Below are 144,179 nucleotides of genomic sequence, written 5' to 3'. Positions count from 1 at the left end.
CAAGCAGGAAGCAGGAGATCTTACAGGGCGGGTTGTTTACCAAGCAGGAAGCAGGAGATCTTACAGGGAGGGTTGTTTACCAAGCAGGAAGCAGGAGATCTTACAGGGCGGGTTGTTTACCAAGCAGGAAGTAAGCGCCATCTTAGCACACTCGATGGGAGTGGTAATCTAGCTCAGGCTTTGCTCTTTCCTACAGGCCTCACGTCCGCCAAGTAAGGCGACCGGGCTCGGCCGCGGCTCCCAACACCAAAGCAGCAGTAGAGATGAGCCCATCAGGTGCATGTGTGTAATCAACATGGCTGTTGGCAACCATGTGGCCTGCCAGAGGGCTGCAATGCCTGAGACTGAGTATGCTGGGCAGGCAGAGAAAATGGCAATGCAGGGGAAGGAGAAAAAGAACCCTCAGATGGGACAGACGGCTAGAGCAGGGGGATTGGGAAGTCACAGCCTTGTGAGAAATGCTAGGGGAAGGATTAGAGACCCTAGGGGGAACATTGTAGACCCTAGGAGGAGGATTGGAGACCCTGGGGAGTGACGGAGGAGGAGAGGATGATGCAGGGGTTATAGAAACTTTTGGCTGAGAAAGCAGCGGGATTTGGTATGAGAGATATGAGGAGAAGCTGTAAAGACAGGAGCCACATCATAAATTTGGGGAAGGGGAGATCCTGGTGGAGCAGAGCGAGCCAGGAATACTTGGGCCATCACAGAAGACAGAGTGAGAGAAAACCACATGCTTTAAGTGAAGAAGGCCTAAAAATGAAGGGTTTTTGCCAACTTTTCACCATTTGACAAAAGCATAAATAAAAGACCAGCCTTTTGGTTGTTGTAGCCTTTTAGAGGCCAAAAGCACCAAGGTTATGAACCAGGCACCAAGAGGTGTGTTTTCTGGAGGACAGGAAGTGGTCCCCATGACCTAATTATAAGGGAGCTGAGAGAACAATTTCACATCAGGAACTAAGATCTGTAGCTCCCCCAAGGAACATGGAAGCTGTCCTTGGTCACTCACAACAGAAGAGATCATAATCTATTTTGAAAGTGTGTTAGGCAGAGTCCCAAAACCCATTCTTCTTGGCAGGTAACCAAAGAGAGCAGGGTGGGGTCCCAGCACATAAATATCTCCATGTTACCTCCAGCTGTGTGGCCTAAGGAGTGTGGAAACTAGTAACCCTGTTTGGGGATGGCAGGATGTGTTTTCTGTCACCAGCTTGCTAAGGAACAGAAACAAACAAACAAACAAACAACAGAAGGTATCTCACCCCTGTTCAGTGAGTAAGGTTGCTGTTGCATGCATATTAGCAGTGGCAAGTAAACCACCCAGGAGGAAGAAACTGGTGGTTTTAAAGCAAAGGGACTCAAAATGGGAGGGATTCCCAGGAGACACTCAATGGGCCTTAGTGGTCAGGGAACCAAATGATAGGATTTTTGGCGTGGTAAAAGAGAGAATACACAGTAAAAATGTCATGTAGGGCCATACATATAGTTTTCCATTTGGGGTGGTGCTTAAAGGTGGCATTGCTGATGTGCAAGTAGCTGATTGGGACTCTTTTCATGCCACAGGTAAGTTGCAAAGGAGAGGGGAAAGTGACCTCAAGGTAAATGTCCCCTGGTCTCACCTCCCCATGCTGAAATGTCCCATCTAGAGCAAAATCCTGTCAATTTATTTCTTTCAAAAAATATATTCTGCTCTTACCTCCATTGTTCCAAATTATTCATTCTTCAATTTTAGAGAACCTAAACTCACACCCAACATAGTAGGTTAGGAGTTGCATTCCCCTATATCACTGTCTGACTGCTTATATTTCTAACTAACTTAGCAGCCCATAACATTAAGGATCGGTTATCAACTTCTCTTAGCATAATTGTAGCAAATAAAATGTACTTAATGGATATAGTGAAATATAGGATTAAAATGAAAAAATAATTATCACAGATTCTCTATCTAGCATCACCAAATATTTTCAGGTTTTAAGTATGTGAAAAAATAAAAACTAAAAACAACTCTCAGCAAATACCCAGAGTATAGGGGGCAGTATATCATTCACGGTATTTACCATGTTATCTGTAGATATTTTGTAGAACACAAAAGAAAAATTGAGCCACTGAATGAACAACTGTCAATTTCAATAATTGTGCTTGAAGCACTACATGTTTGACAACTGTAGAAGTATTATTTTTCATACCAGGGATTGAACTCATGACCTTGTGCTTGCCTGGCTCATCCTTTCACCACTGAGCTCAATCCCCAGCCTGAACAACCTTAGATTCTAAATATGACTATTAGCACTCTTTAATTTGCACTGACAGATATAGATTTGAAAATTGTGTTCATCTACACCTTTGCAAATGAAATTATTTTCTTTCCTTGCATTTTCAATCATTTTTTTTAGGTACTGGGGATCAAACTCACAACCCGGCTCTTGCCAGGCAGGTACTTTTGCCTGCTGAGCTAAAACCCAGGCCCCTATGAAATGATATTTTCTTAAATGTATAAATATCACTTTATCCATTCAAATAGTATTGTGATTTTACTACACGAGGCCAAGGTAGACAGAAATTGATATACATTAAGAGAGGAGATGGAACCTCAAAGTAATCAATGTAAAAAACTAAATACAACAATCTCTGCTAGAGGCACAGCTGAAGAAAGCCAGACCTGAAGATGCAGTGACCAGGTCTACATGCTTCTTAAAGAGAAAAACAATAGCTTGAAATGTACTGCAGTTACCACCCCCTTCCCCAGGAAGTCCAGGTAGGAATCTATTACCATACTCAATGAACAGAACACCTGGGCTATTGTTCCCACAAAATTCCTTGGCTCTTTCTGCATACCTTTTCTGGGTGACTTGCTGCCCTTCTGAATAATATTAGTTAAGCAGCTATACACTTATAGGTAGTTTGTAGTTTGAGACCCACACTGTACTCACATTCTGACTTTGCTGTATAAATGACCCCTGACAATAGATCTGTGGGCTAAACACTGAAGACCCCTCCTGCAAAGGCAGGGCTATTCTGTTTTTTTTTTCCAAGAAAACTTTTTGAACTTCTTTTGATTTGTGACTTCATTCTTCAATGCTGTGAGCCAACCAACTTGCTGAATTTGCCATCAAACCAGGTAGGATTATATTTCTCCTATTTCAACTTGAATATCAAACATCTGCTAAAGCCCATGATTCAAAGCCTTGATTTCAAGCTGCTTATTTGCTCTGAGTTGAAATTTCCATGAACTTTTGGACCTCCTGTCTAGTAGACTGCAGATGTATTGGAGGAAGGAGGTCACTATTGTGATGTGGCACAATAGGTCCCATTCATAACTGGATTTTTCACTGCCTCCTGGGTAACACTTCAGGACCAGCTTTCCTCTGCAACATCATTCCATAATTCCCATTTTAGTTAAGTCAACTTTCAGTCAGCTCTAACATTTTTGTTTTGTTTTAATAGTCTTTCTTTGTTCCTCGCTTTTTATATTTTTTCATTTTTGTTTTTTGTTTTTAAAGACATAGTCCCGCTTTGTAGTTCTGGCTCACCTTGCACTCACTATATAGGGTAGTCTGTCCTTGAATACATGGCCATTCTCCTGTTTCAGCCTCTTTAATGCTGGGTAAAGAGGTGGGTATCATAACAGATGGTGTTTGTCTTTTTTCTTCCCTCCTTTTCACTATTATTCTTTCATTAAGGTGACACTGTATTGAATCTACATTCTTGCTTGTGTCAGTAAACCTTTCTGGAGCTTGAAGGCAGTTTGTGACAACAATATAGGAATCCACACAAAGGATAAATTTGGAATTTAAATAGCTGCATTCAGAACCACTTCTCCCATTTCAAAACCTCCCCCATTTCAAAATCTAAACAAGTGATCCTGCACTGGAATGTTAAGAGTTGTTAAAAGAGAGAATGACAAAGAACATCCGATTGGAAACAATGTAGCTAGAATCTTATGTTAATTTTTGGTTGACCCCTGTATCCTGTTTTTTGTTGTTGTTGTTGTTGTTGTTGTTGTTGTTGAGCAGGTTAAATTTTTTTCTTTGGGTACAGCTCATTTTGCTTTTCTCATTGTACTTATATGCTGAGTCATTTTCCATCTTCCTGGCTCAAATACAAGGCACTAGTTAAATGTAGGGCTCAAGATTGTATGATTTATGCTAAGCTACAACACAGAGAGGATACAGTGTCAAGCCTTAAGATTTACTAGGTAAAAACACACATAATATTTGACTATTTCAATATTTGTGATGTTCAGCATTATAATAAATCCTAATCTAGAGTCATGAAATGCTAAAGTCACCAGGTCTCCCATTATTTTCCACTGGTCTTTTCGCTCATCTTCCATAAATTCTCTTAATTCATAATACTGGTGTTCAATTTTGACACATATTCCTAGCTGTGATGTCTCCCGATTTTGCAGTAGTATAGTCTGTTATCCTCAGACCATAAGAGATAGAAACACATCTGATTCCTTACACTCCAATGGTATTTTGTATTAATTTGAACACTTTTCCTTTAAGGAAATGACAGTTAATGAATACATGTGTATCTCATGACAGTTTTCTCATCTTTCAAATAACACCAGGAATTCTTTCAGGTGTTAGGTGCACACCTGTAATCCCAGGATTTGGAATGCTGAGGTAGGATTATCAGTGTGAATTTAGTGGACTATGATGTGAGTCCACAGTCAGCCTGAACTGCATAGAGAATACCCATCTCAAACAAATAGGGAAAAAAGTATCTATTATTACTGATATCCTTGAGAAGGACTACTCAATAGTTTGAAACTCATAGGATCATACCTTTTAGGATACATCATGTGAGTATAAAAACCAGTAAGACTATGTTTAAGGATATGGAAAACTCAAAAAATACCATATTGCAAACTCTTATACAGATTTAATGCAATGCCATCCAAATACTATTAGTATAGCTCACAAATATAGAGAAAACTTTTGTAAAATTCATTTGGAAACAGAAAAGATCTAGAATACCAAAGACATTCCTGGGCAACAGAGCAAGTCAGGAGGCATCACAATTTTTCACTTGCTATAATACTAGAATGCTAGTGTCACAAAATCACCAGAGTCCTTGACAGACCCAGTAATCTGTCAAACAGCCTGGAGATGGAGACAAAACTACAAACACACTCTGCTACCTTGTCTTTGATAAAGGAGCCAAATATGTTCACTGGAAGAGATATAACCTCTTCAATAATGCTGAAGAAAATGACTTTCCCCATACTGAAGACTTAAACTGGGTCTATGGCTATCACCATGAAATAGACTAAAGTCAAACTAGCTTGGAGATCTAAATATTACAACAGAAACACTAATGAGGCTTCATGAACAAAACACAAAATTTGAAGAATCAACTTCAAAGAATTAAAAAATATTTGTACATCAAAAGAAATCACTAACACAGTGAAAAGACAATGCACAGTTTGGGCAAGGGATATCTTTCCATTTTCTGATAATCTCTTCAGTATCCTTTTACAAAGTACTGTAATTTTCAATATGTAAGTCCTTGGGGCTGGGGGTTTAGCTCAGCGGCATAAGTGCCTGCCTTGAAAGCAGGCAGTTGTGAGTTAGATCCCCGGTACCGATAAAAAGGAAAAAGACAAAAAAAAAAAAAAAAAAAAAAAAAAAAAAAGTAAGTCCTTGACATTCTTTGTTAGGTTCATTCCAAGTATTTCATTTTCTTGGAGGGTATTGTTAAGGGTATGATTTCTGTAGCTTTTCTCTTAGTGAGTTTATTGTGTACAGGAATGCTCTTGATTTTTGATTGTCAACTTTGTCTCCAGCTACATTATTGAATTTGGTTACATCTAGAATTCTTTTTGTGGAGTAATTGACATCTTCTACATAGAATATCATGTCATCTGTGAATAATGATGGTTTACTTACTTTCTGTTATATGATTATTCTTATTTGTCTCTTATTTCTAATTGTTCTGCCTAATGTCTCCAGAGCTATATTGAATATGAGTGGTGATAGTAATCATCCTTTTCTTGTTCTTAATTGTATTGTGAAAGTTTTTAGTTTTTCACCATTTAGTATGATGCTGGGTGTATTTTTGTCCTTGCTTGTTTTATCAGATTGAGGTAAAGGCTCTCTATTGTCACATACTGCAGGACTTTATTACAAATCAGTGCTTGATTTTATCAAAAGCTTATCATGCATTTATTGAGATGATCACCATGTGATTTTTTTTTGCTTGTGTTGATATAACATTTAAATTTGTTGATTTGCATGTACTGAAACATCCCTGCCTTCCTGGGATGAATCCAAGTTGTTAGGTTTTAAAATCTTCTTGATGATTTGCTACATTCACTTTGCTAGTATCTTATTAAGGATTTTTGCAACTATGTTCATTCAGAAAACTTCCCTGTAGTTCTCTTTTTCTGGTTGTGTCTTTCTCTGGTATTAATTTCAGTGTAATGCTGGCCTCCAGGAAAGAGATAGGGAGAACTGCTTCTCTTTCAATTTCATTAAAGAGTAGGGGCCTTCAATTTTCTATACATTTCTTATAAAATTCAGCAGTAAATCCCTGAAGAGTTGGACTTCTATACATTGGTCAGTTGCCTTTTTGTTGTGATTGTTTGCTTTATTTTAATGTATTTTGCAGAGGGTCTTATTAGGCAATGGAGTGGCCTTGAGCTCACATTGTAGCCCTGGTTAGTTTCAAACTCACAACAATCCTTCTACCTCAGCCTCCCAAGTTCTAGGGTTACAGGCATGCACCACCCGGCCAGTACCCAATAAAATTTAATTAGATCTTCAATCTCATTGACAGATACTGCATTATCTAGAATTTTTATGTCTTCTTGAGTCAGCTTTGGCAATTCATATGAATCTAGGAATCGATTCATTTCTATGTTATGCAACCTAGGGAAGCATGAGTTTTTGAAGTAGATACTGATGATCTTCTTAATTTTCAAATGATCTGTAGTTATCTTACTGTTTTCATTCCTCAATGAATGGTTTTGAGTGGTCCTTTTCTTCTTTTAATGTGGTTGGCTAAAAGTTTATCAATTTTATTTATTCTTTCAATGAACCAAGTCTTTGATTCATTAAATTGTTTTATTGTTTTTATGTTCTACACTGCATTACTTTCTTCTCTGATCACTATAGTTTCCTCCCTTTTATTGGCTTTGGGGTTTTCGTGCATTTTTTTTCTTGAAGTGTGAGGCACAACAGTATAACTTTATTTATGCTCTTTCCATTCCCTGAAGTGAAATTTGAGTACTATTAATGTCCCACTTTGAACTGCTTTCTTTGAATCCCATGAGAACCAAGGTTTGCATCTATATTTTTGTTGTGTTGTAGATACTTTCAGGTTTCTTCCTTTATTTCATCTGTGACCTACTGCTTGTTTGGCTGTTACTTAATTTCCATATATTTATGAGGATTTTGTAACTTATTTTACAATTATTTCCCAATTATATTGCACTATGGTCAGGTAAAATGCATGGGGTAACTTCAGTTTCTTTGCATTTACTTCAGCATGTTCTGTGGACTAGTTTATATGGCATGTTTTAGAGAACCTCCCCTGCACAGCTGAGAAGAATGTTTATTCTGAATATGTTGGGACACATACTTGGTAAACATCTATTCAGTTCATTTGTTCACAGATTCAGTTCTACTTTCTTATTTGTTTGCTGATTATTAGTCTCGGTCACGTATTTGTGATAGTGGGATATTAAAGTCTCTGGTCAATTGTGTTATTTTTTGTTTGCATTATTTTCATGTCTTTTAACAATTGCCTTATATTGTTGGGTGTTGGGAGCCGCGGCCGAGCCCGGTCACCTTACTTGGCGGACGTGAGGCCTGTAAGAAAGAGCAAAGCCTGAGCTAGATTACCCCTCCCATCGAGTGTGCTAAGATGGCGCTTATCTCCTGCTTCCTGCTTGGTAAACAACCCGCTCTGTAAGATAGTCTGCCTAGCAACAACTGATGTTAGCCAATCAGCCCGCATCGCGCGCTTTGAACTGATTGGCCACTGTAACCCTATAAAAGTGAGTGCCTCTCCCGCCACGAGAGAAGAAGCACGGAAGGAGCCACGGAGAGCGGACTGGTAGAGGCTTCGGGACAGACTGTAGAGAAGAAGCACGGAAGGAGCCGCGGAGAGCGGACCGGTAGAGGCTTTGGGGCAGACTGTACGGAGAGAGAATAAAGAAAAGCCTGACCACCGCCAGATATTGTTGCGTGTTCTTCCTGCCGGCCGGGAGCGACACCGACAGTTGGGTGCTCTTGTATTAGATGCACACATATTTATGATTGTTATCTTATCCTTTTAAAACTTTCCATTAACGTGTATGCAGTGAGCCTCTTTGTCTTTTTGGTCATTCTTGGTTTGAAATTCATATTGTCTGCAAAGAGCATAGCTACTCATGCTTTTTGCTGGGCCTCTGTTGCATGGAAGATTGTTTTCTGTCCTTTGACTTTCAGTCTCTGAATTTCTTTTTGAATTAAACATCTTTTTCTGTATACAGCATATTTTTGTATCTTGTTTCTTGATCCATTTCACCCATCTATTTCTTTTGGTTGATGAGGTGTGACCATTAACAATGATATGTATTGGTTTGTCTCTGTTGTAATATTGTTCTGCTGTTGATTCTCTGCTTTTCTCCTTTGTTTAATTACTTGTCCTGCCTGGTTGTTTCTGTGTTTTTCTTGGAATTGTGGCCATTGTTACCTCTCTCTAGTATAACTTTCATTACTTTTTCTACAGTCAGTTTTGCAGTCATATATTTCTTCAGTTTTTTGTCATGGAAGTATCTTATGTTTCCATTAATTTTGAAAGTTTTGTAGGATACATCAATCTGGATTGAATGTTCTTTCCTTTCAGGACTTGTACTTCTGTCCAACTTCAGGACTTGTTCTTCTGTTTGAACTACAGCTTTCTTCTTTATTTGGATATTTGTGTTGAGAAGACTGAGGTAGGTTCATGAACAAAAATAAAAGAATCAAAGCATACAAATTGATAAATTTGGAATTTGATTAATAGAGTTCAGGACCGCTCATACAGATTACCTGCCAATTTCAGTTTCCAAACAAGTGGCTGAATTGGAGACTTACAAAGCTTTTAAACAGAGAACCACAAAGTGACATCCTATTGGAAACAATTGAGCTAGATTCTTACATTAATTTTCAGTTGACACCTGTATCATGTTTCTTTTATTGAGCAGGGTAATTTTTCTCCAGGTGATGCTGCTCATTCTGCTTTTCTCAAAGGACTTGTACTCTGCGTCACTTTCCATTATCTTGGGTTAAATATAGGCCACCAGTTAAAAGCAGGGCTCAAGATGATGTCAGTTATGCCAAGCTACAACAAAGACTGCTAAGAATTTGCTGTGCTTTCAATTATAAGTGATCTGTGACTTTTCCTTAACAACATTTTATACTGTGTTCATTGCTGTATTTCTGGAATCTTGAATATTATATATTTTGGTGTAGTTTTATTTTGGTTATGTATGTTTGGAGTTCTATATGCTTCACTTATTTGTATTGCAAGTACTTTAATCATGCTTGGGAAGTTTTCTTCCATTATTTTTGAAGTTTTTTATGGTATTTGTGTTGTCTCTGGCTTTCTCATTGACCCCAATCAATCTCATGCAATTCTTCTTTGATGCATTTTGTACCTGTTGGATTGATCTCTCATAGTCTCTTGCTACTTTTAAGATAGCATTGTTTTCATGACAACTAGCAACAATTTTGTCTTCCAGGTCTGAAATTCTAAACCTAACTTTTGTTCAGTCTGTGCATATAATCTCTTATAGGTTTTATATATCTTTCATATAGCATTGAACTAGCTGAACTCTTGTTTGGGTCTCTTTCATGTATTCCATTTCTTCGCTATGTTGGGCAACCTTTGTTTTTCATTGTTTTCCTATGTTCATCTATTCTTTTATTTGTGTGTTCTCTAATATATTTGACTTAAAGTATGTTTTTGTATCTGAAAGATTTTCTCTGTAAACTTTTCCACGTTTTTTCAATTCTGGGTGATCAATGAAATCAATTTTGAGAACAGGCTCTAGCTGATGGGTTGCACTGTCATGCACCACATAGGATCTAATATGCATTCTGCATAATAAATAAACCATGTGCCTAACATCAGTGTAATCAATATACACTGCAAATAAGTGCATATTGCATCAGGCAAGGGGTCCTTCAGGCAAATGCAGGCTCAAGAACAAAGCATCAACTGTCCTCAAGTTAAGACCTCACTAATGGATTTTCTGGGACCAATCTTTCTATCATAGAAACATGCACATTTATACTTTGCTGTATACACAACCTAACAGAGACACATGGAGATTTCACTGTGTGCTGACTGCCCCAGATCCCAGAAGCAGCCCACTCTTTTGGAGATAAGTGTATCCACACTGCCAATATCTGGTGATGACTGAGTTATGGAACAGAAAGCGAAAACAAAAAGCAGGCAAATCTTCAGGAGGAGCCCTCAGTCTGGCTCCAATGTCCTACCTTTGTAGCTCTGTGCAGATCACTGATTCTAGCAAAGTGTTCAAAACTGCTATCTCCTCTCTGACCACAGCCTACAGGCTCAGAAGTGGATGTAACAGTGACTGCTGAAGGTGCCCTCTGCCCCTCTGTAGCTGCTGTCTTGGAGGACAAAGCCACTTGTCCTCCTTCACCTCCCTACCTGTCCTCTCCCACCCAGCTTTGAAGGCTGAGCTGCTACCTGACACTCTGGGTGGAGATGCTTAGCAGGGCCTTGAACATATATTTACCTGGCACACAGCTTCTGAGTAAGTCATCATGGAAAGGAAAGTTATAGTAAAAAGTGACATCTGAGTGGCAGGAATCTTGCTCTGTACATCATGACTCCAGCAACAATGTGGTTTTTCTTTTTCTAAATATGGCATTTACAATAAGAGAGAATATATTGATGACATCCAAATAGTTCTCCAGTAGCAGAGTCATCCAAGGGCTTGTCATTAGCAGACTCAGAAGACAGAAGGGTGAGGGAAGGGAACGGAGGTCCATATAAAGGGGGAAATGGGGTTTAACTTTAGTTGAAAAAAATGTCACCTGAGACTCCTTACTTAAATCAAAGAGAGATGCCACAACTTCCCAGTGTGTAGGGGGGAGGGTGGGGACACAGCACAGAGTACAAGACTGGGTTGGAAGAAGACCAGGGCTCAGCTGTGGGAGAGGGGATCACAGTATCCCTACAGGGCCACTATGTCTCTGCTTTTCTTCTGCAGTTAAAAACTAACAAGAAAACAACACAACTACCAGGTGAGAAGAGTTTCTGAAAAAGGAGCCACCAGAGACATGAACAATAGAATCATGTTAAATTTTTAAAAAGTATTTACATGTCAGCTGTTTGTACATTGGCTAGTTCTGTAGGAAAGGTGGGAAGCCGTGTACCACTCAGCTGCTCCACAGATATGAATGGTCTTGCTGTAGGTTCCCCTCATTAAAAATCCTTCAGTGTAGAAATATGAGGACTTAAGCTGAATACAGTCACTGATATAATGGCATTGACAAGGGGAGAGATAATGTCTCCTCTTCTTCTGGAAAGGAAAAGAACTTGAAGGATGTGTCATTAGCAGAGCCAGGCTCTGGTGGCTCTGGGAATGTCTACCAGGCTCAGTACTCCTACAATGATGTGTCAGGGTGGCCCCTCCCACAAGTCACAGACCACGGGTAAGGTGGAAGTAGGAGAGTGAGTGGAGCATGCTGTGCACGGTTGCTGGAGAGAACCCTGCCCTGGCACCATGCTCTCAGACTATGGATTGCACTATGTTTTTACATAAAATCCCATCATGATTTCAGGATGGGTGGCAGCGTCTTGTCTACTGGAAATTATTTTTCATTTTTGGGCATAAAAAGCTTTAGACAATGTGCTTGGCCAGTTGAGCAGAAATGACATTATTTGGAAAAATCTAGGAAACACATTTTGCAGTGGCAGATTCAAGCTACTGAATCTACTGAAGCCCACATTTTGGGGATAAAAAGACATGAGTCAGGGTTTTCTGTACAAGATGCTGGGAGGCACAGAAATGTGCCCAAGTTCACTTTCTGCTTCACTTCACTCATTCTACCAAGCTACAGAGTAGATTCTGAGCATCCAAGAACTTAAGGTTTGAACTGCAGTAGAAATCTATAAAATCTCAGGCAAGTGGAGAGTAAAAGCAAAAGAAAAGCTTTTTTGGCAAAATGCAGTTTTAAATATATGGTTAAATAAAAAAAAATGAAATGTTGGGCGCAGGTGCTCAACATACCATACCCCACCCGGGACTAAGGACCACGCCAGCTTCTGCAATGCGCTACGTCCCTCTCCAAATTAGCCACCTGGTACTCACTTCATATTCACCACAGGTGAGTATATTAGCCAGAACCCGCAACAATAAAGTTGGCAGTTCCTGTTACCACCTGAAGTGTTTCCTGTTTCATTGGGGCTGCACCGGTCAACTGGTGGCCCATACGGGGAGCGCTGAGACCCTCTCTCTGACAGTACGTTGAACGCTGAGACCCTCTCTCCGACAGTACGGGGAACCAACCCCTCTCTCCGATAGAACAGAGCGTCAACAGGTAAAACCGTCAAGCGCCGATAGCGGGGGCTACTCAGCGGGCGGGGGCTGACAGGTTAAACTGTTCAACAGGCAGCGAGTGCTGCTGGGCCGGATAGCGGGGGCTATCGGGCAACCTTGGGTGGACGCGTCGCAAGGGATTGAGGAGCTCGTAAAGAGAGTTCCAGGAGCCATAAAAAGGCGGGATTGAGGTATTCGTAAAGAGAGTTCCGGGGGCCATAAAGAGGCCGGTTTTGGGGGCGCCGTAAAGGGGCATGGGGACTAAGCTGTCCCAGTTACAAAAAAAAAAAAAAAGGAAAAAGGAAACAAACAAACAAAAAAGAAATAAAAAGAAACTCTTGAAATTCCGGTTAACATGGGTAACACCGCTACTCAGCCACTGTCAGTCGCTTTGGGCGACTTACTGAGAGAAAAGGGATTACAAATGAAACGAGAACAAATTCAAAACTTCCTCGATCAGGTCGATAAGGTAGCACCTTGGTTTGGTCCCACAGGGTCCATTACCTTCCCCAGCTGGGATAAATTAGGGAGAGATCTTGACTTTGCAGCAGAAAATGGCCTCCTGGAGCCAAGAGTCAGACCCCTTTGGGCAGTAGTGAGAAGCTGTCTCGCAGACGCCTCTTGTTGTGACTATATAAGGGCTGGCGCCATGGTGCTTGATTACCATCAGGCAGAATCCTCCCGCGAGCAATCTTGTGAGCCCAGTGCCGCAGGCGAGGCGACCACACCCAACCCAGAAACAGAGGACTCGTCAGATAATGAGGGGGAGGAAGAAGAAGTATACAAAATGGCGGATGCAGACACCACCGAAAGAGGGGAAGTCACACACACGCAGTCGAGAGGGCCCTACTCTGAGGCCATAAATGAGCTGCAACACAGGATTTCTCAGAGTAAATGGGTCAATGAAAGCGAGTACGGGATCCCAGGGCTGCCCCGTATAAGACCTACGGCTCTACCTCCCCACCCACATCTTGCAGGGGGCCCAAGTCGAGCCCACCGTGATTAAGGGCGCGCCAGCTCGGAGGCCCCAGGGATCCTTCTGCACCCCTATCTGGGCAAGGGCCCTCCAGTTTACCGCTTGTGACCCCCTGGATGGATACTCCCAGGAGATATTATGGGGATTCTCCCTGGCCACCATAAACACCACAAATATGACTTTTCTAAATTGCTCCACCGCAACCTGTTATATGTTATAATGTTGGGATAACAGTACACTTTCAGCTGTCATTATGCAGGTACTCCAGTTCATACCGATTCCAGTTATGACGGACCCAGACGAGTTTCCTGTGATCCAGCTCAGGCCAACTCTCAAATTGGCTTTCATAAAGGAATGGGCAGGAATAGGGGCTCTGGCTACCATGGCTACATTTGCCGCATTCAGCAGTTTACTTCTGCTCTGTTGGATTCGCAGACAAAGGAATAGGGACAAAGTAATCATCAAACAAGCATTGCTGGCCGTAGAATCTGGTCAAAGCCTGGCAGCATGGCTTGCCATGCTGTGACGGAGGTGTGGAGCAAAGCATCGCAGGGGGTGTCGTCCTTGGCCAGGAGACACTCCGGTCCCCATGTCGGCGAGCATGCGGGTTGGGCTCATAAAACAGATTTCCCGCCCCCTCCAAAAGAGCACCAATGAGTAGTGAGGCACTGTCGTGAAGGCCGCATGGCACCTCACGAGGGGCGCTGACCTCTGGAGACCCTGCATCAGTTATAAAGAAAGGGGGAGATGTTGGGCGCAGGTGCTCAACATACCATACCCCACCCGGGACTAAGGACCACGCCAGCTTCTGCAATGCGCTACATCCCTGTCCAAATTAGCCACCCAGTACTCACTTCGTATTCACCACAGCTGAGTATATTAGCCAGAACCCGCAACAATAAAGTTGGCAGTTCCTGTTACCACCTGAAGCATTTCCTGTTTCATTGGGGCTGTTCTTTTTCAATGAAAAAGAACAAAGAAGAAGAAAAGGTAATGTTAATGCTGTGTTTTGTTCCAATGCTGTAGCCATAGTCAGAAAGGAGATGAGTGAAATTTGCAGACTGGAAGGATCACTGTGGTAAAGGCACTTGGCCTTGGAGGATGAGGGTGTGTAGACCCACAATTTGAGCAACACCCAGGCAGTATCAGGCACTTGGTGGAGGCGGACTTAGGACTGATGTGGCAGAGTCTTGGCTGCATCCTGGCAGCTCTGCCTTGCTGTCCCTGCAGGGCTGCTGCATGGATGTGGTGGGGGAGAGGAGTGTAAAGCAGGCCATGCTGGGCACCTCTGCACACTGCACACTCCTTGTTCAGCTGGGAGGGCAGCGCCACCCCATGATAGAAGGGCTCCACATGTGTTAAAGTTTTAGAAATTAGTCATAAATGATGTGTTGTTTTTCTGAATAACAAACTCCTTATTTTATATATCTATAAGGTGACATTTGAAGTTTCTGTACTGGGCATATCCTTCATTTTACATAAATGAAAATTAAGTCATCCATTTTCACTCATCTGTTTGAGAAATTACATACTAATTTTTTCTTAACTAGTTTGTGTACAAGAGAAGAAATAGTGAGTTGGATACTAGCAATAATTCAATGGAAATTAAAAATTGAAAAACCACAAAAGCATCCCTCCAAGGATGAGTGGTCTGCCACTGACCAGCTCCTCTCTCCTCTCCTCACCTGCTGTGCTGGCCTGTGTCTCTTTATTGCTGGGTGGAGAGAGGGCCAGGCCACAAGGTCTCGGTCATCTCAAGTAAGACTGGGGACATGGCCTAGGACATGGCCTTCTTTCAGCATTTTCAGTGCCTGTAAGTTTATAATTCAGTTAGCAGCTTTGCTGTCATAGGTTCATGGCTTCTAACTTTCACACCTTAACTGAGTAAGAATAGAATATGGGAAACTGTAAATCTCACTTTTTGTTATGAAGACTTAGCAGTGGATGTTCCAGGAAAAGTGTATACATGTTGAATTTCATAGTGACAGATTTCACACCTGAAGTCTCCACATTGAGTTGGAGCCTGGAAGAGCAATTCTAGGGGGTGCTCAGATCCCTGTGGAGATCTGATGTCAGTGGAAAATGGTCCAGGCAGAGGTAGAGGACACTGTGGCACCAGAGGCAAGGAAGGCCCAGGTCCAGGCCTCCTGATCCACAAGTCAGCTTCCAGCAAAACAGCATACACTGCACGCTGGACAGAAGAGGGCTGGTGTGGCCCTGCTCCCAGAACTCCTTCCTGAAGGCCCTAGGCCCCTTGGCTGTCTCAGGGAAGCACTGTACGAGAAGGTCAGCCTGTTACAGAGCCCACCTTAACAGAATGTCTTCCACCCAGGTGCAGATTTCTACTGCTGAATGTGGACTCACCACAGCTATGGAGCAGGACAGGTGTTTACAGGGAGCAAATCAGGAGATGGTGACACTGCAGGCAGGCCAGAATATGAAGCCTGAAATAAGATACGGGCACCTGACCAGCTCCAGTTTCCTTCAGCAGTAAACTCCTGACAAGAACAGTATGAATTAAAGACTAAGTAACTGAAAGGAGTTACTGACAAAAATATATAAAGTAAAAAAGTAAATGGCTGCATCCCTAAGTAAAATGAGATGTGACCCTTAATGGGAATGTGGTCTGCTTTGGTGTCACTGACCCACACCTAAAAGGAACAAACACACTGATGAACAGAGCAAAAATTAATATAGGCTATGGGTCAACAATCAAAACTCATTAATAACAACCACATAACCAGGATAAGACAAATGACACAGTGAATTTTTTCAAGTGTATAATAAAAAATAAATAATAATCATTTTTGGATGCTTCCAGGAAATTGAAGGGAAAAAATCCAACACCAACCTCTTTTAGATGAGAAAGTCACCCTGAGAATGTAGCCAGACAATAATGTATTGAAAAATAAAATAAAATAAATGAAAGCACCCTATTGACCAATATTCCTAATAAACATAAGCAAAATTTATCAGCTAAATACTTGTTAGCTAAATTTGCCAGCACCTGCAAAAGTTAAGCACCATGAACAACACTCGGCTCAATCTCAGTGATGCAAGAACTGTCCCACTGTAAAAACCATTCAGTGTCAAACTTGTCACTCTCACAGAATGAGATAGAAGTAACCTCTCAATAGATTTGGAAAAATAGCTTTGAAAAATACTGAGTTTCAACATTTTCTCATTGTAAGAACTACCCACACACCATGTATTTGAAGAATGGACCCCAGCACATCAAAGATCATGCATGAGAAACCCATCCCTAACACTGTGCTCAGAGGCTGACAAGCTGCAAAATTTTCTTCTCAGATCAGGAACCAGACAAGGCTTGCAATGCCTTTCAACACAGTACTCCAAGTCCTCTCCCTAGAATTTACTCAAGAATAAGAAATCAAAGGATTCCATACCAGAAAGGAAGAATTAAGCATGGTCTCTGTTTCCTGAGGACACAACCTTTCATATAAGAAACTTATATCTCACTGAAAACCTTTTAGAACAAATTCACAAATCATATAGGGTGCAGGGTACAAGATCCACATGTCTTAAACAATTCATATCTATGTGCTTCAAACAAACTGCAGCCTCAAATACAAAGAACACAATTCACTTCATAATTCATCAAATAGAATTAACACTTAGGAAAAATTTAATGAAACTCACCTGTTGTTTAAAATTTGTAGAAATTGATGCAATCAGTGAAATAGCACTAACAGAAGAAAACACATAGCACGATGGTGGATAGGAAGAATTTATGTTGTTATAATATATGTGCATCCTAGAGCAACCAGCCATTTCAAAGTGTTCCTGTCAAAATACCACTATTTTCCTACAAATCGAAAAATTCAATATGAAAATTCACAAAGAAGTAGAACATCCTCTAGCCATGTAAAGAACATTAAACTTAGAAGTACCAAAATCCCTGGTGTCAAGGTATATTTTAAAGTGATAGCAGTCCAAAAGTTCTTATACTGCAATAGGACCGCAGATTAAAATCACTAGCCCAGATACAAAAGAACTCATAGAATCACCAGGAACTTGGTATTGTATCTTCCTTCCATTCCTGACCTTTCCTGTATTTTCCTTTTCTTTTCATGGTCAGGGACACCCTCTGTCTCTCTGGCCTGAGCTGAAATCAGAGTGTGTTGCAGGCTTGTCTGGAACTCCCAGGAATCCTGCTGCCTCAGTGGCCTGAATGCTGACATGACAGGCATTTTCACCAATCCCTGCACAGCCAATGAGTTTTTAAGAACACCATGATGAAACCACATCTGGTGGTGTGGCTTGTAAGCTTACCACTCTGGAAGACTAAAATAGGAACATCACAAATTCAAGGAGAGACTTACCAACTTAGCAACTTATTAAGAAACTCCTCAAAAAAGGAAGACTTTTAAAAGTGGAAGGTAATGGAACTAAATACAAAACCTCTGTATTCAATTCTAGAAACTAAGTGTAAAACCAAAACCATAACCAAAACAAAAATTTTGGAAAGTAGGAGGGGAAGGCAAAAATTTTTTACCCTGGCCTGACCTTCTGGAGGGCAGTGGGCCCCAGGTAGCTTTAATGTTCACATCTTTCTTGGGATTTGACGTCAGTCATCAATTGCCATGAGTGACCAGAGAAAAAGAGACTGTGCTTCAAGGATACCAAGCTTCAGTCCCCCAGCAGAAGGCATTTGGAGCGATCTCCTGAATCCCAGGCTGACTGCTGTTACAGTTGAAAAGCAGTGACTCTACTAATATTGTTAATGGGATTTTGAGTCTTGCTCACTATGAAAGAAACTGTGGATTAGGAAGGTAGGAGATAGCTTAACTAGATGAATTATTTCTACAAAGAGTCTAAAGATCAAAGCCAAGTATTTTATTCCATGAATACACAAAATTACTGCCAATTGTTAACTCAGGATAATGTACACCTGTAATTCCAGCCCTCTGGGAGTGAGAGGAAGGATGAGGAAGGGTTTAAGCCTAGCCTGGGAAACTCAGAAAACTGGTGAGACCATGTCTTAAAATCTTTTTAAAAAACTTACAAATGTATGAAATTATTGATCATTAAGAAATCCTGGAAATCACTGTGCAAGGTACTTTAACCACTGTTATTCTACAATTATTTTTATCTTTCCATAGACTTAAAAAGAGTGTCTTTTATATGGTCCTTAGTTTTATTTTAAAAAATAGCAATTGCTTGATCAACTTCTGATTCTAAATATAAATTTAGGAAATGAAAAAAATCAATGATCACATTCTCTTCATAATGAGCTACGCAAATCCTAAGAAGGTATATCCAGTAGCATATCTACAGTCATCTCAGTAAAACGTTCAAAATAATTGAAACAATGCAAACCTGGCAGCACATCAATGTCTACATGATGGGAAACTTTATGCTAGGTGTGCTGACTAAAGTACACTTGTTAGAAAAACTCACATATGTTTTTATTCTGAATTCACAGTCAATATTTGACTTTGTATTTTTAATTGTTATTTTACCTATTCTTTCTTTCTCTCTTTCTTTCTTTCATTCTTTGTTTGAGACAGGGTTCTGCTATGCAGTTGAGGCTGGCCTTGATCTTCCCTTGTAGCCCAGGATGACCTCAAACTTACAATAATCCGCCTGCCTCAACCTCTGAGTACTGGAATAACAGGTGTGTACCAACATTGCTGACTGTGTTTTCCTTTTAAATTTTCTCCAAAAAAATACTTACTCAGAGTTATGTGATATTCTTATATTTTCTCAGGTTGATTATACAAAATCAAATCAGAAACCACAGAAAATACAGTTTCAAAATCCTCACCAACATATAACATAATGTAAAATAACATAGCATAACACAGTATACCATAATAAAATGAATCAAAATAAAATGAAAAGCAACCACCTAACTCTGCCAAACAACTGCTTGCAATGATACTTTAAGAATTTCTAAGTTAGCCATAAACCAGCAATATGATCCAGTAATTTCACATTTAAGTAGTTTTCCTTTAAAAGTCTGCATTGACTCAAGCCCATGTATAAGAATGGCTATGGCAGCTCATTTTCACCGGTTGACCCAGAAACAGAAGAAATGGCCATCAGAAGATGGGTGAGGGGTGCATGAACAAGTCATAGCTGGTTTCTTTCAGCCCCACAATGGCATGTGGTGGCAGCACACTGGGAGCCCAGCATGGAGACACTGCTTGAAGGAGACCAACCAAAGAGCATTGTGCCTGATCAGCCTCAGGGCCATCACCTCTAGGAAAGGTAAACTACCTAGCAGGGACACAAAGCCCATGGTCTATTTGGGATGGGAGGACAGGAAGTCATACCGGTTGCTATGAGACAAGTTCCCCAGAAGACATGTACATGTGTCTTTCCTCACCATGGGGTGATGATGTCCATGGCCTTGGAAAGCCACCCCTTGCAATCACCACCTGCTGACCCCTCCACAGGATGTCAGATTGTGGAACTCTACAGTGTGTGGTCAAGTTAAACATCTAAGGATAAGTAATCATTCATATGCATGTGAGAGTAAAACTTGCTAGGAATCCTCCTCTGGACATATGTGGGTTATAACATGAAACATTCACATCCTTTGGGAAAATTATTATGGGTATTCTGGGAACTTCTCCATACTCTCTAAAGGAATTGAAATGAAACTAACATGAAGCCAGGAAAGAATCTCATCCTAAAATTTGACAGATCTCAAAGTGAAACCTAATTCTCAATGAAAAGAACTTTTGGATGGAAATGTGCACTTGGCACCCAACCTGCCACATCTGAGGCATCTACATGTTTGTTGTATTAAAAATTTCAAAGTGAAGAAAAGTGTAAAACCACACTCAATTTTCTAGTTTTTCACTTGCCGATTCTAAGGAACACAATAAAAACAAAGGGGGCACCAGAGGGGACAGGGCAGCTATGGACCCCAGCACATGACACAACTTCCTTGGCAACAGGTCTAAACAGAACTCTGCAGGCTCTGGTCACCAGGAACCTTGTTCTGCCAACAGTTGACCTTCACAGGCTCTTGGTTCAAGAGAGTGACCAGTGAATATACTGTGCTGCTTTCTAAGGCCTTGAGGCCCCAGCCTCAAGATCCCACATGGGAAAACCACATGGGAATGAAGGAAAGGATGGTTCACTGGGCCAAGATGCTACAGGATGCTTACCAGGAACTACCCAAATGTCAAGGGCAGCATAGGCTTCCCAAGAGACCAGAGACAAGAGGGAGCCCAGGACAAGTGTCCCTAGGCTCGGCCACCTGCCACTCAGAGACACCAAGTACAGGAGAGGTACATTAAGGCCTGGCCACCTCTGTGAGTTCTCCTAAACATTTCCCACTCTAAATCATCAGTGAAAAGGCTCTGAGGACAGACAACAAGGGCAGATGCTCTGCAGAAGGGGCAGGTGCTGGGACACATGAGCCTGTGCTCATGTCATGTTCCCACCCAGGACATGGCAGCCTCGAGGAGAAGGGCAGAGCTCATGTTTATCCACAGCATCCAGAGTCATCTCTTGTCCTCCTGGGTAGATGTTTGGTACAGATCTGTCTGTCTTTAAGGAACATAAGTTTATCTGGGTTCCTAAAGTGAAACCTGTGGTGTCTGAGTCTCAGGCTTCCTGTTGGTGGCTGGACACTGCCCCATCTGAGATGCATACAGGACATCAGCATGGAGATGGACCCTGGAACCTGTGTGCCACATCCCTGATCCAGACATGGTACCCACAGTAACAACATATATCGGCTCCGGTGCAGGCTGTGTGAGCAGAAGGGACTGTATGGAGACCCACAGATGACTGAGAGGAACTTTGTGTCAGATCAATTCTTCCAGCACCTCCCTCCAGGGCTTTTCAAACACTGGGCCCATGTTCCTGCTCCAAAGGAATCTTGACTCCAAGTGCTCAACTACCATATACTCTCAACTCTGTCTCTACCTTGTCATAGGCAAGGTCACTGTACACATATCAGTGGGAGCAGGAGAAAGGGGACAGAAGAAAGTCATTTCATTTCTTGTCATGATTGAATTCTGCCATTGCACCTTATTATCAGTCCTGGGCCTGGTGTCCAAGGACAATTAGTGAGCTGTCTTTCCCCTGCTGCCTCCAGCTCTTACACAGCATCATCTCGGTAGAGATGTGCTCGCCTCAAATGTCATCCACTCTGTCCATTTCTCTGGCACTTGTCTCATGGGAGATTTCAGGCTCTGCAGTTACTATTGCAGGAGCCTCTGGGCAAAATGAGCACAAGAAGAGATCAGTGAAAACATGCTCAGCCTCCCATGGCAATGGAAGAGGAACTTAATTCCTTCCTGGGAACTTTTCATCAGAAAACTGAGAATTTCTGTGGTGTCTCATTAATGGACCTGAACATCCAGAATGAGCCTTCTTTTCTCATCTTTAAAATGGGGGGCCGTCTTAGGACTCATACCTTTTGTTCATGCATAGTCTTCTTTTCAACCTCTCTATCAAGGTGATGTGAGCATACTAGTATTCCTAAGTGTCCCTTGTGAAATGTAACTTTTAATATGAGAATTCCTTTCCTGCAAGGACCATCCTGTGAGCCCATTACCATGAGCCTCTGTAGACCAATTGGAGTGTGGGCTTTGCTTCATCCCCAAACCCTCCTGAGAAGCCACATGCAGGACATCAATTCCATACCCAGCCACAGTCTCACCACATTCTCAGAAGTCAGGCAGCAGAGAGCCTGGCAGAGGTCTGTACAGGAAGCACGGTGCAGGCAGATGGGCCTCACAGCCTGATAGATACAGCCCCTCCAGATCTATCCAGATCCCTGGACTCCTCCAAGGATCACATCTCTACCCCACAAGCACCAAGGCTGAGAAGGGGAGTTCTCACCTTAGCAGCCCAGTGGGACTTGGCCAACTTTGGATTCAGGTCCTGGCCATATGTAAGGGCCTCAATCAACCCTAGTTTACAATGCTGAATGGGTGGGATCTGAGTGGATTCAGACTTTAGGGTCACTAAGGATGAAATGGGGGCTCCATGCCAAGTGTGGCCATGGCCCCATGAAGACCTACTGTGGATGCTGTGATGATTCTGAAGGATGATCTTCCATCTCTTTCACTGACCAATACTTGGTGGTTGCAGTTCTGTTCATTGGAAAGGAGATTTTAGAGTAACTTTGTGGACTTCAGGGTTTGTTCAACACAAAAAATCTTAAGAACAGCAAATTTTCCATGGCTGTCAGATGTCATGGAAGAGCAGATAGATGTCATCAACCCACAAATGTGCATGAAGACACACTGTGTACAGACACTTTTCTGGGCATCCACCATGATCCTATAAGCAGAGCCAGTGCAACCACTGCCCTTTTGAGTTTTGATGTTCTTTGGAGGTCACAGAGTCACCCTTGGCAGGAGAACAGATATTGCTCACCTCAAGGCCATTGTTCTGGTCCCCAGGCCTCCCTAGATGAGGGGAAAGACCATAAACAAGGAGTTATACAGAGGCTAAGAGAACTGGGCAATGCATCACTGCCTGAGCTAGAGACTGCAATGACACAAGACAGACACTGATTGATCCCTCACTTCTCAGATATTTATGGAGAGGCAGCCCTGAGCCCTTGAGTGCAAAGACAGGGAAAATTCCACTCTCTGTGTTCACCACAATGAATTGCCCTGGGGACGGGTAGGGAGAAACTGTGTCAGGATTCCCTGTACAAAGCAGAGGTATGATTCAATTGAGCAATAACTCCCACTCATTGAGACTTCTGTCAGCCTCTAAGAGATCCTTGGGCTGTAACTTCCCAATTATGGGTGGGGGAGGATGGGGATGCATGTTGTACAGACTGGACAGGAGGCCCATGCACCCCTCTCTACAAGTGAGCTGTGCAGACATTGTGGCAGGAAAGGCCAGGCCTCTCACTCTGCTAGCTCCCTGTCTCCCCAGGTCTTCTGTGCTTGATGCCCCTTGGAAATTTATGCCCATGTGGATCCCCAGGCTGAGCTTCTACTGGAACATCTGGAGCCTCCTGAGCCACCAGGGACTGAGCCCTAAAATAATTAGCCCTGGAGTGTGGGATGTGGGCTTGTGGGAGGTGATGGCCTTGGAACTCAACGAAGTGCCCATATGCTTGGTGACCCAGATCGTGACACACTCAGCAGTCAATGTGTGAATACAGTCAGGGAGGCTTTGCTGGGGCAATATTGATGCACATGGCTGCCTGGACAGGCAGTGGGAAGGTTTTGCTTAGGAAGCCGATGGACAGTTGGTGATCTTTTCACTTCCTTTTTTTTTTTTTTTTTTTTTTTTTTGTCGTTTTCCCTTTTTATCGGTACCAGGGGATCTTTTACTTCCTGCAACTACAGAGCCAGATTCATTCCATGCAGAAGTTGCACCTGCAGACCTTGTGCCAACTTCACCTGCAACTCCCTCACCAGCTGTGATCCCAGAGCAAGAGCCAGCACCTGGATTCTTTTGTCCAGCAGCTGGAGATCTAAGCCTCCTGGTGCCTCCACTCAGGAGTCATCCCTTGAGGTCTACCTGTGGGCAGCTCTTGACCCACACCTTCCATTCCCCTCTTTTCCAGATTTACTTATTACTCTATTCACTGCTACACTTATTTACCAGAGATATGTTAGTGATAGAACAAACATAGATAAAATTTAAGATTTTAATGTTGTTTAAAATAATCAGCTTGCTGGCATTCAGTGCATTCTCAATTTGAAGCTAATTTCCCCAAGGTCCACTTCCAGAATATATTCTTCAAATGTTTACACAATGGTGTTTTCTTTTCTTTCCCCTCTTGCACCATCCCAGCCACCACAGATTGTATATTCTCATAATTAACCTATATTACATTTCCCACATCAGTGCCATAAAGTTCAATTTGGTCAGAGAATGCTGGTAATGACTTTCTAGGGTTAGAGTTAGCTTTAGGGTTTGGCTAGACTTAAGTTTAGGGTTGGGCTAAGCTCCTAAATATTGTATCATTACCCACAGTATTGGTCATAAAGAAAGGACAATCAAGACAAAGCAGCACCTTGTGTTGCCAATGTCTTAGTCCTGAGATGCGTGCTCAATGCACAAAACTTTGAGAACAGTCACTGGTTGTTGGATTGTACCACTGTGCACAAGATGGGGCCTAATTTCCATTCTATGCATCACATTTGCAATGGACCTATCACAAATGTAATCAGCATACACGGTGTATAGGTACTAATAAAAATATACAATAATCTGTAAACAAAACAAAAAGCAAGAAAATCTATTCTGATATGTGGGAAAAAAGAGCAACTGATGAAAAACCTCACACAGGGAGGACACACTTTAACTGGCCAGCAGTGGGTCCTTCATGCAGATGCAAACCTGTAGAGCAAAGCATCAGCTGTCCTCAATCTACATCCTCGCTAATGGAATTTCTGGGGCTAACCTTCCTATCAGGAATATGCACTTTTATACTTTTGTCTATGCACTACCTAACAGAGACACATAGAGGACTCACTGTGTGCTCAGTACCAGAGATTTACAGAAGCAGCTCAATCTTGGAAAGACAAGTGAACCCACACTGCCAACAGCTGGTGTTGACTGAGTCATGGAACAGAAAGTGAAAACCCAACACAGGAAAGTCTTCTGGAGGAGCCCTCTGTCTGGCTCCCAAGTCCTGCCTTTGTAAGTCTGTTCAGACCCCTGATTTCTAGCAAAGTGGTCAAAACTGCTATCTCCTTTCTAGCCTCAGAATACAGGCTCAAAAGTGGGTCTAAGTGTGACAGCTGGAGGTGACCCTTGCACCTCTGTAACTGCTGTCTTTGAGGAGAAAGCCCCTTTTCTTCATCCTCCTTCCTCCCCTGTCTCTCCCAATAAGTTTCGAATGCTGACCTGCTGCCCAGCAGTCTGGGAAGAGATGCTCAGCAGGGCCTTCAATACACTTTTATCAACATACTTTTATATGTGACATACTGTGTCACATACAGACAGCTTTCCAGTAAATTATCATGAGATGGAAAGATGTAGTAAAAAGTGACAGTTAGTTGGAAGGAACCCTGCTTTATACACCAAGATACCCACATCAATGTGGTGGGGAAGGAAATGTATGGGATTCTTGCCCCGCGCGGGGGCACTCAAAAATCAGCTGATCACACCCCACCATACTTGACTAAATTCTCATGGACACCAGGACTCAAACACTAGGTATTTCCCTCATGATCCAATGAACAGGAAAGTGAGAATGCAGCAGTGCCTGGCAACTAGCTGGCCAGACAGAAAAAGAGATGACAATGGCCATGACCACCTTACCAGAAGGTTGGTCACTGAGAGGTATATTATGCACAGGTGAGCCTTGGGCCATCTCCTTTCCAGGTGCTGTCCACTACTGAGGGGCCCAGAAATATACCAATAAAAGCATGATGACAATTCCAGGCCTTATAACATGGTCATTTGGTCTTGGAACAGAACAGAGATGTAGTGTAACAGTTGGGGAGAATTTGCCCCAGCCACAGTTGGGCTTGGGAACCCTTATTTCCCTTCCTTCCAATGTGTCGTCCAGATCTCAGGGTCCTGCTTCAAGGTCTGGTGCACACAGCTTTTGTTCCCTGGCAAGATCCAATTCTGCTCATCCTACAGGAGCTATTTCAAAGTTACTGTTCCTACTTGGATTGTGCCAGACAGGAGCATCTGCATTTGTCTCCCCACATACCCAGATACACATGCATCACATGGCAACTAACAGTTTAGATCAGCTCCTTAGATGCTCCACAGATTAGAGTTTCCAGACTGATCTTGAGACCTCTATTCTAAGCACCATGTCCTGAGAACTTCTAGAGCTGGGAGCCAACATTAAGGGCTCCTAGTAACTTCAATCCTAGGCCTTGGACCAAGCACAACACAGGTTGGATTAAGCTTGTTCTAGGTGATAACCAATACCTGTGGGAACAGGATTCTCTTTTGGACAAAAAAGGATGGGAGGAGCATAGAGCAGCTCCTAGGCCAGCCAGGGCTAGCACAAGCTCAGCTGTGTGCTCTTAGGAGGAGAACAGAGTATAGGAGGAGGATGGAGGGATGTGTGACAAATGAGGTAATGGAAGAAGGAAGAAGATTAGAAAAAGGCCCCAAATTACTCAATGATGGACACCTGACTTTGTTACCCACCATAACTTTTGGGTGACAGCAGACATCACTGACACTGGATTTTGGGCAGCTACACATATATTGCCTCCTCCTGTGACTCCATTCAAACATCCAGTGAAGATTGGAGTGGACAAGGAGGGCCCTGGGTATACAGAGTCTCATAGGGGAATGACAAAAGAATGACCTTGTGGGAGGATGTTCTGGGCATATGGCAGTGGTACACACTCTGTGTTGCCCAATGTAGCTGCCAGAGATAGCCAGTGTCCACTGCCACCCTCACCCAACACGCCCAGGCAGGGATATCCCTAGCTATTCAAGAGGGCCATCCCTATATCCTGACAGACACTGGGGTGCACACATATCTGAGAAGGGCTGCCCAACTCTATGGGTTCCATAGCACCTGATGCTGCCCTTGCTTTGTGCTCTCCCTCATAGCACTCAGCTACAAAGTTGTGCCACATATTAAGAACAGATGGCATGCAGAGTACATGGGGAACTGCCTTCAGGAGGGTTTGTGCTGGACATGGGTTCTCCCTACCATGCACTAATGCTGTGCCAGGTTTTAACACACTATGACACAGATGAAAAATGAGTCCCCATGTGTTCAGGGATCAAGGGAGGCTAAGATATGCTGGCAAGTAGCTCCACCTGCATGAGAGTGGGGCCAACAGACACTATTGTCCTGGCCTGGGACTGACTCATCTCAGACCATGGTCCAACCAAGCTACTGGAGAACTAACTGCACCTCTGCTGCTAGGGTAGCCGCGTTCCACTTTTGGTGGAACATTTGGTAACATTAGGTCAGAAAATTTGGTAACATTAATGCCCTGTGGGGTACAGAGGAGGTATAGAAGTGGGGCAAATGCCAATCTCAGGGCTTAGGTAGTGATCACCAAGACACAGGCATAAAATTCAGTCTACATTTCTAATCTGTGTCCCAACAGAGAATTGGGCTTTAGGATATGATGCATGGCTTGGAAACGGGCACAGGGCATTTAGTTTTGTAGGGTAATAAAATGCCCTGAGTCTGTGGTATGATATTTTCTCAGAGTTAGGGAGATGAGTGGGTATTTTAGTGGGTAAGATCCCCAGGGAGAAGAAACCACACAGAGCCAACGTTAGCAATGGTAGTAAGCAAGCATCTTAATTATCCAGCCTGTATGTATCAGCCATCCTCAGGCATTATTTCTTGCATACTGTCATAAGCCTGAGCACATTCATGGCTGTCTATGTTAACTCATGCTTATATAATTGTGTCCATGGTGTGCACATGCCAGTCGGTTGAGTGAGGTCCATACAGGTCCTCATACCTTTGGTATTGAAACAATGTGCAGTGGTTTTTCTCATTCCACCAACTAAAAAATCAGGGGAAATGTGCAAATTGTAAGTGACACATAGGGTGGACTCATGCACACAATGAACACATCAAGAGTAAATGTACAGCATAATACCACTAATCCCACCGCAGTGCAGCCTATGGCCATGCAAAGCTAGGTGGATCCCAGGGATTCCCATCACTGCATGAGCAGGTCCTGCTTCAAGGAATCAAAGGCACAAAACTCCAGGTCCATTTCTTTTATTTCGTTTTTTAATTTTTTTATTTAAAGAAAGAAAACAAAATTAAAAGAAACAATACAAAGTGCAAAAAGCATAGAATATAGAATTCAAAAAAATAACATCATAAAATCACTAGTTGATACATTACATATTGTTGTCTTAAAAATAGTTGTTACAGTTACAAAAACAAAGCATAAAAAGTCGCTGAACACTGAAACATTGACAGTGCAAACCTTCCTGTTCAATGATCTAACAGAAATTTAGTAATATGGTCATCTATCTTACATACTATACATACCGTTATATCCTTTAGAGTACTTTTCTTACTATCTTTTTTATAATATCTATTAAACTTTCTTGGGTCCCATTACTTTGTCAGTTTTTATTATTTTTTACACTAGAGAGACAATGTGACATTTTCTAATGTGAGTCTTACCCCCCCCTCCCCGGTACCGGGGATCGAACTCACGACTGCCTGCTTGCAAGGCAGGTACTTATGCCGCTGAGCTAAATCCCATGCCCCCTAATGTGAGTCTTACTTATTTTACTAATGAGGATATTCTCAAGTTACCTTCATTTACCTATAAAGGCCTCAAGATCATTCTTTTCTATAGCTGAGTAGCATTCCATTGTGTAAAAATACAATTTTTTCATCCACTTGCAGTTGATGGGCAGTTTGGCTGTTTCCAAGATTTAGCTAGCACAATTGTGCTGCACACATGGGTGCACATACATCACTGTGACATGATATTTTCAGTTTTTCTGGGAAAATACCCAGGAGTGGAATAGCTGGCTTAAATGAAACTTCCATCCTAGTTTTTTGAGGAATTTCCACATTGATTTTGATAGTGCTTTCACCAGTCTGCATTCCCACTAACAGTGGAGAAGTTCCTTTTTCTCTTCATGCTCACCAAGATTTGTTTCAGTTTATTTTTTGGTGGCAGCTATTCTCCCCGGAGTCAGATGAAACCTCAGTGATGTCTTTATTTGCATTTATCAAATGACCAGTTATGGTGAACATTTCTTCACATATTTGTTTGCCATTTGTATATCTTCATCTTAGAACTGTGTGCTCATCTCTGATGCTCATTTTTGGAAAGGGTCTTTAATGTTTTTCAATTCTTTATATGTTCTGCATTTAAGTCCTGTGTCTTATATCCAGATGCTTTCTCAGTCTGTGAGTTTTTTTTTTCACTTGTCTGATTTCTTTTGAAGTATAAAAACTTTTGGTAATATGAGATATCAGTTGTTGATTCTTTGAAATATTTTTCATGCACTTTGCATTTTATCCATGAATTCTCTGTCTACTCCTATGTCTCCAACATTTCTATCTGCCTTGTCCTCCAATAGATTTTTGTTTCTTTTTTAATATTTAGATCCTTGATCCACTTGGATTTAAGTTTAGTGTATGGAGATAGTTATGGGTGTAGTTTCAGTCTTTGGCATGTAAACTCAATGTTTCCAACATCATTCATTAAAGAGGCTATCTTTTTCCAGTGAACATGTTTAGCCCCTTTGATAAATATAAGGTGGGTCTGTGTCTTTGTAGCAGTGTTTACATCTTCTAATCTGTTCTATTGATTCTCGGCTCTCTTTCTCTGCCAGTACCATGCTGATTTTATTACTGTGGCTTTGTAATATAGTTTCACATAAGGAATTGAGATGCTTCCTGTCTTGCTCTTGTTGCCCAGAATCATCTTTTTTATTCTAGATTTCTGTTATCAGATGAAATTTTAGAAATATTTTCTCTAGATCTGTAAAGTATATTAATGATGTTTTGATGGGATTGCATTGAATCTGTGTAACAGTTTTGGAAGTATGCCCATTTTCTCAATGTTGGTTCTTCCTAACCAAGAGGAAGAAATATCTTTCCATTTTCCAAAATTCTCTTGAATCTCCATTTTCAGAGTAGTATAATTTTCACCATATAAGTCTTTTACATTCTTAGTTAAGTTGATCCCTAAGTATTTCATTTTTTTAGATGCCACTATGAAAGGCTATATTTCCATAATTTTTCTCTCATGAAGTTTTTTGTTTGTGTGTAGGAATGCTATTGATTTTTGAGTGTTAACTTTGTATCCAACTATGCTGCTGAATTTGTTTACTATCTCTAGTAGTCTTTCAATGGAGTTTTTGGTGTCTTCTATGCAGAGTATCATGTTGTCTTCAATAATAATAATTTAACTTCTTCTTTTCCTACTTTTATTCGTTTTATTTCTGACTTGTGTCTGAATGCTCTGGCTAGTATTTCCAGAAGTATATTGAATTGCAGTCGTGATAGTGGACATCCTTTCTTGTTCCTGATTTTATTGTGAAGCCTTTCAGTTTTGTCCATTTAGTATAAAATTGGCTATAGGTTTGTCATACATGGTCTTTATGAAATTGAGGTACATAGCATCTATTCTAAGTTATTTTAGGGCATTATCATGAACAGGTTCTGTATAAATTTATTTTCTGTTTGTATATCTCCATCTGAGAACTGTGTGCTCACCTCTGATGCTCATTTTTGGAAAGGGTCTTTAAATTTGGGGGCTTTTCAGCTCTTTATATGTTCTGCATTTAAGTCCTGTGTCTTATATCCAGATTGTTTCTGACTTTGTGGGTTTTTTTTTTCACTTTGCTTGATATATATTTAAGCACAAAAAATTTTTAATAAAATTAGATCCTAGTTGTTGATTCTTTGAAGTATTTCTCATGTGTTTGTTTTTTATTCATGAATTCTCTGCTTACTCCTATGTCTCCAATATTTCTACCTACCTTGTCCTCCAGTAGATTTTTGTTTCTTTTTAAATATTAAGATCCTTGATCCACTTTGACTTTAGTTTAGTGTATGGTCATAGGTATGATTCTAGTTTCAGTCATTGGTGTGTAATGTCAATTTTTCTAACACCACTTATTAAACAGGCTATCTTTTTCAAGCAAACACGGTTAGCCCCTTTGACAAATGTAAGGTTGCTCTGTGTCTTTGTAGTATTGTTTGCAACTTCTAATCTGTTCTATTGATCCTCAGCTCTATTTCTCTGCCAGTACCATGCTGATTTTATTACTGTGGCTTTGTAGTATAGTTTCAAGTCAGGAATTGAGATGCCTCCTGTCTTTCAATTGTTGCCCAGAAATGCTTTTGTTATTCTGATTTTTTTCTGTTACCAGATGAATTTCAGAAATATTTTCTCTAGATATGAAGGTATGTTATTGAAATTTTGTTTGGGATTGCATTGAATCTATATAACAGTTTTGGGAGTATGGCCATTTTCACAAAATTGGCACTTCCTAATCAAGAGCAAGAAATATCCTTCTATTTTCCAATAGCCTCTTGAATCTCCATTATCAGAGTAGTATAATTTTAAGCATACAGGACTTTTACATTCTTAGGTTGATTTCTAATTATTTCATTTTTTTAGATGCTATTGTGAAAGGCTACATTTCTGTAATTTCTCTCTCATCGAGTTTTCTGTGTAAAGGGATGTTATTGATTTGTGAATGTTGACTCTGCATCCAGCTATTCTGTTAAATTTGTTTAATTTGTTTGTTACCTCTAGTAGTCTTTCAATTGAGTTTTTGGGGTCTTCTACATAGAGTATCATGTCATCTGCAAATAATGATAATTTAACTTCTTCTTTCCCTATTTTTATTCCTTTTATTTCTCCCTCTTGTCTGATTGCTCTGGCTAATATTTCCAGAATTACATTGACTAGGAGTGGTGATAGTGGACATCATTGTCTTTTTCCTGATTTTAGTGTGAAGCCTTTCAGTTTTTGTCCATTTAGTATAACATTGGCTGTAGGTTTGCAATAAATGGTCTTTATGACATTGTGGAACATAGCATCTATTCTGAGTACTGTAGGGTTTTTATCATGAACAGGTGTTGTATGTTATCAGCTTTTTCTGCATGCATTACGATGATTACCCAATTTTTAGTTTTGGCTCTGTTGATGTGGTGTATTACATTCATTGACTTGTATATGTGGAACCATTCCTGCATTCCTGGAATAAATCCTTCTTGGTTATGTTGTATAATCTTCTTGATGATTTGATGCATTCTATTTGCCTATATTTTATTGAGAATCTTTGCATCAATGTTTATTAGTGGGATTAGCCTATAGTTCTGCTATTGAGTTGGATCACTCTCTGGTTTTGTTATCAGAGTGACACTTGCTTCCAACAATGAATTAGGGAGGACTGCTTCTTTTTCATTGAAGAGTTTAAGGAGTATTGGAATTTCATTGAAGAGTTTAAGGAGTATTGGAGTCAGATCTTCTCTGAATTTCTTATGGAATTCATCCCTGAATCCAGCAGGATCTGGGCTTTGCTTTGTTGGTAAGTTTTTAATCATGTTTTTGATTAAACTAGCTGATATTGGGTTATTCAAAATTGGTATATATTCTTTATTGAGCATTGATAGATCACATGTTTCTAGAAATCTATTTCTTCTGTTTTTCACCCTCTGTGAGTAGAGATGTTCAAAGTATGTGTTTATGATGTTTTAAATTTCCATGGAACATATAGTAATTTCTCTTTTTAATCCTTATTGTGTGTGTTTTTTCTTGATAAGCTTGGCTAGAGTTTTATCAATTTTATTCTCTCAGAAAACTAGTTCACTGATTCATTTATTCTTTATACTGTTCTTTTGGCTTCAACTTCATAAATTTCTTCTCTAATCTTTAGAAATTCCACTCTTCTATGAAAGTTGGGTTTGATTTCCTCATCCTTTTCTAGAAGCTTGAGATGTAGCATTAGGTTATTTATTTGTGTTCATTCCATTTTCTTGATGTGACTACTGATTACTATATATGTCCCACTTAGGACTGCTTTGTGTCTTATAGGTTGTGGTATGTTATTCTGCATTTTTATTGTATTATAAGTATTGTTTTATTTCTTCTTTAATTTCATCTGTAAAACACTGCTCGTTGAGAAGGTTGTTATTTAATTTCCCTGTATTTATCCAGGTTTTGCACACTTTTTGCCACTGATTTCTAATTTTAATGCACTATGGTCCCATAATACGCATGGGATAATTTCTCTCCATTTGCATTTACTTAAAAGTATTTTATAGGATAATATATGGTCTATTTTGGATAATATCCCATGTAGAGCTGAGAAGAATGTATGTTTTGATGTGGTTGACTGCAATACTATGTAAAAATCCACTAAGTCCATTCACTCACAGGTATGATTCAGTTCTGTTATTTCTTTACTGACTTTTTGTCTAGTTGATGTATCTCTTTGTGACAGTGGGGTGTTAAGGTCTCCTATTGCAATTGTGTTCTTGTTTGTTTAGTTTTTCTTGTTCATTAGGATTTGTCTTACATAGTTGGGTGCTCCTATATTTGGTGCATTTATACTTATAATTATTAGTTCTTCCTGCTGTATTTTTCCATATACAAGTTTGCAATGGCTTTCATTAACTCTTTTAATCATTTTAGGTATGAACTTCACTTTGTCTGCAAATATAATAGCTACCCCTGCTCTTTTCTGGTTTCCTGTTGCATGGAAACTGTTTTCCACGCTTTGATTTTTAATCTGAGTTTCTTTTTGAGTCAGATGTGTTTCTTTTATGCAGCATACTGTGGGATTCTATTTCTTGATCCATTCTGTCAATCTGTTTCTTTTGATGGGTGAGTTGAGCCCATTTACATTTATGGATATCACTGAGATGTAGTGACTTGACTTTGCGATATTGTGCTCCTGTTTTTGGCTTCTTGCTTTCCTACATTGTTTAGTTTTCTCTCCAGCCTGGTGGTTTCTTTCTGTTGTTCTGGAGATTGTGGTCATTTTTATCTCTATCTAGCATGTCTTTCAGTATTCTTTCTAGGATTGGTTTGGTGGACATGAATTTCTTCAGTTGTTCTTTATCATGGAAATGCCTTGTTTCTACATTAAATTTAAATAAAAGTTTTTCTGGATACGTAGGTCTGGGCTGAAAGTTGTTTTCTTGTATGGTATGAAATACTTCACACCAAGCTGATCCTTAAGCTGAGTATTTGTGCTGAATATTCTGCTGCAATTCTAATAGGCTTTCCTTGATAGATGAGTTGTGTCTTTTTGCCCAACAGCTTTCAGTATTCTGTTTCTATGCTCTGTCTCAGATCTTAATTATTATATATCTGGGTGTAGATTTATGTTGGTTGTGACTGTTTGACAGTCTGTATGCATCACATTCTTGTATATCAGACTTTTACTGCCTTTGCGAAATTTACTACTATTACTTCTCTGAATAGTTTAGTTATGTCAGCATCAACTCCTGTACCTTCACTGATGTCTATTACTGTTATGTTTCCCTTCACATCATCTTGAAGCTACTGAATTGTTATTTCATGTTTCTCTGTTTTTAGAAGTTCTACCCTATCATGATCACTATGTATGACACTGTCCTCAAGCTATCCTCAGCTTCTTTTAAATAGCTTTACCAGCTTTCAAGAGTTTTTTGTCTTGGATATCTCCTTGCACTTGTTTCATAGATTCTGCTTATTTTCTACACTATTCATTCAAAGTTTCAATCAATTTCCCATGCTGTTCTGTTTTTTAAAATCTATTTATTCTCTAGCTATGTTGTGCAACTAGTTTAATAAGGTTAGCATTTCTGTCTTTACATGGGACATTCTTTCTCATTTGATTTCTGCTATAGCCTCATGGATTTCTCTCTTTACTTCAGTTGCTATCTTTCCAGGATTGCTGCTATATGACTTTTAAGATGCTCTATTTCAGTGTTACTTTTTCCTGATTGGCTAGATGTTTGAGATTGCATTTTGCCAATTCACCTTGTCATTTTCATCCTTTGGGTACATATTTGGTCTTCCGATCCCAACACAGTGTGAATATTTGGGTCCTACTGTGTGGTTGATGGTTGTGCAATTGCTGGGTATCAAAATGAAGAAGAGAGCCAGTCACCTGAATTCCTCATGCAGGGCCTGTTTTGTGAGTCCTATATTCTTCCTGGACTAACTAGCCTAAAAGAATAGATCCAGGAAAACTCTTAGTTCCTGCTATTGCTATGTCTTCAGGTTGTTGCAGGTCACCAGATCTCCCTGTCTATAGTGTTTGTGTCAGCTGAGGCCCTATTGTGTCACTGGGTGTTTTATAAGCTCTTTTAATTTTCTCCATGCTAGGGGAGGCCTTGTTGGTGCACTCAACTTGTCTGATGTTCTCTGTGTGGAGTGTTACTCACTGTCTTGCCAGGTTTGCCAATGGCTTGGAGGGAGCTTCATTTCTGCTCCTATTTAGCCACTGCAGATCTCTATTTTAGGGGTACACTCACCACACTGACTGGAGCCTGCTGACAGCTTCTGTTTGTGTGAGGGGTTCCTGAGTCTCTCATCAAGCCAGCATGGTAGTCCACTATAGTCCAAGTTTTTAGGAGAAAGGGTCAGAGACAAAGGTCAACTGTAATACTAGGCCCAGGAGGTGGGGGAGTTTCTGACTTTGTTGGCCTGAGTGGCAGTCCAGCACATCCTTGGTTGCTGGGTTCTGGGGCAGACCTCTGGTGGCAGTCCGGGAGTCTCAGGTGAACATCCATTTATTTTAAGGCCTCTTGTTCCTATCTTTATTGGTCAGAGATATAAATGTCATATTCTTTTTTTTTTATTTAAGAGGAAAAAGAGAAAAACACAAAACAAACCAAAGCGGCGTAAGGGTACACGCAATACAGAACTACAAAACAAAACAAAACAAAACAAAAAAACATAACAGTAAGAAATTACCTGCTAGTAGATTACACACTATCTTCTTGAAAATAGTTCCTCAAATCACAGTATCAAAGAACACAAGGTGGACATTCAAATAGGGAGACTGCAAACAGCTGTGTTCAATGTTCCAAAAACATTGATAAAGTCAGCTATTTAACACCCCCAAACACACTTGCTGTTATATCCGTTAGAGCTCTTTTTCTTTTTTTTTCCCTCTCTTTTTTACAGCAAAATTTACACATCTTGGATTTTATTACTCCTTAGTGCTTATTACTTTCTTTGGGGGGGGGGAAGAATACAGTCAAATATGGCAAAACAAAGCTGTCAGTCAATACTAAGGATAGACATAGCACATGGTGTAGAACAGAGTACAAGTTTATCAACAATGGTTATCAACGTTGTCCCTTGTTTCCTTAAAAAGAATTGTCTATCTTATTAGATATTATAAAGTTGGACAAAACAGTAGAGAACAAGACCAATAAAACTTAGGCATTGTAAACATTACAGGACTTCCAAAGAAGACAATAGTCAAACCAGAATGGGTATCTTAGTGAATCTTATTGTCTTCAAAGTAGTTGCCTATGTCTTCAAACTTGATACTATCATATAGAATGGAACAGAGTCTAATCAGTCAAAACAAGATCGTGGGAGTACTACAGGACTTCAAAACAAGTTAATAGGAAATCGAAAAGAGTTACTATTTATATATCCTAATTTTTTTGAATTTTTTCTTTAATTAAGACAAACATAAGAAATGACTAAATAATATTTTGAAACAATAATGGGGAGATTGAGATAAAACAGGACATAACAATATAACAATGGAGATCACAGCATGACTGTTTCAACAACCTAGTACTTCACCACCTTATAACCTGACTTAATAGTAGTTACCATAGTGTCTTTTTCCTTGAAATATTTGGATAAAACTTCATATACTCTAGCTTCAAATATTTTCATATCAAGAAGCCCAGAATAAAGCCTTTCTAATTAATGAGTGAAAACTTTATAAGGCTTCAAGGCCACCTAATGGGGAATCATGATTACCACATATTTTTATATATTTGAATCATTATTTACATTAGGGAAACTATTCGGTATTCACACATGCGAGATTGATTTATTTCACTAATGAGTATGGTATCAAGCTGCGCCCATTTATTGATAAATATCTCAATGTGATCCTTCTTTATAGCTGAATAATACTCCATTGTATAGAAATACCACAACTTTTTTATCCATTCCTCAGTTGATGGGCACTTGGGTTGTTTCCAAGATCTGGCGATTACAAATTGTGCTGCTATAAACATAGGTGCACATATATCACTGTGGTATGATGTTTTCAGTTCTTCTGGGAATATGCCTCGAAGTGGAATAGCTGGAATAAATGGGATTTCCAGTCCCAACTTTTTGAGAAATCTCCAGACAGATCTCCACAAAGGCTGTACCAGTCTACACTCCCACCAGCAGTGCAGGAGAGTTCCTTTTTCCCCACAGCCTCTCCAGCATTTGTTGTCAGTTTTCTTGATCCTGGCCATTCTTTCAGGAGTGAGATGGTATCTCAGTGTGGTTTTAATTTGCATTTCTCTAATGACCAATGATGATGAGCATTTTTTCATGTATTTATTTGCCATTTGCATTTCTTCATCTGAGAATTGCATATTCATCTCAGATGCCCATTTTTGGATTGGATCTTTGAATTTCGGAGGTCTGAGTTTCTTTAATTCTTTATATGTTTTAGACAAGAGGCCCTTGTCTGAGAGAGAGTTCACTAAAATCTTTTCCCAGTTTGTGGGTTTTCTTTTCACTATGCTGGAGATTTCTTTTGACATGCAGAAACTTTTTAATAAGAAGTGGTCCCAGTTATTGATTCTGGGAAGTATTTCCCGTGCGGTTTGAGTCCTGTTCATGAATTCTTTACCTACTCCTATGTCTCCGAGGTTTCTACCTATTTTGTCTTCCAATAGATTTAGTGTTTCTGTTTTAATATTCAGATCTTTGACCCATTTAGATTTTAATTTAGTACATGGTGATAGACATGGGTCTAGCTTTAGTTTTTGGCAAATGGAGAGCCAGTTTTTCCAGCACCATTTATTAAAGAGACTGTCGTTCTTCCAGTGAACCTGCTTGGCTCCTTTATCAAAAATAAGGTGGTTGAGTGTGTTCGTAGTTGTGGTTGTATCTTCTAATCTATTCCACTGATCTTCAGCTCTGTTTTGATTCCAATACCATGTTGATTTTACTACTGTTGCTTTGTAGTATAACTTCAAGTGAGGGATTGTGATGCCTCCTGCTTTGTCTTTGCTGCTCAGAATTGCCTTTGCGATTCTAGGTCTCTTCTGGTTCCAGATGAAATTTAGGAGTGATTTCTCTAGATCTGTAAGGTATGTTAATGGTATTTCTATTGGGATTGCATTGAATCTGTATAACAGTTTTGGGAGAATGGCCATTTTCACAATGTTTGTTCTTCCTATCCATGAGCAAGGGATGTCTTTCCATTTTCTGAGATCATCTTCAATTTCCTTTTTCAGTGTATTATAATTTTCACTGTATAAGTCTTTCACTTCTTTCGTAAGAGTAATTCCTAAATATTTCATTTTTTTGCTTGCTAATGTGAATAGTCCAGTTTCTCTTATTTCCCTCTCTGTAATTTTGTTGTTCGTGTATAGGAATGCTATTGATTTCTGAGTATTGATTTTGTATCCAGCCACATTACTGAATTTATTTATTGTATCTAAGAGTATTTCAATGGAGTTTAGGGGGTCTTCTATGTAGAGTATCATGTCATCTGCAAACAATGATAATTTAACTTCTTCTTTTCCTATCTTTACCCCTTTTATTTCTCTTTCTTGCCTAATTGCTCTGGCTAGTACTTCCAGTACTATGTTAAATAGGAGTGGTGATAAAGGACATCCTTGTCTTGTACCCAATTTTAAAGTAAAGGCTTTCAATTTTTGGCCATTTAGTATGATGCTGGCTGTTGGTTTGTCATAAATGGCCTTTATTATATTGAGGTAAAGACCATTTATTCCAATTTTCTGTAAAGTTCTTATCATGAATAAGTGTTGGACCTTATCGAAGGCTTTTTCTGCATCTATAGAGATGATCATGTGATTCTTATTTTTGGCTTTATTGATATGGTGGAATACATTTATTGATTTGCGTATGTTGAACCATCCTTGCATTCCTGGGATGAATCCCACTTGGTCATGGTGTATAATCTTCTTGATGATTCGCTGGATCCTATTTGCCAATATTTTATTGAGGATTTTTGCATCTGTGTTCATTAGGGAGATCGGTCTATAGTTCTCTTTTATAGTTGGGTCTTTCTCAGGTTTTGGTACTAGAGTAATATTTGCTTCCAGGAATGACTTAGGAAGGATTGCTTCCCTTTCAATTTCATTGAATAGTTTGAAGAGTGTCGGCATTAGGTCTTCTTTATATTTCTTGTAGAATTCTGCAGTGAATCCATCTGGGCCTGGGCTCTTCTTGGTGGGCAAGGACCCAATTACATTCTCAATTTCATTAGCAGAGATTGGGTTATTCAACAGTTTTATATCCTCTTGATCTAGCTTTGGTACTTCATATGCTTCTAAGAATCTATTTCTTCTGTGTTATCAAACTTTTGAGAGTAGAGGTTTTCGAAATAGGTGTTGATGATCCTCTGTATTTCTATTGGGTCTGTAGTGATTTCTCCTTTTTCATTTCTTATTGCATGAATTTGAGCTTTTTCTTTCCTTTTTTAATAAGGTTGGCTAGGGGCTTATCGATTTTATTTATTCTTTCAAAGAACCAACTCTTTGATTCATTGATTCTTTGGATTGTTTTCTTAGTCTCTATTGCATTGATTTCTGCTCTGATTTTTATAATTTCCTCTCTTCTTTTGGCTTTGGGCTTGACTTTCTCTTCTTTTTCTAGCTGTTTGAGGTGTAGCATCAAGTTATTTATTTGTATTCGTTCTGTTTTCCTGATGTGGGAACTCAGTGCAATAAATTTTCCTCTCAGAACGGCTTTCATTGCATCCCACAGATTCCGGTAAGTTGTATCTGCATTATCATTTTCTTTTAGGTATTGTTTAATTTCTTCTTTAATTTCTTCTGTGACCCACTGATTACTCAAGAGTGTGTTATTTAGTTTCCATGTGTTTGCGGAATTTTTGCAGTATCCTTTGTCATTAATTTCTAATTTCAGAGCGCTATGATCCGATAATATGCAAGGGATGATTTCAACTCTTTTGCATTCGCTTAAATATGTTCTGTGAGCTAATATATGGTCTATTTTAGAAAATGATCCATGTACTGCTGAGAAGAATGTGTATTCTGATGTTGTTGGGTGGAACATTCTGTATATGTCTATCAAACCCATTTGTTCACAGGTGTGATTCAGTTCTGTTATTTCTTTGCTCATTTTCTGTCTGTTTGATCTGTCCCTTGGTGTCAGTGGTGTATTAAGGACTCCTGTTACAATTGTGTTACTGATAATTTGAGTTTTCATTTCTGTTAATAATTGTTTTATATAACTGGGTGCTCTGGAGTTTGGTGCGTATATATTTAAGATAGTTATCTCTTCCTCTTGGAGTTTTCTCCTTACGAGTATGTAGTGACCTTCTTTGTCCTTTATGGTCATTGTTGGTTTAAAGTTCACGTTGTCTGCAAACAGAATGGCTACTCCTGCCTTTTTTTGGATTCCTGCTGCATGAAGAATTGTTTTCCATCTTTTGACTTTCAGTCTGTGAGTATCTTTCTGGGTTAGATGGGTTTCCTGTAAACAGCATATGGTTGGATTTTGTTTCTTGATCCATTCTGCTAGTCTGTTTCTTTTGATTGGTGCATTGAGACCATTTACATTAATGGTTATTACTGTTAAATGCTGGTTAATTGTAGGAATGTTATCTCTCTGCTGTTGCATCTTTATCTTTCGGTTCTGTTTAATTATTTGCTTTGCTTAGTGGTTTTTTCCTTTGTGTATCTAAACTGTCTTTCAATATTTTTTGCAGGGTTGGTTTGGTGTTCATGAAGTTCTTCAGCTGTTCTTTGTCATGGAAGTATCGTATTGCACCATCTATTTTGAATGATAGTTTTGCAGGTTATATCAGTCTTGGTTGGAAATCATTTTGCTTTAGGATCTGGAATACTTCACTCCATGCTCTTCTTGACTTTATCGTTTGTGCTGAGAAGTCTGCTGTGATTCTGATAGGTTTTCCTTTATAAGTGATTTGTCTTTTCTCTCTGACAGCTTTTAATAATCTATTCTTGTGTTGGATTTCTGGGATGGTGATTATTATATGTCTGGGTGTAGTTTTATTTTGGTTATGACTGTTTGGAGTTCTATATGCTTCACTGATCCTGATGTCAGTTTCTGATCTCATGCTTGGGAAATTTTCAGCTATTACTTCTCTAAATATCCTCCTGACATCCTTCATGTTGTCTCCCTCTCTTTCATTAATCCCTATCATTCTTATGTTATTCTTCTTTGCATCGTCTTGCAGTTGTTGAATTGTTGTTTCCTGGTTCCTTGTTATTTTCAAAAGATCTTTCCTTTCCTGTTCACTAGCTGCAATCCTGTCTTCAAGGTCTGAAATTCTATCTTCACTTTCATAAAGGCGGTTTTTACAACTTTCAGTGGAGTTTTTTATTTCCTGTATATCTCTGTGCATCTGCATTATGTATTCTGTTTGTTTCTTATATTGCTCGTCTAGGGATTCTATCTTTTTGTTTAGTTCCTCCAATTTTTTATCTGTGTTTTCTTTAGATATATTTAGAATCTCTTTCATTTCTTTTATCATTTCTTCTTTTATCTGGGAGATTATTTCGAGTTTGAATTTCTTTAAAGCTTCCTGGAGTTGCTTGTCAATTTCAGTGGCTATTGTGTCCGATATATGAGGTGGATGGGATATATTTTCTTCTATATACATCGCTCCTAGGGTTTCTTGAGATGGGCTGGAGGTTTGAGGTTGTAATTTGGTCTTTCGTTTTGTAATTTTCCTATATTTCTGTGTTTCAAGTGTTATTTGAATGCTTCCTCAGGATCTGTTGAAAATCCCCTTCTATGTTTGGAGCTACTGAGACTCTGGCGCCGCGCTACCCCAAGCCATTAGGCCTACAGAACCAGTGGCCCTCCTCTGCCTGCTCAGAACTCCGCAGTTCCAGACAAGCTGGGCCTCAGGGACATTGTGCGCCCACCTGCCCCTTGGAAGCTCCACAGTTCTTCAATCGCAGCCGGGTTAGGGTACTCACCACATGCTGCAGTGCTTCAGGAACTTGTGGACCCTCCCTGGTTGCAGAGATATCCACAGTCCTCCAGACACATGGAGAGGCCGATGCAGGCACCCCAAATCTGCCCAGCTCCTCCTCTGCAGACCAATGGCCAGGCGCGGCAGCTAAACAGGCTGGGCTAGGCTGGTAGTGTGGGCCAGCCCACCTATCGGGAGCTCAGCAGGTCTCCAAATGAAGCCGGGAATGGGGAGGCTGATGTGGAAGCCTCAAACCCACCTCTACCCTTCACTGCACCTGGAAGCCTGAGGGAACTCCAGCAGTCTGGGTGCAGATATCCAGAGTCCTCCAGACATGCAGAGAGGCCGGTGAGGGCACCCCAGATCTGCCCAGCTCCTCCTCTGCAGGCCTATGGCCAGGCGCGGCAGCTAAACAGGCTGGGCTAGGCTGGTAGTGTGGGCCAGCCCACCTATCGGGAGCTCAGCAGGTCTCCAAATGAAGCCGGGAATGGGGAGGCTGATGTGGAAGCCTCAAACCCACCTCTCTCCTTCACTGCACCTGGAAGCCTGAGGGAACTCCAGCAGTCTGGGCGCAGATATCCAAAGTCCTCCAGACACGCAGAGAGGCCAGTGAGGGCACCCCAGATCTGCCCAGCTCCTCCTCTGCAGACCTATGGCCAGGCGCGGCAGCTAAACAGGCTGAGCTAGGCTGGTAGTGTGGGCCACCCCACCTATGGGGAGCTCAGCAGGTCTCCAAATGAAGCCGGGAATGGGGAGGCTGATGTGGAAGCCTCAAACCCACCTCTCTCCTTCACTGCACCTGGAAGCCTGAGGGAACTCCAGCAGTCTGGGCGCAGATATCCAGAGTTCATAAATGTCATATTCTAATGAAAGACGGCACAAGTACCTTGTTGGGTTGTGGTTCCCAAATCAAGGCTCATGTGGTTTTGCAAAACCACCTTTCACATTTGAGAAGTTTCATCCATGAGCAACACCAAGCCTAGCAAGTAAAGTTAATGGTGTGGGCCCTACATTAACAAGGATTTAGGTCCATGATTTTTTTCCTTGGTAGCAACACAGCCACTAGAGCAAACCACCAGGCCATCTGTACAATATGGTTGCACCTATAGAACAGATTCACAATATTGCAGTGTGTCCATAATAATAGGTTTGATGGTGTCCTGGATACATAGGAATACCCAGGTGGTGTCCTGGTCAGTGTAGGATAGTTATGGTCATCCTTAGCTGACACAGACTTAAGAGGCTTCCACAGAAAGCCAATCAGTGGGCACCACCCTAATGAGCTTGTTGCCACCCCAAATGTCTGCATCATTTTTCAGTGATACACAGTTACACAGGTGAAGTCATATCCACACCACAATGGGGTGCTCCAATGCTGCATTTACCTGTTGAATAAAAGTGGGGCTGCATCCAGTTATGCTCCTTCGTTCCTTGTTATCCAACCCCAGACACTGTACATAACAGACCCCAGGCCCTGTGGTGTGGTCATGCTCTCCATATCAGCACCTTGCCGGTCTGGCATCTCTGATCCCAGCTGCTGCTGTTAACAAGTAATCAAAGTATGCTTATCTGCTCACAGGTTGTCCTTTTCACATTCTGTAGAACTTGTCACACAGAGGCAGTGCTGGCTGGAATAAATTTGGCACATCTTCTGTGTGCTCATCTTTGTGTTATCAGCCCCATTTTCCCATAGCTATAACACCCATGTTGGGACAGTTTCACTCACATTTTAACTCAACTGTCTTGCCAGCTCCCATATTCCAGGGCTATACAGATTGTATACGTATATCATGGGTAGAGAGGAGCAGTCCCTTAAGTCCCAATCCTTGGGCTAGAGGCTCCTACACCTTCACCTTCTGTCAAGTAGCAGGTCTGAGGGAACACACAGATACTTTTCTGGTCATGGGGCGTTAACCTCAGAAGTGGGCGGAGCTCCCTGGTTCATGCAGTGTGACTTCAGCAGGAGCCTGCAGTGATTCGAAGGCCTTTGTGGGATCCACATGTCTATCACTTCTGAAGGCCTTCAACATGCCCTTGGGAGTCATATGGACCCTTCCCAGTCTGTTCATGTCTCTTAACATTATCAGTAATCAGATAAGTAAATATTCATCTCACAAGGAAAAACCCTGCTCATGTATTGAAGAGCACTAAGAGACGACTTTGTTTTTTAGGTCAAAGTATACTGGTACTGGTGAGGAAGGAGACTCCTTTTGCATTGCTAGTGGTATATTCATTTTAGAAACCATTTTTGTAGTTAATTTAAGAGTAACACATCTGACTACCTTAACATTCTGTGCATCCAGTCCTCTCTATGTCATGAAGAGAATTTCACAAGATATTCACATCAGGTTTGTTTTCAATAACTGAAAACTCAATGTGAATATCCAATAACATCTAAATGAATAAAGAAACCAGAGCAAGCCATGAATTGAAATTCTAATAAAAAATATAAAAACATTGTGCAGAAACCTCAGAATGATTGATTGGTGAAAGAAGGCAGAGAGGACAAATTTTGTCCAGTCATTACACACATTTGCAAAATATTAAAAGATACAAGGCAGGTCAGTCTGTGCCTATCTCATACATGAGATAATACTCTGTTCTATCAAGAGTTGCTGTGGATCAGGAATCCAGGAGGCTTTTCTGGGGCTGCTACCATAGTAGCTTGGTGCACAGAGCTACGTACTCAGTGAACATGCCACTAGGGAAGAATTTGCTCTCAAGCTTTGTTCTTTGTCAACAGGAAGGACTCAGGACAAAAGCCTAATGTCTCCTCTGTCTGTTTTCCCTTTTTTCACTCAAGGTTCATCAGCCTCTCCTCAGGGAAGCTACAGAGATAGCAGTGACTTCTTTGAAGGCAGAGATCCAGAGATGGACCAAAAAAAAAAAATACTGGGGAGAAAAAAGGAAAATATCAGGAGATTTGTCACAGTTATTTTGTGTGAACCTTAGTAGTACCATCAAACAACCTCTGCCATATTCAGTTATTTAAGAGTGAGTCAGGAATTGGGGAGAGAGCTCATGATACAATACTTGCTTACCATGCATGAGGCCCTGGGCTCAATTTCAGCAGTGCGAATGCAAAATTAAAATAATATTAATAATAAGCCACAAAGTTAGGACCATAATATAGGGAACAGGCTAATCAGGGTATGGCCATCACAAGATGAACTTTCAGCTACTGAGTAGGAGCACAGGCCACAGGCTTGGTGGCTCACACAGGTGTGAATATAGGAGCTATGGACATAGATATGGGGATGTAGCTCCATCCATAGTGCTTGCTCAGCCTGTGTGAGGTCCTGATTAGAGGCCACAGCACCAATACATAGAAGAAATTGAGATGCTTAGGGAAAATATGGATGGCTGAATCAATGCATTTCCACACCCTCATGAAGCCACCAGAGAAACATGTCCAGGAGATGAGTCTCATTTCTACCACCACACAGCAGGAGCCAGCATTGTGTGCACTGTGTTCCACCTCCATCCTACCCTTTCCTGGATTTCACTTCTAATTCTCTGCTCTAGTTATATGTGACACCAGCCCACAGATTTTACAAATGTCATCTCACACCACTGATAATGTTCCCAGGTGGCAGATGCCAGGATGAGCTCCATAGAGCACACTAACACGTTGGAAGGTCCTGAGAGACATGGTATCTTGTCTAGGTTGACATAGGAAACCAGAAAAACAAGTTCTATCCAAACCCCTGACTTTTGCCTCAGAGGTGAGACACTTCCTGCACTGCTGTTTTTTCTTACCCTTGGGAAAGTGTTGCCTCCAGCCAAGGATCCATCACTTGAGTGAAAAAGCTGTTGTTTATTGTGAAGGACAATGGAGAGTCATTCCATGGGATTCCCTATTATCTACAGCAGGAATTTTGGTGAGATATCATGGTCCACACAGAAATCATGCAGGAAGCTGGTGGGTGCATTTAATTATCAATTTACTAGGCTCTGACAGAAGTAATGACCAGATTAAACATAAACACTGTTGTCTTGTGCTTTAATGTTGTGCAGGCCACCCAGTCACCCTGGAGAGAACACCATGTTATACCCACATTACTGTGAATGTGCCTAACTTCCTGGCCTCTGTACATGTGAACACATAAAAGGGTAAGGGAATTTCCTCTAAGGCACACAGAATGTGGTGATGCATCATTATACAAACTGAAGATGGAGGAAAGGCAGGCAGAACCCACACTCTCTGTCCACTCACTTTGCACGTATATATAGTACAGCACTCCTGTAGAGTGACCATGAGTAGACTGCAGACACCACTCTTGCTCAGAGAAAACAGGCCACAAGGGTTGGAAAGGGAGGTTTATGTTAGGCTTACCTGAAGAAGGGAGGACAGGTGGTCACAGCAGTATTAGGGATTTCTGTCAGCACATGAGGACCCCCTGGGCCAGCACTACCCCACTCAAGGGAAAGAAAAGGCTGGGGCAGGGCTCTGCAACTGCAGCAGGAGGTTGATGTCCAAATCTATAAGATGCCCAGTTGTGTTGGACCAATCTGAGCTCACTGAAAATGAGAACTGAAGTCAGAAGGGTTTGGCCTGGGTCTGTGGGCCTCTGCGGAGTGCATGGGACACTTTACACAGACAAAGACTCCAAGATATGGGGCCTCCTACAACACTGAGACATGCAGAAGTGAGTGGGTCAAAGAAGAATGGAAAGCTTTCCTGGGGTGGATTTGTGCACAGAACTGTCTGTGACAGGCACTGGGAAGTTCTAGGGCCTGCAAGGATCAAGGATAGTTGGTGATTTTTCTCCTTCTACTGTCACAGGGTAGTAGCTAAGGGAGCTCAAGCCCCACATGCAGAGTTTATGCTAGATCCATCTCCAGTGACCTCACAAACTTTGGGATCAAAGTGAAAACTAAGGCCAGGTACTCTGTCTTGAAGAATTCCAGAGCTGAGGCTTTTACTGGCTCCACAGCAAGCATCTTGAGCTCCAGTTAGGGCCAATCCTGCAAAGCACCTTCCTTTCCTTACCCCTCTCTTTGTACACTTTGTATTATTTTCAGTTTACATTTCTACTCCTAAGTCTCTAATTCTCCTAGACATTAAATTCTAGTACAATTTACCTTAAAAGTTAAGATACCATTAGTTTCACTATGTTCAATTCAGTAGCATATAAGTACATCATCTCTTTGTACAATTTCCACATCTATTGATTTCCAGCTTTCTGCTCAGTATTGGAATTACCCATACCCCTGTCCTCTCCTGCTATACCCCACCCACCTCTGACCTTTTTCTCACTGTGATTTAGTACTCTGGGTCTTTAATAATCATTTATCAGACTCTGTTCAGTCAAATTTTACTGAAAGACAGTGGCTGATGTTGCTCTTTGATAGAAGACAAAATCCCAGGTAGACAATTCTATCAGGAAAATGTAGAGAGCATTTTGTATCTACTCAGCTTTTCATGTTGGAAAAGTGTTCCCATGACTTCAATGATAGAAGGGAGCTAGAGGGGTCTGATTCATTGCATTTGAAAAACAGAAAAAAGAATAATGTAGAAACTACAACAAGAAACCTTTCCTTACAAGCCATAGTCAGACAGATAGTTTGTGATACAGGAGTAAAAGAGGTGACATGAGTCCATTCTGTGAGAGATGAAAAATTCTTATAAATCAAAAGAGAATCACCAGAGGTGGCCAACAAGGGCAGAAAACACTGAGCCTCCAAAGCTGATTCATGCAGGCACACATCCCTGAGATGTGCTGTGTCTCCATCTGATGGCAGGTTTAAAGGCAGGTGCTGAACAGCACTGGGGAGAATAAGGGGTGGCAGAGCAGAGCCCCTTCTCGCAGCTCCCATCAGAGCACTACACAAGTGTCCCTGGACCTGGGAGGGTTAAAAATAGAGGTTTATGACTTTCAGAGAGCTGCACAACTTTGCAAGATTTCTTTTCAGGAGTTTGATTCACAGCTGTTTGAAGCAGGAAGGAACTGGAACCATCCCTATCTTCCACATAAAGGTTGTGGGGCATCAGTGTGGGCCACAGGAAGCAGGGAAAGCTGGGGGGATGCTGAGGTTGTTCTCTCTGGGTCCACAGGAAAAGAAGCCACTGAATCTGATCATGAAATAATACATGATGCGAGAACAAGGATCTCAGATTTCAAAGTGAAATGTCTCTGACATTATGTGGTTCTGTCCTATATCTTGGATCTCCCAAACTAGTTTATGGTGGAGGTTAAATAAAAAGTGAGAAATTATATGATTTGTAGGGCTCCAATGTGAGGGTAAAGACAAAGGATTCTCTGTGTCAGTCCACTTATATTAGGACCAAGGACAAAGGGCAGAGAAAGTCAGGAAAGTACAAGCAATGAGCAGGACCTTGGGAGTCACTTCAAGGATGTCTCCAAGTAATGAATCAAGTCAATTCAGTAGCACTGTCTTATCATGAAGACATGGTAGAAGTGATCTGTAGGAGTAATGTTTGCAGCTGCAGTCTCTACCTAGTTAATTGGGGTTGGAGCCAGACTGTCCACAGCTTGGCCTTATCTTACCTTTTGAGGTATCTCACAAGCCACTACAGGCCTCAGTCAGGACCTGTGATTCATAGAGGTTCACTTACTATGAATCAGCTCCCGTCTCCAGGCAAGGGGCCTGGGCCTAGGACAGATTCATAGCTAAACATAGAAAGCCAATTAGTAAAATTTAAATCCTGCTCAGAGCCGCTTCACCTCATAGTATTTTCCAATATGACATCAAGGTGCACCCACACATACGCATGTAAGAATCTATGTCCAAGAATGATGTCTCAGCACTGTAGTTCCTTGTGGTGACCCTGGCTCAAAATAAAAAAGAATTTTAAAAACAGAAGTTAGTCTAGTTCAGTGCAAGGTCCTTGTCACAATTTATGGTCTGTGGCCCCCAGGCCTCATGTGTTTATATTATGCATTTGTGACTGGTTCATTGTTTATCCCTTGGACTGGGGGTGTGAGTGCTACACTGACCTAGGGGTGGAGCCAGGATGTGATGTAATGGCAGAAAGAAGGCCTGTCTTGCTCTTTTACCTGTTTCCTCCTTGCTGTTTATAGCAGCCATGAACCTTGGCCCTGCCATGCCAGCCTGCCTTAAAGCCAACTGAGTATGGACTGAAACTTCCAGAAATTGTAAGAAATAAACCTTTCCTTTCCCAACTTTTGGCATCAGGTATGTTGTCTCTGCAACCAGGAAAAAGTAACTAAGCCAGCCCTGCATTCAATTCCCAGAACTGAGTTAAGGAATAAAACAAAACAAAAAAATAAAAACTGGGAGCAAGGTGAGGTGCTACCGGGTACCACTGCCTGGTCGTTCTGAAGAGCAGTGTGCCCCGAGTACCTTCACACCTTTCTTGGGCACTCTGATTCTTAATATGATCAATTCCATGAGGGATGGGGAAAGGAAGATGTTCACCTAAGAATACAAAATCTCGGGCACGGTGGAGAACAAATTTTCAACTCTCTACTAAACTGCATGGTGACCACAGTTAATAAGAAGGATAACTTTCAAAACTGCTAAATAGTGAGATTTGTAGTCGCAGTCACTGTGAAAGAATTTGTAGGTTGGGAAGGTGGTAGACACATTAACTAGATTGATTCTTACTACAAAGGAGCCATAGATCAAAGGCACATTTTATCCCATAAACATATATAATGATTGCTAATTTCTAAGTAAGGATAGCCTGTAGATTCCCAGCCATCTGGGAGGCTAAGGAAGGAAGACCACAAATTTAAATCCAACCTAGGGAATTGAGTGAATTATTTAGACCCTGTCTCAAAACTTAAAAAAAAAATTTTTTTTTAAAATTGCACAGCCATATAGCTCATGCAGAAATCCCCAGGATAATGGAACATAGTATATAAACTGCATAGCATGAAAACGGCATAGTATGAAACTACTATGCTGTTTCATATTATATAGTTATATAAAGTATATTATAGTTTCATAGTATATAAACTGCATGGTATGAAAACTTTAATCTATTTATAAAAGTGTTTTCATATTTTCTTTATCAGTATCTACTTATGCTACATTAAAATAAGAAAAGATGAAAAAGGGGTTGTTTTGTTCTGAGACAAGGTCCTTCTATGTACTGCAGCTTGACCTTGAACTCATCAAGTATTTCAGGCTAGCCTGGCATTCCCTGTGATGCTCCTGTCTAACTCTCCAGAGTGCTACAATTACAGGCATGAACCACCATGCCCAGCAAGAAAATGTTTTTTGTTTTATTTTTTATTTTAAAGAGAATAAAACCAAATGAAACAAAACAGAATAGTCAATCAAAACAAAAACATGAACATGTTACATGACTTAAAAAAATTCCTACAGTAGGTTGTGTGGTCTGCTCTCAGCCTGCACAGAAAATGACTCAACATCTCACTGAACTCCAAACTTTCCAAGATAATTGGACAAATACCTAGATTTTTGAAAGATGCAAACATGGCTTGTTTAGGCACCAGTTCATGTCAAGTGTCAGGGAAACAACAGAGAACTTTGAATTAGCATTTTCAAGTTCTGGAATTTATCCCAAGAAAAAAATGATATATGCTCAATGCAATTTTTCTAAGAGGAACTAGACTTTTGTACATGGTCAGTAACAGGATAACTAAATAAACCTCTACCTATCAGTATAATATAAATACTCAACACTATGCAAATATATAAATTATATGAGCAGAACTGGGTAGTAGTGGTTAGAGACAGCCGAATATGGGCAAGCTGGATATTCTGTAGCAGGGTTCAACAATGTGTGTGAATTATTTTTATTTGTGGATTTAAATTTTTAAACCTTACTGATCACACTTTGCCTTGTTGTCAAAGTCCCATGCTGCATTCAGTCTCCTTATGTTTATAAAACATAAACCCCCAAGTGGCACCAATATTAAAAGAAGCAGAAACCCCTTATCAATGGAAGGGACTTGAGCCAAAAGCATGTGCAGGTAGAATAATAACTGCTATCTCACTGTAATATCTTGGTCCTGTCTCAGTCTCTGCAGGGAGCAGCTCAGAATGGAATGAAATCGTCGTTTTGGGGGTAAATGTCCCCGGCTCAGCAAAGCCACGCTCAGTCACAGCAAAGGCCATGTGAGACCTGAGCCACCTCCGCAGGTCCCTCACCAGGGCAGGGCTCCCAGCAGCTCCTGGCGGGGGCCAGGGACTCTGGGCTGCATGCCAGTCCTGGCTGTGCGGACCCCTGAAGGAGAGGAGGGAGGAAGGGAGAGAGAGGCCTTGCGGGCTGAGGCCGGGTCGCCCGCCCCCAGAGCCGCGCCCACCGCCCTAGGCCCAGGAACCCGCCTTCAGGACTCCCCGCCTAGGAACCTGCGCCCGCTAACCTCGGGGCCACCGGGCCGCGCCACCGCTGACAAGCCGGCTCCTGCCTGCCTACCTGGCACAGACCCCAGCCCCGGCGCCTTCACAGGCTAGGCCACTGAAGAAAGAGCTTTCAGGTCTCCAGAGGGCTTCTCTAGAGGCAAAATGGCGACTCCGTGCACAAGACCGGCATCCACTGTGAGGGCGAGGCCAGGGGCGGCGCGGGACTGAGTGGGATGTGCAGGCGCCAGGCGAGGGACAGTGCGTGGGCGCGGCACGCGCAGGTTGTGCCAGGTGGAATGTAATCTTCGCTTGTGGCCAGTGGTGGAGCTCAGCGGCTTGGGAGGCGGGGCAAGGGGCGTGGCCAGAAAGTTGGGGCCCAATAGGTATGTAGTCCTCCTGTGGCGGGAGGGAAGGGGGATGAGGAAGGGGGCGTGGCTTTGGGGGTTGGGTCAGGCTGAAGGGCGGTGTGGTTGCAGGTCTCTGATGAGGCTTGTGGGAGACTCTGAGCCCCAGGCCTGCTATGACAGGAAGCAGAGCAGTGGACTGAGTCTGAGTCTTGGAATTTATGGATGTCTGGACTCAAATCTTCCCAGGCCTGACACCTTAGGCACACTGCTTCTCTTCTGGGAGCCTCAGTTTCCAATATTGTTATTCTCCTATTATTTCGCTTTGAAATAATGTGGTGTTTTTCCATTAAAAAAACAAACCGTTATGAAAGGCAATACTCATCTTTTGGCACTGCTGTGAAGATCCAAAGAAGAGATCTTCCCATGGTTCCTAGCATATAGCTAGTGCTCAGATACAATTGTTATTTGTGTTGTTGTCCTTTTATTACAGAGAAATGAGTGCTTTCGGTATCCATCGTCTGATTTCTTTATATCTTAAAAGTATCTTTACATGGGGGCTGGGGATTTAGCTCAGCAGCATAAGCACCTGCCTTGCAAGTAGTCTGTAGTGAGTTCGATCCCGGTACCGATAAAAAAAAGTATCTTTACATGTTAATATAAGATATTATTAAGCATATGTAGCACTTATAGGTGTCAGGCCAGGGCCCCTTTGAGACGCTTTACATATGTTAATTCTTACAAGAGTGTGAGTTAGGAATTATCTTCATTTTCATAGCTGTGTGAGCCGAGACACCAACATTAAATATCTTTCCCAATAACAAAGCAGTGGACAGAATTTTAACCCATTGGGGCCAACACCAACATCTCTGTTAACTAACCCATAATTAGCACAGCATCGCTGCAGGTCTGCTTTGGATTTTTCACATGAGCGAGGCATGAAATTGTTCAGGGGAAGATGCACAGGGTAGCTAGAGGCATTTTGTGTCAAGATGCACTAGAAGATCAGATTTAATTTGTGTGTGTGTGTGTGTGTGTGTGTGTGTGTGTGTGTGACAGATAAGGATTTACAAAGGAGGCTTAGAAAGGCCATCTGCAGAGCCTGCTGGAGAAGAACGCAAAAGTGCCAGGTGCTCATTGGAGATGCAAAAGGTAAACACGTAAGTCTAAGACCTGGAGCTCACAGCAGAGTCCTGGGAGAGTCTCTTGCAGAAAGCAGAAGAATCTGCGCTATGAATATGGAAATGACACCTAAGTCGATGGTAAGGACTCAAACTATTCTGAAGAGTCAGAAGCTAGGACTTTCTCCTTTCCCTTTTTACTGCCTCCAGGATGCGGGACTATTGGTTGCCCACCACACACAGGGAAGGTCTTCCATCTTCAATGAGTTAGTAATCTACACACAAACACAAAACTATGATAAAACAATCACCCAGGTGTTCTTTGCTTGTTGGCTGTTAGTTTTTTGAGACAGGATTTTCTTTGGAGTTCAGGCTGGCCTTGAATTCACTGTGTTGCCCAAGCTAGTCTCAAACTCAGACTTTGCTGCCTCAGCCTCCCACGTGCTGAGTTTACAGGTGTGCACCATGACACCCAGTTCCTCCTTCATTTGAATGCACTTATTCCATCATTCTTGCCATTTTCTTCTGAATCAATTCTGGAAGTCCTCTTATAAGGGTCTTTCGTTTTGCTGTTGTGGCTGCCTCAATGTTTGAAGCAGTTCAAACTATTTACTTTTCTTGATCATTTTGATTTTGGAGAAGAGTCAGAAGTCACATTATCCAGATCTGGTGAATCAGGTGGATAAGGACACACCATAGTGTATATATGAGCCGTGCTTCCCATTGGATGGCACTCAGCAGCAGTACTCACTATATTTTTATCTCAATTTGTAAAGACACTTGCAAAAGAGGACTTCCAAACTGCTCCAAAAATTGCAAGAACAAATGGAGAAGTGTGTTTGAAGCAAGGAGGTGTATGTTATTTAATTTATTTTCAGAATGTGTTTTTTAAAGAGGATTAATGAGTATGTATCTCTTGTAATAAATTTAAAGAATTTGAATGTTAGCTGTATATTTTCATCAGCCCTTGTACTTCTTCCTTGAGGTTATTAATTAAACATCCGGATTATTCAGTGTCATTTATACAAAATGATTGGGCCAAGAAGTGTTTTGAATTTCTGATTTTTTTGTTTATTGGAGAACTTGCATAGATATAATAAGTTGTCTTTAGGATGTGACCCAAGTCTAACATGAAATTTATTTACAGTTCATATATACTTCATATTCCGAGCCTGAAGATAATTTTATACAATATTTGTATTAATTTTGTGGTTAACATGTGTATTGTGTTGTTTCTCTGGTGTGGGAAACTGAAAATGTAGATAAGGACTAAAATAAAATAGATATTTGAACATTTTCTAATGAGATGGGGAATTATGGATGGAGGAGGGAGAAAGGAAGAAGGGAAATGAAAAAAAATGAGGAGAAAAGAAGGAAACAATCCTTCCATAAATAAGGAGAAGAAGGGAGTGGAAGGAAAGGTAGAGGAATGGAGAAAAAAAAGATTCATATCATGTATGGTACCAATTTCCCACGATTAACATGATCATTATTTACATCTAAAATGTACCAATAATCTTAATTAAATAACATTTTGTGTTTGAAACAAAATTTGTTTTTGTGGAATTTCTCAATTTGGCACTACATCAGTACTCAGATGTTTTGGATTTTGAAGCATTTCAGACTTCAGATTTCAGATTAGGAATTTTCAGCCTATACTTGGATAGTGATTTGATAAATATCCCCCTACCTCAGTAGACCATAAGCTTCATGCTGAGAGTATGAGAGCAGTCTCTTTGCATCTACTGGTGTCATAGTTTATGTCAGTGCCCCTCCCAAGCATCATACAATAATGAATGTGGCCAAATATAGTATTTCTGATTGGTTCATTGTCTAGCACTCAGATTGGTGGTATGAGTGCTACACCTGCCCAGGAGTGGAGCCAGCATACAGTGTACCTGATGGAAGAAGGCGTGTCTCTCTCTTTTGCTGTTCATGCTTGCTGTTTGCAGCCATGATTAACTGCTTCCCCTCAACCATGTCACTTTGCCTTGGAGCCAACTGAGTATGGACTGAAACCTCTGACCTGTAAGAAATAAACATTTCCTTCTTGCGTGTTGGGTGTCAGGTATTTTGTCTCAACAACCAATGAAAAGTAACTCACACAACTGGTAATCAGTGTTTCTCAATACCCAACTCAATGCCTGACACAAGAGTGGTGCACTCTTGTGGACAGAAAGAAAACCAGCAGTAGAACACACTTATAGATTTGTATCACACAGAATTTCACTGCTTCCAAGGCTCTGCAGTGAAATGAGGTCTCATCAGTTTTCCTTTCTGTAGGCACTAAGCTTGTCATTTCTTTTGCTTTATTATAGCAAATAATGCTCCTCTATCCATGTTCCTTTCTCCCTATGGTTTTAAAAATCAATTATAAGTTGTTATACAATCTCATGCTGGGCATGGAAGTCAGGACCTCCTGCATGCTAGACAAGTGCTCTACCCTCAAGATACGTTCCAGTCCTCCCTTTCTTATTACTGGACGTTAGGCCATGGGAATGTACTGCAGTTTTAGCCCCAAGCTGACTGAAGTTATTTGACAGGACACTGTAACTACCCAACTGAGCCTAGTAAAATCAGAAAATTGAGTGCCAATTATAAAATTTTGCAATAAGGCACTGAGTTTGGGAATGCTTTGTTATACAACAATGGCTAATGAGCAAGATAGGAGCAAGAGAGGCACTATTCACAATAACCAAGGCAAGCAATCAGTCTAGGTACGTGTCAGCAAGAGAATGGGCAAAGCAAACATGGCATGCACATGTGCACACATGCAGGTGCAGACACACACACACACACACGCGCACGTGCACACACACACACACCCTATTCAACCATAAAAAAGAATGAAATCCAGTCATATGCAGAAAAATTCAGGGAAGTGGAGGATATCATGGTAAACAAAATAATTCAGAGAGACAAATATTGCATGTTTTCTCTCATATGTGAAAACTAAAAAATAAAGTAGAAGAGGGCTATACAGGCCTGGGAGGAGAGTTAAGAGAGAGTGAGAAGATAGGAGAGGGGTTGACAAACTTGACCAATACATAGTATATGTATATATGAAAATATCATAGTGAATCCCCTTACTCTGTACAACTAGTATGCATTAATAATTATAATGTGTAAAAAGGAAAAGAGATGGAACAAATTTTAAAGCATGTGGGCAGTTACATGCTAATGCATACATTGCTTAATCCCTTGCTAATCCCATGCACCTGGGGGGGTTTTCAGGTAATAGGAGAGCAGTGATTGCTGCGAAAACATCATTGGCCATATTCAAGGCTCAGACACTTGCATGTGGAACATGAATCAAGAGGCCCAAGGCTAAGAAGCTAAATGATAGAAGATCCCCTCACCCCAAGCCATGAACTATAGCAAAAAGATCCCCTACCTTCATAGGGCAGGGAGGTAGCTGCCAGACACCAGGAACAGGGTCTGCATGCTGACTCTCCTATTGTAGAAATGACCTTGAACAGACCTGGTCACTTTTCCACACTTAGTTTTCTCACTTACAAATGATCACTTATGTTAGCAGCAGTATAGAGACTGGAGGCGAGAAACAGCATTTCCACGGTGTTCATGAGTTAGAGGTGGCCACAGGAAACTGTTTTGCAGCATCTTCTTCAGCCTTGCATCTTTGGCCATCAAGGATGAAGAACAAGGCTCTTGTTTCCCTAAGGAAAACAAGAGGACAATGGGTGGTCCTGCAGTAGGAGTCAGCAGAGGCCTAAATAAGGTCACCATGCTGGGGAGCTTTGAAGTTTCATCATTGAATTCTCTAATTGTTCTTTTTCTGTTTGTCTCTCAATCATTGTTCTGGTAATTATGGTAATATTTACATATTTCAAAAAGTACAACAAACAAGGAGAAAAAATTAGAAATATTTGCTCTTTTTCTATCTAGAGAGGTAACTATCTTTGGTACATTTTTTAGCCTCCCTTTTCCTGTTAACTATTTATTGTAGATGTGGTTCCAGGGTGATTAATTTAGGTTTACATCACTGTAACAGGAATCAGTGAAATAGGAATTAGGATTCTACCAGGCATTAAGGACAGCAGCCCCAAAACGGAGTCAGGAAGTCCAAAATGGAGCCTGCTGAGTTGTGACCTTCCAGGGACCTTACACAAATATCTGGTGACTGTCCTGCAGTTTTTTGGGACCTGTCCAGAGCATGATCATGCAGGATATTGGCTGAAGGGTACGTGGGCTGTGCATGGGCACTGTGTGAACACTTGTTGGCCTGTTTTGTGGACTCAATGAAGCTTTTGTTGGGTGAGGTCACAAAATTAGAGAATGTACATGTTGAAGACATTAGCAACAGTGGTAGGCAGAGTGGAACAGAGCAGAAAACCACTGTTCTTGATGTATAATTCTTACACAGGTTGTTATCTCATGTTTACATTCTTGTGCAGTGCTCTAACTTGTTCATATGAGTTCACCTGTGCTAAGTCATGGTTACATAACTGTACCCCACTGTGTGCCTGTGAAGACAAGCAGGGTCATGTCCTCAGTTGTCTTTAGATGCCCTGAACTGTGAAGCAGTCTGAGTGGTTCCCCACAACACTACATAGATTGAACCCTGAAAAGTAGGTAGTCTTCCATATGGTAGCTCTTTTCTAAATCCATTAACAACTTCTAGATAAAGACTCCCTCATGGGTATCCTACTCAGAACCCACTCCTTGCTGGTGGGAACTTTACTCCCTTGCCTTTACATCTATCAGAGAGGAGGAGGATAAGGGGTAAATTGCTTGTGAAGTCCCCAAAGACAGCAGTGAGGCAGACCTCAGTACATCAGCAGCAGCAGGCCGCAGGCAGGGAGAGTTGTGTCTTTATCGTTCAGCCTCTGTATACGTTGTTATGTTTATATTCTTGCATGCTGGCCTCCCAGTGGTGCCGCAGGCTGATGAGCAAGCCTCTACCACAAGGATCGCTGAGGGAAAATTACAATCCAAAGCCTCACACACACAAACAAGAAGCGTTTCTCATGTGTGCATAACCCAGGGACCAACACTGGTGTCCAACTCATGTGGCCGGCACTTCCTTCCCCTCAGTGGGACACTGCACTTCTTACAGCAGAGGAAAAAGAATTTTTACTAATTATTGAATGTCAACTACAACAAATAGATGTCTAAAGAAATGGTACGTGGGAAACCGTGTTGCAATTCAGGTGCACCCCCTGAAGGCAGCCTCATAAAACAAATGCAGTGAAGTTTGTTGTAGGGGATTCCCAGAGTTATTTTCAGAGACAGCTCCATGATTACACAGACTCCTGAGCCACATGTGCATCTGACAGTTAGTTAACAAGGATGTTCCTGAGTGAGAGGTATTGGAGGAAGAGGTGAAGATATTCATTTTTTCTCTAAGTCTAGGGAACGTCCTTCAGTTTCACCTTCAATGGGTTTGCATACTGTCCTGTAGCCATTTCCTGACTTACCTCAGAAAGTCTTAGCTTTCCTGATTTTGTTTTATTGTCTTTCACAGCCCTGACTCTTAAGGCTTCTAGTGGGTAGTGACATGTGTCACTTGCATTCGTGTCTGACCACTATTCTCTCCTTGCCCAAACCCTAGTCAGGATCCTCTGGTCACCTGACAATGTCTGAGAAGTCTCCACAAAGAGGAGATGGGGACTCCACTCATCCTGAGCCTGCTGCAGAGGTTCCAGTCTTGTCATGGAGGAGAATTGCTATGTATCCCTATGAGAGCCTCAGGTAAATTTAGTAAGCAGATTCAAAGATGCAGGCAGTCAGAACAGAGTGCAGGTGCTCAGAGAATGAGGCCCATTATGGTCTAGGGCTGGGCAGCTTCTGTGTTATGGGGGATGGAAATCTGTGGAATTTGTGAATCTATACAAGGCAGGGGTTCAAGTTACAGGCAACAGGCAATGGCACATTTTCTAGGTAAAAGGCAAAAGAAGGCCCAGTTTAAGGCCTTATTTTATCTTGAAGACAGTGGATTTTTTTTTTCAGTGAGTTTCTTGGAAGGAAAAAAAGACATTGTAACTGTGTACATTTGAATCCTGAAGCTGGGATTTCCCAGGAACCATCTCTGGCTATACCTGGCCTTCACATTTACCAGTCCTCTGGACACATCTTTGCAAACCGAATTGTGCTGTCCCACCAGCATTCCATTGAGACTCTGGGTTCTGCATTCTTTACCTAAAACACAATGCATTTGTAAAACTTCCTCCAGAACAAACACTCATATGGCCTAGTATAGCACAAAGTCCCTAGGGTGACCAGAAGTTAATATAATTTAAGTTAATCCGTTATCCATATCTGGGTCAAATGGGACCAGCAATCCTAGTTTTTTGAGTAATCTCCACACTGATTTCCACAGTGATGCACCAGTCTATGCTCCCACCAGCAGTGGAGAAGCTTCCTTTTTCCCCACAACACCTCTAGCATTTCTTATCGGCTGATTTGTTGACATAGACATTCTTTTCAGGGTGAGGTGGAATCTCAGAGTTGTTTAAATTTTTCACCTATATTTATTTCATATTTCTGACTCTCAGTTCATTTTTGGCTTCTGTGTTCATATCTGCATTGTCCAGTTTTAGCAAGTGTCCTGCTAAGGCAGTTGGCCACAAGCCTCCATCCCTGATGTCTGATCACCCTTAACATCTGATTGGCTCCTCATCCTCCACCATCACATAGCTCACGCCTGTGCAGCCTGTCCTGCCCTCTGCAAGCATCCCATTAGGCTGTCAGGAAACAGCTCCCTTCCATCTGCTGCTCACTCTTAGTGTTGTCAGCTCCCTGACCTGACCCTGGCCTGCAGCTGTACATCCCTAATTTTCCTAGGTGCATGTGGAGTTCTCTGTCCTCCACTGTTGAACTCCTCACAGTGGCATCTGCCTCTCTCAGGATGGTCCCCATATTGTTGGAAACTTTTGACAACACAAACAGGGCTCAAAGTGGTGGCACGGAAGACTGTGGCAACTTCCTGAATGAACTAATTCAAGAAAAGACCTGGGTGCAGCTGCCTACTGCTTCCATGATTGGTTGTACTGTCCCTGTCCCAGGACAATTTTTGTTGAGATCAGGAGAATCTCAAGTACAGAGTTAAGACTGTGTATGTTTAGAGCATACAAAAATAACAAGTGCTCTCTGTCACACAGTGTACATCTAAAGGTTAAACAGCGGTAAAACATATTTCAAAATCACCTTAAAGTTGGTCATGGTACTTAATGTTTGATCTACATCTACTGGAATTTTTAAATAAGCATTTTGTTATTTCATAAATAAGATATAATTGTATAGGTTAATAACTATATATATAAATAGTTATTATATATATATATATATATATATATATATATATGGTCATTAATGCTCTATCTTAAATTTATTAGATTTCTACAGATGTCTGTTAAAAAATCTAAGTTTTGCCTAGAGTATAAAATCTAAATAAATGTACACAAAGTTTTTATATGGCATTGAAATTAATTATTGCTAACCTCACGGTATATCAAATACATTTCTTTTATCAAGGATGTAGGGTTTTATATGATATAGCATGTGAGAAAGACATCTTATCATATTGATGACTCTAAACTACAGTTGTAGGTAAGATCTGGTGTACATAGGAGAGATGGCGACCAGAGGAGTGTGATTAGGTTGATGACTTTGTCCCACTCCATTTGTGTGCACATGCGGGTTTGGGTCAGAGAGATGCTGTTTGCACAAGGTCCCTAAAGTGATGTTTGCACAGTGACAGGGCTTGGTTGTTTGGCTGACTTTGTCTTCTGCAAAAAGTATTAACCAGCTTCCCTGTCACTCAGCCCAACTGCACCAGGAGCCCTCTGTAGTCCAGCATTGTAGTTCACAGGATGGCCAGGAGGTGGCGGCGGAGCAGCGAGTCAACTTTGACAAGTTTTGTAGGAAGGCAGCAAGGAAAGTGCAGCTTTGGTAACAAGCAATAATAAAGGAAAATGTTGAATTCAATGAGTTTTCATAAATGAAATGAACATTCACCTTTTATGCTCTTTTCTGGCTGCTTCTCCTCTCCTCCCCCAAGATAAATCCTATCCAGAGTTTAGTTTGTCCTGTTTTTATCAGTTATACATATGCATGTTCATTTATATCCATATATGTACTCTTAGTTTGTGTTTTTTGAGGGTCTGACCTTTTCATTTATCTTTATGTTTGCGAGATTTACTCACTGACTCATTCACAAAGCCATTACATTATGACCTGCTTCGTGTAGTTGTAGACGTCTTTCTTCTCATGGCTCTGTGTTTCTCACCTTCATTTGTTCCTTCTCCTGGCTGGTCTCTTCTCCTCACAGGTTGATTGCCATCTTGAACAGTATAGTGAGACTCTGTCTCGAAAAGACAAAATACCATTAAGTCAATGAAAACAGTGGGGCTTGCATTTGTTACTGTGGATCATCTTATGCTTTTGGGCCACTGTTTTCAGCTTTGAATTATATTACATCTGATACATGAAATAGACCAACAGATGACTTGAGTATTGCATGTGTTGCTCTGAAATGAATGCAGTATGAGCCAACCTTTGACAAACTATCAGTGTGCATGCAACAAAAAGATAACATTAATTGTGGGAAAGCATACCAAATGCAAACCTTCACTTTTCAATAACAGGTTGTATCATTGAAAGCTTTGTGATTATGTTTTTCTCTCAAGCAAAATATGTCAATGGATAAGCAGTTTTTTCTAAACTAAAACTTCAGTTCAGTATTCAGATCTAGTTGCAGTGTAGGCAGTGCAATAAATAAGTGGGGTTTGGCTTGCAGTATGGGCCCTTGTTCTCTAAAAGGTTTCCCCTAACTGATCTAGGAGGCCTGAGGGGTAAGGATTCCATGCCCAGGTCTCCTGTCTGGGCTCTGGCACTCACTGGGGTCCCAGGCATGGACAGGGCATTCAAACAGGGTCTGATTCCTCAGCTCACGCAAGGCAGATCCCAGCCTGAACATCAGTTCACTGGAAACTGTGAGAGTCAGCAACTAATTTTGGGACACAGCCAATCAGAGTTCTGCTGAACTTGTAGTAGTAACAGCTGATTCATCTAGCTCTTTCCCTTAAAACACAGAAAGGGGAGCATCCACACATTCACCCTGCAAAGGGTCAGCTTTGTGGGGCATCTGGGCTTCACTGGGGAGTGGGGAGCTGCAAGGTGTGGGTCACTAGGATACTGGTTTCAATGGTGTAGAAGGGGACAGTCTCTAAAGAGTTCACATCACTGCAGAACTGACCCTAAATTGGGTGTGGCTTGGATCCAGTCTCTCTTTGTTCCTACTGCCTCATGTGGCACACAAATCCATCAGGTGGAGTGTAATCTGAGGCTCCCCAGACCAAGGATCAGGGACAGCAGCTTGATTAGATTCTGTGACTGCTCCCTGGCCCAGAGGATCTCAGTGAGAAACCCAAACTACATGTCTTGTTGATGGGGTTGTAAAATGGACTGACTGCTGTAGCGAACAACATAGCCATCTTCTCCAAATTCTATAGAATCATTCTATGATTCAACAATTCTAAATATGTTTATACAGCTTAACAGAAATCAGGAGCTCAAGCAGATATATACATTCCCATGTTCACAATAGGATTATTCCTAAGAGCCAAAACATAGGGGAAAAAAACCCAAATGGTGGATGAACGAAAGGTGCTATGTATATATCCTGCAATATTATGTTAAGTGAAATAAAACAGAGAGAAAAGGAAATGTTATATGATTCCAAATATGTGATGGTCCAGAAGAGTCCATTTCATGGAGACAGACAGTATAATGGTATTTCTAGGAGTTGAAGGTAGCAAAATGATGCTATTGTTGGGAGGGTTCACAGTTTCTGTTCAGAAACAGAGTTTTGGAGCAGGACAGTGCTGATAATTACACAAGGTAAATGTTCTTACTCACTGACAAAATTAGTGGATTTTGTGTTGTGCATATTTTAACATATTTTCAATAGGAGATGATAAATTGGACAGAAGAGATGAGTGAATTCAGGGAAATTTTTTGACACCCTGTTAACATTTTGAGGAGTAATACTCTTCCAGGTCCTGATCATAACACACATCCCATATATCACTCAAAAGACAGAACTTACAGTTAAAAATTCCCGTCTCCTGACTGTGCACATCAGATTCTTCACCTACACTCAGTAACATGTCTCTGATGGCTTCATTCTAAGCAGAGGGAGGAGAAGAAGCATTTGCGAAAGATCTCCATGACCAGTGATGTCCTCAGGAGGCTCCCACTCTACAGGTCTGTAGTAGGGTTAGGGCCACTCCTTATCTGCTCTTCTTTCTTTATCAAGGCAAAATTCAATCTAAAATTCAGCATCTGTCCTGGAGCAAAAAGCTCAGAGGCAACTCATGCACTCAGAGCTGTGAGACCCTCACCATGCCTGGTAAAGAACACCTTCACCATCCCAGGTGGTAACCTAGGTTCATTAAACTGTCATTCTCCATTCTGCACGCTCAGCCATTAACCACTATTGTGCTTCCTAAGGATTTGCCTTTTCTGGATATTTATATAAATGGAAGCATAAAAATAAGTAAATATTTACATTTGAGAAAATTTAATTTTATTAGTCACAAGAGTTTTAAATCATGAAGAAGACATTTAACAGTATGTTTGTACACAGCTCTTTATTTAAATGCATAAAAAAATTGAAAGCATTTCCCACATCTGACCTGAAAGTAAGTGTGAAATTATGGTAAATTCTACAAAAGCTGTGTAGGTTGAAGCACATATGTAAACATAAAAACAATTGTCTTGGTCAAGGTTTTCCATTAGTAGAACACAGAATCCAAGACCCACAACTTGGAAGAGGAGATGTTTAATCTAGCTTATGGTTTCAGTGGAGTCAGTCCTGCCTGGTTTTAACATATTTTAGACAATAGATAGGATATGATAAAGAGGACAGAAGAGATGAGTGGATTCAGGGACATTTCTGTGACTCTCTGTTGACTTTTTGATGAGTAGTGTGCTCCCGGGTCCTGATCATAACACACATCCCATATATCACTCAAAGGACAAAATTTTCAGTTGAAGCCTCCAGTGTCCTGACCGTGTACACTTGTTTTTTCACCTACACTCAGTAACACATCTCTGATCCCTTCATTCTGGGCAGAGGAGGGAGAAGAAGAAGTATTTGGGAAATGTTTCCATGACCTGTTCTGTCCTCAGGGGGCTCCCACTCTACAGGTCTGTAGTCAAGGGTAGGGAGACTCCTCATCTGTGGTTCTTTCTTTATTAAGGTAAAAGCCAATCTAAAACTCAGCATCTGTCCTGGAGCACACAGCTCAGTGGCATTTCATGCACTCAGCGCTGTGAGACCCTCACCATGCCTGTTAAAGAACACTTCCACCATCCACAGTGGTAACCTAGGTTCATTAAACTGTCATTCTCCATTGCCCACACTCAGCCACAGACCACTACCATGCTTTCTAAGGTTTTGCCTGTTCAGGGTATTTATATAAATGGAATTATAAAAATAAGTAAATATTTACATTTTAGAATAATACAATTCCATTAGTCACAAAATCTCTAAATCAGGAAAGAATATATTTAACAGCATATTTGTGAATATTTCATTTAAAAGGGTAAAAAAAATTGAAAACAATTCCAACATTTGACCAGAAAGTAAGGGTGAAATTATGGTAAATTCTATAAAAGCTGTGTAGGTTGTAGCACATATGTAAACCTAAAAACAATTGTCTTGGTCAAGCTTTCCCATTAGTAGGATACAGAATCCAATACCCACAGCTGAGAAGAGGTGAAGTTTAATCTGGCTTATGGTTTCAGGGGAGTCAGTCCTGCCTGGTTCCAAGGCAGGGACACCACAGCAGGAGGGTGTGATGGAGCAAAGCTGCACAGTTCATGGTGGCTAGGAAGCAGAGTGGAGGCACAGTGCCAGGGAGGAAGGGGCCAGAGACCAGATGGAGTACGTAGCATCATTCCTCCATGACCCATACAGATGAGCCCAGAAGTACACTTTACTAATCCCTTGGACAGCTCTCAAGCCCAAGAAATTGACCATGAATATTAATCATCACATAGCAGAAATTTTGTGATATTAAAATTATACGTGATTTACATATGTGCATATATACTGTATTTTGAGGTTATTTCCACCTTTAAAATTCTAACCAAAGTCAAAAAATGGTGAATTTTATGTAATAGAAATAACCTTTCCTTAGGTAAATTTTATAAAATCAACCCCAAAAGACTGAAAAACATAAGAGCAGGGTTTAAAAATACTCACAGGAAGAGCCAGAAATCTTAATTCTGTTTTGAAGAACTACTCTGAAAGACAGTTAAACATTCAAGGCGCGAAATATTCAACTTCACACTAAGTATCTTCCCCAGGGAAATGAGTGCTACAGCTATACAAACACAAGAATGACTGCAGCAAACTTATTTTTAAGACTAAAACTGGAAACAATACACAGGGCCTCAGCTGATGGACGCATGAGGATTTGTGGTTCATTCACACAGTGGGATGTGATGGCTCGGCCACTGGCAGGGAGCAGCACATGGGAAACCTCACATGGTTATGAGGATTGAAAAAAAACTCTATTAGCTCCCCCAAAACAAAAACAAAAACACTCTATATAGTGGGTGGTTACAGAACTGTCACCTCTAGAAAATACAAAGTGATTCCCAGAGACAAAAAGCAGGTGCATTGCTTCAGATAGAAGGAAGCAATTGTGAGGAGCCATAAAGAAAATTTGGACATGACTTATGCATCACCACTGGATGATGGTTTTCAAGTGGCTCATGTAGGGCAAGATTCCTAGGGGATGTTTTGTTTGTTTTTCAGTTTTAGTTTTGCTTTGTTTTTGGTATTTAGGAACCAAATTCAGGAACCTGTGGTTGCAAGGGAGCACTTTGGCGCTGAGCTATATCCCTGTCCCATGTCAAGATTCTTCTAATTTTGTACTTTAAACCTCAAAGTTCATTGTGTGTCAAGTATAATGAAATAAAATTGCTTTTAAAACACTTCTCGTCTGAGCTACACACCATAGATTTTGTTTACTGATCGATTTACTTACAAGCAATTTGATTTATAAATTTATTTCAAAGCAGTTTTGTTTATTTATAGATTTATTTATAAGAAGTTTTGTTTATTTATAGTTTTATTTATTTTTGGCTGTGCTGGGGTTTGAATCCAATGCCTTGGTCCTTTTATCATAATTTATTTCCAGACAGGGCCTTACTAGGTTGCTAAGTTGTTTAGGTTGGTCTTGAACTTCATCACATTTATTAGCATTTTTGTATATTGAAATATGACAAGGATAATTAAATTGTGTAGTCTCAAGTAAATCAATAAATACAACTTAACAAACAATAGCTGGATGTTACAATACATGCCTGTAATACCAGCACTTAGGACCCTGAGACAGGGGGATTGTTGCAAGTTCTCGGCCAACCTAGTTTACATAGTGAATTGAAGGCCAGTCTGAACTGCACGATGAGAGTCTCAAAAAATAAATTAATAAAATAAAATAAATAAGATAAAGACATGGACTAAAACAAGTTATTATCTTCTAGTCCAGAGCATGGGCATCTTCGGAAGATTTACTTTAGAAGGTGTTATGGTGGGGCTGGGGAATTAGCTCAGCAGCATAAGCGCCTGCCTTGCAAGCAGGCAGTTGTGAGTTCAATCCCCAGTACCGATAAAAATGAAAAAGACAAAAATAAAATAAAACAAAAAAATAAAAAAAGAAGGTGTTGCGGTTTGCATACGGGTGTCCCCCCAAAAGCCTCATGAAGTCACAGAGGCAGCTAAACCTAGCACCACTGACTGGTTCATTGTTTGGTGCTGGGATTGATGATGAAAGTGCTTCACCATCCTGGGGTTTGAATTACTGGAGTAAAAGAGGTTTTATGAGCCTATTTTGTGAGAGAAGTGAGATAGCCTTGTAATTCAAAAGGAAATCACCACCGGTGGCCAACGGGTGCAGAAAACACTCAGCCTCCTAAAGCTGTTTCATGCAGATACAAATCAATGAGATGTGCTGTGTCCCCATCCAATGGCATATTTTAAGGCAGGAGCTGAACAGCACTGAAGAGAACATGGGTGGCAGAGCAGAGTCCTGTCCTGCAGATCCCATCACAGCTATATATAGACCTGTCCCTAGACCTCATAGGACTAAGAAGAGAGATTTCTCCAACACAGAATGCTGCAAAAGATTTCAAGATTTATTTTCAAGTGTTTGATTCACAGTTCTGTTTGAAGCAGGAAGGAGCTGGGACCCTCCCTAGCCTCCACGTAGAGCATGTACAGGAGAGCTGTTTGGAGGATGATGCCCATGGATGTTGGAGAGAACTGTGCCCTGGGCCATAGAGGTGCAGGTCTAGGTGTGAAAAGCTCATGGCACAGAAGGTTTTCCAAGGGTCAACCAGTGCCCTGGTAGTCTGCACTTCAAACCAGTGTTTCTCAAAACCAGGGCCAGCACTGGGCAAGGGCATTTGGATGCCAGGGTGGCCAGTCAGGTGAGGGTTAGCCATGCCTGACACAGCTGAGCAAAGTGTATCACTCTGGAGCTGAACTTCCAGCAGTCCACCTCACTTCCTGCTTTTGGTCTGTCACCAAGGATTTCACACAGCAAAGCAACACAACTGAACTTTGCTCAGACTAAATCATTTAGTTTTCTTTGAAGAAAGGATTGAAAATGCACAAGTCTGAGAAAAACAAGGCTTAGAATAGCATTCTGCATGTTGTATAAATAAACTGACCCTTTACAAGTCATGAAAATAATGCCCATGTTTGGGTCTGCTATGGCAGACGTGTGCAATTACATGCATGCAGGTTTTACAATTGCAAAAGAAAAACTACAAATAAATGCTACATGTACATGATTTCCCTTTGGCACTGCACTACAGGAAGGAAAATCCCAGCAGCAATCTAGATTTACTGAGCCACCTCAGTAAATCCAGGGCAAAAACCCACCAGATGATTCCATCACACAACTGTGAAAGCTCAATTGCTCTGCTCCCTGCTTGATGCTGTTGCTGGTTGACAATTTGGAGGTGTTTCTATCTGCATAAGCCATCGCTGCCTCTCTGAGCTCACGGATGCCAGGATGTAGATCAGACTTTGTTTACATAAAATCCCATCATGATTTCAGGATGGGTGAGAGCGTCTTATTTATTGGAAATTATTTTTCAAGTTTAGGCATAATAAACTTTACACAATGTGCTTAGCCAGTTGAGTGGAAGTCAGATTGTTTGAAGTAAATGCAGGAAACTTATTTGTCAGTGGGAGATTCAGTTGCTACTGATGTACATATTTTGTGGGTAACATGTATGAGTCAGGGTTTGCTGTACAAAATGGTGGAAGGCACAGCAATGTCCCCAAGTTCATTTTCTGCTTTGATTCCCTCATTCTACCAAGCTGGAGAGTGGATTCTCAGTATTCAAGCACATAGAGTTTGAACTACTGTAGAAATCTGTAAAAACTTCTGTCAACTGAGGAGTGAAAAGACAAGGAAATGTTTTTTAGGCAAAATGCAGTTCTAAATATATGCTTAAATAAACAGAGAAACCAGAAAAAAAGGAGAAGAAAAAGAATTGTAGTGACAATGCTGTGCTTTGTTCCAGTGGCATGGCCTCAGTCAGAAAGAGAGACTCAAAATTTGCAGATTGGAAGGGTCACTGTTTCAGTAGTCTTCCTCTCCTGAAGGCTAGAGGGTGTGCCCAGCCCATTAAGTGAGATTAATGCAGGGCAGTGCTTGAATCTTGGTTGAGGCTCAGACCAGGACCCCGTAACTGAAGCCCCTGGGGCTGAGGTGGCAGAGTCTTTGCTGCATCCTGGCTGCTATGCCTTCCAGTGCCTGCAGGGCTACAGCATGGATGTGGTGGGGGAAAGGGGTATAATGCAGGCTGTGCTGGGCTCCTCTGCATGCTGCACACTCCCTGCACTACCTGAAAGCAGGAAGGTTCAGGATTTCCTTGCAGGAAAAATAGACTCTGAAAAAAAACTCTTGCTGTCCTCTGGCAGTTGCAGGCACAGGTGAGCACGATGGCTTCTAAGGTAGGGAGGGCAGCAACACCCACCACAGTGGGATCCTCACGGCTTTATGTGTTGGAATTTTTAAAAGTTAGTCATGAATGATGTGTTGGCTTGCTGAATATCAAATCTTATTTATATATATATATATATATATATATATATATATATATATATATATTTGTATTCGAAGTGTCTGTATTGTGCATAACTTTCATTATGTATAATGAAATTAAATCATCCATTTTCACATACCCATTCAAGAAATTAGCCACTATTAAATATTAACTGAATTGCATAAAAGGAATATTGAATAGAACAATATAAATAATGCAGTGGAATGGGAAATAGAAAAAACTCCACCAAGGCCCAAGATAAATGGGCTGCCCTCCAGGTGGTCCTCTCTTTTGTCCTCGCCTGCAATTTGGGTCTGTGTCTGTTCACTGCTGGGGGGAGAGAGGCCACCCCATGAGCTCTTCTATCATCTCAGGTAGGACTGGGGACATGGCCAAGGAATTGGCTTTCTTTCCACATTTTCAGCGGCCTAGGACAAGGCCTTGTTTCAGCATTTTCTGTGACTGAAATTTTATAATTGACTCAGCAGCTCTGCTGTGACACATTCATAGTTTCTAACTATCCTCACTCATAACTGAGGAAGAAGAGATTACAGGTGTTTCTCAATCGCATTTTATTATACTGAGGCATGAGGAGTGGAATTTCCAGGTTAAATGTATGTAAATTGAATTTCCTGGTCTTGGAATTCACACTAGAACTAAGCACAGAGTTGGAGCCTGGAAGGGGAAGCATGAGGATGCTCAGGTCACTGTGGAAATCTGAAGTCCAGGGAAGAAGGACCAGGCAGAGTTGGAGGACACCAGGGTACCTAGTAGGTAATCATGGGCAAGGAAGTGCCAGGTCCAGGCCTTCTGATCCATCAGTCAGCTTCTCAGCAAGGCAGCACACACAGCAAGGTGAATAAGAGAGGGCTGGAATGGCCCTGCTGCCAGAGTTACTCCCTGCAGGCCTGAGACCACCTGTCTCACTAGGGGGATCTCTGTATGAGAAGGTCAGCGTGTTACAGAGCCCATCTTGACTGCACATGTGTGAGATCTCAACTGCCGCATGTGGACTCACCACAGCTGTGGAGCAGGATAGGTATTTACACAGAGCAAGTGAGGAGGTTTGCTTCTTGGGTCCTCTCCTCTCCTCTCCTCTCCTCTCCTCTCCTCTCCTCTCCTCTCCTCTCCTCTCCTCTCCTCTCTCTCTCTCCTCCTCTCCTCACCTCCCTTCCCTTTCTCCCTCCCCTCCACTTTAGGTTGCTTCCATTTTCTCTAGTTTTCTTTCTTTTTCTTTTTCTTTTTTTGGTCCTGTGTGTGTAGCTCTGGCCTGAGCTGAACTCAGAGTGTGTTGCAGGCTTGTCTGGAACTCCCAGGAATCCTGCTGCCTCCGCCTCCTGAGTGCAGGCATTGCAGGCATTTTCAACATTCCTTGCTCTGCCAATGAGTTTTTAACAATACTATGATGAAACCAGGTCTGGTGGAGTGTCTTGTAATGCCAGCAATCTGGAAGGCTGAGGCAGCAACACCACAAATTTAAAGACAATATAGCCACTCATCAAGAACCTGGATGAAAATAAAAAGAATTTTAAATGTGAAAGGTCATGGAGCTAAGTGCTAACTTCAGTATTCAATCTGTAGAAATTGAATGTAAAACAAAAAAACTTGGAAAGCCAGATGGTATAGAAAATAATATTTTACACTGTCCTTGCCTTCTGGAGGGCAGTGTTACTAAAGTATGTATGTAAGAAAAATTCATCAAGATTTGATTTCTTGATTTATAGATTTTTTGTGTCTTTCTAAACCTTTTAAATTTGATTTACTTATTTATTTTTGAGACAGGATTTTGCTAAGAAGTTTAGGCTTTCATTGAACTCACATTGCAGCCCAGGCTGACCTCAACTCACAGCAATCTTACTGCCTCAGCCTTGTAACTTCTGACATTAGAGATGTTTACTACCAAACCTGGCTCTCGTTTCCTTTTCAAATTTTTTCCAAAATTAAATTACCCAGGTTTATGTGATATGTCATAGTTTATCAGGCGAGTTTTACAAAATGCAATCAGAAAGCACTGAAAATGCACTGAAAGAGACTCAAAATCTTCACCAACATTAAACATAGTGTAACATAACATAACATAACATAACATAACATAACATAACAACATATCATAGCATAAAAAACAGGATAAAACAAAGCAAAACAAAATAAGAAAACAGGGTTGGAGGTTTAGTTCAGCAGTATAAGTTCCCACTTGGCAAACCTGAGGTCATAAGTTCAATCCTCAATACCAAGAAGAAAACAACCACCTAAATCTGATTTTAAAAAGTGTTTCCAAGTGTCTTAAGTGTCTTATGTGTGATAAGCTTATCACACATAAGACATATAATCTGGCAATTTCATATCTAAGTACTTTTTCTTTGAAATAAAAGTCTATGTTCACTCAAGACCATGTATTAGAATGGCGGTGGCAGCTGGCTTTCCAGGGCCAACCCAGAAACAGGGCAAATGGGATCAGTAGATGGGTGACAGATACATGAACAAGTTGCAGTTGGTGGGTTCAGCCCTATGAGAGTGTGTGATGGCTCCACCACCAATTAGCAGCAGTATGTGGAGAGCCCAGCACAGAGATGCTGCTTGAAGGAGACCAACCAAGAGCATTGAGACTGAACAGGCTCAGCAAAATCACCTCTAGGAAAGGCAAACTAACCAGCCCATGGTCTGTTTGGGATGGGAGAACTGGAAGTGAAAACAGTGATTAGGAGACAAATTCCCCAGGAGTGATGCCCATGTGTCCTTCATCAGCACAGGGTGATGATGTCCACAGCCTTGCAAAGCCTCCCCTGGCCCTCACCACCCTCCTCAAAGGAGGTCAGAGTACGGAGCACTACAGTTTGTGGCGGAGGTAAACTTCTAAGGATGAATAAATTATCATTCATAGACATGTGAGAGTAAAACTTGCTATGAATCCTCCTTTCCTGGACACATGGGTGTTATAACATGAAACATTTCATATCCTTCAAAGAAAACAATTATGGGCATTCTGGGAACATCTCTATGCTCCTTAATGATAATGAAATGAAACTAACATAAGTCCAGAAAAGACAGTCAAAATAAAATTTGAGAAATCTCTAAATGAAGAAACTGTGCACCTCATCCTCAAGGGAAAGGATCTTATGGATGAAAAAGTCTAAAAACACACATATTTTGCTAGTTTTTTAACTTACTGTTTCTAAGGAGGACACAGATTAGCTCAAAATAAAAACAAAGGAGGCATCAGAGGGGCAGCCTCAAGTGTGGACCCCAGAAGATGACCACACTTCCTTGGTGACAAGTCCAAACAGAACTCTGAAGGCTCTGGTCACCAGGCACTGTGAGCTGGTGATAGTTGGCCTGCATAGATGGTTGGCTTGAGAGACTGAACAAGGAACATGCTACGCTGCTTTCCTAGGGCTAGTTTCCAGCATCAGGATCCCGTGTCAGGGAACCACGTGGGAACATATGGAGAGGATGGTTCACTTGGTCCAGATGCTTCAGAAAGCTCAACTGGAAACACCCAGATGTCAGGAGCTCATGCCAGGACTCATTGGCACACAGAGGCACCCAGAGGCACCCAGAGATAAGAGGAAGCCCAGAACACATATCCCTAGGCTCAACCACCAGCCACTCAGAGACACTGACTCCAGGGCTAGTTCAGATATAGGGAAGTTAAGGTCTCACTTGAGCAGCCACATGGGACTTGGCTGTTGCGAGTGTCTAGAGCACTCTGAACCCCGGGATGAGGCACACACACACACCAGATCGGGACACGGGGGGTGCAGCGTGCAGAAAAGAAGCAGCAGAGAGAAACAGCAATTGCAACTGCACACTAAGTCTTTATTCCAGGGCTCCTATATAGTAAAACAGGTCAACTCACAAAGCCCAGGCAATTATCTTGAAAAAGTATTCTTTGTGACAAGATTTGTGACCAACTACAATGTTTATCTCTACTCTCTAAGTTAAACAAGCGAAAACAGTTCTTTTAGCCACACTAACCCAGGAGGAATCCCATTAGCCCAAGAATGCACTCCATTAGCTCAAGAATGCTCTTAATTATGTTTGTTCTTTCTAGCCACCTGAAGGTCGTCCATGACTCTGCAAACAAAGCCAAGTCACACAGTATGAGTTAGAGGGGGGAACATGTTCCTACACTGGGTGTCGGGCCTTCCCGTCCCGTCTCTGTCCTGCATACCAGGGGCTATTGTTTATTGCAGGTCACGAGGGGGCCAGAGCCTCAAAGTAACTCTTCATCCTCCACACTTGGCCACCTGTGTATTGAAGTCCTGGCCATGTGCAAGCACCTCAGTCTCGGTTTACAACACTGAACTGTGGGGTGCTGAGTGGATCCAGAGTGCAGGGTCACTGAGGATGAAATGGGGGCTCTATGGCAAGGGATTAGCCATGGCCTTGGCCCCATGAAGACATGCTACAGAGGCTGTCCTGACTCCCAAGGATCACCTTCCATCCCCCTCACTAATACACACATGGGGAAAACTGTTCTGTTCTTTGGAAAGGAGATTGGGGAGTCAATCTAGGGGTTTCAGGGTATGCTCAGGGCAGGAATTCTTAGGGAAGGCAAAGTGTCCATGGTCCACAGGTATCATTGCAAAGTGGGTGGGTGTCATCAAGCCAAAACACACATGAAGGCACCCTGTGTGAAGACACTTTTCTGAGTATTGTCCATGATCTTGTAAGCAGAACAGGTGCAACCACTGCCCTTTTGAGTTTTGATGTTCTTTGCAGGGCACAGAGTCAGCACTGGCAGTAGAACAGATATAGTTCACCTCAAGGAAGTCTTTCTATGTCCATGGCCTCCCTTAGAAGTGGTTATGGACAATCTAGGAGGAGTTCTACAGAGACCAAGAGAACTGGGCAGCAGATCGTTGCCTGACCTAGACACTGCAAAAAGGCGGGATAGACATTGATGACTCCTCACTTCTCAGATATTCATGGAGCACCAGCCCTGAGCCCTTGAGTGCAAATACATGGCAGATATCAGTCTTTGCCTTTGTTGAGCTGACCTTCAGTGGGGAAGGGCAGGGAGAAACTGTGTCATGCTTCCCTAAAGAAGGGAGTGGTGTCATATCACTAAGCAAGGACTGCCTCCAATGGAGCATTCTGTCAGCCTCTCAGGGATCCCAAGGCCCACATTGCCACACTGTAGTTGGGAGAGGGTGAGAGTGGACATTGAACTTGCTGGGCTAGAGACCCATGTGCCCCCCCTAAGGTAACCTGTGTAGGTAGTTTTAGAAGAAAGGCCAGACCTCTCTCTTTGCTACCTCCCTGTTTGCTCCAAGTCCGCATCTCCTGTCCTTGACTCCTCACTGGAGCTGAACTCCAAGGTCTATCCCCAGGAAAAGCTTCTCATGGACCAGCTTGACCCTCCTAAATCCCTGGCACCTAAGTCTCAGGGTAAGGAGCCCTGGGATGTGGGTTGTGGCCTTGAGAGGATGGAATATGCTAGGGAACTCAGCAATGTGCCCAGATGATGGGAGACACCGGAACACTATCCCCTCAGCAGTCAGTGTGTGGATGCAGTGTGTGAGGCTTTACTGGGGCTGTGTTCATGCATACAGCTGCCTCTGACAGACAGTGGGAAGGTTTGGCCCTGAGAAGTCCCTGGAAAGTCAGTGATGTTTTCTTCTTCTGCAACTGCAGAGGCAATTCCAGTGCATGCTAAATTTGCACCCGTAGAGCTCGTGCAAGCTCCACCTGCAGCTCCCTCACCAGCTCTGGCCCCACAGCAAGAGCAGGCACATGTTTTCCTTTCTCCACCAGCTGCAGAGCTGGATCTCCTGGTGGCTCCCCAGCAGGAGTCATCTCTTGAGTTCTACCTGCAGGCAGCTCTTGACCTACACCTGCCATTCCCCTCTCTTCCAGACTTACTTATTACTCTATTTATTATTATTATGTTCTGGGCTGCCAGTGATAGAATCATTGTAAATGAAATTCTAGGGTTTATTCTTGTTTCAGTTGACGAGTTTGGTATGATTTAGTGCATTCTCCATATTGTGAAACCTTCACCAGTGTCCTCTTCCAGAATATTTTCATCAACTCATTACTCAAATATATTTTCTTTTACTTTCCTTCCTACTAGATCCTGGCCCCCATTCATTCAATGTCCTTGTAATTTACCTGTCCTACCTTTTCCACATTACTGCAGTTATGTTTCTCCTCTGCCTTACCCTGCTGTAAGTAACTGTTTATTCTCGCCTTGTCTGAGAAGGGAAAATCCAGACAGACTACATCAATTTCTCATTCGTGTATTCATGGACTCTTGGCATGACATAGAAAAAGAATTCAGGAATTTTTTGTAATTCTTAGGATTCTTTGTTTTCTTAATTATGTTCCTGGCTTTATAGACATATACACATCAAAACTGCTCCACGTTTAATTACATGTAGGTCATTTCACGTCTATTTCATATGAAGGAAATTAACACACTTTCTTTTGTTCCAGAGCAGCACCATGGGAGAGTCTCACTCATGTTTATACTTTAGATATTTTTAATGATAAATTATTAATTTTAATTTATGAGTGCTTAACAGGAAAAAATCACAAAAGTAAAAGTATTGTAGTTGTAATACAACCATTAAAATGTGAGGCACTGTGTGGTTCCAAGGAAAGTCTATAACCCAGTATAGAAACTGCAGTGTTGCAGGCAGCATGTCCATTGAATTCCCCTGTGGTTTATTTCCATACAATGTCATTAATATGGCTTTCTATGTCCTCTCCTCTAGACAGAGTAAATTTGCATAATGTCTGTGTCAACATGTCACCACTTACAAATTTCAGTTCTTACCCAGTAGTTCAGTCAAAGAACAAGACACATGAACACAGCCCAATTAAGAATAATGAGGCCTTGTGTACATAAGAAAGAAACATAATGGTCAAGGAGGCAAACAAGTGGGAGAAATGAGCACTGGGAAACAGCAGTGGCATCAGGTCCCAGGTAGTAAAACCAGCCCAGAACTCGAATCCACCAGGAGCCTGGCAGGGCTGGGGTAGATGGGGGGACCCAAGAGCTCTCCATGACTCCTCAGGAGCTGGGGTGCAGTCTTCAATCACAGATCTGCTGTGTCATGGTGTAAACCCCTGCAGCCTTCACAGAGGCCAGCTGATTGGTTGCTCCATGCTATAAATGCTCCAGGCTGAAGTTATTCCCTCGAGGCCTGGCTGCACTGTGCTGCCACTGGGGGCTGGGCAGCAGGAGAGGTTAGATCACTGATTCAGCAGCCACTAGCTTCCAAAAAAGAAATAGCTGAGCATGTGGGTGCCCCAGTGTGAGCTAAGTTGTGGCTCCTGAATTCTATGGATGATAGAAAGTTTTCCCATGGTCTTTGAACCAAGTGAGCCTATAAAGAATCACAGGTTTGGGGCAAGGTGTCGGGGACAGTGAGTGGTGAGTTCTAAGTCCAGGCCTTGCCCTGCTCAATGAACTGCATGTGAAAATGGCAAAGTGAGGTAACCTGAAGTTAATGGCTTTAGAAAAGATGGTATCAAATTACAGGCAGGTGTGGATGGGGACAGTGCCCAGGTGCACAGAACCCCATGTGCATGTGACCCTTTATTGCCTCATCCCCAAGCATGCTAGAATCTCCACAGTAAAGGACTATGCATGTTATTCCATTCCCAATGGACATTTGAGAACCAGTACCCAGAGAGGGACAATGCCAGTCCCAAGGCACAGGACATGGGCAGAGTGAAGAGGATGGGGGAGAAATCCAAAGGAAAAAGACCTCCTAGCACAGGACACAGCGCCCTCCCAGAGGCATTAGAAAAGCAGCTCCCAGGCTCCTGGGACCTGAGCCTAAACATGTGGGACTGATTTCAAGCAGCATCCCAAGGGATACACACACATGTGCACACACACACACACACACACACACACACACACACACATGAACACACAGTGATGCTTATGGGCAACCACTGGGTTGCTCAGAGGAAAAGTGATCTGATTTATTCAAGCTACATGCCTCAAATTCTCACCTTATTCCTGGGCTGAACTAGGCTGTCACCATCACAGAAAAGGACAATATGTCACTGGCCACCCAGAAGGTGGAAGGCTGGAGGAGAGGGACAAACCACTGCAGAATGTAGTGGAAGAGAAGACCCAGGGCTATATCCCAAAAAAGCAAGGGCACACAGAGGTCAAGGTCACTACATGGGGGCATCTGAACAGCCTCACTGAGATGGAACTGATGCCTGAACCTGAGACATGCAGGCCCTAATGCTGTACAGAGTTGAGTCTGTGTGGCAGAAGACAGAGGACCAACCATTTAGAGATTCAAAGTCAAATTTTTTTTAGTCAAGAAAGAGATGAGAAGCAAGAACAGGGGGCCTGGCGAGAATAAGGGAGGGGAGGAGTGGGCGAGAGACAGGGGTGCGGGCAGAACCTCCCATCTGCTATAGCGCATCAGTGACCACTGATGATTGCATGGCTGCAAACTTAGGTACAACAGGTAAACTTCAGTTCTCTCAGGTTCTGTGGGTTAGGAATTCAGGAGGTGCTGCTGGAGGACCCACCAAAGTTTCTTCTGACCAGGCTGCAGGCTCAGTGGAAACACTGCTGTGGCAGCATCTGTTCTCAGGCTCTCTCACTAACAGGCAGGAACACAGTTAGGATGGAGGTTTGATGTCTGCTCTGTCTGCTACCCTTTTTCTCTGCAAAGAGTGAGCCTCTCCTCAGGGAAGATGCAGAGATAGTCAAGATATAGAGAGGAAGACAGAACAAAACAGAGAGGAAGGAAGGAAGAACAGAGGAGGGAGAGAGCAGGAGATTAGTCAGTCATTTTATGTGTGAATCTTGATAGTCACATCCCATCATGTCTGCCATGTTCTGTTATTAAGAACAAGTAAGAAATTGGGGAGAGAGTTCAAGATAGAGCGCTTGCCTATGATACGTGAGGACATGGGCTCAATTTCAGCCTGGCTAATACAAACCAGAACAAAACACTATGTGTGACCCATGTTCAAGGAATGGGCTACTCAGGAGGTGGCCATCAGAAGGTGAGCTGTCAGCAGTTGAGCATGCTTGCCATGGTTATGGTGATTCACACAGATGTGAATGTAGGCACAGTGCTGGTAGATTTGGGAGTGCATCTGCATCCATAGTGCTTGCTTAGCCTGTGTGAGGTCTGAGGCCACAACACCAATACATAGAAGAAATTGAGATGCTTAGGGAACATAATGATGGCTGATCTGACGAACTTTTGCCCCCTCATGATGCCACCAGGGAAACATGTCCAGGAGGTGAGTGTCATTTACACCACCATACAGCAAGATCTAGGCCTGTGTGCAATGTGTTCACCTCCCTCCCAACCCTTCATGGATTCCACCTCTAATTCTGTACACTGTGTACACATGAAACCAGCTCACAAGCTTTAAAATTGTCATCTCTCACCTCTGATGATGTCCCTATGAAGCAGATGCCAATATGACTTCCATAGTTCAGGGGGACACTGGGCAAAGGACCTGAGAGGCATGGTGTCTTTTTTAAGTTGACAAGGGAAGTAGGAAGGAGGAGTTGGGTCTAAAACTAGGTCTTCTCAGACCGGGGACTCTAGCTTCATTGTGGTTTTTCCTTTCCCATGGGGAAGCTTTGCCTCCTGCCAAGGATCCATCACTTGGGTGGAGCTGCTGTCTGCACATTGAAGGACACTGGGCAGTCATTCCATGTGCTTCCATGGTATCCAGAGCAAGAATCTCTGGGGGATGCCACATGACCCAGTTCCACACAGACATCATGGAGGGAGCTGGTGGGTGCCTTAAATCATCAGTGTACCAGGCATTGACCATGATGCAATGACCAGAGCAGATACAAACACTGGTCTCTTGTGCTTCCATGTTATGAAGTCCACACAGTCACCTTGGAGATCAGACCAGGTACTACCCACATTATGGTGAATGTGCCTAACTTCTTGGCCTCTGTACACAGGGACATAAATAGGGGAAAGGGAGACTCACAAAGGCTCACAGAATGGGGTGATGCATCAGTATATGAACTGAAGGTGGAGGAAAGGCAGGCAGGATGCACTCCCACTGTCCACTCACTTCTCAGATAGTTATAGAGCAGCACCCTGTGGAGCACCCATGATTAGAGTAACACTGCAGACTCCACTCTCTTTCTCACAGAGGCAACAGGCCACAAAGGTGGAAAAGGGAGCTGCACTTCAGGCTTCTTGCAGAGTGTAGGACAGGTGGTCACAGCACTATCTAGGGACCTCTGACAGCAAGTGAGGCCTGATTATGGTTAGTGCACAGGATACCCTGGGAGGACAGTTTGGGAGAGAGGACAGACCTGTAGTACTGCTTACGCCTGTCCTCCTTAGGATCAGAGTTTCTCTTCTTGGCTCCTGGCAGGTGCTGCTGAGGAAGGTGGGACAACCAGCCCAACCTAATCTGATGGAGTTGGGCCAAGCCTAGCTCACTGAAAATGAGAACTACAGTGAGAAGGAATTGGCCTGGGTCTGTTGGTTTCTGAGGAGCATATGGGGCACTTTAAAGGGAGAAAGACTCTCAGACTTGGGGACTCCTGCAACCCAGAGGCATGCAGAAGAGAGTGGGGTGAGGGAGAATGGGAAGCTTTCCTGGGGTGCATTTGTGCACAGAGCTGTCCCTGACAGGCCCTGGGAGGTTTTTGGGCCTGCAAGGAGCAGGGACAGTTGGTGATTTTTCTAAAGCAGGGCTGGTACTGAACTGAGCGCAAGGTCTACTTAGAGATCTTGTGCCAGCTCCACCTCCAATGACCCCACCAGCTCTCGGATCAACCTGAAAATCAAGGGCAGATACCCTATCTGGTGGAATTCCAAGGCAGGTCTGTCCCTGGCTCAATGGCAGGTGTCCTGAGCTCCACTTAGGGCTCCAGTCCTGCAAAGCACCTGCCCTTCACTTCCCCTTCCCTTTACCTCTTCTATTTCTCTCAGTTTTCATTTCTACTCTTAAATCTATAGTTCTTTGAAACATTAAATTCTAAGATAATTTTAATTTTAAGTTAAGATTTCATTAGTTTCAGACTCCGGGAGAACATGGCGAACAGACAACAGCCACTACCGGAGGCTCTCTGAAAGGCTCGGCTCAGAGGCCAGGAATGATGCAGACTAAGGAGACACAAACCAGTAGAGATATGCTCTGCTGACTCAGGAACGAACTGGGCTGAGAGAAACCAACTTAGAATACAGTCCTGGTGCTAAAATAGGAACAGAAAAGACTCGGTGTAGAGGCTCGACCCCGCGCCATTGGAAACCACGATTTGGGTTTCCCGCCGCCCGGCGGCTGGCTGCCTCCACAGCGGCTCGGCAAGGAGAGACGGGCAGAGCTCTGGGAACGGGAGTCTGCGAACAGAATTGAAAACAGGATGGACAAGGAGGCGTACACGAAAACTGACTGGTGGCGAGGTGAGTGAGAAACTGACCCCCTACCACATTTTGACTCCAGCGGAGGACTTTCTGGGCTCAGGCAGTCTGGTAAGAGCAGGGTGCGGTGGCAACTCCAGCCACACATTCCCCTCTCGGACGGGATTGGTGAAAAGTGCCTGGCCTGAGTGACTCTGCCCAGAGCCTGACGGTGGCCCGGAGGGGTGACTGACTCCCCTGTAGGCTGCCTCCTCCGCAACTCCCTGGTGTGCAGTGGTGGGTGGGAACAACTAGCCAGCGCAATTTGATCAGGCTGTGGCTGACAGGCAGGGAAGCCGGGCCTCCTATGTAAGCTTGCATTTTATAAGGAACAGAAAATATGGGGAAGGGAAGCAACAAAAAAGGCTCCTCGGCCCCCAATCCTGAGAAACAGGCAATAGTGGACACCTCACCAATATACATTAAGCACCATATAGAGAGCCTCATAGACCAATTCAGGAATGAAGTTATCAATTACCTGAAGCTAGAAGTATGCAGAATAGTTAGAGAAATGCTAAGCACCACCCAGGAAAAAACAGATGGTGGAATGGAAGAACAGAAAAAGAGGGGAGAATTGCTTGATGGAGAAAACAGAGAAAGCATTGAGTATGTGAAGCAGGTTCAAAGGGACTATCAAGAAATTAAGAAGTCTATCCAAGACTGGCATAACAGCTTGAAAGAAACTAAGGACAGACTATCTGAACTGGAGGGCAGACTTGAAATATGGGAGAATGAAATGAAAAACTTCTTAAAAATAACAAAGAAACAAACAGCAATAATACAAAGACAAGAAGATGATAAGAGGAGCCATAACTTAAGGATTAAGAACATAAAAGAAGAAGTAGAGACACAAACAAGTGAACTACAAAAGCTACTCACAGAAATAATCCAGGAGAATTTTCCTAATTTAGCAAAAGGTAAAGATACTAGATGTATGAGGCATACAGGACCCCAGCTACCTACAACCCTAACAGAGAAACACCCAGGCATATAATAATAAAAATTCCAGAAATTCAATACAAGAACAGAATATTAAAAGCTGTAAGAGACAAGAAACAGATCACTTACAAGGGAACACCCATCAGAATTACAGCAGATTTCTCTTCACAAACCATCAAATCACGAAGAGCATGGGGGGAAATAATTCAAGCGTTGAAAGATAATAATCTCCAGCCAAGATTGAGATATCCTTCACAACTGTCCCTGGAAATTGATGGAAAAACGAGGTGCTTCCAGGATAAAGAGGAACTGGGGGAATTTGCAACCACCAATTCAACCCTACAGAAAGTATTGCAGGATATTCTAAAAAAAGAAAAATACAAAGAACCCAGAAATAGTGGCGGGGAGGCCACAACGAATGGAGCAGAGAACAAAATGAAGAAGACAAACTGACAGCTACTGACAGAAAAAGAGCTCAACAGAAATGAGACAGAGAAGATTGGATGATAGGAACATCTATTTTGGAGAAAATGACATCTTAATAGGTAATGCTGATTTAGTACCATCTTGTTTTGAAGTCTCATCTAGCTTTTGTTCTTCTGTCTCCAATGGTCTAAACAGGTTGTATCTTATTGGATTTTGTTATGTACAATAGTATAAGCAAAAACCTTTTAAAGACAAGGAGATTATACAGAGACCATTGTTCATTTTCTGTTAGTCGATTCTAAATACTCTATAATGCTGTCATTCTCTTAAATGGTTTTACATTGTTTTGATATACTTAATGCTACAGTATATGAAGTTGTACTCAAGGACTTCAGGGAGGGAGTCAATATGGTAAATACTTTTGGGTCGGAAATATCTGAAGCACTATTCTGCTTAAATGGTTATGTTTTGATCTGCCCTGTTTCGCTGTTATGCCCTCTTTTTTCTCAATCTCCACTCCATTATTTACTTTTCTATTTTTATCCATTTAATTAAAGGGAAAAATATAGCAGGATATAATATAGTAACCCACTTTGACTTTCTATTATCTTGATTTGAAGCCCTGTATTACTCTCACCATCTTGTTTTTGACTGAGGTTCCTCTATTCTGTTTTGCTGGATAGTATCAGGTTCGAAAGTTTAGGCATCAGCTGAGAAGATAATGAGATTCATTATAACGCCCTTTCTCGTTGACTTTTATCTACTTTTGAAGACCTACAATATCTCCAATGTTTTGGTTTTGACGGTTTTATTCTTTACTGTTTTGTTCAATTGTATTACAACTAATGATATAGGCAATTCTATTAGAAATAGCGGGAGGCATTATGGTAACCATTGTTGATCACCTTGTATTATGTTTTTATATTATCTATTATATCCACCCTTTTGACTTGACCGATTCTGTTCTGTTATGTCACATTTGGTTTTACTCTCTTCCAAAAAAGCAATAAGAACCGTGGGAGCAATGAAACCCAAAATGTGTAATAGTCACTGTACAAAAGAGAGGAAAAGAAAGTGCTCTAAACTATATAACTGCATGTATATTTAAATGTATAAGATAGAAAATGATATCACAGAGTTTTATTGGATCATTGAACAGAACTGTTTGCAGTATCATTGTTGGAATGTCCACTCTACAAGCTTTAATTTTGTGACTTGAACAATTATTTCTAAGATGACAATATGTAATCCATTAACTAGTGATTTCCTACTGCGCATTTTTTTCTTCTGTAAATCTGTATAACTTGTACCCCTTCACTGTTTTTTTTCTTTCTTTTCTTTTCTCCTTAAATAAAAATTAAAAAAAAAGAGAGAAAAAAAAAGATTTCATTAGTTTCCACATGTTCAGTGGAGTCACACGTAAGTACATCATCAACTGTTACAGTTTTCACATCTGTCAAGTTCCAGCTTTCTGCTCAGTGTTGGACCCATCCATACCTCTGTTCTCTCCTGCTAGTCAACACCAAATGCTGACCTTTCTCTCACTGTGATTTACTACCCTGCGTCTTTCATATCAGTGCATCAGAATCTGTTTGGCCAAACATTCCTGGAGGAGACTGGCTGCTATTGTTTTTGATAGAAGAGAAAATCCTAGAGAAACAAAGTCTACAGGAAAAACGTAGAGACCATTGTGTATGTATTCATCTTTTCATGTCAGAAAAAGTTTTCCATTATTTCAGTGATACAAAGGGAGCTACAAAGGGCTGATTCACTGCATTTGAAAAACAACAATAATGCAAAAACCACAACAGGAAAGTTTTCTTTACAACCAATAGTCACATAAATGGTTTCTATTACAAGTGGGAAACAGGTCTCATGAGTCCATTTTGTGAGGAAAATGACAAATTTTTCTAACTCAAAGAGAATCACCAGACATGGCTAAGAAGCACAGAAAACACTGAGCCTCCCAAACTTGATTCATGCAGACACACATCCCTGAGATGTGCTGTTTCCCCATCCACTGGCACCTTTTAAGGCAGGTGCTGAACAAAAATGGGGAGAACATGGGGGGCAGAACACAGTCCTTTCCTGCAGCTCCCATCAGAGCTCTACACAGCCTTCCCTAGAACACCTAGGACAAAGAATAGAGTTTTCTGCCACACAGAATGCTGCAAAAATATTCAAGTGTTTGATTCACAGTCCGGTCTGAAGCAGGAAGGAACTGGGACCCTCCTTAGCCTCCATTTAGAGCATGCACAGGAGAGCTGTCTGGAGGATGCTGTTCACTGCAGCTGGCGGAAACCCTGCCCTGGCCCCAGACCCACAGAGGTGCAGGGCTAAGGATGACAAACTCATGGCACAACAACTTTTCCCCAGGGCCAGCCAGTGCTCTGTTCATCTCCACTCCAATCCGGCACCTCCCAAAGCCAGGGACAACACTGGGAAATGGCATTTGGATGCCTGGGTGGCCAGTCAGGTGAGGGGCAGCCCTACCTGTCACAGCTGTTCAAAGTGTGTCCCTCTGAAGCTAAATCTCCAGCAGATCCCACTCATTGCCTTCATCAGCTCTGGCAGCAAGGACGTCACACAGAAGCACAGCAACACACTTTAAGTTTACTCAAACTAAATTGCTTAGCTTCCCTTCTAGAAATGACTGAAAATGCACACATCTGGAAAATCAAGGCTGAGAACATTACTCTGCATTTTGTAGAAATAAACTGACCCTTTACAAGACATGGTGGTAATCCCCGTGGGTGGGTCTGCTATGGCAGAAATGTGGACTCTCATGAATACAGATTTCATAACTGCAATAGAAAAATTGCAAATAAATGATGCATATATGTGACTTTCTGTTTGTATTGCACTGAAGGAAGGGAGATCCAGGCAGCACCTAGATTTACTGAGCTTCCTCAGTAAACCCAGGGCAAAATCCACCACATGATTCCATCACGCAATTGTGAAAGCTCAACACCTTGGTTCTTGCTTGTTGCTGCTATTTGTTGACAACTTTGAGTTGTTTCTATATGTGCCAGCCATCTCTGCTTCTCTTTGATTCTGCCCCCAGGGTGTAGATCAGACTACGTGTTTACAAGAAAGTTCCATCATGATTTCAGGACCAGTGGCAGCCTCTCATGTACTGGAAATAATTCTTCAAGTTTGGCCATAAGAAACCTGATACAATGTGCTTGAGAGGAATTGAGATTGTTTGATATAAATTCAGGAAATTCATTTTGTCTGTGACAGACTCAGCTGCTCCTGAAGCCCATAATTTTGAGGTAAAAAGATATGAGTCGGGGTATTGGAAGGCACAGTAATGTTCCCAAGTTCAGTTTCTGCTTTGGTTCACTCATTCTACTAAGCTGCAAAATGGATTCTGAGTGTTCAAACACATAGGGTATGAACTGCAGCAGAAATCTAAAAACTTCAGTTAACTGGGGAGTGAAAAGACAAGGAAAGATTTTTGGCAAAATACACCTCTAAATATATGCTTAAAGCATCGAAGAAACCAAGTAGAAGACAAAGATGAAGACAAAGATGAAGAGGAAGAAGAAGAAGAAGAAGAAGAAGAAGAAGAAGAAGAAGAAGAAGAAGAAGAAGAAGAAGAAGAAGAAGAACAAGAAGAACAAGGAGAAGAATAAGAACAAGAAGAACAAGAGCAAGAAGAACAAGAAGAAGAACAAGAACAAGAACAAGAAGAACAAGAAGAACAAGAAGAACAAGAAAAAGAAGAAGAAGAAGAAGAAGAAGAAGAAGAAGAAGAAGAAGAAGAAGAAGAAGAAGAAGAAGAAGAACAAGAAAAAGAACAAGGAGAAGGAGAATAAAGAGAAGGATAAGGAGAACAAAAAAAGGGGAAGGAGAAGGAGTAGAAAAAAGAAGGAAAAGAAAGAAAATCAAAAAGTAATGCCAATGTGTGGGGTTTTGTCTCCAATGTCTCAGCCTCATTTACAAAGGAAAGAATCAAACTTTGCAGAATGGAAGTGTCACTGTGGAAAATGGACTTTGCCCAAAGGCACTGATGACGTGTCTGGCCCACTATGAATGTCCAATCCATGGCAGAGCCTGGAGCCTGGTGGAGGCTGAGGCCAGGACCCAGGAGTTGAGGCCCCTGGGGCTGAGGTGGCAGAGTCTTTGCTGCAGCCTGGTGGCTCTGCCTTATTGGGCCTGCAGGGCTGCAACATGGATGTGGTGGTGGAAATGGGTGTAAGGCAGGAGGTGCTGGCTCCTCTGCATGCTGCACACTCCCTGCTTGGCCTGAGCACAGGAAGATTCAAGTCCTCCTTGCTGGAAAAAGAGACTCTGAAGAAGATTCTGGGTGTTCTCTACCAGACACAGATGAACAGTGACTTCTCAGGTAGGGAGGGCAGGACACCCACCACAGCGGGATCCACATGGCTTCATGTGTTGGGGGTTTAAAAGTTAGTCATGAATGATGTGTTGCCTTTCTGAATAAAAAAGACTCCTTATTTCATATATCTATAAAGTGAAGCTTGAATGTTCTTCTATATGCTTATCCTACGTTACACATAAAAGAAAATTAAATCATCCATTTCCACTCACCTATTCAAGAAAATACCAACTATTTATTCTGAACTTAATTGAACAGAAGAGAAGCAATATTGAATGGAGCACTATAAATATTGCAATGGAAAAGTCATAAAAGCATCCCTCCCAGGATGAGAGGTCTGCCACTGACCAGCTCCTCTCTCCTGTCCTCACCTGCTGTGCAGGCCTGCATCTCTTCACTGCTGGGTGGAGAGAGAGCCAGGACACAAGCTCCCTTCCATCTCAGGAAAGATCAGGGACATCGCCTAGGACATGGCCTGCTTTCAGCATTTTCAGTGGCTGTAATTTATAATTAACTCAGCAGCTATGCTGTGGAACATTCATGGTATCTAATTGTCCACATTTTACCTGATTAAGAAGAGAATATGGTGTCTGTAAATCTCATTTTTATAATGAGCCTTAGGAGTGGAATTTCCAGGTTAAATGTATATAAGATGAAATTGAGAGTCACAGATTTTTCACCTGAAGCCTCATCATAGAGTTAGAGCCTGGTAGAAGATGACTGAGTCTGCTCACAGCTCTGTGGAAATCTCAAGTCAGAGAGATGGTCCAGGCAGAGGTTCAGGACACCATGGCTTCTAGCAGGAACCATGGCTAAAAAATGCCCAGGTCCAGGCTGCCTCCTCCATCAGTGAGTTCTCAGGAAAGCATCACACACTTCACACTGGACAGGGGAGAGCTGGAATGGTTCCAGAGCTCCTTCTTACATGCCTGTCTCACTCAGGGGAGCTCTGTATGAGAAGGCCAGTCTGTTACAGAGCCCAACATGACTGAATGTTTTCCACCCAGGTGCAGATCTGAACTGCCACATGTGGACTCACCATAGCCATGGAGCAGGACAGATGTTTACAGGGAGCAGGCCAGGAGATGGGGACACTGCAGGCAGGTCAGGGTATGAAGCCTTAAATAAGAGACCAGGCCCTCACCAGCCCCAGTTTCCTCCAGTAGTAACCAAACCCTGCAAGAGTGTGCATTAAAAACTGAGTAACTGAAAGGAGTTACTCACAAAATTACATATTATAGAGATAGTTTGAAGATACAAAAGTAAATGTTAGCATCCGTAAGTAAAATGACATGTGACCCTTAATGGATATGTGGTGAGCATTGATGTCCCGGAACCACACGCATCAGAATGAAATAGTCTGATGAACAGAGCAATGAGGAGCACAGGAAATGGGTAAACATCACAGCTGCTTAATAACAACAACAAAGCTGGGATACAATAAGTGCACTTGTGAATTCTATCCAGTATATAATAATGAATAAATACTGATTGTTTTTCAATTCTTCAATCAAGTTGAAGGAAAAACCACCACCAACTTCTTTTAAGTGACAAGTCATCCTGTGAATGAAGCCAGACAATAATATGTTAAAAATAATTGAAAACACTCTGTTGGCTGATATTCCTAACAAATATACACAAAAGTGTTCAGCTAAATGTTTGCCATGTTAACTCACTAGCATCTTCAAAATTAACCAACATGATCAACACTGGGCTCAATCTCAGTAGTGCAAGAATGGTCCATCTCACAAAAAACTATTAAGTGTCACTTGCCACATTAACAGCATAAGGTACAGCTAACCACTGAAGACATTTGGAAAAACAGCTTTGAGAACCACAAAAGTTCTTTCATGATAAAAATCATTCATAGACTATATGTAGGAGGAATGGACCTCAGCACAGCATGACAAGCCCATCATTGACATGGTGCTCAGAGGCTGACAAGCTGCAAGATTTGCTTCCAGGGTCACGAAGAAGACAAGGCTTGCAACTCTTTTTAACATACAGTACTCAAAGTCCTGGCCATAGAACTTAATCGAGAAAGAGAAAGCAAAGCCTTCCAAATCAGAAAGGAAGAATTAAGTGTTGTCTCAGTTTTCCTGAGGGTGCAGCATTCTATATAAGAAATTTAAACTCCATTGACAACCTTATAGAACAAATTCATAAATCACTTAAATTGCAGGATACTTGAGCAACATGCCCTAATCAATTCATTACTATATACTACAAACAAACTGTAGCCTCAAATACAAAGACACAATTCATTTCACAAATCATCAAAAAGAACTAATGATTAGATTAAATTTAAGCAAACTCACCTCTTCTTGGAAAATTGTAGAAATTAATGCAATAAATAGAAGAGCACTGTTGTAGTCAGGGGTTGTACACAGAGAACAATTCAGGTCAGGACATGGAGGTTATAATATTTTTATAATGGTCACTGAAAGTTAACACAGGAGAATGCAGGAAATCTATCCGCAACACCAACGACATAGATTATTTAAGTCAAGAGCCTAACCCCCACAGCAATGTCCCACATGAGTCCAGATAAAAACCCAGAGCTCAGGACAATGCCTCCACGAGTCTAACTGGAAGTCCAGGTCCCACAAGGACTCATGCCAGTCTTTTTTATGGATTCATGCAGGGAAGACCCAAGGGTCAGCGGTGGAAGCTGGAAAGTCCATGCCAGCAGGATGAAGGAGCTGTGCTAGTGGGATGAGGGTTCTACACTGGAGCTGAGAAGTCACACTAACAACAAAGAGCTGGGCTGTCCTGAAAGGAACCACAGCTGTCCTCAGCGACACGGAGGCCCCGAGCTCCTCCGACGATAGGCACAGTCGGGAACGTGCCAGGAAGCAGCGTGATGAGTTCACCCTGGGGACCAGGCAGCACATGTCTTCCCCTCCGGAGCCAGGAAGCAATGCGCGATGTGAAGACCAAAGCTTCTCCAGGAGAACCAACAGCTCAGACAGCAACTCGTAGGAGAACTAATAATGCCTCCATAATGCCTCAATTCCTCTCTATACCTCTCTTCTTCTCCACCTATTTATCCTGCCAACCCTCCTCAGGTGGACCATCTTCTCTCAATACATGCTGATGTAATCCAGCTGGCATTAAGTTGACCACTAGTTATCGAACCATAACAAGCACTAACAGAAGAAAAGCCATACTGTGATGAGGGATGGGAAGAATTCATGTTATAATGTACATGCTACCCAGAGCAACCAGGTGTTTCAGTGCCATTCCTGTCAAAGTATCAGTGTCATTTTCCTAGAAACATAAAAAAATATGAAAATTCACTAGGAAGAACAAAGAGTCTTCCTATAGCCATAGAAAGAACATTAAAAGTACAGGCATCAACATACTAGTCTCCAGGTATTATAAAGTAACAGTAGTCAAAAGGGTTTTACACTGGAAGAAAAGGACACAGACTAAAACAGCTAGCCCAGACGCACACCAAGTGACAAAATCACTAGGAATTTTATTTTATTTCTTTTCCTTTCTTTTCTTTTCCTTTCCTTTCCTTTCCTTTCCTTTCCTTTCCTTGCCTTGCCTTGCCTTGCCTTGCCTTGCCTTTCCTTCCCTTTTCTTTTCTTCCCTATATTTTCATTTTCTTTTTATAGGCAGGGTCTCCCTGTGTCATTTTAGCCTGAGCTGAACTCAGAATATGTTGCAGGCTTGTCTGGAACTCCCAGGAACCCTGCTGCCTCAGCCACTTGAGTACAGGCATTGCAGGCATATTTGCCATTCCTTGCTCAGCCAATAAGTTTTTAACAACACTATGATGAGATCAGGTCTGGTGGTGTGGCTTGTAGTCTTAGCAGTCTGGAAGGTGGAGTCAAGAGCATCACAAATTCAAGGTGAGCCTCAGCAATTTAGCCATTTATTAAGGACCTGGCTCAAAACAAGAAAAGTGTTAAAAGGTGAAGACAAAGAAGCCAATGCAAAGCTCTGTATTCAAATCCTAGAAATTGAACAACAACAACAACAACAAAAACACCTTGCAATTGACACCAGGAGGGTAAATAAATTTTTACACTGGCCTGGCCTTCTAGAGGGGAGTGTGCCCCAAGTAGCTTTAACCTTCCCACCTTTATTGTAATTTGACTTCAAACAATCATCAAATTCCATGAGGGATCAAAGAAAAAGAGAATGTGCTTCAAAGACACCAAGCCTCAATCCCAGTGCAGAAGGCATTTGGAGTGATCTTCTGAAGCACATGCTGACCACAGTTAGAAAAGCAGAGAATCTACTAACAGTGTTAATGGGATTTTCAGTCCTACTCACTATGAAAGAACCTGCAGGCTAGGAAGGGGGCAGACAGCTTAACTAGAGTGACTCTTTCTACAAAGCCAAACATTTTATTGCATGAATACACAGCATTGCTACCAACTGCCAACTCAGGATAATATACACCTGTAATCCCAGCACTCTGGGAGGGGGAGGAATGATGAGGAAAGGTTTAAACCTAGGCTGGGACATTCAGAAAATTAGTGAGACCATGTCTTAAAATTTATACAAAACCAAATATTTTACAAATGTATAAAAATACTGATCTTTAAGAAATCTCAGAAGTCACTGAACAAGGCACATTAATCACTATTAATCTATCCTTATTTTATCTTTTTATAGACTTAAAAAGTGTATCTTTATATGATTCTTATTATTATTTCAAAATAAAAATAGTGATCCCTTGCTCAAATTCTGGTACTAAATATAAATTTAGGACAGAAAAAAAAAAGAATGATCAAAATCTCTTCATACTGAACTACCCAAATCCTAAGACGATATATTCAGCAGCATATCTTCAGTCATCTAAGTAAAAAGCATTTAAAAATTGAAAGAGTACAAACACCAGGAAGCACATCAATGTTTCCATGATGGTAAACCTTATGCTAAGTGTGCTGACTAAAGTACTCATGCAAGAAAACCTCACAAAGATTTCTCACTAGAAAGTCTATTTTTGACTTTTCATTTTTATCATTTTTTGCTCTTTCTTTTCTTTTTTTCTTCAGACAGGGTTTTGCTATGCAATTCAGTCTGGCCTTGATCTTCCCTTGAAGCCCAGGATGAGCTAAAACTCACCACAAACTTTCTGCCTCAGCCTTCGGAAGCCTGGAATGACAGGTGTGCACCAACATCCCTGATTGTGTTTCCCTCTTTAAATTTTCTCCAAAACAAAACTCAAAGTTTTTGATATTCTCAAATTTTATCAGGTTGGTTATAAAAAACCAAATCAAAATGTATCAAAAACACCCTGAAGGACTTTCAAAATCTTCACCAACATATAACATAATATAAATAACAGAGCATAATATAGTATAGCATAATAACACAAAACAAAATAAAAAAGAACCACATAACTCTGCTTTAAACATCTGCTTGCAAAGATACAGCAAGAATTTCTAAGTAATCTACACAAAAGCAATATGATGCATTTTCTTTGAAATAAATATCAGTATCCACTCAAATGTTTGTGTAAGAATGAGGGTGGCAGCTTCCTTTTGAAGTCCAACCCAAAAACATAAAAAATGGGCATCACAAGATGGGTGACAGGTGCATGTGCTTGGTTCAGCCACATTATAGTTGGTGGTGGCAGCACAGAGAGAGCCCAGCATGGAAACACTGCTTCAAGGAGACCAACCAAAGACTATTACAACTGGAAACGCTCAGCACCATCACCTCTAGGAAAGGGAAACTACCCATCAGGGACACAAAGCCCATGGTCTGATTGGGATGGGAGGAAAGGAAGTGACAGCAGCAGCTAGGAGACAAGTTCCCCAGGAGTGATGCACATGTGTCATTCATCAGTATAGGGTGATGATGTCACCTCCCCTTGTACTCACCACCTGCTGTCCCTCCTCCCTAGAGATCAGAGTTGGGAGCACTACAGTGTATTGCTGAGTTGAATATCTAAGGATGAATAAATAATCATTCCTAAGCACATGAGAGTAAAACTGGCTATGAATCCTCCTCCCCTGGATATATGGGGTTTATAACATGAGACCTTCACATTCTTTGGTAAAATTATGGGTATTCTCCTTCCTAATGGAACTGAAATGAAACTAACACAAGCCCAAGAAAGGAAGTCATCCTAACATTTGACAAATCTTTAACGGAAGACAATGTGTCTTTCATCCTCTGACACAATGGACCCTTTGGATGGACATTTGTGTTTGGCACCCAGCCTGACACATCTGAAGCATCTACATGTTTGCTACGTTAAAATCTTCAAAGTGCAGCACAGTCTAAAAGTACACACAGTTTTCTAGCGTTTTAACCTGTTGTTTTTAAGGAGGACATAGATTTGTTCCACAACAAAAAGAAAAGTGATATCACAGAGGAAGGCCAAACTGTGGACCCCAGCACATGACCTTACTTCCTTGGCAATAGGTCCAAACAGAACTCTGAAGGCTCAGGTCACAGGCACCTTGGTCTGGTGACAGTTGGTCTTTACAGACAGTTGGCTCAAGACAGTGAATTGGGAGCAGGTTATTCTGCTTTCCCAGGACACAAGACCCCAGCCTCAGTATCCCGCATAGGTAGACCACGTGGGAATGGCTGAAAAAGTGGTTCACTCATCCCAGAACCTTCAGGTTGATTGCTGGCAAATGCCAAATGACAAGGGCATTAAAGGACAGGGCTCACTGTCCCCAGCCTTCTGGCACCCAGAGGCAGGAGGGAGACCAGGACACATGTCACTAGATTCAGCCACAAGCTACTCAGACTCATGGAGTACAGTAGAATAACATTAAGGCCTGACCATCACTGTGAATCCCCCTACACAATTCCTGCCCTAAGTCAAGTGTGACTGGGTCTGACATGCCCTGAGGGCAGATCCTCTTGGGCAGGTGCAGGTCCAGGGAGGATGCAAGCCTGGGCCACTGTCAGGTTCCCACCCAAGACTGGGCTGGCAGAGCAGAAGGGCAGCACCCCAGTCTAATCCACAGTCTCCAGATTCATCTTCTGTCTTGCTGGGTAGATCTATGGGACAGCTGTTTGTCTTACAGAAATATAAGATTATCTGGGTTCACAAAGTAAAACCTGTGTTGTCTCAGAGCCTCAGAGCCTCTGGATTCCTTCCAGAAGCTGTGCTCTGCCTCACCAGAGTGGCATATAGGACACCAGTCTAGAGGCGGTCACAAAGCTATGTGTTCCATGGCCTTTCAGCAGACTCTGGGACCCACAACAGGTGCTGGCTCAGGCACAAAGTGTGTGTACAGAAAGGACTACAGAGACTCTCAGATGACAGAGTATCTTTGGGTCAGTGCTACATTGTACTTAACTGTCAGCATTTGCATGAAACTCTAGCCAGGGTTATTAACCCTGTGATTATCCATGGAAATTTTAAAAATGTTTTCTAAGGAAAGTAGAAAATGAAACAGTTATGTACAGCTATGTTTCACTGCAGTACACTGACAGTTCTGAACCCAGCACACAATGTCATGAGGCTGATGATATGTACATCACCACCTCATTAAGGCCAAAGTTTCTACAAATGCTAGAGATAAAATATGGAAACACTTGAACAACAAAAACAGTTGAAATAAAATATCCTGAATATACACTTAATATACCGAATATAAACTAGGCCTGATGGCTCTTGTGTGGAGCCCAGTACTTGAGACACGAAGGAAGGAGAATTGTTTGAGACCACTCTGGGTTATAATGTGACCTCAAAGCCAGCCTGAACTTTATAGCCACATGCATCCTCTAAAAGATAAATACATCAAATCTAATGAACATAATAGTGTACTAGTGATTGCCTTGTGACATTAGCATGACTATCATATTTACACTGACCTGTAGTCTACTGCGAAACCTAAGTCACAGCTGACTTCACAATAAAATATCACATCATTTATCAAATGGAGTACACTAGTGAGTATTTGTTGTTCGTCATTGGTATTTGGTGGTGATGGAGCAGTGCTTGCTGCTGCTCTCCACAGAAAAATGACTATTGCTGCAGTAACAGGAATCTGCATGCATCCTGCAATATGTCCTTAACTCTTTGGGGAAGAGACCCACTAAAGGAAGCACTGCACTAATGAGAATTACTAATTTTAGTCTTTTGAATACTTTAAAAACTGACTTCAGTAGTAGTTGAACCACTTACCTACATTTCCACCAACAAGATTAAATAATTCCTTTTCTTCTGTAGTCTCCTGAATGTTCTTCAGATCTTATGGTGATTAGTTCTCTCTGCAATGAAATGATGTCCCTATTTGCATTTCTCTATTGTGCAAAAATATTCAATTCTTCAATAATTTCTTGGCACTTTGTAACATATTCTGAAAAATGTGTGTTCCTTTCACGTTCCTATTGGTTTTACATGTTAGCTGTCAGGGAGTAATAGGCAAAATTTCTCTTTCTGTAGTTTATTTCTTCATCCTTTTGGTTTGACTTTTCTGTGTCTTGTATGTTTATGCAGGAGGATTAAAATCTTACAAAGTCCTTTTTGCTTGTTTTGTCACTCTATCTTATTTTCTACACAAAACAGCAGCAATAGTATTTTTAAAAAATGTTTTTTAATACCTCTACTTTCAGAACATGGAATGTCTGGCTCTTTCATGTTTCACTATGTTTTACTCCAATAGAGGCATATTTGAGACTGCTGCACAAATTACCAAAAATGTACAGTTCCTGAGTAAAAGAAAAATCACAATTTGCAGTAGTGATTCTTTTACCCTATCATACATTTATATTCTTGACCTCAACGTACTTGTTTCCTTAAACTTCAAGTGCAGGCATAAAAACAACTGTTTCACACTCTGCTAAACCATCTAGCAATTGCCTCCCAAAGTCAGCTTCAAAGCCATTACCATCACATCTCATTCTCTCCTGATGCTTGAACTAAAGAAATCATCTTTAGCCTAATCTTTATAGGTATCTCCTTACCAATGCAATTATTTAAATACAAAATGATCAAAAATTGCATACATTTTGTTAGTTTTTATAAAATAACAAGGAATATAAAAGTGACAATTCTACTGTATTCAATACAAGAATGAATGTGTTAAATTGACAACTGCCCAAATGATGCTCAGGAAGGTCACTGCAAATACAAATGTGTTTCACAAGTGATTCTCTGGAATAACTGCTACATGGCCAACCGATAAAAGACAACTACTGAGGTGCAATTGTGAGTATTAAAAAATGTTGATGCTGGGGAAGAAAGGGAGGAGATCTGAAGCATTAAGAAACATCTGCAGAACTTGAAGATATATTTTGAGACAAGGTCACTCTAATTGTGTAGGTTGGACTCGACTTCTTCTTCCACTAATTTAAGCCCATTTAGGTGCTAGGATTACAAGCATGCATCAACAGAACCAGCAAGATTTACTTTCATGGTAAAAGGAGAAAGTGCATGTACTCAGGATATATGTCTTATAGATTCATTATTCTACTATTAGCTGTAATACAAACTCCAAATATTCCCATTGATGGTAAGCAGAGATATGCTGCAGGGAATCTGGCCACATGCTGTAGTGCATAGAGGTTGACAATGTACTTCACAGTGTCTTTTACTATGTGAAGTATATCAGGTTCTTCAGGTACAAAATTGATATAGTTTTAGTGGTGATTGCATAAGAGGTGAATAATTTATTTTCTCAAGGATAATTGAGACTTGGGCAAGCAATCTTCACTGGATTAGGGGTATTTCATGCAATGTTCACTTGTGTTTTCATAACGCCATAGTTTTTAACAACATAATTCCTAAGCAGATTTTGTATTCAACAACATGGCATTAAACATGTTACAAATTACATGAATGTTAAAATGGAAGTGAAAACCACAGGCCACTGGAAACCAACTGGGACTCATGGCCCTGTGTATGTGTTTAAAGATAATCAGTACACACCACAAACATCATGCACTGGTCCTTATAAATAAAGTGATATGCCATTGTATAAATTCACAATTCAGTAAAACAGAACACAATCTGAATCTTAATTTAGCAAATTTACTTTTTACTGTGTTGACAGCTCAAAATTTAGGTTTCCCTTCATGCCATTACTTCAGTATTTTAGGAAAAAAACAGTAATAATTACAAAATATATAGTTCATTCACAGCATCAAGGAATAAAATAAAGGCATTTGCATGATACATCCAATAATAACATTTTCCCCCAAAACAACTCCATATTCAAGAAAAATTGATTTCAAAGTATGGTTACTCATAAATCATGCCAAATTTTATAATTTCTGGACATACTGATATATATATTGTGATGTGCTATTGGAGAACAAGTTATGATCCTGTCAGTATGGCACAATCAGAAATTCACACTAGTATGGTTTACATTTGGTACATGTGGGGAAACCTTACTAGCAAAAAAAGATGTAATATAAACATAACAAGTAAAATTCTGATGGTTAGAAAAGCAAAGGTTTACTTAAATGACAAATATTGGCTCCACTGAGAAACAAAATCAGGCAACATAATTTACATGGTATGATATCCAGTGATGTTAGGAAATGAGCAGATGTCTTGTCATACTTGGAAAACATAACAATCATTAAGGTACAAGTTAAGTGAAAAGAACACAACTTTGTCAAAAACACATACTCCAAGCCTCTACAATGTATGTCTTAATGCCAAATATTGCCTCAACTTCAGAAACATCATTTATGAATGATAAAATGAAGCATGTGCATCAAAAGATTAAAACAACCCCGTGTTAAAATTACAATTCCCAAAAAAATAAGAGACTAGACTAATATCACTCTGAACAGTGAATAATAGTATTGCTCAATTTTATATCATAATGCTACAGAATTAGCATTGGGTTTCTTAGGGTCACTTCTTCAGAGTATCTGTTCATTACATTATGCATTATATTATTTGTTCAAATAAATAGGTTAGAAATTCTTCCGATGTGTGAATCTCTATGTGTATATCTATCCTTTCTGTGTTATAGGGGAAAACAGATCAAAATAAGATGACAAAACAAATTCCTAGAAAATCATGATATGAAATAGACATATAAGACCACAATATTAGGTGATATACAGTACTTACTATGCTTTCTCTTGTTATTTTCAATAGAATTGTCCACATCATCAGGGACTATATAATTAAGCATAACATTATATAGCTATTTTTATAAAAACACAACTTTGAAGACGTTGTAGGATATGAAAGCAGTTAATAATCAAACCTGATGTAGAACCCGTGGTTTCCTGCCAGGACCAGCAAGTCAGGCCAAGGCATAGAATATCATCCCAATCTGGAGGGGCTCCTTTCCTCACCTGGGGACCAGCCCGTGGTTGCCCACTGGGACCAGTGATTTGGGACCAGTGAGTTGGAACCAGGGAGTCGGGCCAAGGCACAGAATCCTTTCCAAGTCTGGGGTAACTCTCTTCCTCACCTGGGGACCAGCCCACAGATTCCTGCTGGGACGAGCGAGTGGGGCCGAGGAATAGATTCCAATTCCAGTCTGGGGGAACTCCCTACCTTGCCAGCATGGAATCCCATCCCAATCTGGGTGAACTCAATCCCTCACTTTGAACAACACTTGAAGCTTGAAAATACAGCAAAATGCAATCTCAAACATTCATCCCATCCCAAAATGCCTAGGAGCCATGTGCATAGAAGAAAACACATTCCACATAACTGAAATACCTGAAATAATAGTAACTGAAATAAAGAAGCAACTTTGGGAAGCATTAAAGAAATTCAAACTAGAAATAATCTCGTAGGTAAAAAAAGAAATGTTAAAAGATATGAAGGAGATTCTGAACATATCTAAAGAAGACACAGTTAAAAAATTGGAGGAACTAAACAAAAAGATAGAATCCCTGGATGAACTCTATGAGAAACAAACAGAATGCATAAAGCAGATGCAAAGTGATATACAGGAAATAAAAAACTCCATTGAAAGTTGTAAAAACTGCCTCAATGAATGTGAAGATAGAATCTCAGACAATGAAGACAAGATTGCAGCCAGTGAACAGGAAAGGAAAGATCTTTTAAAAATAACAAGAAATCAGGAAATAACTATTCAACCCTGCAAGATGACACAAAGCAGAACACCATAGGGTTGATAGGGATAAATGAAAAAGAAGGGGACAACATAAAGGATGTCAAGAGGATATGTAGAGAAGTAATAGCTGAAAATTTCCCAAACATGAGATTGGAAACTGATATCAAGATCAATGAAGCATATAGAAATCCAAATAGCAATAACCAAAATAAATCTACACCCAGACATATAATAATGACCATCCCAGAAACTGAGCAAAAGAATAGAATATAAACAGCTGTCAAAGAGAAGAGACACATCACCTATAAAGGAAAACGTATCAGAATCACAGCAGACTTCTCAGCACAAATAATAAAGTCAAGAAGAGCATGCAGGTGAAGCATTTCAGATCCTGAAGGAAAATGATTTCCAACCTAGACTGATGTACCCTGAAAAACTGTCCTTCAAAATCAATGGAGAAATAAGATACTTCTATGACAAAGAAAAGCTGAAAAACTTCATGATCACCAAGCCAACCCTGCAAAGAATACTGAAAAACAGCCTAGATACATTTAGGAAAAAAACATCTAAACAAAACAGACAGTTAAAAAGAGCAGAAAGATAACATGGCAACAATAAACCAATATGTAACAGTTCTAACCATTAATGTAAATGGTCTCAATGGACCAATAAAACAAACCAACTGGCAGAATGGATTAAGAAACCAAATCCAACCATATGCTGTCTACAAGAAACCCATCTAAACCCAAAAGGATACTCACAGACTGAAAGTCAAAGGATGGAAAACAATATTTCATGCAACAGGAACCCAAAAAAAAAAAAAATGGAGGTAGCTATTCTGTTTGCAGACAATGTGAACTTCAAGCCAATAATGATCAGAAGGGATAAAGAAGGTCACTACATACTGGTTAGGGGAAACCTCCAAGAAGAAGAGAAAACTATCTTAAATTTATATGCACCAAACTCCAGAGCACCCAATTATATAAAACAAGTACTAACAAAAATGAAAAATCAAATTAGCAGTAACACAATTCTAACAGGAGATCTTAACACACCACTGACACCAATGGACAGACCAACCAGACAGAAAATGAGCAAAGAAATAAAAGAACTGAATTGCACCTGTGAATAAATGGACTTAATAGACATATTCAGAGTATTTCACCCAACAACAACAGAATACACATTCTTCTCAGTATTACAAGGGTCATTCTCTAAAATAGACCATATATTAATTCACAGAGCATATTTAAACAAATGCAAAAGGGTTGAAATTATCCCTTGCATGCTACCAGACCATATCACTATGAAATAAGAAATTAATGATAAAAGGTACTGCAAAAATCCCACAAACACATGGAAACTGAATAACACTCTTGAGTAATCAGTGAGTCACAGAGGAAATTAAATAAGAAATAAAACAATATCTACAAACAAATGGAAACACAAATACAATGTACCAGAATCTGTGTGATGCAATGACAGCTGTCCTCTGAGGAAAATTTATTGCCACATTAGGAAAACAGAACGAATACAAATAAATAACCTGATTTTATACCTCAAAGATCTAGAAAAAGAAGAGCAAGTCAAGCCCAAAGCCAAAAGAAAAGAAGAAATTATAAAAATCAGAGCAGAAATCAGTGCAATAGAGACTAAAAAAACAATCCAAAAAAATCAATGAATTAAAGACTTGGTTCTTTGAAAGAATAAATAAAATCGAAAAGCCCCTAGCCAACCTTATTTAAAAAATGGAAGAAAAAGTTCAAATCCATGCAATAAGGAATAAAAGCGGTGAAATTACTACAGACCATATTGAAATACAGAAGATCATCAACACCTATTTCGAAAACCTCTACTCTCAAAGATTTTATAACACGGAGGAAATAAACAGATTCCTAAAGCATATGAAGTACCAAAGCTAGGTCATGAAGATGTAAAACTACTGAATAACCCAAATTCTATTATTGAAATTGAAAACATAATAAAATCGTTACCTACAAAGAAGAGCCCAGGCCCAGATGGATTCACTGAAGAATTCTACAAGAAATATAAAGAAGACCTAATGCCAACACTCCGCAAACTCTTCATTGAAATGGAAAGGGAAGAAATCCTTCATAAATTGTTCCTAGAAGCAAATATTACTCTAGTACCAAAACCAGAGAAGGACCCAACTGAAAAAGAGAACTGCAGACCAATCTCCCTAATGAACAAGGATGCAAAAATCTTCAATAAAATATTGGCAAATAGGATGCACCAAATCAACAAGAAGATCATATATCATGACCAAGGGGGATTCATCCCAGGCATGCAGAGATTGTTTAATATATGTAAATCAATAAATGTAATACACCATATCAATAGAGCCAAAAGTTATAATCACATGATCATTACTATAGATGCAGAAAAAGCTTTTGATAGGGTCCAACATTCATTTATGATAATAACCTTGCAGAAAATTGGAATAGGTGGTCCTTAGCTCAATATAATTAAGGCAGGCAATGACAAAACAACAGCCAGTACCATACTAAATGGTCAAAAACTTAAGGCCTTTACTTTAAAATCAGGCACAAGACAAGGATGTCCCTTATCACAGCTCCTATTTAATATAGTACTGGAAATACTGGGCAGAGCAATTAGAAAAGAGAGAGAAATAAAAGGTGCAAAGATCCAAAAAGAAGTTAAATTATCATTATTTGCAGATGACATGATACTTTATATAGAAGATCCCTGAAGCTCCATTGAAAGACTCCTAGATATAATAAATAAATTCAGTAATGTAGCTGGATACAGAATCAATACTCAAAAATCAATAGCATTCCTATACACTAACAACAAAGTCACAGAGACAGAAATAAGAGAGGCCACACCCTTCACACTAGCAACCAAAAAAATGAAATATTTAAGAATTACTCTCATGAAAGAAGTGAAAGACCTATACAGGGAAAATTATAACACACTGAAAAATGAAATTGAAGATGATCTCAGAAAATGGAAAGACATCCCTTGCTCATGGATAGGAAGAATAAACATTGTGAAAATGGCCATTCTCCCAAAACTTTTATAGAGATGCAATGCAATCCCGATAAAAATACTATCAACATACCTTATAGAACTTGAGAAATCACCCCTAAGATTCATCTGCAGTGAGAAGAAACCTAGAATAGCAAGGACACTTAGAGGCAGCAAAAGCAAGGCAGGAGGTACCACAATCCCTGACTTGAAGTTATACTACAAAGCAACTGTAGTAAAATCAAAATGGTACTGGAACCAAAACAGAGCTGAAGATCAGTGGAATAGTTGAGAAGATACAACCACCACTACAAACACACTCAACTACCTTATCTTTGATAAAGGGGCCAAACATGTTCACTGGAAGAATGACATTCTCTTTAATAAATGGTGGTGAAAAACTGGCTCTCCATATGCCTAAAACTAAAACTAGACCAATGCCTATCACCATGTACTAAAATAAAATCTAAATGGATCAAAGATCTAGATATTAAAACAGAAACACTAAATCTTTTGGAAGACAAATTGGGTAAAAACCTTGAAGACATAGGAGTAGGTAGATAATTGATGAACAGGACTCAAACCGCATATGAAATGCTTCCCAGAGTCAATAATCGGGATCACCTCTTATTAAAAAGTTTCTGCACATCAAAAGAAATCTCCAGTATAGTGAAAAGAAAACCCAAAAACTGGAAAAAATCTTAATGTACTGCCCCTCAAAAGAGGACTTCTGTCTAAAACATATAAGGCATTTTAAAAAATGAGACCACCAAAATTCAAAGACCCAATCCAAATATAAGCATCTGAGATGAATAAACAATTTTGAGATGAACAAATACAAATGACAAATAAATACATGAAAAAATGTTCACCATCAATGGTCATTAGAGAAATGCAAATTAAAACCACACTGAGATTTCATCTCACTCCGGAAAGAATGGCCAAGATCAAGAAAATCATGAACAAAAAACGTTGGAGACGCTGTTGAGCAAAAGGAACTCCCCTGCACTGTTCATGGGAGTGTACACTGGTGCAACCATTGTGGAGGTCAGTCCAGAGATTTCTCAGAAAGCTGGGACTAGAAGCACCTTTTGACCTAGCTTTTCTACTTCTAGGCATATTCACAGAAGAACTGAAAGCATCATTCCACCGTGATGTATGTGGACCCATTTTTATAGCAGCACAGTTTGTAATAGCCAGATCTTGGGAACAACCTAAATGTCCATCAATTGAGGAATGGATAAAAAAGTGATGGTGTTTTTATACAATGGAGTACTACTCAGCTATAAAGAATGATCACACTGACATATAAATAAATGGATGCAGATTGAGACCATACTCATAAGTGAAATAAATCAAACTCACATGTATAAATACCAAATATATTCCCTAGTATAAGAAATGATAATACATAGAAGTATGTGGTAATCATGATACCCAATCATATTGTTTTGAATCCATATAATGTTTTTACTCATTAAGTGCAATGGTTTTACCCTGGGTTTTTCGATTTTAGTATTGGTGATAGTATGAATAGCTATTCTGAAGAAAATAACACATCATAAAAGCTAGTGCTGATTTAATATCATCTTCTTTGGAATTCCCATCAAGCTGTTGTACATGTTTCCACTGGTTTTAACATGTTGTATCTTAATATATTTTACTGTATGTGATAGTATAAATAAAATTTTTACAGGCAAAGAGATAATATAGAAATCATTGTTCATTTTCTGATAACTGGCTCTAAATACCCTTTAATTCTTTCATTCTTTTGAATGGCTTAACACTGTTTTGATATGATTGATTCTTTAGTATACGAAGTTATACTCAAATAATTCAAGGAAAGAGGCACTATGGTGACTACTATTATGTTAGATTATCTGGTGGTGAAACAAAATGATGCTTTAATTGTTCAGTTCTGACCTGTGTTGTTCTATTACAATGTCTCTTTTTTCTCGATGTCCACCCTTTAAAAAAAATTATTCTTTTTTTTCTTATTTTTTTCAATTAAAGGAAAACTAAATTAAAAAATAGCAAGATATATTAGTAACTTTTTTTGTTTTTCTATTAACCTGATTTTAACCCCTGTATTGCTCTCCCCAATTGTTCTGCCTGATTTTACTATATTCTATTTTGTTTTATAGTATCAAGTTTGAGGATATAGGCAACCACTTTGTAGGCAATAAGATTAATATGATGTCCATTATGGTTTGACTATTGCCTTCTTTTGAAATCCTGTAAGGTCTCCAGTGTAGATTTTATTGGTCTTGTTCTATAATGTTTTGATCAATTCTATTATACCTGATGATATAGAAACTCTTTTTAAAAATAGCAAGAGGCACAATGGTAACCATTTTTGATCACCTGGTATTCTATTTTTGCATCAAGTACTATGCCCATCCTTATGTCCTAACCAACTCTGTTTTGTTAACTCACTTGAGGTTTTATTGTCTTCAAAAAAAGTAATAAGAACTATGGGAGTAAAAAATAAAACCCAAAAGTGTAATTGTTATTGTGAAGAAGAGAGGAAAGGAAGGTGGTCTAAGGGTTATAAGTGTCTGTTTGAGTGTGTAGGAAGGAAAACCATATTACTGAGCTTTTGTTGGATCATTTAACAGAACTGTCTGCATTCTTGCTGTAGGAATGTTCACTTTATATGCTTTAATTTTATAATTTGGACAACTGTTTCTAAGAAGACAATATGTAACCTATTTACTAGTGATTTCTTACTGTATTTTTTTCTTGAAATTCTGTATTATTTATACCCTTTTACTGCTTTGTTTTCTATGTATTTTTTATTCTCTTTAAAAAAAATTAAACCTGGAATTTATATCTTTTATTTATTTATTTTTTGGTACTGGGGAGCAAACTGACAACCTCACACTTGCCTGGCAGGGTCTTAAATGACTGAGCTAAATCCCTAGTCCCCCAATATATATCTTTCACATCTTATCATTTTCAGAGTAGTTGCGTCTGCTCTTGGACTTGATACCAGCAAGCATACCAAATGTGAATAAAATAAGTCAAGGCCAAATAACATTCAAACAAACCAGCTTCAAATAAGATAAGTCATAGTAAGACAATGTAAGTAATACAGGGTTTCAGTTTTAGTTAATAGGAAATTAAGGACAGTTAACATCACGGTATAACCTGCTATTTTTGGGTTATCTCCCTGTGCCCTCAAATCTAATATGAGTAGACAGACCAGAACAAAATATAATCAAACTAAACAGAGCAACAAGACTACTGTAGCTTTTACATCCTGATACACTTTTAACAATGTCCTCTGCCTTCTTTTTATGGCAATTCCTCACCTTTCTCCTTCTCAGGATATTATTATTCACTGTTCAAAGTGATATTAGTTTAGTCTCTTATGTTCAATTTCAGCATACGTAAAAATAAAGACATCTACTATGAAGAGAATGAGACACATTATGGTAAACATTATCAACTTCCCCAAAATCAGTCTTGAAGATCAAAAAAGCCTGCATCATCCTGTAATTATTTGATTAGTTCTATAATGTTCAGTATGTATTCAATGCATGTGAAGATGGGAACAACTATTCTGAAGAAAACTAGAGATATTAAGATAGAAAATGAACATCTCAGTGGACTTGATGTGAAACCTGTGTTTCCTTAACTTGTTTCCTTATGAACTGTTCTGTTTTGTCATGTTTAATCTTACCACCTTTAAGATAAAAAACAAGTTTGTAGAAAAGATAAGCATATTAATAAGTTTTTGTTGGATCACTGAGGTGAACTGTTCTCAGTGTTATTATTTGAATATCACTTTGTATGCTTTAACTTTGTAACTTGAACAATTACTTCTAAGATGACAATATATAACTAATCAATGAGTGATTTCTTATTGTTTATTTTTCAGAACTTCTATATTATTTCTACACTTTTTGTTTTTTGTTTTTTCTTTAAATTAATTCAGCAAAAATATAAAAATTAAGTTTGAAAGACAAAATATTAAGTACATAGACACTATCCATACTTGAAAGTGAAAAGCCCATTTCAGTTTACCATGTTTAATTACAAGATGCCATGTTGAAGCACAAGGACACTTTTAAAAATCTAAAGAGGTATAACTGATTAACTGAAAACCATACAAAATGTGTACTTGAGTAGAGCTCCACATCAGATTTGTTGTTTCTGGAAAATTTGTGAAGAAATACTGATATCAAACCTCTGTATTATTTCTTCAGGTCTACTTGGAATTTTTAAAGTAAACTTAGATCTAAACTGTCTGAAGAGTGCTGCTTTTTCTATGTATTTAACAACAAACATGGATTGCTGTATTTCTCACACTGTTAATACACATAGGATCCAGTGAGCTCTTTCAGATATGTAACAATGATCATGTGTGCTGAGAGTATTCCCATAACACATAGGATTTATCTCTTGTTTGAGTTTCTTCACATATTTCACTTACAATCTGGCTGCTGAAAGTGTCTCCACTTGCTTACGTAGCCAGTGGTTCTTCCCAATGTGAATTCTTTCATGTGTTTTGCAATGACTATATGTGACAAAAGCTTTGCCACATTGTTAAATACATGGGGTATTTCACCAGTGTGGAGTCATTGATGTATTTTACAAAATCCATGTGTGGTGAAAGCTTTTCCACATTCTTCACATAAACAGGGTTTCTCAACAGTGTAAATTTTTTCATGTACTGGACAATGAACATTTCTGCTGAAACCTTTCCCACATTCCTTACATATATAAGTTTTCTGCTCCCTGTGAAGTTTTTCACGCATTATGCAATATGTACTTGTGCTCAAAAATTTTTCATGATGCTTATATATACTGGTTTTATCTTGAGTGTGAACTTTCATGTTGCTTACAATATCCATGTCATGTAAAGGCTTTCCCACATTGGTTACATACATATGGTTTCTCGCCAGTGTGAATTCTTTCATGTTGCTTACAGTGTACATGTTGGATAAAAGCTTTCCCACATTGCTTACATACATATGGTTTCTCACCAGTGTGAATTCTTTCATGTTTCTTACAATATCCATGTGTGGTAAAAGCTTTCCCACATTGCTTACATACATATGGTTTCTCACCAGTGTGAATTCTTTCATGTTGCTTACAATGTCCATGTTGGGTAAAAGCTTTCCCACATTGCTTACATACATAGGGTTTCTCTCCCATGTGAATCCTTTCATGATTTTTACAACCTGCCCATGTGTTAAAAGCTTTCCCACATTGCTTACATACATATGGTTTCTCACCAGTGTGAATTCTTTCATGTTGCTTACAATGTCCATGTTGGGTAAAAGCTTTCCCACATTGCTTACATACATAGGGTTTCTCTCCCATGTGAATCCTTTCATGATTTTTACAACCTGCCTGTGTGTTAAAAGCTTTCCCACATTGCTTACATACATATGGTTTCACTCCAGTGTGAATTCTTTCATGTTGCTTACAATGTCCATGTTGGGTAAAAGCTTTCCCACATTGCTTACATATATAGGGTTTCTCTCCAGTGTGAATTCTTTCATGTTGCTTACAAAGTCCATGTCGGGTAAAAGCTTTCCCACATTGCTTACACACATATGGTTTCACTCCAGTGTGAATTATTTCATGTGCCTTACAATGTCCAGGTGTGGTAAAAGCTTTCCCAAATTGCTTACATACATAAAGTTTCTCTCCAGTGTGAATTCTTACATGAGCCTTACAATATGTACGTGTGCTAAAAGCTTTCCCACATTGCTCACATACATAGGGTTTCTTTCCAGTATGAAATCTTTCATGTTGCTTACAATGTCCAGATTTGGAGAACCCTTTTCCACATTGTTGACATATATAGGATTTCTCTCCACTGCAATATTTTTCATGGATCTGAACACTGTGGTGTGTTTCTGCTTCTTTCACATTCACATTACCTTCTGCAGTACAAGGGAATACTTCTTTACACTGATTCCAAGATGTATGTCCATAGGATTTCCCTAGCTTGTCATTTCTGTAAAAAAAATCACATATAGGATTGATAACCATATTACAAGGTTTTTATTGAAGAGTTGAACAAAACTGTTTGCTGTCTCGCTGTTTGAATCCCCACTTCATATGTTTGACTTTTGTGTTTCATTAACTATTTCTATGAGCAGCATATGTAATCATTGTCTTTAGATTTCTTACTGTTTATCTTCACTTTGAAAGTGGTATTATTTCTACTTATTTTATTTTTTAGTCTTTCCTTACATTAAGTAAAAAAAAGAAAAATTCACAGTGAAATGGGTCTCAGTTTAATGACTGCATTAATGTCAAGTTCTGTTTTTAATGCCTGCTAAGAAATTCTGACCATGAAGTAACAGAATGGCCTTGTAAGACATGTTGAAAACAACCATTCCCAAAAGACTGGTACACATTTGGAAATCTTAAAATTTGGTACCTTTTGAAATGCAGAATCTTTATTTTCACTTTGGGCATGGGTACATATGTGTATCACATACAGATCATTCTGATATGTTTCCCCATCACAATCTCCCTTCTCTCCTTAACCTATAGTTCCCTTTTCCATATGGTCAGTCTTACTTTTTTCTATTAACTCTCTTTAATTTCATTCCACAATTTATATTTTGGTTTCTCATCTAAAAGAAACCCTGTGACATTTTAGGTTTTATAGCTGAGCTATTTCACCAAAGTGATGGGAGAAAGAACCACCTATTTCTTATGGCAAATGACGTTATATTCTTTATTTTTTGACATTATATAACACATTTTTTTTCTTTTCCATGCTGGGAATGAACAACAGCTATTAGCATACAATCGATAGCATTTTAAATGTGTTTTAAGAGATTTTCGCTGATCATTAAGCTGTGAAGTTTGAACTTGAATTTGCCATTTTACAAAATCTGATTCCTAGTGTGCTGGATTTACAAGAATGTACAATCACAGAGAGTCTATTAACATTTTCCTTCTCCACAAATCCATTGATAGACAGCTAAGTTTCTTCAAGTCCTGATCTGTTATAACTTGATCTGCTTTGTATATGAGTAAGCGTGTGTCTGTATTTTATGTAGATTTTGAATTTTTAAAAATATATCCAGGACAAGTATGAGGGGATCAGATTCTAGAGACAACTGCACACTGATATTCAGAATGAGTACACTTAACATTCCACCAGCCTTCTAAGAATTTTACTCAGAATGGCTGATTCTTTAGAGCATGGCATGGAAACACGAGCACTCCATTTTATTTAAAATTCTATTGCAGTCATAGAAATTTTTAGATAATGAATGTGTTGTATTCACATGTATATATGGGTAGAAAAACTGAAGGGAGAATGTCATAACTCAAAGTGTATGCCTTTCATACACATCTATATGCAATATCATGTATTTTCATGATTTTATTCACTCATTATACATACCCTAGCTTATATGTCTTCGTAGAATATTACTGACAATAAATTGAATGGTGCCTCATTTCTTTGGTGGTCATTTTTCTGCTGACTCACTAATTACTCAGGAACATTCCTTCTCCCTGTGAGTGCGAATTACCTTAAGTATCTCCAGTAAAATTTGCATTCTTTTTCAGCTTCCTGGATATCCCCAAGTCCTCCTGAATTGTAGACATAGAAATACCAGTGCTCATTAGAATAATACAAATTAATAGATTTTGTTTGGAGTTATGATATAATGTGTCCAGGTCTGAGCTATTTTTAAAAATATTTTCACATTGATTTTAATGAAACAGCACTGATGAGTGACATACAACATTCTGACAGCAAGAGTGACAAAAGTATTTTGTCCTTACCTATTGCAGTCATGTTCCTAAAGGTTTCGCCCATCACATCTCTGTAGAGGTTCTTTTGGGATGGACTCAGCAAACTCCACTCCTCATTGCTGAACTTCACAACCACATCCTCAAAGGTCACCGCCTCCTAAAGGATCATACATATATTCCTCACACAAAGGTTGAGACACCAGGTTTGTGATATCTTAACTTCTCTCCTACAAATCTGAATCAAAAGAAAAGTGTGGTGGTGCATATCTATAATCCCAGCACTCAAAAGGCTGAGACAGGATGGCTTCGGTGAGTCTGGGCAATTCTAGGCTCCATAGGGTGTTCAAATCTAGCTGATATACATATAGAAAGCTTGTCTCAATAAAACTAAACAAATACAACCAAACAAAACAGCTGAATGAAGACTGATTTCTTCAAATTTAAATCCATGTCTTGGTCATTAATTTTGTGTATATACACATTTTTGAAGACAGCAAATTTGATGCTAGATTGCAACTTGCTGCTAATGTAACAGTGAAATAGGAGCACTGATTCTTGTGCTGAGTCACTGCAATATTCCCTGTGTACTGTCTCTAATGCAGAGCTCACAGTGAGAAGCCTGCAGGACCAGCATCCTCAAAGCACAGAGGCAGATAAATATCCCATCAATCAACTGGGAAGCCAAGCAAGCACCTCCCTTCCCTGGTAAGTGGTGGCAGTGTGGCAGAATGTGGCCCATCCAGGGGGCAAACCAGCAGCAGCTCCTGAGATCCATGCCATGCTAGAATTTAGGACACTTGGAGGGCAAGCAAGCAACATTTCTCAATGGTAAGCAGTAACAGTCTGGCAGAATGCGGTCCTTCCAGGGGGAGGACTAGCAGCAGCTCCTGAGATCCACGCCATGTGGGAACTTAGGTTGCTGTGAAACCAAACAAGCAGCCTGTCTCTCTACTAAGCAATAGTGAACCTACTGATGCACGGCCTAGAGTCAAACATCCCACTTCCCTACCCCTCTTCTCCTGTCACCCCCCATTAGCAAATGGGAACCAGAAATCTGAGTGTCTCCTGGGATGCAGACCATAACAAATAAGGGGGACTTCCTTCTACTCTCACTTTGAAGGCAAATATTTTTATTAATGTTTTGTTCTATTTTGATTAATTGTATTGCTCTATTCAATACTGTGTTTTGATAAGTACTATAATGGTCTGTATTTCATCTCATTTTGATATACGTGTTTGAAAGAACAACTACTATAAAGATAATAAAATATACTGTCATACTTATTACTGTTATCCCAGTAACCTGTTGTGAAGTTGTGTACCAATTTCACTATAGGATCTTAGTTGGCCTTATTCTGCCTTGTTCTGTTGTATTTTACCACTTTCAAAATTTTAAAAAAGGAAAAAAATCTCATCAATCACTTTGATAGGCTACAGATAATGTATCTTCAAATCTCATTTAGGCCAGTGAGTACTTTGTCCTTAACATACTTCAGCAGCATTTTGAAACTTGAATTTTGTTTCATAGAACAAAACATAAATAACATTTAATATGGTACACAAATAATACCTCAATTGTTAGTGGAAAATGCTGTTTTTAAAAAATAAGTATATAAAATGGAACCAGGCCCAAGCTGTAATTTATAGCTCGCTGTCCCCAAGCGATCACTTTCAATTCAGATATAAGGAATATATCTTGGGAGGCTGGTGAAGGAGTTCTTCCTTGAATTTGGGGCTATCCTAAGTTACAGAGCTATCTAAAATAGAGAAACCCTGACTAAGACACCCCACAGACAAAGTGAAACTTGAAGAGAGAATGCATAAGACACCTTTGGTTTGTTTTTAAAAATTATAGCCATACAATATGGAAAAATTCCAACAATATTCAACACTTTATGAGAAACAATGTGGATATCTTCCATACAACAAAGAGAAAGTTGGGTATTTAGCTCAGTGGCATGAACACCTGCCTGGAAAGCATAGGTCATGAGTTTGATCCTTGGTACAAAAAGAATCCAAATTTTACCTGCATGACACTGGGGCATGATTAGAGATAATCCAAGTTAGATCTTAAGTATGGAACACAAAATTCATGGGTTGACAGGGATGTGAAATACTGATTGTTGCCAGAGCTGGTGTTGATCACCTCAATGAAGAAATCAGAACCCAACTTTAACTTCACGCTTACTCTAAGAACTACCTGAATTTCAGTTAAGACACTCTCTGTTGTATGTCCTGCTATAGGCTTCCTGAATCCTGTCAGTCACTTGCACATCCTTTCCATGCTCCTCTCTCCCATCCTCAGCAGGAAACCCTTCATGCCTAACTATTGATATCACTGCAAAATTTCTGTTTAGAGCTTCTCCTTTACACCACTTAGTAAATTCCATTGCAGAGCATTTCCATATGTAAACTGTCTATGAACAACCAAGCCACTAAATCAGCTTTTAATTCTGAGATGACACACATATTCCTTTCCATTCAGAAGAATATCACATGTACATGTCCATGTAAATGCCTAAATTTCAGCATTTTTCGATGAGAATTTAACAGATACCCCATTCTGGAATTTGTCCCTCACAAAATTTTACCCTGTCCTTGATAACACTTTCATATTTGCTTTATTTTTCTCAGACTTCAAAACTCTATGGCTGTTCTCACAAACCTAGTCTGTGAGCAAGGTTGTCACCTAAATAATTAAGTATGTACAGAAATTATTTTGCATTGATCTGTATAATACACCGGAGTTCACCAGTTGTTTGGGAAGCCTTTTTCCACTGAGGCACACTACCACATATCTCTGAATTTGCCACTCCCTGTCATGAGGATGGAAATATGAGAACATACTATAAATAGAGGAGATCACTATAAATACAAAAAAGCCCAAGTTTAAGTTGAGCCATTGTGGCTATGAGGCCCTGCATTACAGACATTAATAAACTTTGGACATTCCAGATCTGCTACTCTGAGGAAAGAGAGCAGAGACCTAGCTCATTACTGCTCTACAAGCTACAAAAATCATCATAGTCAGGGTCTTCCCAAGCTCCTTCCAATGCCTAAAATGGTGGAGTTACCAGGCCATCAGTGAATTTCAAAGATGATACTTGAGTCTGCTGTTGTCATAGTGAAGCCAGGGTTCTGGGGACCCCAAATCACCCTTGCCAACAGCAAGAGGCAAAAGGGACAGTGAATGACCCATGGCCAATGCTGGAGGACCTCAGGAGATGAGGCTAACTAAATCCCTGAGGCTCCAGACACCACAACTACTCCTAAGTACTTGTAACTGGTTTCACCGAATCCACCCTATCTCTGGGCTTCCATCCACAACCTCACAATTCCATGGCTCCAGGATCTCTCAGGTTCTTTGTTAATCAGGCCACAAGACATCAAAAGTACTAAATGAGATGCAGCAAGCATTTTACTACCAGTATCCTACTCAGAACATCATGCTGAGACACCAGAAGTGACAAAAGTCACAGCCAACAATGGCCTGAAAATTGGACAGTTCATATAGCCTGCCCCTTCATCTCTGATTACTCCTGCTCTACGGCTCTCCTTCTGAGTCAAGAATCAACAGGGAAAGAAACCCCTCCCTGCAAGAGAGGATCTCAAATGATAGACTGTAGTGCAGAGACTTTTAGAGCTGCCTTTCTTCTACAGTGGTGATCTCAGTGGATAACCAGAGGAGGGTTTGTACTGAAGAACCAAGGCTTTTAATTTTAAAATCCATTTTATTTCACTGAAAAAAGAACACATCAACTAAAATTAAATTTCAAAACATGTCAATCAGGGGGCAACACTGCTATATACATTGCACACTGTAATCCCCAGATCATTCACCCAGAGCACAAGACATCTGTAATCAATTATCCAAACAGTACTGTTACAGGCACCTGAGTTATTTAAACAGTATTGGCATAAGGTAGGGCTAGGTCCTCCAAGGAGTCCATGAAGGAGACGAGATACCTTGCAACTATGGGGAAGACTGACACCTCATGCTATGGGCCAAGTCTCAAGACAAATGATAAGAAAATTCATCCATATCCTAAAGACTGATATTCTAAATAGTCCCATAGCACTCTGAGGAGGTCAGGAGTCACCATTCAAAGAAAAGTATGCTTATCCTAAGGACTGACATTTTAAATATTTCCTATCATCCTGATGAACTCAGGAGTCACCCTCCTAAAATCCTAAGGGAAAGTCACTGCTGCCTAAGAATGCCTGCTTTCTATGTGACTCCCTTCCCCCTTTGTTCCCAATTTAATCAACTTTACATGAACTTATAATGTTATTGGCTACCATAGCTCTGTCCTGTCTTATGCCCATCTGCATTGTGAGTTCCGATTTTTCCCCACCTTAAACTCATCTCACCACATGATTTTACTCTATAAAGTTCCCTAGAAAGACAGTATTTGGCATCCCACTCAGGACCCCTTCTCTCTCTCAGGTAGCTTTCTTTCTCTCAATAAGTATATTGTGCTCTAAATTTCTGTTGTTCCTAAAATTCATTCTTTGACTTTAGAGAACACAAACTCATACCAGACATATTAGACCAGGAGATTCATTACTCTATAGCAATATCATTATAAAGTTTTCTCTTTCCTGAAGTCAGATAAACCAGGAGCAGTTTGTATTCTACAATGTTGATCTCACCTTTCCAGAGATGCTTGCACTGAAGGGCTTTATCCTTGACTTTAAGTGCTACTTTTGTTTTCTGAAAGTGAAATGATCTGTAATTTTGGTGATGGTATCTACAATGCATTAAGGAAATGACTAACAGTATTTCTTATGAATGGTTTACTACCAGCCATAGAGGAAGACAGGTGGCAAAAATTTGTTGTTTTTATTTCTTCCTGGAAACTGAAGGATGTACTTGAAAGAGTTTTGCCCTAGAAACAATTACAGAACCTCATGGTGGTAGTTGAAGGTGGAAGAAGTCAAGATCAGGGATGCTTACTCATATGGCCACTTCCTCTTTTTTCCTTGATTACAACTTCCTCTTTCTTTCCCAGGGCCTCAAAGAAAATTCCCATCAGCTCCTTGCATGACATCAATGTCCCCTCCAAGCACCACATCCACTCAAAAGTCATATATACCTCTGTTGTAGTCTAGAAAAATAGCTTCATTATTTTTGTATCATAGCAACACCTGTAACTTAGCCTTACTGTATATGTGTTTTTCCCTTCCCCCTCTGGATGACCTAATTAATATGTTAATCAATGCTCTCCTCTGTAAGAATTGTAAAATCTTACCTAATTGATATGTTAACCATTGTTGCCCTCTACAAATAACACATGTGATGCTAACATAAGTTAACAGAAGTTGTTAATCACTGCTAGACTTCTAGTCTCTGCTGAGGAAAACAGGCTTTCTAAACTTGCTTGTTTATAGGAAAACTTGCTTGTTACCTGAATCTTGCTCTTCCCATGAAATATAATGCACCATGTTTCTGTTTTGTAGTGTGCCACACCCAAACTCCTCCTTGCATTGTGTGACCAGCAGCTGTTTGTGGATGTACAAGATAAAATCCCTGACTTTTTTCTGTCAGGTGCCCAGTTTCCCCTGGGGACTCCTTGCCTGGTCTGGCCTAAAAAAAAAACCTTTGCTCCCTAAATTTTAATTTTTTGCTTCCTTGGATTTTATTCTGGGATCTGAGTTATCACAACCACAAAACCACATAGTTAGTCCAGGGGGAGGGGAGCCAAACCCTTGGTGGCTGTGGGCTCCTCTCCACATTCTTTAAATAAAAGGCCACTTTTACATTTCTTATATTCTGCTTCTCTATTGTGCTAATTTACCTCCTCAGTAACCACAGTAATCTAACCCACTTTAAACCTATCTCACTGTTGTAACCTAGTTCTAACCCATGTGCCCCCTTCCTGTTCTATATGTGTCATTTCAATAGAGATTAAAATTCCATCTCCAGTAAACACTTAAGTTTCAGCTCCTTGTAAATTCCCCTCCCCATTCTTAGGTTAAGTCTCCATTTCCCATAAAAGCTTTAAGTTTCAGTTTCTTGTAATCCCAACCCCCTTCAGCCTACCTGCAATACAATGTACTGTCCCTAAGAAATGTTTAACTACTAGAAAGTCATCAAACTGGGTCAAAGTTTGCAACATTCCTGTGGTTTTCAGCTTTAAAACCCAACCTTTTTAGCTGTAAGGCACAGTCTCCAAATTGGCTCCCTGAGATTGCATCACCTGGCCTGGCCTAAAATAATGTCTTTGCTCCCCAAATTTTAATTTCCTGCTTCCTTGGGTTTTATGCTGGCATCCGATCTATCACCCTCACTATATGATTTTATTCTATAAAATCAGAGTCCTTTGCTACTGGCTCAGAATCCCTCTTGTTTCTCTCAGACAGAAGCTTTCTGATAGGATTTTTGGTGTAGTAAAGAACAGAATATAAAGTCAAAATGGCCTTTATTCTAAGACCATGGAGAGAACCCCATGACCACTGGGGGTCTGGCTATTTTTTCTGGAAATGTGTGGGCGGCATACATATAGTTTTTGACTTGGGTGCTGCTTAAAGGTGGCATTGCTGATATGCAAGTACCTGATTGAGATTCTTTTCTGGCCACAGGTAGGTTGAATAGGGGAGAGGAAAGTGACTTCAAGGTAAAAGTCTCCTGGTTCCACCTCCCACTTCCAATATATGCTATTTAGAACAAAATAATTTCACTTTCTTTCTCTCAATAAATATATTCTGCCTTTCAACTCTGTTGTTCCAAAAATTTATTCTTGCATTTTAGACAACACAAACTCATACCAGACATAGAAGGTCAGGAATTTCATTCCACTATATCATGGTATGGTTGCCTCTATTTCTAACAAACTCAGCTGCGTGTAAATTTAACAATTGTTTATCAATTTGACTTGGAGTAACTGTAGCAAATAAAATGTTCTTAATAAATATAGGGAAATATATCATTATATTGAAAAAATGATTATCACAGTTTTTCTACCTAGCACCAGCCAACATTTTCAACTTTCAAGTACGTGGAAAAACAAAAAATAAAAACAACTCAGAAAATAGCAATCCTATAAGTGACAGTATATCATTCACTGTAGTTGCCATGTTTTCTGCAAGTATTTCATAGAACACAAAAGAAACATTGAGCCTATTAAATACCAAGTATCCATTTTAATAAATGTGCTCATAGCACTGCGTGGTTGACAACTGTGATTTTTTTTTCTGTATGAGGGATTGAATTCATGACCTGGGGCTCTCCAGACAGCTCCTTGTATCCCTGAGCTCAATCCCCAGACCCAACAACTTTAGATACTAAATATGACTATTAACAATGTTTAATTTGCCATTGACATATTTAGTTATACATTTTGTAAACCTACATTTTCACAAATGAAATTATTTTCTTTCCTTACAGCTTAAAATATTTTTTTTAGGTACAAGGGATCAAATCTATAACCTAGCACTTTCCAGGCAGGCCCTTCTGCCTCCTGAGGTAACTCCCTCGACTGTATTAGTGAGTATTTCACTTTATTCATTCAAATAGAACTGTGATTTTAGCAAAGGACGTCAAGGTACACAGAAATTGATATACAATCAGAGAGGAACTGGAACCTCAAATATTCAATACAAAAAACTAACTACAACAATCACTGCTACAGGCACAGCTGAAGAAAGCCAGACCTGAAGGTGAAGATGCAGTGACTAGGTGTACATGCTCCTGAAGAGAAAAACAACAGCTGGAAATGTACTACAGTTACCACCAACCCCTCCAGGAAGCCCTGATAGGGATCAATTACCATACTCAATGACCAGAACAATTGGACTATTGTTCCCACAAATGCCTTGGCTCTTTCCATGTACCTTTTCTGGCTGACTTGTTCCCCTGTTGGATAGTATTAGTTAAGCAGCTATAAGCTTACAGGTTGATTGTAGTCTGAGACCCACAATGTACCCACATTATGACTTTCCTGTATAAACGACGCCTGACAATAGGTCTATGGCCAAAACACCAAAGACCACTTCTGATATTTCAAGTCAATTTTTTTCTCTTTTTTTCTAAGAAAATTTTTGAAATTCTTTTGGTTTATGACTTCATTTCTCAATGTTGTGAGCCATTAAACTTGATGCATTTGATATGAAATAGGGCAGGGTTATATTTCTCTTATCTCAATTTAAATATGAAAGTCTGCTAAAGGCATTGTTCCAAAGCCGGAATTTCAAGCTGCTTGTTTGCCCTGAGTTTAACATTTCAATGAGCTTTTAGAAGTCCTCAGTCTAGTGAACTGCAAATGTATTGGAGGAAGGAGGTCATTGTTGTCCTGTAGCACAATAGGTGCCATTCCTAAGTCTGTGTTTGTCACTGCCTTCTGGATGCCACTACATGGCCTTCTTTCCTCTGCAGCATCATTCAATAATTCCCATTTTACATAACACAAATTTCACTCAGCTCTATTTTTGTTTGTTTTCAATAGTCTTTCTGTCTACTTTTTTTGTTCTTTTTTCATTTTAGTTTTTTGATTTAAAGACATAGTCTCACTTTGGAGTTCTGGGAAGCCTTGCACTCACTATGCAGGTTAGGCTGTCTTTGAATACATGGCCATTCTCCTGTTTTAGCTTCTTCATTGCTCGGAAAAAGAGGTGGGCATTATAGCACATGGTGTTTGTCTTTTTTCTCTTCTCCTTTTCAGTACTATTCTTTCATTTCAGTGGCACTGTCGTTTAATCTTGAGGTTTGCTTGTGTCAGTAAAGGTTTTTGCAGCTTGAGTTGATTTTGTGAACAATAATAAAGGAAGCCAAGCAATCCAATTGAGAAATGTGGAATTTCATTAGCTGGTCTCAACAGCACTTGTATACAGAACCCCCACCCCCATTTCAGGATCTAAACAAGAGGCTCTGAACTGAAAAGTTACAGATGTTTTAAAAGATAGAATCACAAAAAGATCCTGTTGGAAATCATTTAGCTAGAATCTTATAATAATTTTTGGATGGCAACTGTATTCTGCTTCTTTTGTTGAGCAGGTTAATTTTTTTCCTTGGGTACAGCTCATTTGGCTTTTCTCCTGGGACTTATACCCTGAGTGATTTTCCATTTTTCTGAGTGAAATACAGGGCACTAGTTAAATGCAAAGCTCAAGATGGCATCTATTAAGGCAACCTACAACACAGCTAAGTTAAAAGTCTCAATATTTTCTAGGGTAAAAACACACATATCTATAATCTGAACACTCAAGAGGCTGAGGCAGGAGTGATGCTTTGAGCTTAGGGCAATTCGGTGCTCCATAAAGGTTCAAATCTAGCTGATATACAAAGATAAACTTGTCTCAATAAAACTAAACTAAACTAAACAAATAAAACCAAACAAAACAGCTGAATGGAGACTGATTTCTTCAAATCTTAATTCCACATTTTGGGGATTAATTTTTGTATATACACATTTTTTGAGATAGCAATTTTAATGGTATATTGCAACTCATAGCTAATGTAACAGCCAAATAGGAGCACTGATTCTTATGCTGAGTCACTGCAAGAGTCCCTGTGCACTGTCTCTAAAGCAGAGCTCATAGTGAGAGCCTGCAGGACCAGAATCCATAAAGCACAGAGACAGACAAATATCTCATGAATCACTTTCATGTGCTAACAATGATATCTCTTCAAATATCATTTAGGCCACTGAGTCCTTTGTTCTTAATATACTTAAGCAGCATTGTGATATTTAATTTTGGTTTCATAGAACAACACATAAATAACATAAAATATGATACATAAATAATAACTCAAATGTTCATGGAAAACTGCTGTATGTACAAAATGTATAAACAAAAAACAGGGTACAAGATTCAAATTATAGCTCAGTGTCACCAAGTGATCACTCTCCATTCAGATATAAGAAATATATCTTGGGAGGGTGATGCAGGATAAATTCCTTGAGTTTGGGGCTAGCCTAAGTTACAGACCTGTCTGAAATATAGAAACCCTGACTGAGCCACCTCACAGACAATGTGAAACTTGAAAAGTGACTGCATACGACACCTTTGGTTTGCTTTAAAAATTATATCCATACAATATAGAAAAATTCCACAATATTCAACATTTTCTGAGGAACAATGTTGATATCATACATAGTATAAAGAAAACACTTTCAGAGCTGGGTATTTAGCTCAGCAGCATGAACACCTACCTAGCAACCTTGAGATCATGAGTTCGATCCCTGTGACAAAAAAAATTCAAATTTTACCTTCATGACACTGGGTCATAATTAGAGATAATCAAAATTAGATCTCAAGTGAAGAACAAAGAATTCATGGGTTGACAAGGATGTGGAATACTGATTCTTACCAGAGCTGGTGTTATTCATGTCAAGGAAGAAATCATAAGCCAACTTTAACTTCATGCTTACCCTAAGAACTACCTGACTTTCAGGGAAGACCCTCTCTGTTGTATGTCCTGCTATTGGCACTCTGTGTCCTGCCAGTCACTTCCATCTCCTTTCCATGCTCATCTGATCCACCCTAAGCAGAAAACCATTCACAACTAAGCTATTGATATCCCTGCACAGTTTCAATTTATGGCATCTCCTTACACCACTTAGTAAAGTCCACTACGGAGCATTTCCATATTTCAACAATGTATACAATCAACTAAGCTATTAAATCACCTCTTAATTCACAGATGACACCCACATTCCTTTCCATTCAGTAGGATATCACTTGTATAGGTTCATGCAAATGACTACATTTTGGCATTTTTCAGTGAGAATTTAGCAGGCAGCCCTTTCTGGAATTTGTCTTAGCAAGCACACTTTACCCTGCCCTTGATGACACTTTTATATCTGCTTCATTTTTCTCAAAATTTAAACCTCTATGGCTGTTCTCCCAAACATTGTCTATGAGCACATGTGTCACATAAAGTATGTTCAGAAATTCTTTGCATTGTTCTGTATAATACACAGCAGTTCATCCAGTGTTTGGGAAGCCTTTCTCCACTGAGGCACATCACTACACATCTTTGAATTCTCAGAACCTTTGCCTCCACCTTTCATGAGCATGGAAATATGAGAACATAGTATAAATTTAGGTGATCACAAAATACATAAATGCATAAGTTTAAGGAGAGCAGTTGTGGCTATGAGGTTCTGCAGCACAGACATTTATAAACTTCTGGCTTTCAGATCTGTTGATGACAGGAATGAGAGCAGACACCTAGCTTATTACAGCTGCACCCAGATTGAAACCACATTGGAATCAGGGTCTCCTCATGCCCCTTCCTGGGTCCAGAATATTGGAGGAGCAAGGGCAGCAGGCGATTTCAAAAATGGCATTGTGGCCTGGTGGTATCACAGTGGCGACAGTGTTCTAGGGACCCAGAACTGTCCTGGCCCCAGAGAGAGGTAAAAGGGACACAGGATGACTCACTGCTAGCACTAGAGTACCTCAGGGTTTGAGGCTAAGCACACAGGCTCTAGAAAGCACAGCTGCTTCTCACCACTTGTTTTTTTTTTTTCCTTTATTTTTCTTTCTCTCTTTTTTTTTTTTTTTTTTTTTGGCCTTTTTCCTTTTTATCGGTACCGGGAATTGAACTCATGACTGCCTGCTTTCAAGGCAGGCGCTTATGCCACTGAGCTAAACCCCTCATCCCTTCTCACCACTTCTAACTGGTCTCAACCGGATTCCACCCCGTTTCACTGCTCCCATCCCATAACATCACCATTGTGTAGTTTGGAGGTCTCTCCGAGGTTCTTTCTAAGCAGTCCACATCAACTAGAAACAAAAAATTGTGGTCTAGCAAACATCTAGTGCTCCCTTTTTTGCCCTGGCCTTACAATTGACGCCATGACACCGGAAGAGACCGCCTACCTTGGCCCGCCTGATTGGACAGTTCTTACAGCCGGCCTCTTCATCACTGATTGGCTCCCGCTCTCCTGCCTGCCTTCCCCACCAAGAACAATTACAGAAAAAATAACCCACCCTGAAACTGTGCATCCCCAGTGAAAGATGGTGGAGGCTTCTGGAGCTGGCTGTCTTATGGAATGTTGACCTCAGCTCGTCTGATGTGTATTTGCACTGAGTCTTTACCTCAGTCCTTGTTTTTCTCCCAAAGCCATTTTATTTGAAAGTTAAAAAGTAAAAAAAAAGTGGTCCAGGGATTTAGCTTAATAGCCTGCCTGGCAAGCTAGAGGTAGTGCATTCCATCCAACATCTGGATACCACAAACTGTGCTGCTATAAACATAGGTGCACACCTATCACTGTGGTATGATGATTTTTATTCTTTTGGGTAGATACCCCGAAGGAGAATAGCTGAGTTGAGTGGGCTCTGTAGACCTAGTTTGTGTGGAATCTCCACACTGATTTCCACAGTGGCTGCTTTACCACTAACAATGGAGAAGGGTTCCTTTTCCCCCCACAACCCCTCCAGCATTCGTTATTGCTTGATTTCTTGACAGTAGGCATTTTTTCTGGGGTAAGGTGACATATCAGTGTTATTTAATTTGCAATTGTTAAATGACGAGTGATGCAGAACCTTTTGTCACATATTTATTTGCTGTTTCTATTTCTTCATCTGAGAACTATATATTCCACCTCAGATGCACATTTTTGGATTGGGTCTTTAAATCTCGGAAGACTGAAATTTTTTAGCTTTCCGTGCTCTCAACAATAATACTTTGTCTGTGGAACAGTTGGCAAACATTTTCTCCTATGTTGTGGGTTGTCTCTTCACTCTCTTAGTGATTTCTCTTGCTGTTAAAAAGTTTTTCAGTAGGGTGAGGTTCTCACTTAATTTTCTTTGATTTTGCTGTTCAATCCATGTTTTCTTCACCTAGTCTTTGCTTACATCAATGTCTTCAAGAGTTTTACTTACTCTATCTTGCAGCAGATTTAATGTTTCTGTTTTAATATAAGATCTTTGATCTATTCTGATCTTAGGTTAATACATATTGAAAGATAATATTCAGAACGTATAGAGCCAGGTTTTCCAGCACCATTTAGTAAACAGGCTGCTTTTCTTCCAATGACTCTGTTTGGCAATTTTGATAAAGATAAGACGGTTTAGTGGTCTGGGGCTGTTTCTCCATCTTCTAATTTGTTCCTTTGATCTTTGGGTCTGGTTTTGTTTGTTTTGTTTTTTGTCAGTACGACACCTATTTTTTAATCACAATACCTTTATAGTATAATTTCAAGTCAGGGAATTTTGATGAACCCTATCTTTTCTTTGTTGCCCAGGATCACCTTTGATACTGTAGGTCTCTTCTGGTTCCAGATGAATTTTAGGATTTATTTTGTGTAATTCTTTGAGATATGCTACGAGGTTTTGATTGGGATTGCACTAAATCTGTGCAATAGCTTTGGAAGTATGGTCATTTTCACTATATTGAATTTCCCTACCCAAGACTATCGGATAGCTCTTCATTTTAGAATATCTTCTTCAATCTCCTTGTTGAGAGTATAGTTTACTGTGTAAAGGTCATTTACATCCTTTGTTAGATTGATTCCTAAGTATTTCATTTTGTTGGATGCTATTGTAAAAGTTATTGTTTCCTTGATTTCTCTTTCCATGAGTTTTTTTATTCTTGTTTATGAAGTCTATTGATTGTTGAGTGTTGCCTTTGTAACCAGCTATATTACTGAATTTGCTCCTTAAACTAGAAGTCTTTTGGAGGAATTTTTAGGGTCTTCTAATTAGAGTATCATGTCTTCTGCAAATAATAATAGTTTAAGACTTTCCTTTCCTATCTTTATTCCTTTTATTTCTTTCTCTTGTCTAATTGCTCCAGCTAGTATCCAGGACTATATTGAATAAGAGTGGAGACAGTAGACATCCTTGTTTTGTTCCTTATTTTAGAGTGAAAGCTTTCAGTTTTTGTCCACTTAGTATGAGGTTGACTGTTGGTTTGTAATAAAAGGCTTTTATCAGATTGAGATAAAGATCATCTCTCCCAATTTTTGTAGGTTTTTTATTATGAATAGGTGATGGACTTTCTCCAAATCTTTTTCTGCATCTATTGAAATGATCAAATGATTTTTGCTTTTGGATTTGTCAATATGGTGTATTATATGTATGGATTTATGTATGTTGAACCACCCCTGCGTCCCAGGGAATAATTCCACTTAATCATGGTGTAAAATCTTCTTGATGGTATTCTTCAGTCTGTTTGCCAGTATCTTATTGAGGATTTTTGCTTTAATGTTCACTAGGCAGAATGGTCTGTAATTCACTTTTTTATTTGGATTGTTCTCTGGTTTTGGTATCAGGGCAATGCTTGCTTCCAGGAATGAATTGAGAAGTACCATTTCCCATTCGATTTCATTAAATTTTGAGAAGTGGTGGTGTTAGGTCTTCTCTAAATTATTTATTTATCCCTGCGATTTCATGGCTACCCCTGCTTTCTTTCAAGGATCAGTGGACTCTTTCCATAATGGGCTGCAAATGTTTTCAGGATTCAAGTTCAACCCTTCAGGAATAAAAAATCCACTGATGTCAGAAAATATTCTGAGAACAGGCCAGGGCGGGACACAACAGAACAGAGTCAGAAGTCTGTGTTAGAGGCAGCAGACTTCATTTTCATGATTTTCACTAATTTCTATTAATTTTTCACCTAGAAACCCAGTATGTGAACACAAAAGGAGCACAGTTACTGTGTAAAGTGAAGACATTACATTTAAATGATAGTAATGGTCTGCAACAGAGTAAAGATGAAATAAAAGCAAGCATCAATTCTCCAAGACAAGCTTGCTACTCATTCAGACTCATAAAAATGCTAAATTCTTAAAGTGATCATATTGCCAAGCATGGGGGTGACAATTATTGCTGAAATGGAACCAAATTCCTAATCCAATTAAACATTTCCTTCTGAGGAGGCAGGGACACTGAGGACTTCACACTCTAAGTTCTCCTTGCCATATAGTTCCTTTGTCACTAATCGGCACTCAGCTCTTCAGGATTTTAATATTCCTAGAAGTCATATATTCCCTAAAGCCTGGTGATCCATTTTTAACACCTTTTTGGCTTCAGAAATGTGTAGGATATTACTATGATCGCTTCTATATTTATACACTGCAGACATGTGTGTTGGAACCCATGAACCAAATCTGGTCCCTGGATCCTTCCTCTCAGGTTCTGAAACTGTTCTCTGGCTCCTTGACCTCATAAAAAAGTTACCTTTTCCTTTTCACTTTTTTCCAAGATATTGATGCTTTGGAAACAGTCAAAACCAAACTTCCCTCATGGAAACAATGAGATAAATAATATATTTATATTAAATTTTGTAAGTCAGGCATTTTGTACCTGTATAAAAGTAAAGAAATAAATATCTAATATAATTCAGCTAGCTGTATGTTCTGAATAAACTTCCAGTGCATCAACTCATTCTTCAACTAATTATGTAAATGCATTTTTAATCTATGAAAACCCTAACGGTTTTTTAGCTTTTAACTGTTTCAGTTTGACTCCAGCAAATCTTTGGAGATCAAAACCACATAATTTCCTTTACAATTCATTCTCTGCCAAGCAGGCATAACTGGCATCTGGTGAGGAATTCATGGTTAAAAAATATGAACTGCTAGAAACACAGAGACTCATGTTACATAGTACTTAGCAAGTTGATGGAGGCTTCCTTTATTATCTACCAATTTCACTTGTAAGTACTGACTTAGAAAAGTTATGCAGAATACTCACAGTGATGTAAAGAGGTGTATAATCATGGTTTCTGAGAAATCACTATAATACCCTCAATATGTTAATAAGGTAGCATATGTTAATAAGTTAGCAATATATTTGTTGATAATATCACTTCCATCTACAGGTAAAGAAAATTTACATGCAACAAAATTTTCAGGAAACTTACAATTGTCCTATCTGGAAGTTAATTTTCTGTTGGGGCCTATGCCTAAATATCTAGCCCCCAAAAAAGTGCACAGCAAAGGACCAAAAGAATCAGAAAAGTGGCATTGTCTTGAGGGCAACAGGAAGAGTGAAATCTTCTTTAGAACTCATAACTCTGCTAACCAGCCAGCCACCTGTCACTAGGCAGCCCATATTTAATCAGAACAAGCAAGGAGGTGAGTGCACAATGGTAAAAATCTGAGCAGGCCCCTGGGAGAGGTTCAAGGAACCCACAGAGCAACAGATGATTGCAATGAAGAAAAACTATCCAGGAAGTCTCCAGGTGGCTTCAGCTGTGGACTATTTTGTTACTTATGGTGTCTCCTTATTCTCAATTCAATCATGCCCAGGCCACACCACAGCCCTGCACATGTATTCATCTTCAACCCTTTCCAACATCTCTCTCTTTCTTTGTTTTGTTGACTCCCAGGACAGGTAACCAGCTTAAGGTGGGGAAGCATTAAGGAGAACTCCAATTTAAACTCATCATAGTCAATCAGTTCATAACAGTAGTCATTTACCAGTATAGCCAGCAATTGTCACAGGATGTTAGTGATCCTAACTTCCCCCACAGCCAAGCTTTTACGTTCCACCATATCTCCAGAGGCCAGGCTTTTCTGAAGAACATCAAAGGCCAAGCTAACATGAGACCTGTATTAACTACTGTCTTAGTTATTTTTTACTTGTTTCTGAGACAAAATACCTGAATCCCAAGTTGAGAAAGGAAAGGTTTATTTCTTTGGTTTTTGGAGGTTTCAGTCCACACTCAGTTGGCTCCAACGCAGGTGTGTATGGCTGTGCCACAGTTCATGGCAGCTGTAAACAGCAAGAAGCAACCAGCAAAAAGCAAGACACGCTTTCTTCCTGCCCTTATATTACATCCTAGCTCCACCCCTATGTGGGTGTAGCACTAACATTATCACTCCACGTAGTACACAATGAACCATCAGAAATGCACATTGCAAACTCATGAAGCCTGGGGGACACAGGCATAAATGGTGACATTCCACCCCTGGCCCCCAGGACTCATGTACATCCATTATACAAAAGACATTTAGTCCACTTCCAAGAGTTGCCAACATCCTATGTTTCAGCATTGCTGAACAGTCCAATTCACAAGTCTCCTCCAAGATCTAAGGCAAACTCTTAACTGTAACCCCTGTACAAATGAAACAGGGTTAAACATTTCTCAAATGCAAAGGCACAAGGTAAACATTACCATTCCAAAAGTTACAAGAAGGGGAATATAAAGCATTGGAAACAAAAGAAATCCAGCAGGGTGAACATTAAGTCCTAGAATTCCATGTTCAGCATCAGAAGCAATCTGGTTGCAAACTCCAAAAGGCTTGGGTAATTCCACACCCATGGCACTCCAGCGATTTTAACTCCAGCAGCTTTTCTCTTAAATCTTCTCTGCTCTCTTTTTGCATCTTCCCTTGAATCAACCACATTCCTGCCTTTTCCAAACTTCTGCAGTCTCCAACGCACTTTTGGCTTCACCCTTATGTCTTCACAAATTGCCCTCTCAGGGGCACACTTTTTGGCCTCCCTGGCACTTTGCAATTGAGGTGGATGCCATCTTGCCTCAGAATTTGTGCATTTTCTTGCACCTAAAAGTAGCACCTTGTCAATGCCACCAAGGTTTGCTGCTGACTAGAGCAGTACCTAGGCTTTTCTGACTTTTGGCTATAGGGGTCAGTTGCCTGGATTGCAGGGCTCTGTTTACCTGATTGTGAGGAAAAGCTTCTCTAAGTTTCCACCATTCTGGCACCTCAAGTGGCCTCTGTCACCATTCAGGAACATGGCATTCTGCAGCTTTTCCCTCTGAGCAAATTCTTTCACTTTTGCAGTGAGGCTTCACAGAGTGGAGACCCCCTTCCTATGATGCCCCAGGGCCATCTTTCTTATCTCCTTTCTCCTCAGGAATCAAAATCTCAACTCTGTCTTTGCAATCCACAGTCTTCCTGGGATTTTCCTTCTGGCCAAACTCACAGCATTGTACACTATCCTGCTGATCACTTTGCTTTTGATATGCAACATAAATCTGGCTAAAAGCCCACAACAATAGCCATGCCACAGCCTCAAGGTTTGATTGCTTTTTAATTTCTTTGTCAAAATTAATCAGTCCATTGCCCTTTGTCTCAGTCTCAGCAAAGACCCTGGGCAGCAGCAAACCTTGAGGTTTGCAGACAAACCTTCTGCCAAGCCATAACACACATCATGTGGAGTCCAACTACCAATGCAGTACTTCTTCCCAACAAAAACCTCACAAGCCTGGTCTTTACCATCAAACCCTCTATCAGCCTTCTGGTCTCCAGAGCTCTGACCAGAATCCCCTCTGCAGAACAGCCTAAGCTGCTCCAGCTCTACGCATCCAGTCGAGATGTGCAAACCTTTCCAAGCTCTGCCCACAAGCCATTTCCAAAGCCTCTCGAAAATCATGGTTAAGTATAGTCACAGCAAATGACCTCACTCCTAGGTACCAAATTCTGTCTTAATTACTTTTTACTTGTTGCTGAGTCAAAATACCTGAAACCCAATTTGAGAAAGGAAAGGTTTATTTCTTACATTTTTTGCAGGTTTCAGTTCACACTCAGTTGGCTCCAAGGCAGGCAGGTATGGCTGGGCCACAGTTCATGGGGGTGCAAAGAACAAGCAGGAACCAGCAAAAAGCAAGACACACCTTCTTCCTGCCATTGAATTACATCCTGGCTCCACCCCAATGTGGGTTTAGCACTGACACCATCAATCCAAGTACTAGACAATGAACCATCACAAAGGCACAATGCAAACGTATGAGGCCTGTGGGACACATGCATACACCATGACAACTACAGTCAGCTACTTACTTCCTATCACGGTCACTTGGGTCTTCTCAGGAGTTATCTTAGAACAATACATAACACCTTATGGCTCTTCTGTCAGTATCAGCCACAATCATTGCTTGACCACATTGCTCTCTGTGAAAGCTTAGGAGATTTTTCTCCTGGTGACTCTTCTTAGGCACACCTTGCATAGAAGGTGGCTTTCCTCTGTAGTCTCATCATCTTCTTGATGAGACAACCAGGGACTCATTGAATATCTTAGGATGATGCAATCAGAGGTTATTTTATATCCTGGGTCTCCACCACCCTTGAAGGCCTGGGGCCAAAATATTGGCTATCCATTTAGCCCATCTCTTTGTCTAAGTTTTGGTTTCCAAACCTTAGCTGTCAAACATCCAAAAGAAGTTTTTGGTAACAATAGAGTATATTAGAGGCAATAAGTTTAACATTACTATTTTATCTAAACATGAAACAACTTAGAACATTAAATGAGCCCTATTTTCTTCTATCCATGGACATTTTAGCATTTGAATACCTACAGTATTAACAGTTGCATATTGGATCATTGAACACAGCTGTTTGCAGTCTCTCCGTTTGAATGTCTACTTTGTATTCTTTGATACTGTGATTTGAGCAACTATTTCCAAGATGATATTATGTAATCTATTAACAGGTGATTTCTTACTGTTATGTTTTTTTTTTGTAGTTCTGTATTATGTGTAACCTTACACTGCTTTGTTTTGTTTTGTGTTTTTCTCTTTTTCCTCTTAAATAAAAAAAAAAAGTTGCATATTTTACATAATATTTCAGGAATCAGAACCATACATAGTATTGCATCATGACAATCATGAGATTCTGTAATAATCTAATTCCTCTTTTGACATAAAATATCCCTTTTAGTCAATCACCCTTATCTAATACACAAGAAGTTTTTTGTGTATTATTGAACAACTTATTGATCTTTTGTTGAATGTGAATCTCACAAGTTTTTTGTTATCAGCAAAGGTGTGCACATGAGACAAAAATCTGTTACCATAAGTAATCCCCACTTAAAATCATGGAGTCTTATGCATCCAGAATTATGAATACATGCAATACATCATATAGTTGATTACAATGAACTGTCATAACCATGTAAAACCTTTATACAGGCCTCATCAAACCAAAAATGTTTATTACTTTATTTGATAATGACAAATGTGAACATTTAGGAATACATTTCATAAATTTATTTGAGGTGTCTCCTATAATGCTCTGGAGGTCATTGAGGTCTCTAATCAATGGACAAAATCTAGTTTAAAATGTTACCAGACAGCTGCTTTCTTATTTATCAATCAGAGCTGGGACCACCAGTCTCACTGGTAAGGGACTTTGTTTATTTATTTATCTTTTTAAGTTTATTTTTATTTAAAGAAAGACAAAACAAAACAGAAAGCAGGCATAAATAGTATATACATTCAAAGAAAAGAATAAACACTAATAAATCACTAGTTTGTGTTTACATATTGTCCTCTTACAAATAAATGTTCAAGATACAAAAGTGGAACATATAAATAGGAATTCAAACAGGGAGACTGCAAATAGTTCTGTTCAACTATCTAATAAAAACTAAGTAATATGGCAATCAATCCTATACACTTAAACATGTATGTATTTATCCATATCTTCATTTATGTTGAGTTTAAACAAACCAAAGCAGATTAAAATCACTCTAATTGAAGTTTAATAGTATTGCTTGATTTCACATCATGACACTATGGAATCAGCACTGTGTATAGCAGTCCCTTTTTTTCTCCTTCAAAGTATTTGTTCATTTCATCATATGTCATAAAACCAGTTCTTGTAAATTGTTGACAGGTTTTATGGAAGCATGCATCTTAACATGTGTTACTATCTTTTCTATATTAGAGGGAGAAACAGAACAAAGCAGGACAGAGCAAAACATAATCCTAGAGATACATAAAACTAAAAAGACATATAAAAGTTCTGTACAAGGAGTTCTACCTTGGTTACTGTGTTGTCTCTTGTTATCATCAATCAAAATGGCTATATCATCAGATAAAGTATAATTGAATATATCAGTGCATAACAGTATTAACAGAAATAGAACTTTGTAGACAGTGTAGAGCTATAAAAACAGATATTAATCAAGTCAGAATGGGTATTATAGTGAATAATTGCTATTTTCAGTATAGTTGTCTACACAATGACAATACTATCAACCTAATGGTTTTGAATACAATAGGCAATAACAAGAAGCAATCAAACAAATCAGATTTAACTAAAATCAGTAATGATATAACAGTATAAGTTATAGAGGGATCTGGTTTAAGTTAACAGGAAATTAAAGATGATTACTGTGCTATATCCTGATATTTTGGGAATAGGTGTCTGTGCCCTCAGATCTAGTGCTTGTATAAAAACTGGGATGGAATAAGTTCTATCTAAGCAGAGTGGTACAAGTAATACAGGTTTTAATTCCTGATACATTTATAGCAATATCTCCTTCTGTCTTTTTAAAGAATATTCTTCCCCTTTCACTTCCCCAGGGTGTACTGTGTATTTTTGGGTCTCCCCAACACCCTTGGTTTTATATTGTGGGGTACAACCTGCAATTTATCTAAGTGTTTCTGAACTTTCTCACTCCTGGACTTGATCTCTAGTTGTATTTCTTTACTTATTAAAGCCTGTCTTTCCAACCTACCCATAAATGCTGGTCCAGTTGCCCCTATTACTCTCTCATTCCCTATCACATCGAGGTTCTATTTTCTCATATTCAATTTTAGTCCAAATACACTTCTTCAGGTCAATTATAGTTCCTATAAAGAGCATCTCGGTTGGCCCTATTTCTTGATCCACTCTGCCTGTGATTCTCTCATTTTTCCTTAATTTAGTGTATATAGGACATCTGCATTAGAAATTATATCCAGCCTTCTCTGTCTCATTTCTGTTGTTCTATTTTTCTGTCATCAGTTGTCCATTTGTCTTCTTCACTTTGCTTTTTGCTCCATTCATTGTGGTCTCTTTACCACTGTTCCTGAAATCCTGGTGATTTTCTCTCTCTTTCAAATGTTCTATAGTATTCTCTGTAGGGTTGGATTGATGGTCGTGAATTCTCCCAGTTCCTCTTTATCTTGGAAGCATCTTGTTTCTCCATTAATTTCTAGGAAAATTTTTCAGGATACATCAATTTGGGCCATAGGTTATTTTCTTTCAGGACTTGGAATGATTCACTCCATTTTCTTCTCAATTTGGTGGTTTGTGCCAAGAAGTCTGATGTAATTCTGATGGACTTTCCCTTATAAATGATCTGTTTCTTGTTTCTGACAGCTTTTAATATTCTGTTCTTATATTGGATTTCTGGGATATTTATTATTATATGCCTATGTGTAGTTCTGTTTTGGTTTAGGTGGCTGGAGTTCTGTATGCCTCATACACCTGAGTATCTTTTCCATTTCATATGCTTGGGATGTTTTCCTTATTTTTGTGAGCAGCCTTTGTAGTTCCTTTGTTTGTACTCCTGCTTCTTCATTCACATTTGTTATTCTTAAGTTATACATCCTTTTGTCATCATCTAGTCTTTGTCTTGTTACTACTTGTTTCCTTATTATTTTTAAGAAATTTTTCCTTTCATGATCCCACAGTGCAAACATATCCTCTAGTTTGGATAAGCTATCCTTTTTTTCTTGCAATCAATTTTACCAGCGTTCAATTGAGTTTTTAAATTCATGGTTGTCTCTTTGAACCAGCTTCCTTTCTTCTATTTTATCTCTATTTTCCTCATGAAACAATTCTCCCCTTTTTTGGTTTTCATCCCTTTTTCCATGTTTTTTTCTTGACAGGTGCTTATGATTTCTTAAATTATTCTATTTATATCTTGATTCACTCAGTTAAACACTTCAACTTTCAAATTATCTATGTGTTCCTGAAGATATTGCTTTATGTCTACTGGGGCCAAGTCTGATATTGCATGTTTGCTGTCCTCATTCTCCTTTGCTGGATCCATGTTCTCATGATTGGAGAATGGGAACTCTTTCTTGTTGCTTCCTCTTATTATTTTTTGTTCCTTCCATACAGGTGTATATGGGAGATCCAAGTTCTTTCTTTGTTGGTTACAGTTTGTCTGAAGTGCTGATTGTATGTTCCCACCCAGTGCAGTGTACTATGTAGTTACAGACCAGGGAAGCCTATGCTGGGCCCACCCCTCTGGATTAATCAGACTGCTGAAGGCTTCACTGCATTAGGGTGAACTGACAGGCATCGAAACTGGTATGGGCTACCCTATTGGTCTCAGCCTGAGGTGTGACAAAGATCAGGTGCTCCCCATCAAACCCACTTGAGAAGGGAGAAGCTGACTGAAGTCACTGCAGCCCCTTGTTCTAGCCAATTATCCCCATTCCAGAATGTCATCTCTTGGAGCTGCATGGAAGGGGTTTATTCCTGTCACTCACCACAGGTTGATGCAGGGTTCCCTGCAAGCTCAGCTGTCAGTTAAGATCACTGACTCCCATCCGCAGTGTGAATGCATCTCCAGTGAGATGAAACTGATGAGCTTCTGTGTAGTTCCATAAATCTTGGCTGCATGAGATCAAGTGTAGGAGTGGCAGCAAGTTGAAGTGGCAGCACTGAGACAGAAGCTGTTTCAGTAGTAGCACAGGGACTGTATTTTTAAATGGTTTCTCTCAGCTCAATTTGTTCAGGCTTGGGAGGGTCTATCTCCCTCTGCCTGGGTCTCACTATGCTGTATTATTTTTGGTATTTAATTTGACATCTCAGACAGTCTCTCTAGCCTGCTGTTACCTATCCACCATCTTTTCTCCTCCAGGAGTTTGTTTATTCATCCTAATAATATAATTTCTAAATAATTACAGTATAAATCAGTGATGAATAACAACATATTGCATTCATATACCCAGTCTTTGTGACATTTCGAGAAGCTGTCAACCAATGTGAAAACATGCTTAATAAATTCACAACCCAAGCATATCTTTGATTAAACAATGCAAATTTGGAAAAAGAGAAAAGTTACTGGGCTTAAAATGAAAGGAATAGCTGTTCACAGAGTGGACAAATGGACAAACAGACAGATGATCTGTGTGGATTCAAACAAACACAGAAATCAGCACACAACTTGTCAGGGTCTGTGAGAATATTTAATTTCCCCAAAGGCCATTTATGTACTTGTACCATACCTCTTTTTTACACTAGCTGCCCTCGAGGCAGGGAGGGATGCCAGGTTCCTGAGGCACCTCGGCCTGTGCCCAGCCGTGCCTAGCCATCAGCGTGCAGAGGAGGAGCTGGGCGGAGCCGGAGTGCCCGCAGAAGCCCCTTCCTTTGTCTGGAGGAGTGAATATTTCTGCAAGCAGGGAGGGATCCCAGGTTCCTGAGGCACCTCGGACTGTGCCCAGCTGCGCCTAGCCATCGGTGTGCAGAGGAGGAGCTGGGCGAATCCGGAGTGCCTGCAGAAGCCCCTTCCTTTGTCTGGAGGAGTGAATATTTCTGCAAGCAGGGAGGGATCCCAGGTTCCTGAGGCACCTCGGCCTGTGGTGAGTGGCCAGCACAGTCTGCCCAAATCTCAGACTGTTCCAGACCCCCCAGGCTTCTGGGTGCAGTGAAGTGGAGCAGTGGGTGAGACGCCACTACTGCCGCCTACACCTGGAGGTCTGTGGAGCTCACTGGGTGGGCGGGCCTACACTATCCCCCGAGCCCCGCCCCGCCTAGCCACCTGCGTGCAGAGGAGGAGCTGGGTGGATCTGGAGTGCCTGCAGAAGCCCCTTCCTTTGTCTGGAGGAGTGAATATTTCTGCAAGCAGGGAGGGATCCCAGGTTCCTGAGGCACCTCGGCCTGTGGTGAGTGGCCAGCACAGTCTGCCCAAATCTCAGACTGTTCCGGACCCCCCAGGCTTCTGGGTGCAGTGAAGTGGAGCAGTGGGTTAGAGGCCACTACAGCCGCCTCCCCATCCCGGCTACACCTGGAGGTCTGCGGAGCTCACCGGGTGGGCGGACCTACGTTATCCCCCCCCAGCCCAGCCGCGCCTAGCCATCTGCGTGCAAAGGAGGAGCTGGGCGGATCCAGATTGCCCGCAGAAGGCCCTTCCTTTGTCTGGAGGACTGTGGATATCTCTGCAAGCAGGGAGGGATCACAGGCTCCTGAGGCACTGCGGCCTATGGTGAGTACCCTAACCCGGCTGGGATTCAAGAGCTGTGGATCTACCAAGGGGCAGGTGGGCGCGCAGTGTCCCTGAGGCCCAGCTTGTCTGGAACCCCGGAGTTCTGAACAAGCAGGGGAGGGCCATTGGTTCTGCAGGCCCAATGGCCTGGGGTAGAGTGGTGCCAGAGTCTCAGTAGCTGCAAACATAGAAGGGGATTTTCAACAGATCCTAAGGAGGCTTTCAAATAACACTTGAAACACAGAAATATAGGAAAATGACAAAACGAAAGACCAAATTACAACCTGAAACCTCCAGCCCATCTCAGGAAACACTAGGAGGAATGTATTTAGAAGAAAATATATCCCATCCTCCTCATATATCAGACACAATAGCTACTGAAGTTGACAAGCAACTCCAGGAAGCTTTAAAGAAATTCAAACACGAAATAATATCCCAGATAAAAGAAGAAATGATAAAAGAAATGAAAGAGATTCTAAATATATCTAAAGAAAACACAGATAAAAAATTGGAGGAACTAAACAAAAAGACAGAATCCATAGATGAGCAATATAAGAAACAAACAGATTACATAATGCAGATGCACAGAGATATACAGGAAATAAAAAACTCCACTGAAAGTTGTAAAACCCGCCTTAATGAAAGTGAAGATAGAATTTCAGACCTTGAAGACAGGATTGCAGCTAGTGAACAGGAAAGGAAAGATCTTTTAAAAATAACAAGGAATCAGGAAACAACAATTCAACAACTGCAAGATGATGCAAAGAAGAATAACATAAGAATGATAGGGATTAATGAAAAAGGAGACAACATAAAGGATATCAAGAGGATATTTAGAGAAGCAATAGCTGAAAACTTCCCAAGCGTGAGATCAGAAACTGACATCAGGATCAGTGAAGCATATAGAACTCCAAATAGTCATAACCAAAATAAAACTACACCCAGACATATAATAATCACCATCCCAGAAATCCAACACAAGAATAGATTATTAAAAGCTGTCAGAGAGAAAAGACAGATCACTTATAAAGGAAAACCTATCAAAATCACAGCAGACTTCTCATCACAAACAATAAAGTCAAGAAGAGCATGGAGTGAAGTATTCCAGATCCTAAAGCAAAATGATTTCCAACCTAGACTGATATATCCTGCAAAACGATCATTTAAAATAGATGGTGAAATACGATACTTCCATGACAAAGAACAGCTGAAGAACTTCATGAACACCAAACCAACCCTGCAAGGAATATTGAAAGACAGTTTAGATACACAAAGGAAAAAACCACTAAGCAAAGCAAATAATTAAACAGAACAGAAAGATAAAGATGCAACAGCAGAGAGATAACATTCCTACAATTAACCAACATTTCACAGTAATAACCATTAATGTAAATGGTCTCAATGCACCAACCAAAAGAAACAGACTAGCAGAATGGATCAAGAAACAAAATCCAACCATATGCTGTTTACAGGAAACCCATCTAACCCAGAAGGATACTCACAGACTGAAAGTCAAAGGATGGAAAACAATTCTTCATGCAGCAGGAATCCAAAAAAAGGCAGGAGTAGCCATTCTGTTTGCAGACAACGTGAACTTTAAACCAACAATGACCATAAAGGATAAAGAAGGTCACTACATACTCGTAAGGGGAAAACTCCAAGAGGAAGAGGTAACTATCTTAAATATATACGCACCAAACTCCAGAGCGCCCAGTTATATAAAACAATTATTAACAGAAATGAAAACTCAAATTATCAGTAACACAATTGTAACAGGAGACCTTAATACGCCATTGACACCAAGGGACAGATCGACCAGACAGAAAATGAGTAAATAAATAACAGAACTGAATCATACCTGTGAACAAATGGGTTTGATAGAGATATACAGAATGTTCCACCCAAAAACATCAGAATACACATTCTTCTCAGCAGTACATGGATCATTTTCTAAAATAGACCATATATTAGCTCACAGAACATATTTAAACAAGTGCAAAAGAGCTGAAATCATCCCTTGCATGTTATTGGATCACAGGGCTCTGAAATTAGAAATTAACGATAAAAGATACTGCAAAAATCCCACAAACGCATGGAAACTGAATAACACACTCTTGAGTAATCAGTGGGTCACAGAAGAAATCAAACAATACCTAAAAGAAAATGAAAATGCAGATACAACTTACCGGAATCTGTGGGATGCAATGAAAGCCATCCTGAGAGGAAAATTTATTGCACTGAGTTCCCACATCAGGAAAACAGAACGAATACAAATAAATAACTTGATGCTACACCGCAAACAGCTAGAAAAAGAAGAGCAAGTCAAGCCCAAAGCCAAAAGAAGAGAGGAAATTATAAAAATCAGAGCAGAAATCAATGCAATAGAGACTAAGAAAACAATCCAAAGGATCAATAAATCAAAGAGTTGGTTCTTTGAAAGAATAAATAAAATCGATAAGCCCCTAGCCAACCTTATTTAAAAAAGGGAAGAAAAAGCTCAAATTCATGCAATAAGAAATGAAAAAGGAGAAGTCACTACAGACTCAATAGAAATACAGAAGATCATCAACACCTATTTCGAAAACCTCTACTCTCAAAAGTTTGATAACACAGAAGAAATAGACAGATTCTTAGAAGCATATGAAATGCCAAAGCTAGATCAAGAGGATGTAAAATTGTTGAATAACCCAATCTCGGTTACTGAAATTGAAAATGTAATTAAGTCCTTACCCACCAAGAAGAGCCCAGGCCCAGATGGATTCACTGCAGAATTCTACAAGAAATACAAAGAAGACCTAATGCCAACACTCCTCAAACTATTCAATGAAATTGAAAGGGAAGCAATCCTTCCTAAGTCATTCCTGGAAGCAAATATCACTCTAGTACCAAAACCTGAGAAAGACCCAACTAAAAAAGAGAACTATAGACCGATCTCCCTAATGAACACAGATGCAAAAATCCTCAATAAAATATTGGCAAATAGGATCCAGCAAATCATCAAGAAGATTATACACCACGACGAAGTGGGATTCATCCCAGGAATGCAAGGATGGTTCAACATACGCAAATCAATAAATGTAATCCACCATATCAATAAAGCCAAAAATAAGAATCACATGATCATTTCTATAGATGCAGAAAAAGCCTTCGATAAGGTCCAACATTTATTCATGATAAAAACTCTACAGAAATTTGGAATAGATGGTCTTTACCTCAATATAATAAAGGCCATTTATGACAAACCAACAGCCAGCATCATACTAAATGGCCAAAAATTGAAAGCCTTTACTTTAAAATCGGGTACAAGACAAGGATGTCCTTTATCACCACTCCTATTTAATATAGTACTGGAAGTACTAGCCAGAGCAATTAGGCAAGAAAGAGAAATAAAAGGGGTAAAGATAGGAAAAGATGAAGTTAAGTTGTCATTGTTTGCAGATGACATGATACTCTACATAGAAGACCCCCTAAGCTCCATTGAAAGACTTTTAGATACAAAAAATAAATTCAGTAATGTGGCTGGATACAAAATCAATACTCAGAAATCAATAGCATTCCTATACACAAACAACAAAATCACAGAGAGGGAAATAAGGGAAACTGGACTATTCACATTAGCAAGCAAAAAAATGAAATATTTAGGAATTACCCTCACGAAAGAAGTGAAAGACTTATACAGTGAAAACTATAATACACTGAAAAAGGAAATTGAAGATGATCTCAGAAAATGGAAAGACATCCCTTGCTCATGGATAGGAAGAACAAACATTGTGAAGATGGCCATTCTCCCAAAACTCTTATACAGATTCAATGCAATCCCTTTAGAAATACCATCAACATACCTTATAGATCTAGAGAAATCACTCCTAAATTTCATCTGGAACCAGAAGAGACCTAGAATCGCAAAGGCAATTCTAAGCAGCCAAGACAAAGCAGGAGGCATCACAATCCCTGACTTGAAGTTATACTACAAAGCAACAGTAGTAAAATCAACATGGTATTGGAATCAAAACAGAGCCGAAGATCAGTGGAATAGATTAGAAGATACAACCACAACTACAAACACACTCAACCACCTTATCTTTGATAAAGGAGCCAAGCAGGTTCACTGGAAGAACGAGAGTCTCTTTAATAAATGGTGCTGGAAAAACTGGCTCTCCATTTGCTGAAAACTAAAGCTAGACCCATGTCTATCACCATGTACTAAATTAAAATCTAAATGGGTCAAAGATCTGAATATTAAAACAGAAACGCTAAATCTATTGGAAGACAAATTGGGTAGAAACCTTGGAGACATAGGAGTAGGTAGAGAATTCATGAACAGGACTCAAACTGCACGGGAAATGCTTCCCAGAATCAATAACTGGGACCACTTCTTATTAAAAAGTTTCTGCATGTCAAAAGAAATCTCCAGCATAGTGAAAAGAAAACCCACAAACTGGGAAAAGATTTTAGTGAACTCTCTCTCAGACAACGGACTCTTGTCTAAAACATATAAAGAATTAAAAAAACTCAGACCTCCAAAATTCAAAGATCCAATCCAAAAATGGGCATCTGAGATGAATACGCAATTCTCAGATGAAGAAATGCAAATGGCAAATAAATACATGAAAAAATGCTCATCATCATTGGTCATTAGAAAAATGCAAATTAAAACCACACTGAGATACCATCTCACTCCTGAAAGAATGGCCAGTATCAAGAAAACCAACAGCAACAAATGCTGGAGAGGCTGTGGGGAAAAAGGAACTCTCCTGCACTGTTGGTGGGAGTGTAGACTGGTACAGCCTTTGTGGGGGTCTGTCTGGAGGTTTCTCAAAGAGTTGGGATTGGAAATCCCATTTATTCCAGCTATTCCACTTCTAGGCATATTCCCAGAAGAACTGAAAGCATCATACCACAGGGATATATGTGCACCTATGTTTATAGCAGCACAATTTGTAATCGCCAGATCTTGGAAACAACCCAAGTGTCCATCAACTGAGGAATGGATAAAAAAGTTGTGGTATTTCTATACAATGGAGTATTATTCAGCTATAAAGAAGGATCACATTGAGATATTTATCAATAAATGGGCGCAGCTTGAGACCATACTCATAAGTGAAATAAATCAATCTCGCATGTGTGAATACCGAATAGTTTCCCTAATGTAAGTAATGATTCAAATATATAAAAATGTGTGATAATCATGATTCCCCATTATGTGGCCTTGAAGCCTTATAAAATTTTCACTTATTAATTAGAAAGGCTTTATTCTGGGCTTCTTGATATGGAAATATTTGAAGCTATAGTATATGAAGTGTTATCCAAATATTTTAAGGAAAAAGACAGACACTATGGTAACTACTATTTTTTAAAAAATTATTTAGCTATTTCTTATGTTTATTTTAATTAAGGGAAAAATTAAATACATTAGGATATATAATAGTAACTCTTTTCAGTCTCCTATTAACTTGTTTTGAAGTCCTGTAATACTCCCACGATCTTGTTTTGACTGATTAGACTCTGTTCCATTCTGTTCGATAGTAGCAAGTCTGAGGGTATAGGCAACTAATTTGAAGGCAATAAGATTCACAAAGATGCCCATTGTTGGGGGCCCTGGCCGGGTGATATGAGGCCTATAGGAAAGAGTGAAGCCTGAGCTAGATTACCCCTCCCATCGAGTGTGCCAAGATGGCGCTCATATCCTGCTTCCTGCCTAGTAAACAACACGCCCTGTAAGACAGTCCGCCCAGCAACAACTGACGTTAGCCAATCAGCTCGCCTTGCCTACTTTAATATGATTGGACACTGTATCCGTATATATGCTGGTGCCACCCTTGGGGAGAGACAGAATAGAAAGGAGAATCGCTGAGAGAAGCACGCAAGGAGCCGCAGCGAGTGGACCAGAGGAGGCTTCCCTCGGGTGGGATCGAAGATCCTGGAGCAGGCTGTACGGAGAGAGAGAATAAACAAAAAGGCTGTCCGCCAACAACTCTTGTCGTGTGTTTTTCCTGCCGGCCGGGACCGACACCGACATTTGGTGGCCCGTACGGGGAACTGATCACCCCCGAGACGAGGCGGACAACGCTCCAGTATTGCCCTGCAGGACAGGTGAGTAGGGGATAAACCTGGGCTCTGGGTGGCGCGCACCTACAGGGCTTTTTAGACTCCCCTCAAGCTCACGTGTACGTGGCAGGTTAGCCTCACACGGTGAGAACAAACCTCTCAGTGACAGGCATGGGCAACTTACCCACTAAGAGTTCCAAGTCACTGGTAAGAGCAGTGAAAGACCTGCTCAAGATTTCAGGCATATCAATAAGTTCCAAGACACTTGCAGAATTTCTCCAACAAATAGATGAGGCGGCACCCTGGTTCCTGCCGACGGGGCATTTGTCCCTGCCTTGTTGGGAGAAATTGGGTAAAGATTTAGAACGAGCAGAAGAGGAGTGCCGGCTTCCACTTTCGGTTCGGCCGCTCTGGGAGATGATTCATTCCTGCCTCAAAGGGGAGAGGAACGGGGCTAAAGATAGCGCGGACGGGCTCTCTCGGGCCCGCCGAGCTTTGGAGGGGGCCCGCTCGGAGTCCTCCCGGGAGGGGTCCGTCGCAGGGAGCGTGCGAGGGCGCTCGCGAGAGCGAGGCAAGAGAGAGGCGCCCCCTGCCTCGGATCCCTCAGGCTCAGATACCTCGGAAGGCGAGGACGATGAGGTAAGTGACTCCCCTAATCCCTTCGCAGCTTTACGTAGAGATCTAGTCAAGATGCAGACAGACCTAAAAAAGGGAAAAGAACTCTTGAGCACTCCCCAACGGAAGGTCATAGAGCCTTCCGCGCCACCCTGGGGGGTCCCAAACGCCAGTTCCTATGGTGAGATGGCAGCCTGGGGCCCACCCCCGTCACCACCCCCATGGAGGGAGTGGCCTGGACCGTTGTCACATGCAGAGCCGCCATCTTATTTGCCTGGCGACCCGCCATCTTGTGCCCTAAAGGCTGGTCGGCCATGTTGTAAAGAGGCGCCATTTTGTGATAGGGAGAGACAGTCATCTCACAGGGAGACACCATCTTGTGAGAAAGTACCAAGGTCCCAAGAAAAGTACTTTCGTAGGTGGACATTTAAGATGGAACAAATCCCCCACGGGGCAAATGAGTACGAACAATGTGGGTTCTATCCGGTACACCTGGCGCAAGGCCAAGGACCCAATTACTGGGAACCACTGGAGATTAAGCAAATTAAGGAGCTCAAAACTGCGGTTGCCACGTTTGGCCCTACTGCTCCTTACACTATAACAATGTTGGAAAATCTGTCCGCCGGTGGTTTCCTGACACCCAGTGATTGGACCCAGCTGGCTAAAGCCTGCCTGGCCCCCGGGGCTTTTCTGGACTGGCGTGCCTGGTATACTGAGTTTGCTGCTGAGCAGGCTGAGAGAAATGCGGCTAGGGGCCATAGGGGACAAAATGAGGACATGCTTATGGGTAAGGGTCAATACGCCCAAGATCAAACCAGATTCCCTCCAGGTGTATATGAACAAATACACAACATAGGCATTCGTGCCTGGAAGCAGGTAAACAACACAGGAGCGGCCTCACAATGCCTCTCTAAAATTGTTCAGGGCAACGCAGAACCTTTTGTGGATTTTGTGGCCAGAATGCAAGAGGCAGCTGATAGACTCTTTTCAGATCCGATTGCTGCTGCTCCTCTTGTTAAACAGTTGATCTTTGAGCAGTGCACCAAGGACTGCAGGGCAGCCATAGCGCCCCACAAGGGTAAAGACATAGAAGCTTGGATCAAGATTTGCAGAGAAATAGGAGGGCCACTGTCCAACTCAGGCGTGGCTGCCCTTTTAGCTGCCGCTTTACGACAGACAAGGCCTCAGAAGGCTAATGACCCTGGTAAGCCCAGGGGATGCTTTCAGTGTGGGGATCCTAACCACATAAGAAAAAACTGCCCCAAGACTGGACGGGGGGAATTTATACCCAGAAGACAGGAATCAGACAAACAAACGGGGACTTGCGAAAGGTGCGGTAAAGGTTCTCACAAAGCAAAAGATTGCAGATCAGTTTTTGATGCCCAGGGAAACCGTATTAGTGGCAGGGAGATTCCGGAGCCAAAAAACGGCCAGAGGGGGCCCTCCCTACGGATGGGCCCCCACCCCCTAGACAGGACAGCACAAGGTGGCACCCCCCCACAAGGGCTACCCCTGGGCCAGCAGGCGTGGACCTCTGTGTCGCCTCCAGACTCCTATTAACACCCGATATGGGCGTTCAGGTGGTTGGGACCACCTTCAAAGGACCGCTACCTGAAAAGTCAGTTGGTTTAGTGATTGGACGGTCCTCCACAGCCCTCCGGGGCCTTACCGTGATCCCTGGAGTTATAGACTCAGACTACACAGGAAACATTAAGATTATGGTACAATCTCATGTAGGGACCATAGTGATTAATGAGGGGGATAAGATAGCACAACTTTTATTGCTCCCCAGTCTCCATGAGAGATTCCAGTCTAGACAACGGGTTAGAGGGGATCAGGGATTTGGCTCCTCTGGAGAAATTTTTGAAGGACTTCATATGACTCTTGATAAAAGACCCATGCTCTCGCTCAGGGTTAATGGTAAAAAGATAACAGGACTCCTGGATACAGGGGCAGACCGCTCCATTGTCTCCAAGAAAGACTGGCCTTCTAGCTGGCCTACCAATACAGCTGATAACACACTTCAAGGATTGGGGATGGTGGCTGCCCCCCAGGTTAGTGCCGTGACCCTGCCTTGGTGTGATGAGGAAGGTCACCAAGGACATTTTCAACCTTTTGTTCTACAGCTGCCGATATCCTTGTGGGGAAGAGACATCCTCACTCAGATGGATGTCACACTTACATCCACCTGTTCTCCCCAAGCTAAAGACATACTTAGAAATCAGGGATATGTCCCTGGCAAGGGCTTGGGCTCTGCCCTGCAGGGCCGGACATCTCCCGTATCTGCAGAAAAAAGGAAAGATAGACATGGGCTGGGTTTTTCCTAGGGGCCACTGAGAAAGTTCTCCTGCCCACTCCAATTAAGATCACTTGGAAATCCCAAAATCCGGTTTGGGTACCTCAGTGGCCCCTACCCAGGGAGAAGCTTTTAGCATTAACTGAGATAGTCAAAACCCAGTTTCAGGCAGGGCACATAAAGCCATCAACCTCCCCTTGGAATACCCCTGTTTTTGTTATTAGAAAGAAATCAGGTAAGTGGAGGCTGCTCCATGATCTAAGGGCAGTCAACACACAGATGCAACCCCTAGGGGCGATCCAGAGGGGGCTGCCAGCTCTCTCGGCCATCCCTCAGTCCTGGCCAGTTTATGTTATAGATCTTAGAGACTGTTTCTTCTCAATCCCCCTGCATCCAGAGGACACCCATAGATTCGCCTTTACCCTACCCACCATTAACCAAGAAAGTCCTGATCAGAGGTACGAGTGGGTTACATTACCCCAGGGTATGGCCAATAGTCCCACCATGTGTCAGATTTATCTTGATTCTCTACTGGCCCCCTTACGCGAGGCCTTCCCCAGAGTTAGGTGTATTCATTACATGGATGATCTGCTGATCAGTGCAAAAGATGTAAATAGGTTAGAGGATATGCTAGGCCAACTGGTCAAGGCCCTGAGAAAGGCCAATTTACATATTGCCCCTGACAAGATTCAGGGAGGAGACATAGTAACCTACTTGGGTACCAAAGTCTCCCCTACATCGATTTCTCCACAGAAGGTAACCATCAGAACAGATAATCTTACAACCCTAAATGACATGCAAAAGTTATTGGGAGATATAAATTGGATCAGACCTTACTTGCACATCCCTAATTCGGACTTAAAGCCCCTGTTTGATCTCCTGAGAGGAGATCCGGATATTGCCTCCCCTAGAGAGTTCACCCCAGAAGCCAGAGTTGCTCTAAAAAAGATAGAAGAGGCCCTAAACAAAGCTACATTACAGAGAATTGACCCAGAACAGCCTTTTGAGGTCTGCTTGTTGCAGACCAGTTCTCAGCCCACGGCAGTGATTTGGCAGAAAGGACCACTTCTGTGGGTGCACCCTAAGGTTTCACCTGCCAAGATTATTGAACATTACCCGGAAACAGTTGCTTCCCTGGCTCTGGAGGCACATGGTAGAGCTATCCAACATTTTGGCTCCACGCCTCATGCTATTCGGGTGCCTTATACCGCTTCTCAAATAAAAATCCTGACTGCTTGCATAGATACTTGGGCCATCCTGAGATGTGTTTTTCTTGGGGAGATAGACAATCAGTTCCCCAAGGACCCTATATTACAGTTCGTTACTCAACATCCGGTGATATTTCCAAAAATCACCGCCCCTGCACCCCTTACTCCTGCAACAACGGTCTATACTGATGGGTCAAAAACCGGGATAGGGGCCTATGTGGTCTCAGGTATGCCTCCGATCAGCATACAATTTGAACCGGATCAACCACAAGTGGTAGAGTTACAGATTGTACAAACCGTCCTCGAGAAGTTCCCAGGAGCCCTTAATATTATCTCTGATTCAAAATATGTGATCAATGCCATACAGGTCCTTGAGACTGCAGGCCCGATTAAGCCAACCTCCAAAGTGACTAATTTGTTTCTGTCTAT

Source organism: Cavia porcellus, unplaced genomic scaffold, assembly GCF_034190915.1.
Source record: "Cavia porcellus strain 051 isolate PalLab524CR breed Dunkin Hartley unplaced genomic scaffold, mCavPor4.1 scaffold_5, whole genome shotgun sequence".
Lineage (NCBI taxonomy): Eukaryota > Metazoa > Chordata > Mammalia > Rodentia > Caviidae > Cavia > Cavia porcellus.
The sequence above is the reverse complement of the archived record's forward strand: the minus strand, read 5'-3'. Positions refer to the sequence as shown.